General features: G+C 32.9%; 4 protein-coding genes and 1 long non-coding RNA gene across 14 annotated transcripts; 2 read left to right on the top strand and 3 right to left on the bottom strand.

Annotated features, from left to right (window-relative positions):
- Nucleotides 1-7,619: 7,619 nt before the first annotated feature.
- LOC148609227 (uncharacterized) lies at nt 7,620-28,859 on the bottom strand. 4 transcript variants are annotated; one of them, XM_088540494.1, is made up of 6 exons: nt 28,786-28,859; nt 20,683-20,910; nt 18,567-18,697; nt 14,964-15,188; nt 12,424-13,901; nt 7,620-11,595 (listed from the first exon to the last, which is right to left on the bottom strand). In XM_088540494.1, the coding sequence occupies exons 2-6, from the start codon at nt 20,900-20,902 to the stop codon at nt 9,600-9,602; spliced, it is 4,050 nt and encodes a 1,349-aa protein (XP_088396620.1). In that variant the 5' UTR covers nt 20,903-20,910; nt 28,786-28,859; the 3' UTR covers nt 7,620-9,599. The 4 variants fall into 4 exon arrangements, with proteins under 4 accessions (XP_088396620.1, XP_088396617.1, XP_088396618.1 ...); XM_088540491.1 differs by having other exon boundaries at nt 18,471-18,697; XM_088540492.1 differs by having other exon boundaries at nt 18,471-18,697; nt 28,714-28,817.
- A 13,467-nt stretch (nt 28,860-42,326) lies between these two features.
- LOC148609228 (uncharacterized) lies at nt 42,327-69,330 on the top strand. Of its 6 annotated transcripts, none has more exons than XM_088540664.1 (19): nt 42,331-42,419; nt 44,872-45,013; nt 45,594-45,707; nt 47,246-47,323; nt 49,196-49,277; nt 50,270-50,320; nt 51,398-51,433; nt 52,429-52,487; nt 53,018-53,070; nt 53,737-53,864; nt 54,512-54,613; nt 55,584-55,663; nt 56,644-56,802; nt 57,496-57,620; nt 58,985-59,065; nt 62,085-62,155; nt 63,305-63,429; nt 64,857-64,949; nt 65,979-69,330. In XM_088540664.1, the coding sequence occupies exons 3-19, from the start codon at nt 45,625-45,627 to the stop codon at nt 66,046-66,048; spliced, it is 1,476 nt and encodes a 491-aa protein (XP_088396790.1). In that variant the 5' UTR covers nt 42,331-42,419; nt 44,872-45,013; nt 45,594-45,624; the 3' UTR covers nt 66,049-69,330. The 6 variants fall into 6 exon arrangements, with proteins under 6 accessions (XP_088396789.1, XP_088396790.1, XP_088396788.1 ...); XM_088540662.1 differs by having other exon boundaries at nt 44,872-44,998; XM_088540667.1 differs by having other exon boundaries at nt 44,872-44,998; nt 57,496-57,608.
- A 3,089-nt stretch (nt 69,331-72,419) lies between these two features.
- Nucleotides 72,420-92,029, top strand: LOC148609229 (calpain-1 catalytic subunit-like). Of its 2 annotated transcripts, none has more exons than XM_088540661.1 (22): nt 72,420-72,702; nt 73,892-74,281; nt 74,537-74,636; nt 76,707-76,776; nt 77,482-77,661; nt 77,931-78,003; nt 78,382-78,550; nt 79,388-79,471; nt 79,672-79,757; nt 80,770-80,847; nt 82,609-82,778; nt 83,203-83,336; nt 83,949-84,157; nt 85,136-85,172; nt 86,699-86,767; nt 87,155-87,248; nt 87,606-87,670; nt 88,299-88,367; nt 90,382-90,457; nt 90,966-91,079; nt 91,552-91,601; nt 91,867-92,029. In XM_088540661.1, exons 2-22 carry the CDS (start codon nt 73,902-73,904, stop codon nt 91,891-91,893), a joined length of 2,334 nt encoding a protein of 777 aa, XP_088396787.1. In that variant the 5' UTR covers nt 72,420-72,702; nt 73,892-73,901; the 3' UTR covers nt 91,894-92,029. The 2 variants fall into 2 exon arrangements, with proteins under 2 accessions (XP_088396787.1, XP_088396786.1); XM_088540660.1 differs by lacking the exon at nt 72,420-72,702 and adding an exon at nt 72,851-73,358.
- On the bottom strand, nt 77,548-82,721 carry LOC148609230 (uncharacterized). The gene is made up of 3 exons (XR_015914456.1): nt 82,597-82,721; nt 78,288-78,393; nt 77,548-77,674 (listed from the first exon to the last, which is right to left on the bottom strand). It is a non-coding gene; the product is annotated as an uncharacterized LOC148609230 (long non-coding RNA).
- A 2,335-nt stretch (nt 92,030-94,364) lies between the features above and the next one.
- Nucleotides 94,365-112,945, bottom strand: LOC148609231 (CD9 antigen-like). Its single transcript, XM_088540669.1, has 8 exons — nt 112,764-112,945; nt 106,614-106,814; nt 105,814-105,888; nt 104,643-104,741; nt 101,448-101,552; nt 98,823-98,906; nt 98,020-98,081; nt 94,365-96,970 (listed from the first exon to the last, which is right to left on the bottom strand). The coding sequence occupies exons 1-7, from the start codon at nt 112,827-112,829 to the stop codon at nt 98,022-98,024; spliced, it is 690 nt and encodes a 229-aa protein (XP_088396795.1). The 5' UTR covers nt 112,830-112,945; the 3' UTR covers nt 94,365-96,970; nt 98,020-98,021.
- Between the last annotated feature and the right edge of the window lie 17,179 nt (nt 112,946-130,124).

The raw sequence follows: 130,124 nt of genomic DNA on the forward strand, positions 1-130,124 counted from the left end.
GGTAATTAGACGATCACGAAATACGTTGATTTTACAATATTTCACTAGCGAATGTGCAAGCGCGTGTCTACACATTTCAAAGTACTTTGATGCAGACATCATTGCATATGAACAGACAGGGGTGCACGCAAAAGAGGGGGTTGGGTGCTTTCTTTTCCTGTTTTCTTTTCGACATTTCTTTCATTATTTTATCAGATTCGCTAAAATCGTATTTTTTTTTTTATTCATTACGTCCTCAGTCGTAATAATTCAATCTAGTATCGTAAGTTTTCAATACTTTTCATTGTTTTTAAAATGGTCGTTAAATGAGTTTTTACGTCACAAAACAGAACGTTACTTTGGAAACGTCAAAAATGTGACATTTTTGTTAGACACGGTTTTACATATATATATAACCCATTTGTTAAGCCAAAGAAAAATAATGAAATGATAAAACAACAGAGGAGGATGAATACATTTTTAAGTATATGAAGAAATCGACTCAACGCCATTTGCCTTTTTGAACAATTCGTTCGAATTTCGCATGGTGTACGCCTGAATAAATAAAATATACACATTTTAGATGTTGTGACATTTTGGTTAGACACAGACAAAATGCTGCACTTAGATACATCTTCAACCAAGTACCATATTTTTAGAATATACTATCTGCAGCATATATACATGTAAAATTCAAAATTTCATAGTTATTAGTTCACTCAAAGCTAACGAAAAAATCTTTTGATAAAGACTGAGTAGCACGCAACGTGAAGAAAACGTTGGGAAAAAGACAACGTGACGTCACAACATACGTGCGTATTTATCTACTATTAAACAATAAAACTCATTATTTTTTTAGAATAGACATATTCTGAATATTTATACAGTCCTTTAAACGTGCATATACTTTGGTAAAAATACTATTCGTTGTTATATTTTATAACAGTAAGCAAGAATGTAGCCAATGGCCAACGTCGAAAAAATTAAGATTTGTGACATAATTGAAATACGGACAAAAAAGGCTTTTAACAAAAAGAATGTTTAAACATTTTATAAATATTTTCATTGGGGTTATGTAATAAATTGTCAATATAGTTAAAAAGAGTCCCGATTAAAAAAAGCTGTTCGCATAACTTAAAAAAATGTCTAACATTTTGTCTTCAAATAGATTTTTTTCCATTTTTACAATGTCCACATCAAACGGGAGACATTTGTGATATTGTAATACGCTTTGATATTATTACGTCATGAAAAATATGACATCGTCTGCAGCACAGACTGCTCTTTCCAAAAAAAGTTTGTTTTATCAAAATGCGCCAAGAAACAACTTGGATGTATTGGTGAAATGGGAAGCAAGCATTTCTTAATGTTACCCACCACATATGAAAATGGACGTTCTTGTGATCGAATAATGCTTTCCCTCCACAATTAACGGCATCTTGTAAAGATTTATGATTGTAATCCTGAAACAAAAACCATTTTCGAACATTTTAATATCTATATTGCCTTTAATAACTCCACATTCTAATAGCAATATTTGGTTTTCGTAACCAGCCCCGGTTCAATCGAATGTGACACCAACAACGTACGCAACGTCACTATATATTTTTGTGTAGGTATATGTATTTTGATAAATCATAAACCCACAATTTGATCAAAAATAAACTTTACCTATCAATTATAATGATAACACCAATTTCCCCCTTATATTTCATTAATTTCAAAAGGGGTGCGGCAAAAACCTCCAAAAACTATTGGACTCTCCGCCATGTTTCTCGGATTTCAACAACATCAAGTTTTCGTGAATAAACAAAACTTTACGTACGCCAACGACAGGGTGATACGATTACACGACCGAAAAAAAAAATGCGGTCGCATTAAAACTGTTCTTAATTTTTTCGGTAAGGTCATTTTTGTCAGAACCTGAAGAACCTCTTAAAAAAAACACATAAAATTTAACATTTTCAAAGTAAAATGGGATTTTATAAAATAAATACTTACCATCATAAATTCTGAGTAAGTCCATCAACGCAAGTCAAGCAGGCGGAATCCCTTATCTAATAGTAACCATCTACCCTTTATTCATCCATTTAATTTTCAAAAGTAAGCAAGAAGCTATACAAAAAATAACAGGGGATGAAGGGGAGGCTGGGAGGGACCTATAATTTATGATGGTAAGTATTTATTTTATAAAATCCCATATTCCTTTAAAAATGTTAAATTTTATTACAATAAATACGTTATCATCATAAATTCTGAGTAAATTTTAGAATTAATAAAAAACACAGAATCTAACGTAAAGCTGAATTCCCTGAACCAGAAGATGCAGGAGGTAAAACAACTTTCTGTGCCGTTATCAAAGGTCCCAATGAAAATAAGCCCTCGGCTTGGGAAGATAATAATCTTAGGTAATGAGAAATGAATGAATTTTCAGTTCTCCAGAAACCTGCCGATAAAACTTCCTCTAAAGCAGTATTATTAAACAGCGCGCAAAATGTAGAAATAGCTCTAACATCGTGGGCTTTAATGTTCAGACTAGACAGAGATTCTTTACTAGAAGAATTGTAAGCTAACTGAATGGTCTTACAAATCCAGGTAGATAATGTTTTTGCTTGATAAATCTTTAATATCTTTCTTAATAGGAATAAATAGCCTAGTATTAGTCTATATTGTATATAGGCAATGAAGGTATAACTATTGGCTCTGAACCTCTACTAGAAATCTGATTTTTGGCTAAAAAAGCTGGATCAGTTAAAGGAGTGACAGAGGATTTATCTCTATTGAACCGTAGACATGAATCATAAATAGAAAGACCACGTATTTCACTTCTTCTCCTACCTGAAGCTAATGCCAGTAGAAAACAACATTTATATGACAAAAATTTGATATCTACTTCTTCAGCTGGTTCAAAAGGAAAGGTTTTTAAAGACGATAAAACCAAATTTAAATTCCAGGCAGGAATTAAAACCTTCTGTCTAGGACGTTCAAGAGTAAAATTCCTAACTAAAAGTGAAATGTACTCATTACTACCAAAATCCGGACCACCAGACAAGTGGATAGTTCTGGAAATAGCTGAACGATAACCTTTAATTAAGGAAGGAGACAATTTTTTATCTTCAAAAAGGTAGATAAGAAATTCAGCTAACTGCTGAACAGTAATTTTGAGAGGATCAATTTCCTTCTCACTACACGAACTACTGAAGATTATCCACAGCATCGTATACGATGTTGGTAGAGTCTCTGACTGCTCGGGAGAGATGTCTGGCTGCTCGTTCAGACAAGCCTCTCTCCTTGAAACTATTCCTGAGAGAAGCCACGCGAAAAGATGTAGATTCTCTGGATTGGGATGAAGAATCTTGCCCTTGAACTTGGAAAGAAGACTGTGTCATGCCGGTAGTAAGAGTGGATGAGCACAAGACAGTCGAAGAAGATCTGGATACCAAGCTTGCTTGGGCCAAGCTCGAGCAATAAGAATGATCAGACATTGCTCCGAAGCACTCTTCCGAAGAACTGCTGACAGAAATCTGGTGGGAATGCATATCCGAACATTCTTTCCCAAGGAAAACTCATGGCGTCTACTGCATAAGCTTCTGGGTCCGAAACAGGAGATACGAACACCTGAAGTTTGAAGTTGTGACTTGTTGCAAATAGATCTACATGAAGAGACCCCCAATGGAGAGTTATTGCTTGAAATACTGACTGGAGAAGTACCCATTCTGTATTCACTGGGGCTAGAGTTCTCGATAGAGAGTCTGCTAAGACATTGAGTTTCCCTGGAACATGACGAACTACTAGCTGAAGCTGAAGTTGATTGCAAAAAAGAAGAATTTCTTTTTAAAGACGAAATAGCTTGAAACAATGAGTTCCCCCTTGGTTTTTTAAGTAAGCAACAACCGTCGTATTGTCGGATGCAAGAACAAGAGACTTGTTTTGTAGAATATGCTGAAAATGAGAGACTGCCAGAAGAACTGCTTTCATCTCTAGAAAATTGATGTGTTCTATCAGTAAGTCTGGGCTCCAGACCCCTGATACTGAACGACCTTCCAGATACGCCCCCCAACCGAGGTTGGATGCATCTGTGAATCGAGTCTGATTGGGAACTGGAAAGGACAGAAGCTGGTCTTTCAAAACATTCTCCTGAACAGTCCACCATAAAAGGTGGGGAGACAATTCCCGAACGGTAAAGCTCTGAATTGGTAAACCTTATTGTTCCAGACAAAACGAAGACATTTTCGGTACGAAGAAATATTGGAATATGGAAATAAGCGTCTGTCAAATCCAGGGAAGTGGTCCACATACCTGGAAGTATTGAAGCTCTGATAGAACGATTGGTCTCCATCTTAAAATGGGGAACAACCAGATAAAGGTTGAGAATGGACAGGTCGATGACTGGTCTCATTCCTCTTGTTTTCTTTGGAACAAGGAAAATCCGAGAGTAGAAACCTGGATCTATTGATGATACAGGAACTTCCTCTATTGCTTTCTTTGTCAAAAGACAATCTATCTCTGCTGACAGAAGAGATATTTTTTGCAGATGAGTCGTGTTGGACATTGGAATAGGAACTGATAAAAGAGGTGGTAGTTCCTTGAATTTTAGAGTTAACCCCCCTCCCCGAATTACTGACAATACCCAACAATCTGAGGTAATATCTTTCCATTTTGACAGAAAATGAGTTAACCTCCCCCCTACTGGGATTTGAGAAAGGGGAGTTTTGTAAAAAAAAACCTCTGGATGATTGAGTTTTGTCAGTAACGTACGGGAGGGCAACTTCTTAGGTGGAAGGATTGGACCTCTTACCGCCTTTAAAATTACCTGTTTGGCGTTTAGTAACCGTTTTCTTAGAACCACCTTTCACACCGCCCTCAATGAAAACCTTCCTTCTCTTTTCTGTGGAAGGAAAAGAAGAACCACCAGTAGAAGAACCATCTCTCTTAGAATTATTTCCCGAGAGAAACGTTCACCTTTACTGGTGCTGGAGTGTGATTAAGCTGTTTCTGAATCTCGGCAAGAGGAAGACCAAAACGTTTGTCATCCAATGGAGATTTTAACAACGAATCCTTCAGGCTGTCTGAAACTCTAGCTTTATCTAGAATCTCAGATGTTTAGGTTAAAGTAAAATTTGCCAAACTTCCCACAAGTAAAGGCTGAGAAGAGCCTAGAGCTTTATCAACCTGAAGTAAAAATGGTTTTACTTCAGGAGGAAGAGAAATATCTTTCAGTATCTTTTCAAATAATGTTCTGCTGTACCTAGTACATGAGAAGCATTTCTAAGATTCTCAGTTTCAGACCAGACAGACTGAGAAAGACGCAGTCCATCCACAGGCTTTGAATTAATTGAAGAAAACTTACCCAAAGTGGAATTGAAAATATCATAATCCCTAGATCGGAAATGATCATTAAAGGAAGTTATACCAAAACCACTTACCTTGGAAAAATGAGACTCATTGGTTATGATACCTTCATTAATAATTTGAAGAGAAGTGGACAAGTGATTGGATTCTGGGAAACTAATATGAGACTTAGGTAGGTCATTAGACATACCACAAGAAACTTCAAAAGTTGAAGTGAGTCTCTTAGGTTTGGGAGGTGACTGAAATGGCACCTTATTGACATCTCTCATAATAGAGTAAACTGAATCTCTAAGATCCTTCAAAATAGGAGTATCCTCACTTTCAGCAACCTTGTTGGTATTGATAGGAGACCAATCAATAACAGAATGAGCAGTATTACAAACCGAAACACTCTGAGGAACCTGATCCTTAATTTCACCTTGAAAAATTACCTTCCTGACTACCTGGGGCCACTGAAAAGCGTTCTTCATCATCACTATCCTCACGTTCACTTTCAGAATTGTGAACTGTTGGAAGTGGAGTCATAGAGGAGCTAGGTGTGGGTTGGTTGGTATTTTTCTCCAAAGCTGTGAGGCGATTGGAGAAAGCAACAAACTTCAAAGATATGGATTGACGAAGTCATCTGAAACACTCTTAAACCCATTTAATGAGAGGGGAAGAGTTAGTGACCTGATTAGACTGACCCCTAACAGAAGATGTAGGTGCAGTTGCAGGTATAGTAACACCACTAGAAAGCACTGCTACAGAAGGAGCAGGGTTGACAAACTAGGTGTGAAACTTTGAGGACCAATAGATCCAAAGTTGTTACCATAAGGCCAGAAACCTGAAAAAACCTGACCAGGAAAACCTGGATAAGAGTATGTCTGAGGCCATTGATGTCTTGACCAAGACATGGGGTTATTAGCCGAGGAGGGCACAGTAAGACACTGGAGGCCTTGAACCAGGTAAATTTAGACCAATAGAAACACCAGGGGTACAGGAAACTGAACCCATGGTGTCTTCCTGCCTAGATACTGTAAGAGTTACCGTACTTATGGTAGGGATTACTCTATTACTATTCACAGAACCTTCAACTGGGGTCTGTGGAATAGTAGTGTTGGTCACCGAAGGGAGTTAAAACGTCGGTTGATTGACTATACACATTTGGAGTAACCACCTGTCTATCGTAAGGTAACGACCCATCCAAAAAAAACATCATTGCCAGTAATGGCTTGAAATGGGCTAACATTAAACTCCATAATAAAGTATCAATATACCAAAGTAATAAATATATAAAAGAAAATTCCTCAAAAAAAGAGACTTCTAATATTACAAAATTTGAATATTATTCACAATACAATTTACCACATGTGTCTTCCTGCGCAGGCGGAAATTAAATGGATGAATAAAGGGTAGATGGCTACTATAAGGTCATCCCATTGGATGATATTTTTAGATAGGGGATTCCGCCTGCTTGACTTGCGCAGATGGACTTATTTATTGTAATAAAACTTCTGAATTCCATTTAGTCAGTATGAACTCCTACTTAACATTTACAATAATCCAATCAAGTAATTGAACAAACATGTAAAGCCTTAGTGATGTTTTTTTTTTTAAATAAAATAAAATGTGGCGCGGCTTGATGCGACCGTAGACGTCGAAACCTGAACAGTTTGGCGAATATGGACACACCATTCAAACTTGATACCGGTTTTAATTTTAATTATGGTTAGATATTGACACATGATACGAAACTGACCAGAATCATTGTAGTTACTTTATGGCCCCTTATTCCAAAATGGTTGCAGTCCATACCTCCAAAATTAATCCCAACTTTCACTTGGAGGTTTGCACGTTATGATATAATTTCAAAGCAAACCAATGCCTCTATCATTCATAAGTCAGAAAAAAAATACGTATTCCTGGCCTCTTTTACTTACTTGGCTCAATTCACAACGGTCAACCCAAGTAACGAATCTCAGTGTTCCTTTTGTAGTACGAGTCACTGTATGACACCTTGTATTAAAATTTATACGAAATCCATTCACTTTTCAAGTTATTGCCCGGACATCAGAAAAATGTTTGTTTCAGGCGTATCTATTGTTTTGCCTAATCCAAAAAAGGTTACCGACGACAGCGCATACCATTATATTACCGCATTTTTGTGACTTTTAGTAGATAATCGCAATTAACTTAGACATCAAATTAGATTGGATGAAGATAGAACCAACGGAAAAAGTTTGAAATGGTTTAACATTTTGTTTCTTCCTTATTTCTAGACACTGTGGTATAAAATTGTAAGACATCTCTAGAATGCAAGAAAGTTTATTATTAAGAATTATATTCAGTTTTTGTGGATTGTTCATTTCATTTCAGGTTTAAAGAAAGAATTTATTATCTGTTAGCTGTAACAGTAACAATTGAAACATTACGTATTTGACACATTAAATTGTCTCTGCAGAGGGAATTTGTAGATGTCTTCCTCTTTCAACCTTAAGTTGATGAGTTAGTTTGTAAGTCATTTATCTATCAACCAAATATGCATAACACTACATGGACATTTTGTATTAATTTATACATTAGATAAGATAAACAAATGACAGATAATACGTTCTGATTTATGAAGGACAGGAAAGAGTAAACAGCTTAAGATTAGTAGTCATTTACTTAGAATCTAATTACATTTGTTTATCTGGAGAAAAATTTAACAACCCTGTAAAGCTGGTGTTTTTTTTGTGTTTTTTTTTTGTTTTTTTGTGCCAAAAAAAATTGGGCGTGCAACATGATCATGTTGAAAAGGGCATTATGGTAATCTTAACAAAAAGGAAGGTTATTTTCTCAATATACCGCAGCAGAATTATAATCACATTCTTTGTCAAAATGGATAAAATTACAACAACCATGGCAACAAATATCTAAATCGAATTCTTTCGGTTGAATTTCATGAATGCAACACTTCCTAGAATTAGTGTATTGGTTGCACTAGCAGGACAGTGAATAGTGTATTATTGCACTAACGGGACAGTGGATTAGTGTATTAGTTGTACTATCCTGACAGTGGATTAGTGTTTGAACTGTACAATGGCTAGCAAGAGAAGTGTATTAGTATATTAACTGTACTAGCAAAAGAAGTGTATTGGTTGTACTAGCAGGACATCAGAGTATTGTATTTGTTGTACTAGCAGGTCATTGGATTAGTGTATTGGTTGCTATAGTAGGACAGTGGATAAGTGTACTGGTTGTACTAGTGTGTATTAGTTGTACTAGTAGGACAGTGGATAAGTGTACTGGTTGTACTAGTGTGTATTAGTTGTACTAGCAGGACAGTGGATTAGTGTACTGGTTGTACTAGTGTGTATTAGTTGTACTAGTAGGACAGTGGATTAGTGTACTGGTTGTACTAGTGTGTATTAGTTGTACTAGTAGGACAGTGGATTAGTGTACTGGTTGTACTAGTGTGTATTAGTTGTACTAGTAGGACAGTGGATTAGTGTACTGGTTGTACTAGTGTGTATTAGTTGTACTAGCAGGACAGTGGATTAGTGTCTTGGTTGCAATAGTAGGACAGTGGATAAGTGTACTGGTTGTACTAGTGTGTATTAGTTGTACTAGCAGGACAGTGAATTAGTGTCTTGGTTGCTATAGTAGGACAGTGGATAAGTGTACTGGTTGTACTAGTGTGTATTAGTTGTACTAGCAGGACAGTGAATTAGTGTCTTGGTTGCTATAGTAGGACAGTGGATAAGTGTACTGGTTGTACTAGTGTGTATTAGTTGTACTAGTAGGACAGTGGATAAGTGTACTGGTTGTACTAGTGTGTATTAGTTGTACTAGTAGGACAGTGGATAAGTGTACTGGTTGTACTAGTGTGTATTAGTTGTACTAGCAGGACAGTGAATTAGTGTCTTGGTTGCTATAGTAGGACAGTGGATAAGTGTACTGGTTGTACTAGTGTGTATTAGTTGTACTAGTAGGACAGTGGATAAGTGTACTGGTTGTACTAGTGTGTATTAGTTGTACTAGCAGGACAGTGGATTAGTGTCTTGGTTGCAGTTTTTGTTTGAAACACCTGACACTCTTCCATCAACACAATTATAACAAGGGGTTTGACTACTCCAGCAAATTTGTTGCATATAATTTATGGCCCGACTTGATGCCATAAAAGAATGAAATTTCGACCTCTTACATTTGTAGAGTAAGGTTACTAATTGTAGAAGTAAGGTCACTAATTAGAAGTAATTATTAAATGCACAAGAGTAAATGTGTCATTTTACTTTTCCCCATTTTTCTCACTGATGATAATTTTGGTTGTACTGTTGGTATAACTGATACAGGAGTTGGGGATCATTATAATGCTGTGACAATCCAGAGTTATTCTCACTAGAGGAAACAGATGTCTGACTCTGATCAATAGAAGTAGTAACGGAGTCAACCACTGCTGATATATTATTAACATCAACCAGATACATCTTTGTTGCTGATTTGGACGGACTAGATTGAATCAGATCCATTTGGTGTCTAGTGTCATTATTACGTGATGCATTATTAGAAGGGGAGACAATTAGTCCATGCACATTTTGTTCCATTTGTTCATGATCTTGAATAGTGATTTGAATTTTGGGTAGGTGTGGCTGGTTACCATCTGAAGAGAGCATGACAGGTCCCTGGTTTAATGATTGAGATTTTTGGGTTCCTTCATTATTTCGTATAATGGTCTGTTCCTCTGTATACTGATCATTATCATACTGCTGAAGGAGATTAGGTTGTTCCTGGAGGTACACTGTTTGTAAATCCTGAACATGAAACAATGACAGTGGTTTATTAGGCTTATCATTGACTCTTTGATGTTGTAAACTACCCTGTCTATCTTGACTTGTTTCTTGATCAGATAGTAAAAGTCTGGCATCTTGTACTGAAATTCCATTGATTTCTGATAACCTACTGTCTGTTTGGCCTCCATTATGAGCATCTTGTAGTATGACATGATCAGGGGGGACCAGTAACTGGTCATTCTGTACTGTATGCAGATTATGATCACTAGGTAATAGTTCAAGTTGATCAGCTGGTATATTATTGAGAATTAGAGACTGTTGAGCAGAAAATTGTTGAAGGTTGGTAGATTGGTCATTGTCACATAAGACCTGAGATTCCTGTTGGCTCTGCAAGTTCTCATAAGCAGTTTGGGTACCATGACAATCTGTCTGTACAATTGAACATAAAATTTGCTCTGATCCATTACTAGTTGGGAGGTTCTTGTATACTGTCTTCCTCTCACTGGTTTCAGTAACAGTATCATTGAGATACTTGGTAAATTTATCTCCATCATTACCCAAGTCAATAACCATTTCATCACCTGCAGTGGGCTTTAAGTTCAACATAATGTTCTTTACTATACTTGAAGCATGCTTGTGTTTATTGGTTAAATGAAGACGCATATTACCACGTGTCGTACTCTTGTAGTGACAATCTGGACATTGAAAAGGTTTCTCACCAGAGTGTGACCTCATGTGTACTAGCAATTGAGTTCTTGTTTTAAAAGATTTTTCACAACCATAATCTGTACATTTATGGTTCCTTACTTTACTATGTTTATGGAAGACATGACTTGTAAGACAAGTGCGACTGTTGAAACCTTGGCCACATGTCTCACAGATGAATGGAATGCCCTCCTGGTGAATTAGTTTATGGTCCTTCAGTTGGAATCTTGTGAAGCATTCTTTTCCACAGATATCACATTTAAAAGGTTCCATGCCCTTTGGCAGGGGTACCCCATGGCGGAAGTATCGATGGAAATGTATGTAGAAGAAGTTGGATTCTTTCGTTTCATATCCACATATATCACACATCTTTAATACTTTCTCTTTCTTTCTTATTGATAATACATTTGTTATTTCTTCCAAATCTATATCATGAACACTAATTATATGAGTTACAGCTCGTTTAGAAAACACATAATGGTTCCCACAAAGCTCACACACAAAATGTCGATCATTGGGTTGTAGATGGTCTGCTTTTTGCTCTATTTTGACCGCAATAGAAGATAATTGACTTGCCCTGTATGTGTTAACCTTCTTTAAACGACCCCTTTTCTTTAATGCTGTTTTATCCTCCTCTGGAGAAGATTTAGGATCCATGGAATACTTATGTACAATACCCTTCTCTACAGGTTTTGATAAGATGTCCTCAAGCTCTTCAAAGTCTGTGTGGGCATATTCCTTAGCTCTCTTCTTAGGAGGAGGTCGAAGTGTGTGTGTCTCCTTCTGTTCCTCAACAACTGCTGTTTTCCTTTAAAATAAAAAAACACAATGAAACACAATGATAAATGGTAGTTCTAACTGATTTTACTTCATGGACAATTCAAATAGCTTTAACGTTATATGATTTTCATCCATAGTATTTTTCTTTGAAATATCAAACCAATATTAAATGTATGAAAGGATTATTACCATATTTTCCGTACTATAACTCAATATTTTTTTAAGAAATGGCCAGCCTTGACTTATCGTCCAGTTCGATTCATGTAAGGATTTTTTTTACAGGAAATGTTTATTAACAATGCATCCTAATTAGACCTTAGTATATTTTTCAGGTTTTCCAGACAGACAAGATTGTTTATATCAATGATTTTTTGTGTTAAATTTGTACAAATAAAATTATTAGACATGTGTTTAAACTTTTTAATCTTTCATTTTTCTTGCCTTAGTTTGGATGCTTGTCTGGAAGAGTGTTTAGATAACAATTGGTTAAAACTCCACTAATTTACTCAAATAATATTCCTGCAATCACACTTTGTTAGATTTTAAAAGCAGTTAACTTATAGTTCGGAAAATACAATAACTGATATGCTAGGTTGTGAAATTTCACATTTGAATGAAATGTCTTTAAAAAAACATATCGATTATTTTTTTCTTTGGATATCCAATGATTTTACTGAAATGTCTGACTAAATTGAATCAAATTCATTCTTAATTCTTTTCCTTACAGTATACTCAAATGAGCTAAAATATCATTCCAAATGTGCCAAGACATTTTAGTATTATGTGCCTACATTTATATCTATGTTTCAGTGACTGAAAGGGCAAAACCTGTTTTCCAGTTATACAATGTACCTACTTTGGTTTTGACTTAAGGTAAGCTGCATAAGATTTCTTAAATGCCCTTGCAGCTCTCCCTTTCTTGGTGAAAATTCTTGACTTGATTTTAATATTTGGTTTCCATTCAGCATCTTCATCATCTGTAAAGTTTTCCATGGGATCATAATCATCATCCTCATCATCGTCTTCTTCATCACCTTCATCAATATTGTCCTTGAATTTCTGGTGTATGTCCATGTTCTGACTTCTAGTTGCCACAGTTTTACTCTTAATTATATTTTCAGTTTTTTTAAGGTAATTGCTAGGAACTATGGTACTGTCATTGTTATTTTTGACACAATTGCTTTGTTCGTGGTTGACAACAGAAGTCCTGGCCTGCAGGCTGTTGACATTTGTCCTATCTGGTTGATTGTTGACACCAGAAGTCCTGACCTGCAGGCTGTTAACATTTATCCTATCTGGTTGATTGTTGACACCAGAAGTCCTGACCTGCAGGCTGTTAACATTTGTCCTATCTGGTTGATTGTTGACACCAGAAGTCCTGACCTGCAGGCTGTTGACATTTGGCCTCTTTTGTTGCTTGCTGACTCCATTGTTTTGGTTGTGAACCATTCCTACTTCATCCATCAACTTTTCTCCACTGCTTTGTTCTGACATTTTCTGGGTAATCAGTTTCATTGGACTAAAATTTGAACTTATTGTTTTTGAGCTAGCGCCTTTATTACTAACAATACACTCAGAATTTGAGGACATCTTACACTGATTTTGAGAAGAGAAAAGTTTATTTCTTCCTTCATTACCTACTTTATTAGAGTTGATAAAAGCTTCATTTGTATGAATTGGATGCTTTGGTTTCAGAGAATCTGATTTAAGTTTGTATGGAGCAAAATCTGTTGATTTTTTAGATTCCAACATATTTTCTTCTGATAGAAATAATGGTGTCCTAGATTTCTCCTCTAAATCTTTACTGTAAGACTTCATTGATGCTCTGCGGGTACCATATGAATGTGTAGGAGTTGCTGGAATTGAATCTGAATCTTTAATGGAGTCTTTAATATGTTCAGGTGACAATTTGTCATCCTTGCACTTTTTCATCACAGTTTTTGTACGTGACCTCTGCGCTGGACGTTTAACAGGAATTTTAGCAGTTTTATTTTGATCAATTGCTGTTGGTGTAGATGAATCAGTTTTAACTATGGCAACAATGTCCTCTTCTTTATCTTGTAAAATTGTCTGATTGACACCAAACATAATAGTAAAATCCTTACACATGTCTAACAAATGGGTAAGCTTAAACAAATTGGCAACTCGAGCAAAATCTGCAACATTGTCAGAGGTCAAGGTGACTTTCCCATCATACAGATAATGAACAAGTTGTGATGTCACATTAAGGGGAATTCCCATCGGCAATTCTATCTTTAACGATGAATTCTGGGACAGGTCAGACATTTTTGATGATATAAAAGGACAGGCAGCAAGCAGTACAAGTCGATGTATCTGTTAAAACAAAATAAATGTGCAAACTCATTTCCATGGTCAAAATAAATGCTGACTGACATGTTTAAAAATGAAACTCACAAGACTGCAAAAATACTTGTACATGTATGTTTTTTTTTATTGCATATTACTCCATTAACTAAATATTCACTTTTATGTCAAAATCTTCCACATGAAATAGTGTCAATGAGGGAGAATCTCCCACATGAACTATTCAAAAGGTTAACAGATATTTTTTATATTTATAATGTCAAAAGTTTAAATACTTTAATATTTCAATATTTTTTATTTGTTCTACCACATTTACAGTAAATGGTCATAACACAAATAATAGAAACAAAGTATATAAATTCTGACAACAACAACTAAGAAAAAAGAAAGATATAAATGCATATGTTTTAAATATGAAAGAAGATATGTCACTGGTAAGGGGACTTAAAAATTTGTATGTCACTGGGGACTTAATTTGATTCTTGTTGGGCTGGCAGTGTTTTGTAAAATAATACTGGTACTTTGGGAAAAAATGGAACTAAATATTCTGGCTTCAAGATTCTACTGAACAGTAAACTGATAATGAATAATATAGCTGTATAGCATCTGAAAATACATTTTCTGTTTCACAGTTTCTTTAATAGATATTCTGTCCAGACCAAAACTGCCAGTCTCCCCCTTAAAAATCAAATGGTTGTCCCCTTAGTAGTGACCTTCTTTCACTAACTGGAAATAAAAGACTGTTTCCATGACGAAGACCACAGATAATCTGGTTGTGATTATTTTTTCCTATTGAAACTCATAAAAATATGAGACTGGAACAGAGTAAAACCTTATGGTTCTTACATGTAAAAAGGAACTTGATACTACTAAGTTGCAAGAGCTTGTCTGCAATTAAAGTCGTCAGATAACAACTACGAACATTTGAACTTGAACTTTGAACATTTGAACTCAAGATATTCAAATTTTAACAACTTTGCTACAAGAATCTGAATATAATTAGTGAAATGAAAATTAACTTGCACAATTAAAAATATGTTTGATTTTCCAATTATTTGTAAATATACATACCCTTATCTCTGTATTCCCAGATAGAATGATGGCATCGCAGAACATGCCTTCTTTCAGGAGGCCAAACATTTTGGACATTAGTTGTTTTGGAAGTTCACTGTGAGAGTAGTCTTTACTGTCAGATTTTGGAAATGATTCTTCCTCAAAGTTGCCACGCTTTTTAAATGGTGACTGTTTGGCTTTATCTAAAGCTTTCTTCACAGGTGAACAGTTACTTGTTTCAATCTTTGAATGAGAAATATATTGAATGAAGTCAGTTTTAGAAGTTAAATGAGAAATAATCACATGCATAGAGGTGATAAGTTGTGGAGGATAAAATGTCTTTGACTGATCAATCTGTCCTTCATTCCATCCATCTGTCAGCACTACTTTTTGAGCACAACTACTCTTAAACCCCCTTGAATGGATTCCTTCCATATTTAATAGGATTTTAAGTTATAGGGTGAAAATGTGCATCATATTTCCATTTTGATTTGACACATTTTGTATGAGTTATGGGACTTAGACTATTTTTAAAAGTTCATAATGGGAAAGACCTTGTGAGCACAACCCCTCCAAAACCACTTGACAGATTCCCTCCATATTTGGTAGGATGTTCTGTTATAGAGTGATATACGTGGTGTTACCATATTGCAATTTTGATTCGAAAAAACATTTTATAGGAGTAATGGGACTTAGACTATTTTCAGCAGTTCATAATGGCAAAAGACCTAGTGAATGCAACTCCTCTGAAACCACTTGATCGATTCACTCCATATTTGGTAGGATGTATGTAGAGTCAAAATCACTTTGAAATATGGAAATCCTTTCAGAAATCAAATTTTCTCTAACTTTTTAAGTGTAACATTTAATTTGGAATAAAAAAAAACGCTTCAGTGCTCTAGAAAACTTTAATGACGACAATATACGGAATCAGTATGACAATATAAAAGAAGTATATGTGGACACAGCAAAAGATACATTGAAGTTCTAAACTAAAAGAACAAAGAATGATTATCTGAGGATACATGGAAGAAAATTAAAGAGCTCAAAGACATCAAGCAGAAACTCCTTAACTCAAGATCGACAAGGATACAAGAACAACTGAAGTCTTCCTACAAGACCAAGGGCAAAGAAGTCAAGAGGAATGCTAAGAAAGATAGACATGATTTTACAGATGCTATGGCCAGAGAGGCAGAGGAAGCAGCCAACAGGGGTGAAATGAAAATGGTATATAAGATCACAAACCAACAATGTGGTACAACAAGATCACCAAATACTCAAGTCAAGGATAAACAGGGCAACAAACTGACTATTGAGGAAAAACAAGCCTAACGCTGGGTACAGCACTTAAAAGAAGTTCTGAATTGTGCAGATCCAGCTTCCACAGCAAACCCAACACTAATTGAGGAAAATGTTGATATTGATACTAGCCCACCAACAATAGATGAAGTGCAAAAAGCTATAAAATCGCTCAAAAACAACAAAGCTGCTGGTGTAGACTCCATAAATGCTGAATTGCTCAAAACAGACATAAACACCTCTAGTAAAATATTCTATCATTTTTTTATAAACATCTGGGAAAATGAGAGAATACCACCTGACGAGTCGAAAGGGCTTATTGTCAAAATTCCGAAAAAAGGAAGATTTGCAAAATTGTGACTACTGGAGAGGAGTAACTTTACTGTCTGTCCCAAGCAAAGTATTCTGTAAAATAATTCTTGCTGGGATAGATGATGTGATTGACAACAAGCTGAGAGAAAAACAATCTGGCTTCAGAAAAGGACGTGGATGTACTGACCAGATATTTACTTTACAAAATATCATTGTAAACTTCATTGACTTTAGAAAGGCATTTGATAGCGTTCACAGAAACACCTTAAGGAAAATCATGGGAACATATGGAATTCCAAATAAGATCATTAATTTGGTGAAATGCTTCTATAACAACTTTGAATGCAGTGTCATACTCAGGAACTCTGCCGGATCTTTCAGCATTAGTTCTGGTGTGAGACAAGATTGTATATTGTCACCTATACTGTTTCTGATGACCATCGATTGATTACAACGAAAAACAGCATGTCAACATCACGGAATACAATGGACAATGTTCAGTCAGCTCGAAGATATCAATTTTGCTGACAATATTGCTGAAATTTCACCAACAAGGCAATATCTGCAGGATAAAACAACTTCTCTACATAGTTATGCAGAAGAGGCTGGTCTCAAAATAAATACCACTAGACCAAAGTGATGACAATTAACATCACACTATCTGAACCCATCACTATAAACAACAACCCAGTAGAGTCAGTTGATGATTTCACATATCTTGGTAGTGTAATAAGTGTAGACAATGGCACCAAGAAAGATATTTAGACCAGATTGTCCAAAGCCCGCTCAGCCTTTGCAAGATTGAAAGCCATCTGGAAGTCAAAGGTTTATAGCAAGAAAACAAAAATACAGATCTATAACAGTAACATTAAGCCATTATTGTTGTATGGGTCAGAATGTTGATGTATCATCCAGAGTGATATATACAGAAGTTGGAAGTATCCAAAACAATTGCCTGAGGAGAATCCAAGGAATATTTTGGCCAGAGAAAATCAGAATCAATGAATTGCTGAAAAAATGCAATTGCCAATCATCACAACTGAACTAAAAAAAGAGGCGCTTCAGATGACTGGGCTACAAGTTACAGATGCAAAATGAACACCTGCCAAAAGTTGCCTTATGATGGACAACACCTGGGAAGAGAAAACCTGGCAGATCCTGTACCACCTGGAGGAGAACAGTTCTAGCCGAGCGTACAGATCTTGAGAAAATTGAGGGCATCAAAAATTTACTTGCACTGTTGGACCCATGGCGTATATGTTATCCTGGTGCGAAAAAATGTACATGGCATAAGCCAACTCCTCTAAAACAAATCAGAATTAATTATTTCCTTGTCTCTGAGGACATTGTTTCATTGATGAAATCAGTGAATATTATAAGAACTTCTTTTAATTAGATTGCAAAGCATCAATATTGAAATTTGTTATTTACATCTCATATAACCTCCAATTTATAATATGGAACAATTTCATAAGATCAATACGCTTTTACTTAAGTTTTCCTTGATAACAGGAAATAGCTTGTTCAAATCCTGTCATCCTAAAAAGGGAAATTGTCCCCAAAAGTTGATTTTCCATCTGAATCAAGTTATCTATGATACCTTGAAGAACGGTTTTGTAGGGATTCATACATTTTAAACTTTTTTTTGCAAATTTACAAGCCTTTTTTACCTACATGTACATGCCTTTCATTATAAGAATTCTGATTCAAATCCACCAAAGATGTAAAAGGAGTTGTGCTGGTAAGGACAAACAAAAAAAAACATTGCTTTCTGGGATTTAAATCTTCCTTGGAAGGATACTCTCTTTAGGTGCAGGACTATATTTTAAATGTACCATGGAAAGACTACTCAAAGTTCAAATGTTCCTTGGAAGGACTACTCTCTGTAGGTCTAGGATTAAAGTTTAAATGTACCTTGGAAGGACTACTCTCTTTAGGTCCCAGATCATAGTTTAAATGTTCCTTGGAAGGACTACTCTCTTTAGGTCTAGGATTATAGTTTAAATGTACCTTGGAAGGACTACTCTCTCTAGGTCCAGCATCATAGCTGTATTTATTGACTGTTGGTTCCATAAGTAGTTGTCCTGTTGTCATGTTGTTGAAGTGGTCACTGCCAAGGAGGAATCCATTGTCATTAGAACCTACAGTACGACAAAATACAGAGTATGACAGAGATAATATGTACATTTCAATCACTTGTATTTATTAACCTTTGACATTGTGTGTATAGAAACAATACAGCTACATATAGCCATATGACCCCTGTTGTGGCAGATTAAATATAACTAGAGAAGTGGACAGAATAAACTACTCAAATTCAGAAATAATGGATGACTGATATACTGGGTGTGCTTAAATGACTTCGATTTAGAAATCCGTGTTTATAAAAGTCTCCTAACCAACAAAATAAGGGTTACAACAAAATAACTAAACACTAATCTGATTCAAAATCAAGTCCAGAATAAATCTGTCGAAATAGATATTACAGCAACGGAGAAGCTGGTACCGCAATGGTCCTGACTTATGGTACAAAATTCATGGAATCAAAATAGCAATGCACTGAGTATGAACATTTACGTTATATATACATGGTCACATTAACAATACATCAAACCAAATATCGTGAGACAATATGCAAACAATTTTGGCATATTCACAATAAATTGTTATGCCATGAATACAAACAATACATATATGTTTTACATATGCTTCAACAATACATAAGTAACATAAAATGTATATGTTCAACATTTAAGCTTCACGAAAGGGAATAAGAAGACACACATTTACAATGTAAATAAACTGAATGTCAAACTATACTACTGATACAACCTAACACACATTTTGTTCCATTTCAACTTTCTCCTCAATTTTTAAACTTGTCAAAAAGTTAATGTATTTTTACATTCTAAAACTATACTAGCAGAGTATTTATCCTACACTGTAATAATACTCAAATAAAACCAAATTCAGCTTAAGAAAATAATATCCTAAACGAACAGAAGATTTTCAAAAACCAGACAGTTTTATCAATTAAAATTTTTCTGCCAATTTTACTTGGTTAAAATCACTGCTCTTCACTTCTGTTTGTTAATGATAGAATGGAGAATTTCTTAACACATTTTGCACTTCTTGACACATTACTACAAGAACTAAATTCCCTGAATGCAAATTTATTACTAAATATCTTTCAATGAAAAATGGAAGTCCCTCAAATCTTGAGTTGATATGAAGACTAGATCTTAATTTTTTTTGCAGATGTGGCAGCTAAATTTTCTTTTGTTGTGGCCTTTCAAAAGAATATGCTGCTAGGTTTGATTTGTTCTCCAACAATAAAATGTTGTGGTTTCTGTCAATTCCAGCATATAAAAGTGTGAGTAAACATACACCCTGCTGAATAATGGTGTCACCTGACCATGAAATACCTGGTCGAAACAAGCAAAGGAATGAATTAATAGAAGTTTCAATGCAAACGCTTCGAAAATAAATCATGTAATAGAAATAAATTGCATGAGGAGAATACCCTGCCAAATATTAGCAACCAATCAGAAAGTCAAGAAAGTGTGGTCAACTCAAGCATGAAACGGAGATACCTGAAGTACTCAGAAATGGCCGAGATAAAAACTATGGGCATCCATGAACGTCACATGTCATTGTCCTCTATACTGTCCCCTGTCCAAAAGTCTATGTTTAACTACTATGTGCCATTTATAATACCAGCCCCATAAACAAAACAATATAATGAAAATTTTACAATTATTACAAATACAAATATATCAAGATAAAATATTAAATAAAATGATAAATAAAACACAATATCACACAGAAATAATAATAGAGTATTATTGAGCTGAATAAATACAAGAAACATATTCAATGGTTATAAAAGAGGCATTGAATGATATAAAAGGAATTATATCTGGACTATATACATGTGTCGTGTTCAGAAATAGTAGGGAAGTTCCAGTAATAGGGCGACAACATACGGTATTTTGATCCTGACGGATCAAAAACAAACAAAAAAATAGCTTGCCAAGGAACCTCTGGCATTGCTAGAGTAAAGTTTCAGAACTAAATTATTGTAACTTTTGACTATTTAATAGAGAGATTTGACTGACATATCAACCTGGCAGTTCTGGTCCAGAATGAGTTCCTAGGAAACTAGACAATAAGTTATCTCCCCTATCATCTATTAGTGCTGACACTAGGTGCTGTTGTTGATCACCATGGTTGCGCAGACTGGTGCCAGAGGAATGTTGATCTTGCTGTCTAGTTGACATACATGTCGGAACACTATGGTTAACCAGGTCATTGCTGTGTAAGTTCAGATTATAAGGTGGATCCATCTTCCAATCTGTCATTAAGTGATAAATAAAAAGTACATGTTAACAAGATCATCATTTTAATGTATCTTATAGTACAATAACTAATACATATGTATTTCATTAATCTTTTTATTAATTTAACATGAAATGCATGCACATGTGTATCTTGTATCTGCTTTGTGTTTCTCTTTTTCATTTTTGTGTGGGGATTTTTTTATCTTGATCCTGCTAAAAACATGGGTGCCATTACTAATTACTAAAAATAGACCATCTGACCATAGGTTTAAATTGCAGAATTTTGCAAATAACTCAAAAACATTTGAGTTTAGCTCAAATCTTGCCGGAAGTGAAATTGTTCGGCTAGATGATTTGGACCTATGCCAAAATTTTCAGGAAGATCAATTGTCATTTCTCATATTTACAGAATGCAAGCCACTTTAGCAAGTTCTTCAAAGGGACATAACTCACCAACCCCTGACAACCTGGTTGGCTGTCTCGTTGGAGAAAGGGAAAACAGTGAACATTTCTTCTTGGAAACTTAAACTATTTTCACATCGGTCAGTACCTGAATGGTTAGAAATAAGTTATTTAAAGTCATCCAAGTACTTGCCGTGGCTCTAATAAACTGAATATTTAAATTTGAAGTCTACTGCTGGCCATTCATCCAATTTGACAGTAAACCAGTCAGTTAGATGACAAATTTGAAGAAAGTTATCCCCTTTGCTAAAAACCTCAAAAAGGAGCCAAAGTTGGGAATATGAAAAAGGACTAAAGGAGGATTTTTGAGCTATGCATCCTGAAATGGATTTTTTTTCTGGATTTTGCATTTCCAACTTTGAAAATCTTCTTCTCAGAGACTACTGGCATGAAAGATATTCTTTACAATCTGTGAGTGGAGAGTTTTAATCCAACTAAAAACATGGCCACCATGACAAAAATTTACAATGTATGATTTGTGGAAATAACTCAAAAATAACAATGGGTTTTGCCGAATTTTCATGGGGTAAAATTAATCAACACGGTGAAACAGACCTATGTCCAAATTTTTATAAAGGTCTGTTGATCAATGTTGGAGAGTCAAAAAATGACTCTGATTTATCTTATAATATGAAAACAGGTGGGATACAATGTAGCTAAAGAGCTCTCTACTGATTAAATGATTCTTGTGACAATAGTATATTGGCTCAAGAGTCCAACTTTAGAAGGCTACGGTAAAAAGACTATTTTAGACCAGGTGAGCAATTTAGGCTCTCTAAGGCCTCTAGTTTTGGTCACTATTTTAATCATTTTTGTTTCCTTTCTTTTGTGAAAGGAGCAAACCAAATAATGTGACGAAAACTTAAACAAAAAAGATGTGATTTTGGGTGCACCATGATCCTACTGCAGAGGTCTAACCCTGAACAGTTAGGGCAAGATGACACAATATTAGTTTTTGTCATACTTAAGCAACATTTTATTTTTGTAAAAGCAGCCATTTTTTGGGATAAAAATTACTAATGCTCACACCTAAGGAATAAACATATCAATTTTTATTAAATTCTGTCCAGCAGTTTCTGAGGAGAAATTCTTTAGAGAAATATTAGTAAAAATAGCAATAAAAAATGTTGAAAAAGGGTAGTAACTCCAACATGGTTTAACAGATTAACACAAACATTTGACCATAGATAGATCTCACCATGCTGAACATTTTTACTCCAGCAAAATTTTGCCAAATATAACAGTTTTGAGGATACATATACATGTGTATATGTGAAAAACTACTGTCTGACTCCCATGTTCTATTTTTAGTAACAACAGTCATGTTTTAGGATGGAACAAAAAACCCCATAACAGTTCTATGCAAAAACACCCTAAGGAACATTCATACCAAGTTTAGTTCTTTTTGGTCCAGTAGTGTCAGAGGAGAAGATTTTTTAATAGTATTAAAAATAGCAATAAAAAAATGTTGAAAAAGGGCAATAACTCTAACAAGTGCAACAAATTAACACAAAAATTTGACCACAGATCGATCTCATTATGCTGAACATTTAACTAATCATAATTTGGCTAAACCTAACTGTAAAGTTTTTACTTATAATAAATTATGCAAAACACTTCTGCCTGATACCTGTGTCCTTTTTACATGTAGCTCACCTGGCCAAAAGGCTATGTGAGCTATTGCCATCAATCTGGGTCTGTCGTCGTCCATAACTTTTTCAAACATCTTCTCCTCTGAAACTCCTCAATAGATTGTAACCAAACTTTGCATGTATGTACCTTGGGGTATTTTTTAAAATCCTTGTGTGGGTTCAGCTAAAATCTGGTAGGGGTAAAATTGTTCAGCATGAGATAGACCTATATGTATGCCGAATTTTCAGAAATATCCGTTGAATAATGAATGAGTTACATGTATGGGTCCTGAAATGGATTTTTTCCCCGAATTTTATATTTCCAACTTTGAAACAACTGGATGCTTTAAAACAAAACTTGGCATGAATGTTATGTAGAACATGTTTAGCAATCTGTGTGTGGAAATTTCTGATCTTGTGAAAGTACCACCATCGTTACTAAAAATTGATCATAGTGGTAAAATTTCAGAATTATGCAAATAACTAAAAAAAAGTTGGGTTTAGGTAAAATCTGGTGGGGATAAAAATATTGTTGAGCTTGATGGGATGGACCTATGCCAAAATTTTCAGAAAGATCCATTGACTAATGAATGAATGAGTTATGGGTCCTGAAAGAGATTTTTCCCCAGAATTTTATATTTCCAACTTTGAAAATCTTCTCTGAAACTACTCGATGAATTAAAACAACTTTACATTAATGTTATGTAGAACATGTTTAGCAATCTATGCGTGGGGATTTTTGATCTTGTGAAAAACATGGCCAACACTTCTAAAAATAGACCATATGGGGCAAATTTCAGAATTATGCAAATAACTCAAAAACAGTTGGGTTAAGCTAATATCTGGCGGTGATTAAAATTGTTCAGCATGATGGGATTACCTAAATATACATGAATGCTGAAATTTTCAGAAAGATCTGTTGACAAATGAATGAATTATGGGTCCTGAAATGGATTTTTTTTAAAACTTCTCTTAGACAACTTGTAGGATGGATTGTAACCAAACATTGCATGGATATTTGTTAGGATATCCTTAACAATTTTTTATCAGTCAGAAACATGGCCACCACTAATAAAAATTGACGACTTGTTGAAATAACTTGAAAACCAAAGGGTGTAGCCCAATTTTCTAGGGTGTGGGAATTGATTAGTATGGTGAGACTGATCTGTGCTGAAATTTTCATAAAGATCTGTTGCTCAGTGTTGAAGTTATTGCCCTTGATGAGAAAAAAATGACAACTAGAGATTTACATGTATTTCATAATATGAAAACAGGGTGGATAACTAAGATGCTCTGTATTGATTAAATGATTCTTGTGACAATAGTAAAGAGTAATCAAAGGAACCAAGGCTATAGCGGTAATCATAAGAATGTAATCCAGGGACAAAGACCAGACAGTGAAAACAGACATACACAACAAAGAACATAAAGTAACTAAAATCATACATACAAAATAACAAAAACAAATGAGCAACTTGGACTCCAATAAACACTGGGAGCATGGACCAAGTGCACCGGTAGGGTAAGCGTCCTCTGCTTTTCTAGAAACACCTGCCGAGTTGCTCATAAAAAGTCAAGTCAAAGGTAGACAAACGAGGAAAGGAAAGCTATGACCCACTGAATAAATCAGTTTTCATGGTGCAGATGGATACACCATAATGATCCACGAGTTTATGATGACGACCATAAAACTTCTTTATTGATGACTTCAATCTTGTAACAACATAACCCTGTTCCAGAAGCCTATTTGTTCCAGCGTTGGAAAGCTATAAAGACTATTTTTGACCAGGTGAGCAATTCAGGCTCTCTAGAACCTCTAGTTTTAGTATCAGTGGACATAATTTATGACGAATCAAAATTCCCACTTCAGTTCTATGCAGAGTACCCTAAAATAAAATCATACAAAGTTTGGCTCTGATTGGTCTAGTAGTTTCAGAGAAGAAGAGGTTTGCAAAATTATCACAGACAACAACAACAGACACCCCTAAGGACCATGTAAGCTAACAAGAGGCGTCCAGGAGCCTCAATTGCTCACCTAGTTAAATTTTGCTTTCAAGCACAATAAATTTATTAAGATGTTGTCAACAATTATAACTAAAGAACACTTTGGTAGGACTTATCATTAAGATCATTTCAGCAATTGAAAGTTTCTTTCTATCTATCATAGTTTTCAAGATATTGGCTGAAAACTGAAAAAAAAAAGAAAAAAAAAAACCATAATTTTTCATCTTTCGAAGGCAATAGCTCTTACAAGGAAATTATAAGTCTGACAACTTTTAACTCCAGAGACTTTTGTAGGCCTTCTAATAAGGATCATTTCAGTAATTGCAAGAATTTGGCTTAACCTTACGGTTTTGAAGATATATGCGAAAAATTACTGTCTGATCCCTATGTTCTATTTTTAGTAATGGCACCCATGTTTTTCAACAGATCAAAAATCCCCACATCATTTCTATGCAGAACACCTTAAGAAACATTTACACTAAAATTCGTTCCAATTGGTCCAGTAGTTTCAGAGGAAAAGAGTTTTGAAAAATTGATAATGACAACAACAAACCACGATGACAGACGCCAAGTGATGGCTATAGGTGACTTTTGGACCCTTTATAACTCCAAAAAGTAAGAGATAGCTAAACTCTGATTGAAAAATGCAGGCAGGGATAAAAAAAAAGGTTTTTTTTTTACCTGGCCCAATTTCGTACCCTTTTAACTCCAAAACAGTTAAAGATGTCTATCCTATGAAAAATTTCAAAGCAGAATTCAAAAGGAACAAACTAACATCTGAATCATAAAAACCAGTTCAAAAATAGACTTTCCTTATCAAGTACATTGTATAATGATAACATCCATTTTCTCCCTTTTAGCTCCTTATTTTGTGAGGGGGTAGGGCAAAAACCTCCAACAACAGGGCCCTCTGCAATGTCCCGATCAAAATGTGTTAAAATTTCAAAAAGATCAGATAAGTTTTACACAAGTTTTCTTAGAAAAACTAAAGTTAATGGGTGCCAACAATGAAGAAGACAGAGTATCACCATTAAATGACAGAAATAAAATTTTGGTTGTATAAAAAAGGCAATTTACTGAATTATTGGCCACAGCACAAGCACATAAAATTCTCCTATTTGTATTTGTCTAGATCTTAAATGCTTAAAGGCTTAAAGAAATATGTTTTCCCAAGACACCATATTTTTTCACTATAATTTTCATAAATATAATTCTTCAAACAATATTGTTCTTGATGACGTTGCAATTCCCCACTTAATAATGTAGATAAATGGGTAAACATTTATTTACAATGTATATATATGTACCGTAACATGTAAATTGAACACTTAGAAAAGTTTAATTGAGTTTTGCTAAAATTCAGCAGATTGCATAGTGTGTGACACTCAATGAAGTACCTGTTACAAGTGAATCAAAAACACTAAGACATTAAGGATTTGATGATTTACTTAAAACATAATGCATGAGACATAGGACATACACTGTATCTGCATAATATGTGTACATTAATTGTACTATATTTTCATGAAGACAAATTCTACATGTACCTTGATCCATATCATCTCAAAATGAACTCTCATACATGTAATAACTGGATCAGACAAACTACATGTAGGATTCAAGGGGCTTAAATCTTCTCAAAGATTAAAAACTTAACCTCTTAAGTAGCAGTCTTTGTAAGAACCATGCAAATTTTGTAATGTGCAATACAATGTACATCCCAAAATAGGCTCCACATTTTGATTTTTTTGTTATTAAGTTTTATGAGTCTAAATGATTAAATGTAACATCATTCTTTCCAATCTGTTTGCTCTTAAGAGATAATCTGCATTGAAAATTCAATGGTTTCTATTGTAGTTCAGTGCCATTTTCAGAGTTATCTCCCTTCATGTTGAATCTATAGTACATTCTTTATAATTTACATTAGTATATCTCCTCTTAACTGGGGTTATATGAAAAACCACATGTTAATTTCTAAAAATATGTAGGCTTTCCAACCATGAATCACATTTTGCATGATTCTTAGCTGGAGTACTACTTAAAATATCACATATCACTTACACAAAAGATCTTTGTAACTTGGGAAAATATTTATATAAGGCATTCCATATTAAAAATATATTGTAACTCAATAATTTCCGACATATCATGGTTGGTAATTTATATTTCAAATCATATCTTACTGCTGTATAACTGCATTATTGATGGTACCGTTTATACAGCTGAATTGTTTTAGTTTAAGGTAATAAAGAATTGAATTGAAATTTAGAAAGAAAGAAGTTTGACAGAATTTTCATATATATATGTAAATGTAGAACAGAATAGAATACATGTACCTTACTTCCAATCAAAGCCAACACAAGGCCACCATCTTACTACAATTATTAACAATTAATAATCTAATGACAATTACAAGCAAAGATAATACATTTGTATATGAATGATTGATTGATTGCTGTTTAAAGCCCAAGCCTGGTGATGAACATGAAATGGATGATAAAAGGAACATGAAATGATAACGAAACTATAACAAAAGAAAAATGGGATTGGACACCAGGATGACAGGGTCAACAAATTTCAATTGCCACTAGGGAATAGGGAGAGATGGGTAGGTTAGGGCAAAAAAGCCTCCTGCAGGGAAGCTGAAGCTCCTACTCATGTCGAATACAATGGCCTGATGACACCAGCATGTAGCATGTAGCATGCCCGGGGTACCCCATTGCACAACCTGGAGCGAACAACCCAGTTACTCTGTGGACAGAGCATGCTAGACCATGGTCAGGGTTTTGAGTGCTATTTATCCCTCCCTTTATGACAAGCTTAGTGCTGCTACACTTATACTTTTGACACCACAACCTGTACCGGGCAAGATAATATAACTTTGAATTACTAATATGCAAGGGAATAAATGTACATGTATCATTAGCTACTAAATATAGGTAGCCACCTAATGCATGAAGAGCCGCAAAAGATAAAAAATAGCTAAAAAAATGTACTCATTGAAAGAGGGCAGGGTATCAACAGCCTATTTTGATGCATACACCACTAACAGCAGCAATATCATCTTAGTTCTATACATTGTATACGGCTATCAATAAGTAAATATTGGAATATTTGCTGGGATGTGTAAATTCACTTCAATTTATCTCGTTATAGTTCTATAGTTTCTTTCATAAAAGCAAATAAACACAACTTTCTGATATACGCTTTAGTTATAATTATCATTTGTTTCTTAAAACCCAAAGTTCTAATTTCAGTTTCAGTATGTTTAGTAATGATTATGATTATTTTTGCCAACCTACCATCTGTATGTTGTATATGAACAAAACAAACTAAACTTTACATCATACTGTATAATCACCGCTTTATTAATTGAATAACTCAAAATTTATTTTTTTTTAATTTATGATGAAATGGACTGTAAGCAGACACAATGACCTTGTCAACCAGCCTAAGGTCACCAAGAAATTATGTTGTGTATCTTATAAGTTAACGCGAACGGAGTCCTTTCGAACCTATTAATAAGAGAATATTAAAGCGCGAATTTCTGAAAGTTTTTAAGTTATCATATGATATCTATTTCGCAATCAAATACAATATTTATCATGCTAGTGCGGCATGGCGGTGTCAGCTCGTCAGAACAAAACAAAAATGGAATCTCGACGTCAGAACCTGATCAATTGAAACACGATAATACAAAACACGAGCAAAATATCTCACCTATCTTGAGTGATTACACTGCAATAAACGTTAATTGTGTCTGTTATTTCATATTATTTGTTTCAAAATTACCTGAATAGCGTTAGAAGGTTCAACTACAGTGCATTTCAAATAAATCGGTCATCAACAAGATGGTGCCATTGAATTAGCATAATTCGTATTATCTGACCAACCAGTGCTCGAGTATCTGTTTACTTTAAAAAGCGGGAAATTTGAAAATAAAAAAAGTATTTCGAATATAACCTTGTTTTTAGACTAATCATGGTAGAGAAGTGGTTCTATATAGAACACCACTTAATCATTGAATATGATATTCAATATTTTTATTTGTTCTAATACATTTACAGTAAATGGTTATAACACAAATAGAAACAAAGTATGTAATTTCTGACAACAAAGAAAAAAGAAAGGTATAAAGTTTGATTAACGTAGGAACTTGCGCGGTGGTGACCCAATTGTGCCAAAAAAAAAGCCTAGTAAGAATATGCGAGGGGTGACAAAATAAAGTGCAAATAGACATCATAGAAAGAGTGGTTGTTAATAATTACAGTATAATTTGGGGTTTAATATTAATTATTTTGAAAACTGAGTGTCTTAACATCTCATTATCTCAACAATATAAAGTTAGTGGTCTTGGCATTTACTGATATATTCAATGAAAGCCTTGAGGACTATTATTGAGCTGCTATTCAAGACAAATTGTATTTCGTTTTCTGTTAATGAATTGAAGTTTTCATTATTACTTTTAAGCTTAGTAATTAGTTCTTTTCTATATGAATTGCAGGCTGGGAAATGAATAAAGAAGTGCAAGAGTAATCAAGGGAACCAAGGTTATAGCGGTAATCAAAATAATGTAATCCAGGGACAAAGACCAGACATGGAAAACAGACATACACAACAAAGAACATAAAGTAACTAAAATCATACATAAAAAGTAAAAAAAGTAAATGAGCAACTCGGACTCCACTAAAAACTGGGAGCATGGACCAGGTGCACCGGTAGGGTAAGCATCCTCTGCCTTTCTAGAAACACCCGCCGAGTTGCTCATAAAAAGTCAAGTTCGGGGTAGACAAAACAAGGAAAGGAAAACCATGACCCGTTGAATAAATCAGTTTTCATGGTGCTGATGGATACACCATAACGATCCACGAGTTCATGATGACGACCATAAAACTTCTTTATTGATGATTTCAATCTTGTAGCAACATAACCCTGTTCCAGAAGCCTTTTTGTTAGAGTTCTAGCGCGATACAAAAAGTCTGCGTAGTTTCGGCAAGCTCTGGCATAACGTATGAGTTGTGATATGAACACTCCATACGCAGGAGCCGAAGGGATGTTGCCACAGATGAAAGGAAAGTTGACAATTCTGAATGAAAAGTCATCACGTTTGTCGTAAAGTTTTGTCAATAGTTTTCCTTTACCATCGATTTCTAAGTGTAGGTCAAGGCATGAGGCTGACTTCACAGTGTCTGTAGTATCTTTTATCTCAAGTTCTTTTGGGTAGATGCGATGTATCAAATCCCCCAAATTAGGATTGTTTAAAGATAACACGTCATCTATATAGCGGAAACTGAGATTGAAGGATCTAGCCAAATCAATATTCTTTCTTTCTGATCAGATCAGCTATAAAGTCAGCCTCATAAGAGTGAAGGAATAGGTCAGCTAGTAAAGGAGCACAATTTGTTCCCATTGGAATGCCGACCGTTTGTTGAAAAACACGTCCACCACACTGGACAAACATGTTGTCGATTATAAATTCCAGCATTTTGTAAACATCTTCCTCTGTATATTTGGAAGATGATTTGGAATTATTTCTTACAAAGTATGGGGAATCTCTACCAAGAACTATATATTTGTATCTAGGTGTACCATCTTTTTTGGAAAAACAACGATGTATAATGTTTTCAAGTCGGGATTTTAACTGAGTATGGGGAATATAAGTATACAGTGTTGAAAAATCATAGGTTTTAATGCTATTATATTCAGATAATAGTCTTGAACTGATTGTCTCCAAAAGATCTTTCGAATTTTTCAGGATCCACATTGAATTAATACCACTACGGGAGTAACAAGTGTTGTGGTAGGACTGTAGACCCTCTTTGACAGTTGTGAGTATAGAAGTTAAAAGTTTTGAAAGAGGTTTGGTGGTACATTTTGCAGATCCAGCTATGAAACGTTGTTTGTATGGATTCTTGTGAAGTTTAGGAATTCAGTACATAGACGGTAAATCACAATCATCGTCCTTGGTAGAGAGACCAAAAGAGGATAGCACAGATTTATGGTTTTCCACAATCTCTTCTTTGGAAAGAGTGGTAGCAGTGTAGGTCTTATCACTGCTATTATTTTCTACGTCTACCTCTGATAATAAAAATTGGATATAAAACGTTTTGCAGACAAAAACAATGTTGTTTTGGGCTTTGTCTGCTGGTACGACAACATATTTGTCATGTATAGTAGACAATGTTTTTGATACATCGGGGTCTTTGAAAACTGATGTAGCCTTGGCACTCATTGACCTACTTAAAAATTTTATTCGTTTCAAAATTAAAGACCTCACGGCCTTCAACCACTCTGACAGAGAATCAATGTCTTCATGTTCTCGTTTTATCCATTTTCTTGCATAGTCCTCGACGGCATCCATAAGAACTTTAAAGTTATAATTCCAATTTATGGAGCGTGGTTCACGGTACTTGGGACCTTTAGAAAGGATATTACGCAGAGATTCGTTTTCGATAATGGTTAAATCTCCCGTAACGACGTGACCAGAAGGACCATATTTGAATGGAGAGGTTTTGCAAGAACAGTCAGGTGGTTTAGCCTTGAAGTCCTCAATCTGGAGGTTCTGCAATAGCCTTTTATAATTGAAAATTTTGGATGCGATGGGTGAAGTATAGGAATATGAAATAATTGGTATAGATTTGTCTTTGAAATATGGGGGAATTTTGTTGGTAACGTTTTTGTGATGGAGGATGTTAGCCAAATTAATTGCATCTATACCTTTGTTGACAAACGGTAGTGGAAGAAATGATCGTTTTTCTTCATCTTGACTTTTCACACAAACTGGTTTAAAGAGTCTGTGGAAACCAATATCCAAAATGATGGCAACAAGTCTGTATAATGATGAAGTGGAGTCAGAAACAGGAGTGTCATGACTTGTTTTGTAAAGGGAGTGTAGTAGAGAGAGAGGTTTAGAATAAAGTTTGGTTCTAACCAAACAATTCATCTTCTTTGCCCAGTGGTACATTTTGTGCAAATTCTGTTATTTTGAGGGATATTTTTATAGCGACCTTTCTCTATTGCTAGAGAGTGAGCACTTATTCTATATTTACAAACTGTTGACCTATCAGACTTGTATCTACAGACATCAACATAGGATGGCCTTTGGTTTTGTCTATAGATAGTTTTATAGAAAGATAATTCATTGCTTTCACCTATACTACTATTTTGGAGTCTTTGTTTGATATTAGATAAGATGTTTTTGATATTGCTATTATCATCAATTAAGTAGCCAAAACCAAGTTTCTTTATCCATCATTTAATTGTTGTTATCCATTTATTTGAATCCGGGATATTTGTATATATTTTGTTTACCAATGTATTCGCTGGATTGGAGATATGTTCCCAAAATTTTATTGCTAGTACTTTTACTTTCTTTTGCAAAGGGTGTCTATGAAGCTCAGTTAAGCATGCAACATTCCTAAAATTTCTTTAATAAAATTGGTATGTAAGTGTTCAAATGGGTCAGTATCATTAAGATTGCAATATGCACCCCACACTTCACATCCGTATAATATAATTGGACTTACAAGTGAGTCAAATAGTTTTTCCAATAGTGCATCTGTCATAATAAAGTTTGATTTGATTGTAAAGATGTGGTCAGTAGTTCTGCTCTTTTCTTTGCATCCAATTTGATTTTCGCAAATGAGATTGAAATTATTTATGAATTTCATGATTCTAGTTAGTATAATTTTATTAAAAAGTTTTCTTAGGTTGGAAGTTAATGAAATTCGATCCTCTGTAGTTTGATGGGTTGATTTTATCTCCTTTTTGTGTATCTATATCCTTGGTTACGTCATGAAAACAATGCCACATGACAACATTGATTGACAGACATAAACATTTGAATACATTGTAAACTTTATTATGGCAGATGCACTTTCACATTCGAAACAGATTTTCTGGTGCGGCAAAATGATAATTAATTGTCGTTGTAACTTCGTCCACAACATATTGTTGCGTTGGGATGTCCAGCAACTATGAGAACGTAACATTTTCTTTTTCGTCATTCAGATGATTCATAAGTCGTCTACGAGATCAAAATTCGCAGCCATTACGGGCACGGGCCTTTGGTACCAGGATTTTTTTTTAATTACATGTTAGAGAAGAGATATATGAAAAACTGGGCATAATTTTATTATTATAAACAGCATTAAATAGAAAGCGGACATGTCTGATAAGATTCATAATAACTCAAATATGGAAACAAAATGATTTAATGATTTTTTTTTTGTGTGATTAAAAAAAATCCTGGTCCCAATGGCCTGTGATTACGGGCACCTGACTTTCGAGTTGTGAAGTCGTGACGTCACAATTGGCCTTCAATGTGCCAGTCAATTAAAAAATAAGGTTACATTCTAAGTCAGTTACATCCTCCCAAGTCAGGGTTTTGAGTCCACCCTCGCTCCCTCAAACCCCTGACACCACTCATTCATATTTAGCGGGTAACGTCCAGCGCCATCTAGTGAGTTACCTAAATTTAAACCGAATCCAAAATCCAATCAAATCACTCGTACTAGAAACTCTTCGATATAACTTACAAAATGGCTACATACACATAACGTCATTTTCTTTCGCTAAAGACTCTAAACAGAATCTATAGTTATCATTTTTGGTCATATTGAATCATTTGTGACATCTTACAACTATCAGTTACGCGTACCACTGTTTACCTTTTCACAGACATTTTATGTCAAATCAATTTTCATTGGTGCTTGGCTGGACGATACCCGCTAAATATGAATGAGTGATGTCAGGGGTTTGAGGGAGCGAGGGTGGAATCAAAACCCTGACTTGGAAGGATGAGTCAGTTAGAGCATATTAAGTAAATCCCGCTGAGGTCACTCCGCCCCTTCTTAACCATTAAAATTTTACTTAATATACTCATATTAAAGTAATCCTGTGTTAGAATTGTATACTAAAGTATGACAGATTCTTTTTCAAATGTCAAGGCATCAATACTTCTATCAAGAAAAATCTCGTGGGCTACAGGAGGATCCTCCCTGTACCCCTTATCAATCGATGACCTGTGGCGATTTTTGTAGTCCGAATTCATCGCAAATTGCTTAAATTGTGACTTTTAATTTTTTCATAAAAATGCGCATAAACTCGACAGTATACAAGCTTTAATATGCACGTTCAAAAACGTAACAAATTAGGAACCATTCGATAGATAATATCATGAAACAAAGAAAATCATTTTTTTTCTACAAAAGTGTCCAAAAGAAGAAAATATATACATGTATCACTCCCTGGCTGCGTACTCTCACATTGTACACTTGTAAAAATGCATTGCAGACATGTAATCAGACATATCGTACCTCACAATGAATAAAACATATCTCGGCTATACGGAATGTTCAATCACAGCATACGATCACTGTATAATTGACACACATGTATAAGATTTTCTAGGATTTCTAAACGTTTAGCTACTTTTGCGTAAGAAAATGGGAACATTAAAGTGGGATTTTTAAAATATTTCAGTATCTTCTGATATTTACATCACTCAGTGTGTAAATACCTTAAAAAAACAAATTGTACATTAATTGTAAAGTACACGACTTTTCAACTATCGTACATAAGTTTCCGCACAATCCAAAGAGGAATTTTCTATGCTTAGCCTTCAATCACCCGAAATGGAGCTCCGCTTATACCTCGGGACTATTTTATTACACTCCCTAACTTAATTTTAAATTATTTTGTATTGAAAAAAGTCACCTTTAATTTATAGAAAAGACATAAATACATCTGGCACAATGTAGATATACACCAGTATATATAACCTAGTTTGTTTGATAAGTGTATACTTTGTTTTGACAGACGCCACCTGACCGCTGTGATTTAAAATGTTTCAGAAAACCTTTTTTATATCCAGAAATTTCGATATACCTTCTTATCATCAAATCAATTTAATGCAAAAAAGGTTTAATAAAATCTGATTGCCGAATCTGCTTTCTATAACGCCATAAAACATCTTCCCATAATTGTAGAAATAAAAATAGGATGGGTTGTCCAAGAGTAAGCTCCCGCCGTTTTCTTGGAAAGTTTTGTTTATTTTGAACAAAATTTAGACAATAAATAAGCAAGTGGTAGCCTGTTTCCCAGTACCCCCCCCCCCCGGCCACCCAACGTGCGCTTCTGTAAATGTCATGTACGAAGCCACTTTTATGAATTTCTGAATTACCTCTCTGTATCGTGATGTATCCTTTGATCTCATATTCCACGGCAAATAAAAATACCCTTTTGTTCCAGCTATTCATTTCGTTTTGGATGCAATAGAAAAAAGCAGATATGGTACCGTTGAAACGAAACAAGTACACCAAGGTATAACCTAAATACAAATTAATATATACTTTCAACATAGGTCTTTCTTCAACAAACTCGAGTATAAACACACCTTTAAGTAAGCTCCGAATGGCACCGAAAACAAAAGTAATAAAATCAACAGTAACAGAACGATGGCGCTTCTTCAAAATAAACTGTTGAAAAGTAAAATAACATTACAAAGGATTTTTAAACCACCCATCTGATGTAAGCCAAAAAAATGAACCGAATCAACAAACAGACCATGCATAAAATTCGCTCAATAATACATCCAATATCGCGAGTAACCCAACATGTCAGATTGATCGTTGAATTCCCTAGGAATCCATCTAACGAAAATTGTAATATTGATAAATTTACACCATTTAAAAATAAAAAATGCTAACATCTGTAACTCATGATTCGTACTCCCTTTATGAACTACACTAACGGCATTTTTATTGTCAGTGCAAAAACAAACTGTACTACCTTTGAGTAAACTTATAAAACTGTATGAAGACAACTCAATCGCTTTTACTTCCCTCCAAGTGGATCTTTTCTATTTTTTCATCTAGTGACCAGCACTTATGCCTAACACAACCTAAATGCTTAATGTGGCACTGCAGCTGTTACATCACTTGCATCAGTAAAACATTGTACTCGGTAGCTTTTCCTAACAAAGGAATTGGCTCTATACTAACTACGTTGTCTCTCCAAAATAATAAATCTCTAATGCAAATACTGTGATTATTAATATTAACCGCTTGATCCCAGTGATCTCTGCTGATTATAACAGTAAAAAACCTCTTGTCATTATGTGTGTGATGTCACCTATTACAAGAGAGAGAGAAATGACCTGTTACCTTAGCTAACAATCTGACTTCACCTTGGTCGAACTAAATAAAATATGTTCAATTAACTTAATTAAGTCAGCATTTTTTTCTATCTGGTATTTTAATTGCTTGAATAGGCTTCCAAATACATTTATCTCTGTTAGGTACGAAACTCGATCTAACCAAATCAGCCTCGACTACATCTGCAATAGATTTACATTCATTGAAATCTTCTATACCAAATCCGATATACCACCACTTTGATACCCTTTTGACACCAATGATTAACTAAAGGTCTAACTGTTCAGTGGCGGATCCAGGGGTGGGGGCGGCATAGTCTGTTATGAATACTAACCGACTCTCCTCGGTTACCGGTTTGACGGCCGTGAGGTAGCTGTGGTAAGCATTGGAAAGCGTATATAGTAACTCAGTTTGTGCTATTAAGACATTCTTAGTATTATTGTCCTGCTATGTGTTATACTACTCATTTGAGTGGAAAACCATTCTCCGATCACAGCGTCTTGGGAGTTGGGGGGAGGAGAGGGGCTTGATACAAATACAAACCAAGCTACGCCCTGTGGGTATGGTGTTGTGGTTGTCTTGTCTGCCGGTGTGTCGTCTGCTGAGTATAGGGTTGTGTTTGTCTTGTCTACTGGTGTGTCGTCTTCTGAGTAGGAAAGGTAAGGTCTGCTTTATCAGTACTTCCTTTTACGTTTGCATTTAGAAATCAAAATTGTATGAGTTTTGTCTAACCTATGGATGCTATGGTAGTATGTTGTTTGGGGATGTCACATTCGCTCATCAGCATCAAATTAGTTGGTATCTATAAGCATTTAAATAAACAGTTCATTGACGGATCCAAGTAGAGTAGGTGAAGTGGATTGGTACCCCTCCTTTGTATTGGAAAATTGTCATTTTCATGTGTAAAATTGACAAACAATGGCAAATAATGCTCTAGCACTTCCCTTTTTCTGAGGAACCCCGGCTGGCACCCCTCTTTTTAAAAGTGTCTGGATCCGCCCTTCTCCTACAACGTAAGAGGTAGGAATTCCGTTCCTCCATACCAAGTCAGAAAATAGTTTGCCAGACAACCGAACTCTAGCACTGCAATTGACAATTTCATGATAATAAATTTTGGTTTTGTAAAATGTCTTTGTTAGATTAAATAATTATTATTCACTGTGTGAATAATAAATTTATTATTCTGTTACTTAAAAAAATAAAGTTGTAGTGATATTTATCTGTAAACCTTTATTTCTCATATAAAATTGTTGTTAATCAAAATTTTATATTCATATAGTCTAAGTCCTGACTTTTTTTTCTAGACAAATCCCATGGATGGAAGGAATTTTATTTGCAGATAAGGGAACCAACAAATTTTTACACTTATCTTAAAAAATAAAAAAAAAAAGTAATGATGATTCAAAGTTGATGACCTATGCCATCTAAGAGCCTGTCTATGAAAAAAACAAAGTTGTCCAGGTGTCACTTTTGAGAAATGCCAAAAAATGTAGGCCAAGATAATAGGCATTTGTATAGAAACGAATTTGGCACCCCAAAAAAAAAATACCCATTTTTTTCTATTTTTAGACTAATTTAGCACGACATTAATGTGAATATTGCAGGACTTATTGAACGTCGATACCTTGAAAGCACAATGCGGCTTCGGTTCACCTCCGGAGGGTCGGTATGATTTTCCGATTCTGAAGCTAAAAATCAGGTCACAATGACAAAAAATGATCAAGTATTGTTATGGTTTTGTAAAAGAGTAGTCAGTAGACCCTTTTTTGTACAAAAAGTATAGCGAACAGAAAATATTATAAAATTTGACTCTTTGTCAAAGTTTTCAAAACATGAAGCAAAATGTGCATGCACATGCCCAACCTGTGTTTTAGAGTCTACCCTCAGTTTTATTAATTTCATGTTGTACTTGAATGATATAAATGATATTGTAAATGATCAGTAAACGTAGTAGAGCTCTTCAAAGTTTGCATACTTTGATGTACATGTATATTTGAAGGTTTTTTTTCAAGATTATTTGACTGGATGCTGTTAGGTTGCACTGTAGACAGACTCCCATTTACATGTACCTTCATTATCTAGACATCCTTATAGTTTGATACATATAGTCTATACAAGAATCGTTGTCAAGAAAAGAAAATGGCACATTTTCTGCATCTTTATACTCTACTTCCGCATTTTAAGGTTTCAGCTTTATTATTCAATTATTTAATGATGGACTTAAAAATAAGTTAAACCTGCTTTAATTAATTTCATGAAATATTAGCATACATGCTTTCCGAAAAACTTAAAGTTTAGTTTGCCTTGATAATATAATTTAAAGTTAAAAAATATAAAAAAAAAATTTACTACTACCCGTACAAAATCCTTAAAAATTAATTTTTAAAAATCAAACTTCTTCAAAACCTCTAATACGTCATATAAAACTTATTGATGCAGTTGTTTATGTTGAAAGTAGTACAAAGAATTATTCTAGGAACAATAAAGGTGTATCTATATAGTGGAAATCGTGCAAAAAAATGGGCATTTTCAGATTTTTGTTTTTTCTTACATTTGAGTAATAAATACTTATTTTGACAAATACATGTATATAACGTACCCTTTTAACGTATACCCCCCAACTTGAACTTAAATAAAAAAAATCTAGAATAACTCGAACTCTACGCGCATTCTAGAAACATATATTCCTTTGTGGAAACCACATTGTGGTGAAATTATTGTACGCTTTTTCATACGTAACCAGGCTTTCATTGGGCAATGTATGACAAATATTTGCAGGTAAACCTTGCCTGTATTTTTACCTACAAAACTAATCATGACATTTTTGATATCAAAATGAAGTGGGAAACGATCCAGTTCAGCAAGTACAGCAAAATTGATAGCTTTTTTTATTCACACCAATAATAAATTTTCTGCATGAATTTGATATGTAGTTTTTTCACATAGTAAATTAAGATAAATTTGATCAGTGAACACATTACCCTTCTTAAATCTTTTCTTGTTTGGGTTTGAATAGCTCCAAATTTCTGATCCATACGTAAGAATTGGTTTTATAGTGCACGTATGGTCAAAGACATGAATACTACTTTTTTATTTGGTCTATAAGAAAAAAAAATCTTTTCTAAGTTTATAATGTGCTTTTAAAGCTTTATCATAAAGTTCTATTTGAGCCACCGAAAGGGATCATGATGCATTGAATGCCCAAATATTTATAATAAGAAACACATTCAATCTCTCTTCCATCGAAATTGATGTCTGTCAATCATAACCTTTTATTTGTCTTATTAACATTAAATTATGTTAAGACACTAGTCATCAAATATTTTTTGAAGCTTGTGTAGTTTGGACCATAGTTGATAGTTGTATGACATCATCTGAATAGAGCAAACATTGAACTGGATGTTCATTTACAATTATAGGGTCTGGAGAATCTATTAAGTAATATGGTAGATCCTTAGGAAATGTTTAGAATAGATTAGGCTGTCTCCTTGTTTTACCCCCACACTATTGGAGCAGATTTGTTATACCATCCTCAATGATTCACTGTGAGAATACATAATTATTTTTAAAAAGTGTGCTGATGTATATGCCAGTCTGTAAACGTTTGATTTTAATACAAGTATGAATAACAGTATCAAAGCCTTTTAAAAATCCACAAAACAGGCATATACTCTCACCTCTTTATTTTTCCAATGTAATCAGGATAAACACGTGATATTTTCATTAGAATAATTTACCAAGACAACGTGTTACTGTTATTTAGATTTGTTGTATCCATCCTACGGGAGTATTATATTATTATTTTTAGAAATAAGCCTTTTGGGCTTTCATGAGATATTCTCGTTAAATATCAACTTCGGGTAAAAACTAATTTTAGCACAATTAACCTATTTTCAGGAAAGAAAATCGAAAGTTAACGTTTTTATCCATTATTAACAAGTTCTGACGAAAATTTGGCCATTTTTCGCAATTCTGACCCCCACTGAAATACATATATGATAAGATAAGATGGTTTTATTCACCAATCATGTACCTCCTTAGGTAGAAAAAAAAACAAAATACAATGATTACAATGATTTTAGAAAAAAAGTGCAAATATACAATGTAATCACGAATAATCCTCAAAGCAGGTGCGTATGTAGTCTAAAAAAGTAGTTGTTCTCCTTTATATATTCCGAGTGATCGTCGCTATCTAATATTATAAGCTGTTAGTAAATAAGTATGTATATAATTTTTCCATTGGTTTTTGTTTTATCTGAACATGCGTTATTCTTTTTGAGTCATTCAATCCAGGACTTTATCTTTCCTATATTTTATCGTTCTTTGTGTAAAACCTTGAAGAAGAAAGTTTGTCAATTTTTCAATTACAAAAGAATCTTTTTTATACCTTTCTGTTTCCACTCTTAGACTGTATGAGCTGATACGAAATTTACAGATTATTTTTCTCAGCTAAAACATTTCTAAATTTAAGTATTTTTCTCTTTGGAAAGTATTTTTAATGAGAAATAAGTATCTAATATAATTGTCCTTTTTATTACACCATTGAAGAGTTACGTCAGCTTTTGCAGTATCAGTCCTTTTAGTTTATAAATTGAAAAGTCCTTGAAATGAGTTCTGGTAGCTCTAATTTCTTTAATAAAAATTTTACAGAGGAGTACCATGTTTGGATATTACTTTCATGCATATTCTTACAACATGAATGCTTCTTTAAATAATTCTGAACTACAGTGATACATTCTATGTAGATAACATAACATTGATGATACAGTATTAAAATACAAAGGAGGCCTGTCTATCTCAGAAAGAAAGGCAATATTTGAACTCTTACTGTTAACACCCAAGATGTACTTATTACAAAATTCAGATCAATTATCTCAGCTACACTGTTTTCATATAATTTCTCAAAACTACTCTTTACATCTTATTTGACAGGCTGCTGAGTCTGTTTATTAGTACTTTAGCGTTTATATTTATATTACACGTATCACAGTATGATTCAAGATTCTTAATGTGGCTTTGGTACATTATATATCATGGATTTCGTTGGGAGGGTCAAAATTGCGAAAAATGGCAAAATGTTCGTCAGAACTAGTAATAATTGTTAAAATCTATTAATCACTGATTTTTTTAGAGAAAAAAATTATATTAAAAAATAAAATCATGAATCCAAGTGCTTGTGGAATCACCCGCTGTCTAAAGGTTACAGACCACCAATTCAACTAATGAGCATTCGGAAAGTACGCAAAAATACTCCTACGCAGAAATTACCCCTGTTCCTCATAGTGCTGTGAAAAAAGTTCTCATCTTATTTAAAAAAATTTAAACAGTTTATGAAAGGTAAACATTTATGTACATTTTATAGGTGCATTTTGCTTCTTGTGATGTGAAGCCTAATCTCCATAATGATTTTTAAATATACCCCTATCTTGTGAAAACACTGGGATTTCCCATGCTATTTATAGGCTAAAAACCACTAATTCCACTTTCCATAGGCTTCTATGCTAATTTCACAATATTCAATGGCTTCTCTGGACTTTACCTTAACTTTAACCTGCAGAGGACTATATATCAGCATGATTCTACATATGTCAGCTCACAATCCTCAGAATGGCATGTGGGGTTAGCAGACTTGCAGTGCAGTACTGGTCACCGGAAGTGAAGGGTCTATAAATAGCATGGGAAATCCCAGTGTTTTCACAAGATAGGGGTATATTTAAAAATCATTATGGAGATTAGGCTTCACATCACAAGAAGCAAAATGCACCTATAAAATGTACAGAAATGTTTTTCCTTTCAGAAACTGTTTAAATTTTTTAAATAAGATGAGAACTTTTTTCACAGCACTATGAGGAACAGGGGTAATTTCTGCGTAGGACTATTTTTGCGTACTTTCCGAATGCTCATTAGTTGAATTGGTGGTCTGTAACCTTATAGACCCTTCACTTCCGGTGACCAGTACTGCACTGCAAGTCTGCTAACCCCACATGCCATTCTGAGGATTGTGAGCTGACATATGTAGAATCATGCTGATTTATAGTCCTCTGCAGGTTAAAGTTAAGGTAAAGTCCAGAGAAGCCATTGAATATTGTGAAATTAGCATAGAAGCCTATGGAAAGTGGAATTAGTGGTTTTTAGCCTAAATGTCACTTAATTCCGGAAAATATTCAGCGTTCGTTTAAGTTTTTTGATTTTCCCTATCAAAGCTTATTTCCGGTAAAACTAGAAAACGAAAATGGAAAAAGACAGAGAATGTGTACTTTTTAAAATCCAGTATGTAAAAATATTTCTGTATGAATTGAAATAATGAAATAATTTTTACGCTGTCAATCTCTCTCCAAATAGTTTTATCATTCCAATAGTTTTAAAGTTTAGTACGCAGTGCACCTTTAAACATTTCGCATGAACATAGTCCGAATTTCCTCTGACCCTGCAACCCTCCTCTTGTTTATTTGGATATTGATATGTCAGGTTGGGGTCAGAACGATGTGCCATACTAAAAGTTGGAGAGATTTAGTGGTACCGCGGAGTATCGCCCTTCAATCGCTTGTAACGACTTTCAAGTTGACATTGTGCATGTCACTTGTCAGACCTACCTAGTTCGATTCCGGAATCATTTTCCTGTATGCTGATACCAAATTTGCTACAAAAATTACATTTATTATTGAAGTTTTGATAATTTTCCAGGAGACCCTGTTTTGTTGACGTTTTGAACCGTAATAGAGAGTAGGCGGAGCTTGTTACCTCCGGTCAGAGGAAATTCGGACTAGTGAATTGTGATCAGCTATAATGTACATGTATTCCAAATAATTTTCCTCTGACCCTGCAACCCTCTTCTTTTTTTTTTAATTATATTGAGATGTCTGGTTAGGGTCAGAATGATGTGCCGTACAAAAAGTTTGAGATTTTGCAGTACCATGGAGTACAACACAGCAAATGCTCGCAGTAGTATGAGCGAAGTCCAAAGAAAAGTATCAGGTTCCCTTTTCAACAAATTTGGCTTCATGCCATTTATCATTTTACCAAGTTTGTTAAGGAATTTTCATCAGTAATGAGTACTAGACAGTAAAAGGAATTCCAAATATTTGTAAAATTACCGGAAGAACTGTTCCAGGTTTGGCACATATTGCAGGGTTTGATCAAGATCCGGCCAACTCTCTTTTTTTTTTTTGGAAAAAATAAAAGACCTCTTTTAAATGTTTTGTGTAGCCTGCATTGTTAATATTTCTGAAGCTTCAATGTACCCAGATGTTTTGCCTAAACAAAAGTTCATCAAGTGTCAGTATGAAGATTTTTTTAGACGAAATTCTATTTATTTAAGTGGGAGCTTTGCTCTCTTATTAATCTAATGACTTTCAGGTTGAAATCATGCACGTTACACCTACCTAATTCAATTCCAGATTCATTTTCAAGTGATTTTTAAAAATTTCCTTTTTTTATTGAAGCCCCGTGTGGGTCCGGGTGTCAAAAGAATAGTCCCGCAGCAGGGCTAAGCTTGTCATAAGAGGCGACTAAATAGTACTCAGAACCCTAGACGGGGGCTAGGGCACTCTGCCTGCAGAGCAACTGGGTTGTGTGCCCCAGGTGGTAGAATGGATACTCTGGCTTGTAACATGCTGGGGTTGTCAGGCTATAATACGAATACGGAAAACCTGACCGCAAACCATAGTGGTGTACCGTGTTTGGAAAGATGCCACGTTCCTCACACGTTAAAGAACCCTACTGTGGTATTCTCCCGGAATAGGAATGATAGGGCTCTGCCACAGGAGGCTAAATTGCCCGACCCTACCCACTTCTCCCTATTTCCAGTGGCAATCAAAATCTGTCGACCCCTTTATCCTTGTGTCCCATTGCATTTTCATTTCATCATCATTTCATGTTCATTTTACCATCCACTTCATGTTCATCGCCTGAATATAGCTGAAATATTGCTGCTCAGGCATTAAACCCCAACAATCAATCAATCTTTTATTGAAGTTTTTATAATTTACATGAGAGACTCTATTTTGACTTTTTGAACCATTTACGTGTGACAAGATTGGGAAGAGCTTGTTACTTTTGGAAACAAAAGACTGAAGACTGAGAAATATTCCTAAGTAGCAATTTTGTTTTACTGTTTCTAACTAAGGGGGTATTTAGTGTTGTTGACTACCCTGTCGGGTCTCGTACGGATGGAGGATTTACTGTTTCTATTATGCTATTACATTTGTATCATAAATAAATTCATTTAAAAATGTATAACAAGTTATTTTATTCCTCTTGCACATTCATGTGTACCTGAATTGTGGACACAAATTCATCATCTTGAAATGACTCATTGAGTAAACTATGTGGGTATTTATTAATGATGATAATATGATGAAAAAGATACTGTAAACATATTAATTTTCATAGATTCTTTCAAGAGAACATATTCGTGGGTATCAATATTCAAGGTTTCAAAAAATGATAAGCATTCTACAGTGTTAAAACTTGGTACTATTTTTTCTTGCTTTTCTGTCCACTGCGAAAACAGGGAAAATTAGTACACTGGGAAAATGAACACTCTTACAGTAATGTACATTGTATCAGTGGAAACAAGAGCAAATGTACATGTATTGTTTAAATGTACTGGCTAAAGATATCAGATACAATACTTTGTATACATTACTTATTTCTTATGTCTAATTGCAAATTTTAAAGTTCTGTATCAAACATATAAAAAGTCCTTTTTTCATATTTACAGAATGCAGCCATTTTAGCAAGTTTTCAAAGGGACATCATCCACCAACCCTACAGCCTGGTTGGCTGTCTCATTGGGGAAAGGAATAACAGTAAACACTTTTCTTGGAATCTTAGACTATTTACACTCGGTACTTACCTGAATGGTTAGAAATGAGTTATTTATAAGTATCCAAGTACTTACCGCAACATACTTGAATTTAAAGCCTACTGCTGTCCATTGCTCCAATTTGTCAGTAAACCAGTCTGTCAGATGACGAATTTGTAGAAAATTACTCTCCTTTGCTAAAATCTTAAAAAAAAAGGAAGCCAAAATTGGGAATATGAAAAAAGGACTATTAAGAGCTGTGTTGAAAGTTTGAATGCTGTATGTCCATATTTGTTACAACTATTCAGAGTTTGACCTCTGGAGTTGGATCAAGCTGCAGCCTGCAAAGCATATTATCCACATTTTTGAAAGTCTTTCGCCAATGACAAATGTGACAAACACTAGAAAAATTGCTGAATTACATATGTTGATGACTGATATGTCATTAATGTGTAATACACAGAGTCCTAATTTCATTGATAACCCCTATGCTGCATGTGCTGTAAGTAAAGGTACATTCATATCTATAAAATTAAAATTTCAATGACTGATCACTCAGCTTTCTGTAAGTGTGACAAAGACAAGATTGGGTAGAGGTAAATTTTATACATGTGCTTCGATCTTTTTCATCTTTGCAGGTACATGGCCTAAGTAATAGTACAGATTTAAATGGAAAAGTATGAGATAGTAAAGAAATTAGGAGTAGGTGGTTGTGGAGCTGTATATTTAGCAAAAGATGTTAATACTAAAAGGTAAGGCACCAAGGAGATTAAATAAAGTTAAACTTTCTAAAAGTTAAGACACCTAAGAGTTTGAATTAAGTTCAGCTTTCTAAAAGTTAAGACACCTAAAAGGTTAGATTAAGTCAAACTTTCTAAAAGTTACAGTAAGATACCTAATTGGTTAAATTAAGTCAAACTTCCTTAATGGTTCGACACCTAGGATGAGGTAAGGCACATTTAAAAAAGGTTAGATTGCTGTAAAACAAGTAAGAGGTTAATTAAACTTTCTAATGATTAAGACACCTAAGAGTTTAAATTAAGTGCAACTTTCTAACAGTTGAGCCACGTAAAAGGTTATATAAAGTCCAACCTTTTATAAGGTAAGGCAGTTAGGAGGTTAAATAAATATCGCTTACTTGGGTTTCAAAAATGCATGTAAATGACAGAGAAAACTGCTGTCAATCTCACTATGAACTTGTACATTTGTATGCCTGGGATTTTGGATTTACAAAATATGAAATAGCCATCTTCATGATCGAAGAAAACTGTTATGGCATGTACATGTGTTTGACAAGTATAAGGTTTCATGGACTCAAATGTACACATGAAAGTAGAGTATACATTGTATAGGCAGTAAGCACTGTATCTACTTAACCAAATGTTTCTATGTTTTGAACATATATAAAATATGAAAGTAATGTAATGTACTCCAGTACAAATATTGAAGATGGATTTGTAATCAAAATGTTATTTGTTTGGGTTTAATTGAATCATTGAGTGCAGACCAATTGACATTACAGACATATAGGTACCCAACCAGTTATACAAAATAAGACATCAATGAGAGAAAATTGTGGAAGCCAGTTACTAATCAAAGGGAATTGTATGGATATGTTGCTAGTAATCTGTATACATACCTTTAGGTTTTATCAGTTCGGTAATTTTGTTATTAACCTTCAATTATAAAACATACAGTGCAGATCACTTCTCCTTACAACTTGTATCAGATCTAGAATCTAGGTCAGAATGATTTATAACAATTTTAGGACAACTGAATTCCAGTAAGTTGTGCAATGTAGGTCAGAAAATTTACAACATTTCTAGGATGATTTTAGGGTAAAATGATGTCTGTGCCTTGGTAAGTTTGTTTTTGCTGAATATTCAAATTTTTTGTCATAAATACAAAAATGTACAGAGAAATTCTGTTGACTTGAACTGGAAACATTAATGGAAGGTTTATCTCTCAACTGGCTAGTCAGTATTTTCTCTGACACCATTTCTGACAATTCCAGGTAGAACATTTCCTTATGCAGAACAGTTCAAGACCTCAAGAATTTCATCCCTTGACAATTTTGTTCTGGCTAACAAAACAGTAGAGAGGTTGGAACTGATTCCAACAGTACATCATGAACCGTGTTCTAGAGCTTTCCTAGTCTTTATGATGGTCAGTTTTGTTTAATGCTATGTTATCTTAATACTTAATAATTTATGAGTTAATTATGGTATACTGGAAAGACTTTCTTAAAAAATACAGCTTAGTAGGTTGTACATGTAGTATTATATTACAGGTTGTGTGCCTTGAAGAAGATAGAAGTTGATGACAGAAGAAAGTCTAGAACAAAACAAGCTATACAGAAAGAGGCTAAGTAATATAATACATCATAATTAATAGAAATAATACCACAAAAAAATCCTATAGAAAATAAATGGTATGACGCTGTCATCCCCATTGGTGTTGCTGTCCCTTGGTTTTCATGTGAGAACTGGAATGTTAGTTGGTTGATCTTGAGAAAATTGTACAGCAATGTTTCAAACTATAAAAGGAAGGTTTGTGATGATTTTTGGTGTCATGGAGTTTATTATACTCCACTCAACAGAGTGGGAGCTATATTGCAATCACCTTGTCTGTATGCCGTCCGTTTTTTTTGTTACAGGATTTCTTACATTCTACTGGTTGGAATTCTTAGATATTTTGTATATTGCAATCACCTTGTTCGTTTGTCCATCCTTTACCCCTTTTATATAACAGATTTCTTAGCTTCTATTAGACAGATTTAGAGATACCTTAGATATTTTGTATATTGCTTTCTCATCATGACTTGTACCATATCTCCCCTTTTCAGATTCGTCTCTCATCTTGCTCTTGTTTACTGATGGACTTAATAGTTTTTTAAGTGCTACATAATGGAAATTTACGGAACAGATTTATTAGCTTGTATTGGAGGGAATGCTTAGATATTTGGTATATTGCCATTATATGATAACTTTTACTGTGTCTCCCTTTCCCAGCTGTGACTGAAATGATTGAGTGGGGGTATACTTAGCACGATGTACAACATCTTATTGTTTTGGAATTAGGGACACAAAAGGGACCAAAAACAATTAAATTTTACTATTAAACCCAAGTATAAACTAATGGATCACTTATGATATTGTACCATAATGTTCTATACTACAAAGGAGAGACTGAAATTGATTTTAGGGGTTATGACAATAACCATTTAGGAATGAAGGAATAAATAGAGTCAAAACAAGTGTTTTTCTTGTTTCCAAACAGTAACAATGTCAAGAATAAAAGGTTTTTGAATTTGTACCACAAGGTTCTATACCACCAAAGCCAGACCGACATTGAATTTAGAGGTAATTACTATGTCTATAAAGGAATTAGGGGCCAAAACGGCAAATTAAACAATTATCCCAGTTTCCAAGCAGTAAAAGTATAAAAAATGGATCTCAATGAAACTGTATGACTAAGTTCCATATCACAAAAGGGAGGTGTTAGATAGGGGTCAGAAATAAGCATTTTTTCCCAACTTTATATAAATTGTTTGTTTCTTATATCTTACTTCAGCTGTTAAAATTCTTTGACCTCTTCCTGTCAAGTCGGATCTTGTCTAACATTTAATCACAATCCAAATTAAGAGCTGTATCAAGTTTGATTGTTGTATTCAAACTAGTCCCACTTGTTCAGTGTTTGACCTTTGAGGTCGTATCAAACTGTGCCAAAGGAAACATTTTATTTATTGGTAAAACCAAACCTTCTTAACTATCAACAAAATCTGAACAGAATTTTTCAGTGACAATACCTATTTATTATCATCTATCCTCTTCATGAGATTGAGTTTTTTGCTTGAGCTGGCACAATGAAATGGAAACAACCAATTCAATCTGTGAAGATAACCAATTACCAGTATATGACATATTTTTGTATCATCTTTTTAAGACTGCAGTTTTTCATTTTAATTCAGAAAAAAATTGCTTTTGTACAATAGAGCATAATGCTCAGCTGTGAATCAGATATTTACATATACAATACATGATGTTAAAATAAGTATTCTTTTATTTATACATGTACTTCTTTTTTTTACAATGTACATTTTGTGCTTATACTAGTCCTGTTCATTAAATTTGTCATTATATTGTTTTACTAAATGTTGTCTAAATAAGGCGAAAGAAATGCCCACCCACCACATACACTTGCTGCTGATTTTACTGTTACATTATTTTTCCCTTTTCAGCATATTATCATCATTGAAACATCCCCACATAGTATCACTTCATGAGTCATTTTATGATGATGAATTTGTGTACATAATTCAGGTATGTGCATGAGGAAGTATCTGTTTTGATATGCAAGTTGTTTGAATGTAATTATTAAACTTTTGATTTAAAACAATATGCAATATTGAGTATTTTTGATTCACTGAGAATTTAGATATAATATTTTTCAACCTGAGGGAATTTTAAGTGTCAGTCCCTGTTAGAATCAGGCAGTGGGTGAAACATGGTATGAAAAAATCCATCATTTTGATAGTGTAATTTGACTATTTGCACCATCAGAATTAAGGAAAACATACAAGATTTTCCTTTCATGCTGGACCATTGAGTTACAATTTCATTGAAATGCATTGAAAATGAACATTTCAAGGGCAAATAACTCTCTCAAAAGCCTCATTTTTCTAAAATTCTATTGAAAAATTTCTGTACAAAGCCAGTGATGCAGAGATCAAATAATGGTCTTTTCAAATAGAGGAAGTATTCTTGAGTGATATTACATTGTCAGATTGGTGGGGTTTTTGACATGCATGTTTCTGATTTTTCCCATTATAGCTGATTCTTACTAATGCTTACACTTGAATATATAGAAAATAGTGTTACTGTCATTCCTTACAATTTAATTTCATTGTCAAAATTATACGACTTAATCATCAATAAAAGGTTGATGACATCACTGTCATATAGCAAATTTATGACTATGAGACTATCACAGACATTTTGTTTTATCTGATAATAAAATGTTTTAATTCTGAAATTAAATGCTTAATAACTAGTAAAAAAATAATACGTTTATTTTCTGCTACCCTACCTACCACTTTTCTTTGTGCAAACTCTAAACATTTTATTTCTATTTAGGTTCTAATGTTACAGTCTAGATTGTTTCCCATTGACTTAGTGTAAAATGTTTTTGAAAAAGAAAATAATTTCCCTACCTACACTTTACCTACCCTATTTTTTTTCTTACTAATAGCAGGAAACAAAACTTTCATTTCATTGGCTTAATTGTGTTCATGCTTTATTATTTTCTTCTAAAGGATTACTGTGATGGAGGAAGTCTTGACGATAAGATACAAGAGGCAAGGGAGGTAAGCTCAGTTTTTTATCTGTTTATGCTTTTATATATCAAGTAAACACTGAGCATTGTGAGCATTTAATCACCAACCATTTGTGTTGGGAAAGGGATTTTGTAGTTTTGAGGCAAACTTTATATGTTGTTCAACCAACCCCCAATAACTTGGAGAATATGTATCCCTCTTATGTTCTGACGATACAGAAATGGGTGAAACTGTAAATACGTGTATATTTAAATATACAAATTCTGTCAATTGTAATTACTGGTAGATTATTAGTTATACAGTCTGTAAGTGACCTAATTATCAGACTCTGTATAGACCAAAATTAGATATAGGTTACTAACACACTGTGAAACTTATATATCCTACCTACTATCTTGATGTATATGTATCATTTTATTATATATTTGTCCTCTATTTTGTAATGTTGATTATGCTTCATGACATTAACCCACTTTGTTGTATCAGTTTGTTTTTTCTAGTTTGGTCTAGAGTAGTAGATTTGTATCTCTTGTCATTGAGTTTATGGTTGTCCATGTAAAAACAGAGAGTATTTCATTCAATTGGATGTAGTCAAGAGCTCAAATTAAGAGTTCATTTCATTTTCCTTCAGATAATCTTATAAAATTATCCACATGGTTTTTATTGGTCCTAAGTGTGTTGCTTGCATTTAGCTTCAGATTCTTGTTTTCAATCTCTTTATTTGTTGTCTGGACTCAGCATTTTCCAGTTGCCATATTTGTACACAAAAATGACTGAACTCATAAGGTTAAAAAACAAATGAGGCTCCTGGTTACTGTGTACGGATTATACATTTTCACTGTTTGACATTGCTTACTCAATGAATAATTTATGTAGGAGGTATCATATATTAGAGTCCGTGGTTTGGACAGAATGATGATTGTTTTAAACTATAAAGTTATTTTCATCATTGCAATATGTATGTCATGCTTATTGTTCACTGTGAAAAATGTGAAGATTTATAGGCCATATAAAATATTGTATGTTATCAACATTCATTCTTTTAAAGAGTAAAAATATCAAAAATGGAGGAACTGCTAACTACATGTTATTTTTTTCTTATTTCAGAAACAAATTCACTTTGGTGAGAAAGAGATTATGTGTGTGAGTACTTTCCCCAGTCTTAACGAGAGTATATTATGCTCCCCAATACACCTCTATATACCATCTCATACTTTCTGCTTTTAGTATTGGATCAAATGATATTTGAATGCATCAAATTTCTAAAACTTACTTGAAACAGGCAGATTGATTTTGATTGCTTGGTTATTATACTCTTGAAATACAGATAGTAGACATTTCTTATGGCTGAAAAGTACTGAAATTGTCCATGTTTTAAATTAGTTTTAATGCGACAGAGTGGTTTAAAAATTGGTTTAGAGCACTTTCATTACAAAGTATACACTTTATCTCTCAAAACATTTTGGTTGAAGTTAAGTTGCTTGTTAAACTGCAGTATCATGGCTCTGAATAGAGAAAATACTGACTATTTTTATAGCCTCGCTTAAAAAACGAGAGGTATGTACTGATCATGGTGTCCATCTTTTCGTCTGTCCCTTTCTAATCCGCAACTCCTCTGAAGTCGCTGATTGGAATTTGATGAAACTTGTACATATTCTTTGTTATATAATGCCATTGTGCATCTCCTATTTTGTTTTTCCATCTGAATGACTTTTGGGGTTTCCTGTTGTAAAATATGGACTTTCTCATATATAAGAGTCATTTGTCAACCAAAAGGGGGACTTGCTTCTTATCTGCAACTCCTCTGCACTTGATGAATGGGATTTGATAAAACTTTTACCTATTCTTTATTACATGATGCCATTGTGCATCTCCTATTTTCTTTTCCGTCTGAATGTTTAAATCACTTGTGGGGTATCCTACATATATAGTTTCTGGGGATGGGAGCAGGGGTATGACCAATTGAGCTTTGCTCACAGTTTTTCTAGTTTTTCTTTTGTGATACAACTTATTATCCTGTATTGTTAAAATTGTTTTTAATCTGTTGAAGTTGAAGTGGCATTAAAAGGAATGGTTCTCAAGACAATGTTTTCACTAATCCTTGTTAATGAAAACATTTTTGACTGTATTTTTTTCAGTGGTTTGTACAGATAACAATGGCAGTGCAGTACATACATTCCAAGCATGTCTTACACAGGTAAATAGTAAGATCTTTGAAATTATGTAGTTGTATGGGAAGTTTATTTCAAATTGAGTTACTTCCCTTTCTCTTTAGTTTATTTTTTCCTTTTAAATATTTTGCTGATGTAGTAATTGAATAACCAAGTGATGCTATAATTATCTTGACAAATCTATTTTTATTACTTACAACTATTTTTCTTGTTGTTTTCTAAGTAACTTAAAGAAAATTTATCCTTGAAAATGGTGGCAGATCCTGGAAAGTTTCCATAAAACTTGAATTTTAGATTGTGAAATGAGTCTAAACTCTGTGAGAAAAATAATCAACCCCACTTAAATATGAATGGTAAAATAATCCATGATACTGAAAACTAGAATGTATGCAGTGGATTAAACTTGGTATAGTTATAAGGATCTCAGGTTAAAAAGTTCCTTTGAGTTCAATACATTATATAATCATACATAGTGTAATACTTTTGACTACATATATGATACTCAAGGAATGAGGGAATAAATCACAGTCTCAGTGTTTCATTTTGCTTTTTATAGAGACCTGAAGACAGAAAATGTTTTCTTGTCCAAGAGTAATGTAGCTAAGATTGGTAAGATTATGTTAGATAAAGTATTAATGTAACATTTATGTTTGGAACATGTACATTATCAGAAGGTCAAAATCACAGGAAATGTGTTGATATAAACTAATTTCTAATACAAAGTCCTATAAATGTGAAACAATATATTACCACCCCTGGGAGATATAGAAGCAAAAATAATGTGTTTTAGTGATATTAGAATGGAAGTAATTCATTTTTGGTATGGTGTTGAACTTGTTTACACATGGGCTGGCATTTATATTCATACATTTCATTCCTTGCTAATGATTGAATATGAAGACTGGCCCAAGTATAAATGAGTACAACATCAGTTTATACACTATACAATGCTGTATTACATGTTTATTTTCACCACACAAATAATTATACATGTACCCCCTTGCGACAAGTGGATGATATAATGGAGTCAAAAACTTGTCCATCTTTCTGTCTGCTCTGTTCAAATTTCATTCAATCTCTTGACTTTCAATGAATAAATAGATTTTAAATTTCAACTGTTGCTTTATATAGATTTGAACATTTATTGTAAGCAATTTTAAGAAGTTGTCTGATATCAACTTTCTGTTTTATGGGTCATTTTTATGTAAGAGTTGGGGTAGCTTTGTGTTCTAAGTCTGCATACTTAGTTGTAATTATAACTTTCTGATTTTGTAGGTGACTTTGGTATCTCTAAAGTTCTAGATAACACTATAGATTTAGCCAAGACTGTTGTGGGTACACCCAGCTATCTCAGTCCAGAAGTTTGTCAAGAACAGCCATATAGTTCAAAATCAGATATCTGGGTAAGATTTGCCGGTTCTGTAATCAGATATCTGGGTAAGACTTGCCGGTTCTGTAATCAGATATCTGGGTAAGACTTGCAAGGTCTGTAATCAATATCCGGGTAAGAATTGCTGGTTCTGTAATCATACAAATAGTATTTAAGGTTTTTAGGAGAATAGGAATTGACCTGAACATAAACTTGTGTTAGAAATTCACTTTTTAATGGGAGTATAATACCTGAAAATAAATGTTATATGCCTGACCAAAAAATTGGTTGTCTTACTGGACTTAAGTTCGCTTTTGACTTTTGGATGATTCTTCATTTCTTTTAGAAAAAGTTGTGCATCCGTATTTCCTAATTACACAGGCCCTCACTTAGTTCAAACATTATAATATTTTTAGTGCAAATTCTTCTATGAAATCAAAACCATAAATCAATTTTGATAAGTGTCAATTGTAAGCATTATGACATGCTATTGTACCTGAAAATGGATAAAAAGTTTGTACAATGTATACAAGTAGTTTTTATGGAGATGAACAATGCCAGTGCAGTCGAAAATTTTCCTCTTTTAAAAGATTGTTTAGATTGATGCTAAGTCACATACTGTTCTTTTATTTAGTTATTTATTTTCCATACAGCATAAAAAATTCATGTGTTTTGTTTCAGGCCCTTGGTTGTGTGCTGTATGAACTTTGTTCCCTTACTCCTCCATTTGATGCCCAGAATCTTATCAGTTTATTTTTCAAGATCATCAAAGGAGAATTTGTTGTGAGTATAATAATATTTTACTCTTTTTAATAAGAAAATTGTTTGGTATATTTAATGAAGCTTTAAAAATAAATCTTTCTAATATAAACTCAGGTAGGATTAGATGTCTCCTGTAGTTACAAAAACCTTAAACAGAATTTTATAAACAAACATTGGATGATTCACTCTTTATAAGGATGGAACATGAGAATGTAAGACCAGAACTGTGAATGGCTAAAAAATCTTCTGATGGAAGTGACAAAATTTGTCTTTTAATACATCAGTGGATACTATTTTATATGTATTTATTTATTTGACAATAATTTGGAAATTATTTGTTGTGTAGAAATGTATTAAGCTTTCCCAGAAGAAAGTATCACACATTCTCCTCACCGAATGAAACTTTGCCCATAGATACATGGCAGTGCAACCTTTACAAGGAATGAGCTCTGTCCATCATAAACATAGCCTAATATCATATTAGATAAAGGAACAGTTATAGTGGTAATGTCTATGACATAACATTCAAGTAATTTCTTCAATGGACCAGTGCTATAACATTTATCATCTAGAGTATTTGTCTAACTGTTTGTTGCTTCATTTGTTTTGGTCCTTTTTATATTTGTGGTGTATCTTCCATCTACCTTTCAAGACTTATGGCACCTTTCTATTTGTAAATTTAGAATGTAGAAGTAGATTTGTTTTAATTAATATTTTTGCGAAACATTAAATTTTATTTAAAAAATTGTTTTTTTTTTAATTCTTATCTTTAAATTTGTATAGTCAGAACAAATTTGTACATTTATTTTGATTTTGGACCAGATGTGATTTCAATTTTGTATTATTGAGAAAATCCTTTCCATGTTGTTTAATTAATATTGAAAGTTTGAACTGATTTCAGTCCTTATTACATTTTTGCTATAGGAGCATTGTTATAAATTTCGAATCGACAGTAATTTTGTCATTTATTGTGATCAAGTAAATTTTTCAGAGAATTCCATCCAGATATTCTGATTCACTTAATGAATTAGTACAGGCGCTACTGAAGAGAAATCCAGAGGAAAGACCCAGGTAAAAATATCTTTATTTACTTCTTTGGGTCAGAGTTCTTATAACACCATCATATTTCTGGTTAAGGTGTTCACATGTATTGGCTTTCTACAAATTTAATTATACTGCCAAAACAAAATTTGGGGTTATGTATAAGTCAATCTGTCTGTCTGTCTATCTATCTGTGTATCTGTCCGCATTTCTTGTTAGTCCAACTCCTATAAAACCATGCAAGAGATCTTAATTTTGATGAAGTTTAATAGGAATGTTGGATATCATAATTAGATGTGCATGAAATAACATAATTACTGTCAAAGGATTCCAAAAGCAGATTATCCAACTTAAGGGTTTTACATTTAACATTTAGCTCCATTTGGGTGTATTCTGTTCGTGAGAAATTCTAGTACCTATTTCATCAGTACATGAAATAGGGAATGAAAGTGTCCTTTTGCCAGATGTGCTGACAGGCAGGGTTTGTAAAAAATGTTCATGACAATGTAATTCTATCCAACAATGGTTATAACAAAAAACTTCAACACAGAATTAAATTTTGGATAGGACTGACTAACAGATGAAATAAGAATGGATATGGTGAGATAAAGGGAAAGTAAAATTCTGGTCACATAAGACAGGTGGTCTTTATATACAGGTTATTTTTACATAGAATGCACTACACAGGGATATTTTAATAAGTCTTCGAGACATTCTATCTCTAAATACAAGAGGTGACCAAGACAAGTTTGACTGTACTTTCTATGCATATACATCACAATAGAATGTCTTAAAGATGTGCAGCATTTCGTGGCTGTGATAAATAGTGAATAGATGGACAGTAGTGATTTCAAATTTTCTTGTTAAATGACCATAAAAGAAATAGTAATGAAGGATAACCAAGATTATAGTAGAAAGAGTTGTTTAATTTGCCTAAAGAGTTGTTAAAGAATGTTTCAATGATAAATATTATTGTTTTATGTCTAATTCTTGTAATGATGTGTTTTCAGTGCAAGTCAGATCCTTAGTTTTCCATTTGTCAAGAAGCATTTGGCTGATTTTATTGAAGAAAAACAATCATTACTACAGCAAAAAGTCCGAGACACTTCAAATGGATCTCTCGTGAACCAATCAAACCTCAGTATGAAAGGCAAAAGTGCTCCAAGAAGGTATTTTGTTATCTGTTACATTGTAGGTGGAATTTCCATTATTGGCAGAATTTCACATGTAAAGATCGGTTATAGTATGGTGAATGTTGGTTGGGCAGTGAGCGGCAGGCTGGCAGGCAAATTATTTTCAGAACACTTTTCTCAGCAACTATTTATCACAGCCACTTGATGTCTGGTATCCAGAATCAGATATGGGTCCCATATACTGTAATATTTGTAATTATTGTGGTGTACTGATTTTCACTATTTTTGCAGGGACAGAAAATAATGAAAAATAGTACCTACAAAATTGATTTTTAACACTATAGAACACTTATTATTTTTTGAAACCGTGAAGAATTGATACCCACGAGTATGTTCACATGACAGAATCTGTGAGAATTAGCAACCTCAAAAATTAATATGTTTGTAGTAGTGGGATATCTACTTCCTGTTTAAATTCGGCCATTTCAATCTTTGACCCATTATTTTTTATATTGATTTCAAATAAGGCTTTTGTTATGAAATCATATCAATATTTGGGTTAGAAAATTGGGATAGAGAGGAGTTGTCCTGGAAAAAAGGCACATAGCACACTAAATCAAATAAGGGCATACTTTAATACCTTTTATGTGAAATCCATGTTAACATACCTGACTTTATAAGTAGGCAAGCATAGCTGCACATGTAATGTTGTTACTCTTTGTTATTTAGTATGAACCACCAGTTCCTACAAGTTTCTCCTGCAATAAAAAGAAAAGGAGGAAGTCCATCTTGTTCACCCAGACAGAAGGATAGTGGACTTGGTGTTGACAAATCCAATGAAGGTAGATATATTGGTATGTCATAAAATGAAAATTTTTAAGATAAAATAGTTTTCGAGGTTTACATTTCAACTTACCACCTCAAGCGGCATTCATAACACACAATTAGCTTATAATTTTCAGTTTTGTTCAAATTTGCAAGCGTGACACTGAAATTCAGGGTTCTCTTTTTCTCATTATAACTCACAGGAAAACTACTTGGAAAAGAATATGGTGCTGCCATATTAAAGTAATCATTTAAAAAGTTCTGTGATTATTTCCATGAACTGATTAAACTTTCATTGACCTCTATCAAATATCTGATTTCAATATAACGGTGTTTTAAATTTCCTTCCTTTTTCACTGAATATCCCTTCAATAAACAGCACAGGGGATGTCTTGTGAAAAGTAGGAACCGCTCACCTTTCTAGAGATCTTTAGTTCACCCTGTTTTTTGGCAGGGTTTACCTGTTTTGTTTTCTTTGTACTAATTCTTTTGTGTTATATTAATAGGATAATTAATTGGAAAGAGTGAATAACCAAAATTTTATCAGGAGTGCCGAAGATCACCTAGATTCAACAATTATGCAGAACTTGTTCCATGCAAGAATTAAATCCTCAAGCATTCTTGGAACGAGTGATAATATTTTTGTTATTCACGATGACCAATTGATTATCCTATTTATTATATAGATTTTCTTCATGATTTATCGTTATCATCAATATGAATTTTAAATTTTTATAATTGTCAGATTGATATCAAAGTTGTGATGTTTTAGCAGGAGAAAATGTGAGAATGAAATTACCAAATTTATTTCACAGTGTGAATTTTCGAAATTTATTACACTGGGAACATTCAGTAAAACATTGCTATCTACATAATGAGATTAGCTTTTTGTATAATGTCTTGTGTGCACCAGATCCTGGCATTTGTCACTTTTGAGACAAGGTTAGCCATATTAGTTTTCCTTATTTTCTCAAGGGATTAGATAAAATGTGTGATGTTTGTGACGTCGTGATAAAAAGTTGTATGGCTTGAAAATACAAAGGAATATACATAAGCAGGGTGTTCTGCATTGGACAATTAACCACAGAATCAATTTTCAAAATGAGTAAAAGAATCCAACACTGCCAGGCAATGCAAGACTATAAAATCTCAGACGCATTCAAGTGAAATTTCATTGTTCTCTTACTCGGCATAGCCTTGTTAGTGAACTATAAATCTTACCCTGTGATTTCTCTGTCTTACAGTGGTGTTTGATTCTTTATGTCTTATGTTTGTATTTTATTTATTTGCTACTTCTTCTTTGCCATATTTAGAAGTAAGGACTTATTTTATCTAAAATATTTTATTACTGTATCTTGAATCTGTTTTGAATATTCATATTTATACCTTTCAGATCTCCATGACAACAAACAGAAAGAAAATGACAATATGTCTGACTACTCTGATGATTTTGATGAAGCATCTGACGAAGATGGTAATGTATATTAAATATACCAGCAAACCACCTTCTGTCCATTGGTCTTGAGAGATTATTATATTTATTTAGAGACTGCTATATTTTGGGGTATATTATGCACACATTTTACATAGACATCATATCTAGAGCATGGGGTGTGTATTATGCATCAATATATAAGAATTGGCCACAAAATAAAAGATTTTTGTATGAGAAAAGACAATGTGTATGTAAATACACAAACCGGAAGTGAAATGTTACTGAAAGAAAGTTTATCAAATACATCTTTAAGTATTGGAATTTAAAAGATATTCTCTTCAAATCATGTTCAAATGTCTTAATAACATGTTTCATACAAAGGTTGAACAATATTTCTTTCTTATAAAACATGGTTAGAGATTAAAATGGAACAACTGAAAACAGAAAAGTGTCAAACTCTCCTTATCAAATGTTTTTGCAGTTGAAATTGTTATTTTGAAATTTGTCTTGATTGTTTCTTGCAATTTTCTTCCTTTAAAGTATGTTTTAAAATGAAAAATTGCCAAATTTGAGTTACAAGTAAAACCGGAAATGTCTGATTTTCCAGACATTTGATTCTGTTTTATAAACCATTTCATCCATCCTGTGTCAATTGTATCAGGCTTCAAAATTAAAATTATTGAATTTATGTAGCTTCTGATATTAACGTGATGTTTTAGTCTGAATGGAAGTTTTTTTCCTTCACATTTTTGTAGGATATACTGCATCATGGTAAATAGATTGCTTGATCTTGTGCAAAGTATCTATCTTTTGTCTAATTTTTTCTGCAGTCTATGTCGAAAAAACTTTTTTTCACATGTTAAGACCATTGCGTACAATACTTAAATGCAAATTATACACACCAAAATACGATATTTGTTTTGATGAGAATCAGTTTTGTTATGTTTACCTCTGATAATTGTTTTTATACCCCTGCTACAAAGGAGAGTGGGGTATAGTTTTAATCTTGTCCATGCTTCCATGTGTCCCTGTGTCTGTGTTTACCGAGGACATCGTTATTTTCTTTACATCATGACTGAAAGTAGGGGTTTCACTATTGAGCCATCCCTCAAAGATTCCTTGCTCCTGCTGTTTATTATACAGTTTGAAGATGGATACTGGATATTGATGTCTCTCTTGTCAATTATGATAATTGGTTGTATTTACATTTCTATACTACATGAAATTTTTGTGGCAGTTTTATTTCTGATAACTGTGCATGTAAGACCTGAAACACAACATTGAATTGTGATGAATGTTTTATTCAAAGAATATTTAATTACAATTGGGGGATTGTCACAAATTTAAAATTAAGATCTGAGTGAAAATAGTTTGATCTCGGCAACTGGAAATTTTTCATTTTTGCAGGATTTTTTTTTATGTGAATCCATTCATAAGAAAATACATAAATTTTGATCTTCACCCCTTTCATTTTTTAACAAGTGACATGAAATAACCTATTTTGTAGTAGTTTACATTAATAAACTGCTAAAGAAATAAACCGGCTTGTTGAGTATAACATATTCAAAATTTAGAAACATTCCATATAATTTAATTTCTAATGGATGACTGTCCAAATATTAAATATTACAAATATGTTATCAAAACTTTATCGTTTATTTGGAGTTTAAACCAATCAACATTCATGATGTCATAATATTCAGCAAGTTTATACAAAATAAACTGGTTTGCCCAAAGATAATCAATCAACCAGAAAAGTTGCAAATCAGATTAAATTATTGTATGATGGACAGGTGCATGCTCATAAAAAATGTCATACCCTAAAACAATTTAATTTTTAAGATATTTGGAAAGGCCTACTTCAGTTGTAATGTAAACTCAGATTTGAGAGTATATTTATTTTAGTACTTTAATATATAATCACGATCTGTGTAATCTGCACACCAGTTTTAACCATGGAAATCTTCACTATAGAAAGCATTTATCTGAACAGGAGCTGCAGGTGGGAAGCCAGTTCTAATATATAAAGAGTTTATTTACAAAATAGTCCAACAACACATCAAATGTGTTATCCATTTGAATTGAGCAAAAACTCAATGCATGATAATATATGAAAATGCTCATCTCATGTTTTAATGTAAAAAATGGATAAAAGATTGTTTTGGTAGTGGGCAGCAATTGATAACTTTTCATTACAGGAATTCAATCTTTTATTGATTTACTGAATGTTCCCAGTGTAAAAATTTTTGATATTTCACACTGTTAAATAAATTCTGTAATTTCACACTTGGGCCAAAACATCACAACACAAGTATCAATCCGCCTTCACTTGAAATTTATGTTGAAAATAATGGAACAATGAAGAAAATTTTGTGAATAAACAAAATATGATCACTCGTGCCAAGTACACAGTAAGATTTAACTCATGAGTGGAACAAGTCCGCAAACTCGTTAAATCTGGATGTTCTTTGACACTTGTGATCATGTTTTGGTTATTCACTTTCTTTAATTAATTATCTTATTAATATTTATGATGCTTGATTACACAGGCAAATATTCTTCACATGAAATTCATGTTTATCTTCATGTGAATTTTCATGTGTTTACTTAACACAATTTTTATGTGAACAATTCATTGATATTTCATATGAACTCTATCACAAAGTATAATTGCTCAATTCTGGTGAAAAACATTATAAAATAATGCCTAGTGGAGAGAGCATAGAATCAGAAAGTTAACAGTACTTAATTTGATCACAATGTTCATACTGACTTTTCTTTTATGGAAATGATTAAAGTGTCCGTGGTAATTTTTCACCGTTCTTTTGAATTACCGTGGACACGTATATTATTTATGATATGTGCTGATCCTCACAGTAAAACTATTAGTCTGGATTATACTCGCTGAGAAATCTTAGCTCTTGATCTTTTTTTTTTTTTTGATTTTGCAATCTAACGTTAAGAAAATACAAAAAAAATAGTTAGAGCTACGTTTCGCAGCTAGGATTATACACAAGTTCATATTAATTAAACCATTTTGATTTTGTTTTACTTTCAGAAAACAAAAGTAAAGAGTCAGACCAGGAAGTAGAATATGATGATGATTTTGAGGAGTATGATTCTAGCGAGGTATGTGTGATGCTTCTCTTGTCAATACAAATTTACCTATCACAGATCTCATCATACATAAGCATTCTTAACCTTAGTTTTGACAATTTTTAAATATCTCAAATGGGTTCCTAATATTTTACATTTTATGCCCCCACGACAAACTGTGGGGGCATATTAATTTAAGTTAGGGATTTGTTATGGGGGTATAAACATTTTTTTTTAATTGACAATCTGTCCATCAGTCCTCTTTTTCTCATGGCAACTAGTCTGACATTACTAAACAGAATTTCATGACACTATGTGGCCAGGATACAATATGTAGATATGCATGTATTTAGGACATTACCAAGCAGAATTTCATGACACTGTGTGCCCAGGATACAATATGTAGATATGCATATATTGAGGACATTACCAAACAAAATTTCATGACACTATGTGGCCAGGATACAATATGTAAGTATGCATATATTTAGGAATTTCTGATCCCCAAATTGATACCCAAATTTTTCAAGTTACGGTACTTGAACAGTTTGTCATTGCAAGTCTTGGAAGGATTGAGCTGAACCAACAGACCATTAGTATCAAAAGTCTTGGAAGGATTTCTGAATCTGCAAACCATGTCTTCATACAAAAATAAACATGTTTCTTATTTTGCAAATCTAACGAGCAGGTGCATCATTAGTGTTTTACAGACACAAATGATTTTTCTTTAAAAAAAATCACTACTAACAAATGAGGTGGGGGCTCCTGTGATAAACATGGCTTCTAGTTTTCTTATTATACCCCCATTTATTATACCCCCACTTGTTATACCCCCACTTATTATACCCTCACTTGCTAAGTGGTGTATTCTTTTAAGATTCATAGTCCCTCCCAAAAAATGATTTCAGAGAAAAATATTTTACTTTTACTATTAAAAAAGCATTATGGGATTGGTATACAAGTAAATTTCCAGGCACTGCAAGTTTGTACAATATTTATCTGTTTATAATTTTTAAAAAATGTGGCAATTATTTATTAAAATTTGCTTTTTAAATTCCTTACATGGAAATGGAAATTGGAACGTGACTGTAATATTAGAATAAAATCTTAAAGGTATACACGATGATTTTATTCTTTAAATTGAATGCATACATATCATTATATGGTTGATTGTACTGATAGGAGTTAGATGAGTTGGTAAATCAAGCGAAGGAGGTACAAGACTTAGACATTCAGGCAGACAATGATTTCTTTGCTGATAGTCACAATCTGGAATCTATAAAGCAACAGACCATTATATTTAGAAAGTTAGTATGACTTGTCAGTGACTTCTTATAGAAGGTTTGATCTGGAAAAGAGAAAAGTGAACATTTTTTCTGTTTTAGGCTTCTGTCCTGAAAATGGTAATAAATTTAAAAAACACTTCCAGTCGCTGAAATAATTCTTATAATGGGATGTACACAAGTTCCATCAGGTATAAGTTCTATAACTGCTCATTATAAGAGTTATCGCTCTTTAAATGCCTTAAATAAAACATTTTTGCTGTTTTTTGCCTCATTCTCAAAAACTATAAAATAGGAAGTAATGTTTATGCAAACACCTGAATTGGTTGAAGCTGTGTGGCTTATCAATGTTAGAGATCCTAAAAAATGACAGTTTTTGTTGCATTTGGCTTCTCTCTTATAAATAGTATCTTTTAATCAGTGAAATATTTCTTATGAGAAAGATATAATACAAGGCATATCATCAGGTTTGTAAAATCATATATTATACTTCATATTAAATTCTAGAAATTGGATTGGATAAAAGGATAAGTGGTATTCAGTATACCACCCTTCATTCGAGTATACAACCCGCTTCGACCGGAAATGTATCTTGTCCTTACCGTTGCGCAGTCCGGTACTACAGTACATTTTCTAATTTCCGCCCAAACAAAAACACCAGACAACATTTTTTAAGGGTAGTTTTCCAGAGGAAAAAAAAAACACTTCACAATGAGAAATATTAAGTCAATGGATCTTTTGATATTTGTTATCAATAGAAGGGTGGTATACTGGTTAAAAAGATATTCAGTATAATATAAGACATACTGCCTACAGTTGAGGGTGGGATACTGGATCACCACACTCAGGAAAGATATTCTTCCTTTGTGTGGTAATCCAGTATACCAACCTCAATTGCAGGCAGTATGTGTATAATACCACCTTATTTTAGCTGTATTTCCTATACTATGTTTATGCTCAGTTTGGCAACTTCTTGTAGTTATTTTTTTCCCAAAAGCCAGTAAGTTTCTCCTTTTGCTGACAGATATTGAAGTCTGCATTAAAAGGACTTTTTTTTTAAAATAAAAGATAACTGTGTACCACGGTGATTGAAGCTCTCTAGAGTCTTCTGTTATTATCTACTATCTGGAAGATATGTTTGATGTAAAGATATCTTCCTAATGTAGTTATGATGTGAAAAAAGTATTGTGTACGGTTTTGCACGATATGAATGAGCATGTAAGTTAGTATTGAAGCAGGTATCAGAGGAATGGGGTAGTTCTTCTTTGCCTACCAGTAAATGGCAGTTGGATTCATTGTTTTTTTTTAATATTTTAAATGTGTTTACAGTGATAGTTACATTTGAATGAATATACTGATTTATACTGAGACCTAATTAACAGAGGTAAGGGTACTATCTTTAAAGGGTATGCGTAATTGACCTTACATTTTGTTTTTTTTTATATTGACAGGACCTGTATGGATGCTCTGAGTGCTAGATGTAAGAAGGTACAAGACTTCAACAAACTGATCTCAGATGGAACTCTCACTGAAGATGATCTCAAGTTAGTATTATAGTGTAATTTTGTTATTTTTTTCCTTCCATTGGATTATCACAAGTATTTCCATAACCCCCACATTTGGTATTATATATGTATGAAGATTTGCATGAAGTAAACTAATTATCAGAAACCTTTAAAGTGAGATAATCCAACTTAAGTTTTTTTTTATGGGATTTATTTTATCCCACTGAATTTTTTATTCCAATGTAATGTGATGTATATATCATATATACGTCAAATAGTATAGAATTTGTTTTAAATCGACAATGGATGGCTCAGATATCGACTTTGAAATTCCCTAACAATGCTACCAATTTTGCTCAAATTAAAAGTCTTCTCTTTTTCAATGAATTTCAATGCTTTCTGTGTAATTAAATACCAACTTTCGACTTTGAGAAAGGGTGCACTTGTGATGTGCACCCCCCCTCCCCCCATGAAATAAGATTATTATTGTTTGAGCCAGCCAAGATTGTGTAATATTTTGGTTATATATGTTACAAGTGAAGGGTATCACCCAGTAAGCTTACTCAAAGTTTTAGATTGATTCTTACATCAGACTATCCAACCTATAATCATTTTCCCTTTAAACATTAGATAAGAGTTTTTATGCCAAGTCTACACGTTTTATGTTACTGAACTTATCTGTCAACATGTAGCTAATATTTTTAATGAACTTGTGCACAAGCACATAAAGATATGAAATTTATAATATAAGCCATTTGTATGTACTGTTTTTAAATGACTTTAATGAAACACAAACATTCTAAAATTAATTGTAATTCTATGTATATTGTATTGTCTTTATATATTTGATTAGTATTGTATAACATGCTTATGTTGCTCTGTAATGTGCCTGAGTTTCAAAATAAAATCTTGAATCTTGAATCTTGAATCTCTTGAATCTAAAACCTTCTACATTTTGTTCAATTAAATCATTATTGAAGTATTAGTGGTATTTATAAAACTGAAATTTAGACTTTTAGAGAAGAAAACACTGGAATGATGATTATCAGAAAACCCTATTTATTTCAGACAACAAGTACGACATTCTATCAGTGGAGATGCTGCAGAACTGTGTCATCTCAGTCTGGATGATCTGTGATGACTGTCAGAATTCTGATGTTTGGTCATGGAAGGAATTGTCTCCCTTTAATAAAGGAAACATCCAGTTGTTGACTATGTATTGGACCATTCTATAATTCAGGGTAAACCATCAATATGTGCTATAATTTGACATTTTTGTTCGGCAACATTGTCTTTGAAGTTAGTTTGGTTAGTCCTAATGACACTAATCAAGTCAGTTATGTATGAGTCTCTCTTAAAACACTTTAAAGCATGATATTTGATATCTTTGATGAATGTAATAAAACATTTAAATAATCCCTACAATGTTTAATTCCCAGAGATGCTATTTTACTTCTTTCAGTGTAAAATGGTTCAAATTATGGCAGGAATTTATCCATTACTTATTTATTATAGAATTGAATTAAGATTTCATTTTAAATGAAGCCTGTCTCCCCTAAACTGTCATGGTTAAAAACATTGTGTATAAGGGCTTCTGAAGAATTTTAGGTCAAACTATTTTTTTTGTAACACATATTGTTAGCCTTTGCTTCAGTACAGGCATACTTAAGAATGATGCAAGAAAATGGTGGTTAGTTTACAATTTTTGTTAACTCTGTTAACAACATGAAAGAAAGTTATATTTATGATAAAAAATACATCGAGAGTTGTGTGTTGTTAAAACAATGAATAAAAACATTTAAGAAGAATTCCATTCAAAATAATCTTGTCATTTTTTTTTCACTTTCTCAACCTCCATCATTAGTTTTTGTTGGTCCATAAAGTACTATACTCGACGTCACGTACAACACATTTTCGAATTGAAGCTCAACTTTTTAAACTGTCGAGACTTAAAGCTAGAGTTGTCTCTCATTTATTTAATATGAAGATAGTTCGCATATATGCATGATGTGTTAGTACCAACGAGTCGCTTATTAGCTTAAATCATGCGTAACAAATTCTTACGGGAAAATCCCATACTAATATCCGCCATGTTGGTTTCTACGGGACGATTTGTTTACAAATGAAGTTCGTAAGTTCCCGTCGAACTCCGGTGACAATCGTCTGCTTGATCAACTTCTCGGCATTGTATGTTGTTCGCGTAAAATAAATCCGAGATATCCGAAATAACGCTGAATTGCATTCTGGGTTCTTCGGTTTTTAGACAAACTATTTAAACGTAAACAACATCTCCTAGCAACCCGATCACTGTAAACATGGCCAACTTTTTACAATGTAAATATTGGCACCGAGAATTAAAATCTGACCGGAATTTAACGATTCAATGGTTAGGGAGAAGCCGTTTGGCTAAACGAATGAGCAAGTCATTTAAGACAATTTAAACGACGATTGGTGTCGATAAAGTCGTAGAAAATATTTTTATTCAAATTTTAACAGTATGTTATTTGTGTGATGCCGAGTATAATGGATGTTCTGGTTGTAATTACACTATTACAAAACTTATTAAAATATGGAGAATTATAACCAACTGTTTTATTCACAAATTAACATGTACTTCAATGTTAAGAAAATGAAAAAAAAACAACTTTGAATACAGTACTATCATCATCAACAATACAACTGTTGGATCTTACAATAGGGTTTATCTGTATGAAATATGATCTATGATTATGATTTTCTTTCCTATAGAGGGTTCCAGCTTTGTTGGGCGGTTTGTACCAAATAATTTTCAATATTACTATGCCAACATTGTCAGTCCTATATTGTTCCTTATTATAATGTGATGGACAGTTGTTTCTCATGATTTAGCTTCCATAGCTTCACAATTTACATATGATATCTATTAAACATCAGTAGGTTGTGTATTCCTCATGGAAATATGATTTTTTTTTAAATCAGATTGTATATGTTTATTTAAAGAGTTGTTTATCTTATATTTGTTATTTGTTATTCTTACAGAGTGTTTATATAATATGTTTTTGTTATGAAATGAAAAATCATATTTTTAATGTATTTACATATAGTTGTATTAATTTGTCAGTGTGAGAAAAATGGAAAGATTTGGGAAAACATTAATCATACAAAATTTTTTTATCATGGAAATTGTAAGAAAACCAAAGACAAAAAACGATATTGGCTATGAGAAGCCACTGAAGTACCAGTGCATCAGACATTTTTAATGGTAGAGGCGATTCATGATGCAGAAAAACCCATCGAAGAAACAAAATTTGTTGGTCTACATATGATATATTTCATGCGACAATAGTCTTTTTGTATTTTTGATAAAACCTTGCTTTTATCTCCCACTTAAATCAACGAAATCAAGAACAACAACACTTGCAAATTACCAATTTGTATACAATCTATCTGTATATATTTTAATTCTAAAGTGCTAAACTCTAATGACTAACTATGAGAAGTTATGTGGTCTGTAAGTGTTCTTAAATAAGAAGTAAAAGTAATTTTGGTGGTACTTTGACTTGCATGAATCACATCAGTACTTTGACTTGCATGAATCACATCGGTACTTTGACTTGCATGAATTGCATCCAATCTGATTTTTATAGAGACTGCTACTTAAGTATGGAATATCTGTAAAAACTTTTGCTATTTTCATGGTGGACAGACAGCTGCAAAAATGTATTTTAACACAATATTTATTTGAAACCGCAAAAATTGATACTCACGATTTGTTCATTTAACAGAATCCGCGAAAATTAGCAACAGCGAAAATTAATATATTTACAGTAGTGACGTTGAAGGTGTCTTATGTACCTATATACATAAGTCTGACTGAACTCCTAAAATCTGAAATGTAGATAAGCATCTTTTAAAACTAAGTTCATTTTCTTGAAACTTAAAATCTGAAAACATTAAGTCTTTGGCATAATATGTATTCAATATTTGGCAAAGATAGTTACGAGAAGCTGTCTTTACAGTCTTTGACTTTGTTAATGTCAGATTGTGAGGGATAGGTTATTTTTACAACTTTGTTTAAATTTTGAATTTCTTAGTCAATCACATCTTATCATCCCTCACATTAGTAACAACAGCTTAATTAATATATACAGTATGTATCTAGAGTGCTTAAAGCTTCATTTGTTTGCATGTATTAGTTTATTGTCAACTATGAAGAATTAATATAGGATAACTACACATGTCATGAATGGTAATGTTGTCAAGGTACCCATTTTTTAAGAAATATTTGAGAAAATGGATATAAGTTTTATACATAGAGGTTTTTAATGTATCAGCATAATTAACTGTGACCAACTATGGTGAATGTATATGTCATATTATAAATCATGGTTTGCATTAGTTTAAACATTTCCGTCCAACTTAATAAAGATATGTTTATAAATGTTTGGCTCATTGTTTTAAATAATACAGACTTGGTCATCATAACACAAGAAATACAACATATCGCAACATTCAAAGCCCAAGAGATCACATGTTTACTATGAATTCAGGAATATATAGTCCCCATTTCAAATTCAATACAAAATTATAAGTCCCCCATCTGGGTCTTTCAGTAAATAGCACTTAAGGTTTGCACTCTGCCCATACATCCGTCAGTCTGTGTGTCGATCTGGCAAATCAGTTTTCAATACTTTTTATTATCTTGCTTGCAGGTATACAATTGATAATGGTAGATTGCTTACCATGACAAATTACAGATCATGTTCGTATTTTGTTCTGGTCTGTTGATTTTTTGCTGAGTTATCCCCCTTGGACTAAGAAAATTCATGAAATAACTCAGTTTTCCGCACTTTTTTTGTCATGCATGCAGAAACTCAATTGATGTTTAGTTCATTGCCTTACCATGACAAGTTAAAGATGAAATTTCAATTTTGTTCTTGTTCATTAATTTTTTGCTGAGTTATGGCCCTTTGACGTAGAAATTTCATGTACTAACATAGTACTCTGTTTTTTTTTTGTCATGATTGTAGATATACAGTATATATTTTATACAATGCTTAACCATGACAAGTAACAAACCAAGTTTGAAAAGTGCTCAGGTCCGTTGTTTTTTTTTATGAGTTATGGCCCTTGGACTTGAAAATTTATACATTGTACCACACTTTCCGAGCTAACAAATTATGGATGAAGTTAGCATTCTGTTCTCTTCAAAATAAATTCTTCCAGTTTGGTACTGTGTATTGCCATTTAATACTCTCATAATGCTATTTTTTTTAATTTATAGGAATGAAAAAAAAATGTCCTCGCCCTCAGAGTTCAGGACCCATAGACAATATGGTTTTGGAACAGTGACTTGAATATAAGTGAATAGATCTCAATGAAATTGTACCACAACATGCAATTCTACGAAACAAATTCTAGGATTAATCTAGGGGTTATAACTTGATCTGATTAGAAATTAGAAACAAATAAGGGCTAGAAATAAGTATTTTCAGGAATTAGGGGCTTAAAAGAATTGAGAATTTGGCACTTTACTGATGTCCAGCCACCTGTATGGGTCTCTTTTAAATTATACCACAATGTGCCTTACCACAAATAGAAATACTGGACAAAAATGTGACCAGAAACAAGCAATTGTCTGGACAATTACTTGAGTAAAAGTGTATGGCTCTATTTGAAATTTAATATACATCAAAAGGAAGGTTGGGATTGATTTTGTAGGTCGTTGCTTGAAAGTTCAGGATTAACAGGCCAAATGGGGCGAAAACAAATATTTTCTTGTTTTGTTTTGTTTTGTTTAGTTTTTTTTTAGCTCACCTGACCAAAGGCCATGAGAGCTATTACCATCACTTAGCGTTCGTCGTCGTCGTCGTTAACAATTATACAAAACTCTTCTCCTCTGAAACTACTTGACTAATTATAACCAAACTTGATATGAATGTTCCTTGGGGTATCCTGCATAGAACTGATGTGGGGATTTTTGATTCGTCAAAAAAACATGGCCGCCGTTACTAAAAATAGAACATAGGGGTCAGACAGTAGTTTTTCGCATATATCTCCTAAACCGTTAGGTTTAGCTGAATTCTGATATACGGGTGAAAGTGTTCAGCATGATGAGATCTATCTCTGGTTAAATTTTGGTTTTAATCCGTTAAGCCATGTTGGAGTTATTGCCCTTTTTCAACGATTTTTGCTATATTTAATGTTATTTCTTTCCAAAATCTTCTCCTCTGACACTACTTGGTATGAATGTTCCTTGGGGTATACTGCATAGAATTTACGTGGGGATTTTTGATTCGTCGAAAAACATGGCCGCCATTACTAAAAATAGGACATAGGGGTCGGACAGTAGTTTTTCACATATATCTCCTAAACCGTTAGGTTTATCCAAATTCTTTCAATAGCTGAAATGATCAATATTATTAGGACTACAAAAGTCTTCAGACTCCTTGTAAGAGTTATTGCCCTTGAAAGGGGAAAAATGACTTTTTTAAATAGTTTTCAGTCAATATCTTGAAAACTATGATAGATTAAAAGAAACTTTCAACTGTTGAAAAGATCTTGTGATAGTCCTACCAAAGACTTCTTTAGTCAAAATTGTTGGACAGCTTCTTGTTTAATTTATTACCTTTGAAAGGCAAAATTCAAGCAGGTGAGCGAGTCAGGCTGGTTTTATTTTGTTTTGGCAAAAAGTTGAGTGAAATTGTTTGGAATTCTATGAAATCGCTTACAAAATCTCATACCATAAAGGGAAGTTTAATGGATTAAAGGGTTATTGCATTGACCTTTTAAATAATTAGAGGAAAAATGTGGTCTGCAATAAACATTAATTTTTTCTTTAACTTAATATAAGTTGTTTATTTTGGCTAATTGATAATTTCCAACTTCGACCACTTTCATTCTTATCAATAGCTTGTTCTGTGTCGCACATGTTTTCACAATCCGAATTCAGAGCTGTATTAAGTTTTCGTGTTGTGTTCATATTTGTTCCAAATGTTCAGGGCTCGACCTCTGCAGTCATATCAAGCTGCCCAGTGTTTTATTTGTGCTCTTATGACGTTACCGGTCTATGTAATATGAACACAGTAAGGTTTTGTCACTTCTCCGAATTTTCAATAAAATAATAACGGAATTTGAAAATTTAGATGTGAACAATCCTGTTTGACGACATCAAATCTACTATATCTCTTTTTCTATTAACGCTTTGAAAATAAAAGTTGATAACCTTAAGCTTTGCAGATGCACAAGAATTCTGATGTCGACAATCATGGAACTGATACCGAAATTTCGAAGTTAAGTCTTCACAAAGAATGTATTAATTAAGGTATAATTGAATGGTTTATTATTACATATACAAATGTTGATGTCATCTTGGACTTTGTGTCCATACATTAATATTTTGTTGCCAGGGTAACTTGAGTATTACTGGTAGTTAACTGTTCTGTATGACATGTTTGTTGCCAGGGTAACTTGAGTATTACTGGTAGTTAACTGTTCTGTATGACATGCTCCAACAATGTCCCGTCCTAAGAGGGGAATGTTGGCATTGATTGTGGGATTATAGTCCAAGTCAAAACTAGGATTTTGGGATTATAGTCCAAGTCAAAACTGGGACTGTGGGATTATAGTCCAAGTCAAAACTGGGATTACAACAAGCATTTGCATAAACTGAGTGTAAACGGTCTATTTTTGACTGAATTTCAATTGTTTTTTAAGGTTTCAGTGTAGAATAAATTAGAGTTGTTATCTGCGCATAATTTGATCTTGTAATAAATGGGGCCATAAAGGAGTCAAATTAATTCAAATAAAAGAGGTAGGTAGAAGACTGCATGACATAATCTGGCATGTATACATACACATTGAAATAAGTTTCTAGAATTTATTAAGGTGTAATAAATCATAATTTATTATTTTATTCAATTTCTAGGTTAAGAGTATCTTCTGAACAAAAATAGATGAATGACAATAGGACACTAGAATAACATTCACTATTTGTTAGGAACATATTTTGTGTCAAATACTTAATTATATCCTATCCTCTAAATCAATATCAGAATGTTTTTCTTTCTCGTCATTAATGTCAGAATGTGCCCCCTTCACACTGTAACTACTCCAAACACACCCATCAAGTGAAGATACTATATAGATTTATAACAGATAGCAGTTAATACAATGGGAGGTGTCAAAGGTTCCCATGAAATCATCATAACTGAATTACATATAAAGAACGGGGTGTATTTACTATTTGTCAATCACCTTTAAAATCAATGACTACTTTTAAAAATCAAACAAAAGAAATTCAAACCATATTACAATGAATGGAAACAAAGAGCAAGTGTCTCCATATGTCTTTTCAAAGTACACTTTATCCGTGGATTTTAAGGATAAAAGCTCCACTAATCCGGTTCTTAAATGTGTTATGGTGGTTTAAGTAAAAACCTTGCGATCCACTATTCTAATGATTTAGTAGTAAGTCGATTTTCATTATTATTACTGAATTATGTCAAACATATGTACTTTTGAAGCTAACTGGGTCTTCATTTATTAGACAGTAAAAAATTACAAATACAAAAATGTTGTGTTATATTCTTATACGGAACATACAGACATAAACACTTGTCATGACTCCGTTTCCACTTATAATCTGCACATTAAAACATACTTTAGATATATATCTAAACATGAAGTATTTAATCCTACAAAATTATCATCCAACTTTGAATTAATTTGCAATATTATGTTCAACGTCACAGCTTAAACACAGGATAAGCCGCATATTGGTTTAAAGCACGACCCTTATTGATCTAAAACCGTTTTCTAAATGTCCAAAGTATTGTTATATTATGCCATGACTTACAAAGGCATAACGATTATATAGATATGTAACAGGTTATGATATTAAATAAAAATAGCCACCTGTATATGCCATACAACTACTGAATGGAAAGGAATATTACACGTGCGTTATAATTCTATTAAAAAAAAATATTCACTCACAACAGGGACATAGCAATGAATTTAAATGGGTGCGAAATGAGCTGGTTTGAGCCTCTAAAGGACGAAAGTTCGACACAGACTCCAAGATACGTACAGGTTAGCTCACCCAGGATTGTGGATCATACTTCAAATCAACCATCAAAATGTAGTTGGTCGCAGACGTCAAGTTCAGCTACATCATCATCACGTGGAAGCCGTCCAAACTCTGCATCGACGCCACGATACAAAAAATCTGTTTCCATAACAACACCACAAGATAGTTCTACATCAAGGGTATATACGTCATCAAAAACATTGATACGCCATAACTCATCAGTTAGAAGTCAGAAGCTGATTGGATCCAATCATTGTCAGAAATCCAAATTTTACTCACTAAGACAGGAATTAATTAACAGGTATGTCGTATAAATGTTATAAATTCCGATGTATGTAAATTCAAGAACTGTGAGTTTTAAACATGTTTGGATAAGTATTTGATTGCGATTAACCAACAGAAAGTATACTGGTTAAAAGTTAATTGATATTGTCAATCTGATCATCCAACATGTTAACCCCAATAATTTTACTAGGCAGCAATATATGGTAAGTCATTTAAACATTTATTTGTATGACTACACATGCATAAATATCCCTATATATTTTTTATTCAGTGGAAATCTGTATAAGGATACCGTGTTCCCTTCTGAATCCACATCTTTATACAAACATTCCAAGTTGAACATAAAGAATATACAATGGAAAAGACCCCATGTAAGTGTTACTGTTATTTATAGAGAGTGCATGTTGTCTTTTGAATTTGACTACCTCATTTTCACTAACAATTTAAAGTGCCAATTCGGTTTTGTGTAATTTGTTCTCCGAACCATAATGTTGATTCATATTTTCAAGTCATTACAGTCAAAACAATATCAAAATCTCATGACCAAAATATTCCTAGGAAACAAAGACAACATTCAAATAAACAAGACATTTGTAGTCCGTCGTTATTGAAATTTCAAATTTCGAATAGTTTTGAATTGTCTGAGTCAAATTACTCTCTCAGCATTAATCAAATGTTACAAATGAAATGATCTTTCTATACCTCTAGAGTGCACCTTATATATAGGTGGAATTTCCAACAACAACATTGGCGCGGAAGAAAATGCATGCAACCTAAACTTCATAACAATACATCCTGCCAAATATGAACATAATTTACTAGATGGTTTCAGATAAAGGCGGTATCCAGACAAACGAACGGACTAATGGATTTTATTATCATGCCCCTCCGTCGATTTTGAGCCTGGTGTTTACCTCGTTTTTGTTGTAGGAATTCATGTTTCCATGGTGATTTTTGATTTTGTAATGTTTTGTTTTTGTTTAGTGTTTATATGTTAACGTACATATGAATATAAGGTTACAATGCGCAAGTAGATCGTCTCTATTTCCTGTGACCAATCCTTCAGTGAGATTGACTTTATAGCTGATCTGATCCAAAAGAAGGAACATCGGTTATCTCGATCCGTTAATCTCAGTTTCCTCTATATAGATGACGTAATATCTTTAAACAATCCTAGTTTCGGGGATTTGATACATCTCATCCACCCAAAAGAACTTGAGATACTACAGACACTGTGAAGTCAGTCTCGTATCTTGACTTACAATAAGAGATAGGTGGTAAACTATTGACCAAACTATACGACTAACGCGATGACTTTTCATTCTGTATTGTCAAGTTTCCTTTTATCAACACCTGCGTATCATAACTCATATGTTATGCCAGACTTTTTGTATCGCGCTAGACTTCTTACGATTAGGCTTCTTGAACAGGTTTATGTTGCTACAAGATTGAAGTCATTACTACAGAAATTTTTTGATCGTCATTATGAACTCGTGGATCTTTACGGTGTGTCGATCTGCACCATGAAAACTGATTTGTTCAAACTATCATAGTTTTCCATTCCTCATTCGTCTACCCTGGACTTGACTTTTTATGAGCAACTCTGTGGATTTTTCTAGAAAAAGCAGAGGACGCTTAACCTACCGGTGCACCTGGTCCATGCTCCCAGTTTTAAGTGGAGTCCGAGTTACTCATTTACTTTTGTTAGTTTGTGTGTATTATTTTGGTTTTCGCTATAATCTTGTTTCCGTTGATTACTGTTTCACATTCAGGTCATGTTCTTATATTTTGATATATCTGAAGTATCCCATTATTGATGCTTCGGTATTTTTTGCCAATATCAGTAAAGAAATGTAAATAAATTATATAAAGGTCATTTCCTGCAATACACAAACTGCGTCTATTCATAAACACGAAGAAACTAGTTCTATCAGAGTCAAAATAATTCAAGAAGACTATTTTATCATTGTTTACCACGGGCTGGCAAACATGTCGCATTAAATAAAATAAGCTAACGAAAATGGCCAACTCGTGGTAAAATAATGGTAAAATGGAGTTTGAGTGAATTATTTCTTAATTGACGTCATAAGAATTCCTAGGGATATTTCATGTAATGTCTGATAGAGAAGCTATGACGACGGAAATCAATTTACAAAATCGATGAGTACTTAGAAGAGTATTCGCGATTTTTTTGTATAAAATAGGCTTTGTAAAATATAAGACTTAAGGCTTGAAAACGCAGAAACAGGTGGATTTTTATTTTCATATGATTTTTATTTTTTTAATTTATCACTATCGAATAGAACAGTGACGACACCAAACATGACATCAAATCTGGAGCATTTTTTTTCTATTTCTAAATTTCTAAATTCGTCCTATTAAATTCATTACTTTGTGAAATTCTCCATTCCAAATTTCTTCCTTTTTTACATACTGTATAGGAAATTGTAAAACACCCCAAATTTACTGGTACAGATGTGTACAGTCCAGATATCGAACCAGGAAAACTTGGTAAGTAAAATAGAAATTAAATAAAATAAAGAATGCACCCATATAATTAATCTGATCGGTCGTGACTCCTCAGGCGTGACAAATCTGTTAGGATATTCCGCCGAATAAGGCACAACGAACCTAATCTAGGTATTACTGTTCAGTAGAAATTAATAAACTTTCTCTAATTCGCACCCATTCATATCTGTCTTTAATCCGTTACAATATTTCTAAAGCTCTTTTAAATATGGAAGAATTATCAAATTAGGTACATCTTGTGCTCATGGAAATTTACTTTGTAACATATATTGTTATCTAATCACGAATATACGACTATATATCTGCACAATGCTCGATGGTCACATGATCAAAACAAGATATTGTGATTAAAAACATTCATGCCAAAGGTACCTATTGAATAACACATACTGGCACATTAACTTGATGTAGTTTTGCATTTATTTCGAATTTTGTAAGCAAAAACCACGGTTTACTAAAATTACACGATGCGAATACATGCATAAAATGATTTAAAACACACCAAACGTCGTACGCAAACATCGCCGTAACATTTATTCCGATTGCCAACAACAGATGCACTTCATTAAAATTTCATCTAACTGAATAATATAATAAAATATCTGTATTAATTATGTTTTAAGTGGCTAAAGACTCTGATGCATGATCATGTCCGTTTATGAAATGTAAACCACCGTTGTGTTGTAGGCGACACCCATTTGTTATCGGCCCTGACCTGTTTATCTGCTACCCCACATCTTCTCCAGCAGTGTATTCCGACCGACCAAGATTTTGACAACCAATATGCTGGGGTTTTCCACTTTAGATTCTGGAGATTTGGAGAATGGGTTGAAGTTGTTATAGATGATCTCCTACCTACAGTGGATGGTAAATCCCAACCCTAATTTAAAACGTATACGTTAGAAAAAAAGGAATCAATTCTATAACGTTAAATGGTTAATGCAACACATCAATACATTAATAACTATAGAATTTTGTAAAAAAAAAAAACGGTACATGGAAATGCTTACTGTACTCTGTTCATTTAATATATTGATTCATTTCACAATTACTTATGCATTATTAGCAATATTCATCAAAGTCAGCCAAATGCTTTGTGCTACTAATCACATGAAATTCCGTGTTTTTTTTCATAGGCCATCTTTTATACATGAGGAGTACTGACCCAGAGGAATTCTGGCCATCACTATTCGAAAAAGCCTACGCTAAGTAAGTGAAGTCCAGACTTTTCATATAAACAATGTGGGGAATGTGTTTGAACAAAATAGTGTCCTTGATTCCCCCATAATCAAATGCATTGATTTCCATGTATGTTTCTAATGGAAAAGCGTTCCCTTTGACAAATAATCGGCAAGCTTACCATCGCTTAACTATGTGCGGTATTAAAACAATGAAGTTACTTATTGAAAAACTAAAGAAGAAAAACATGTAATGTACAATATTTTGCTTTTGGTGAACTCTCTTTTGTTCGAGACGATAGACTAAATAGTTACCTTGCAAAACCTAAAATCCTTTTGTTTAAACCAGTACGACACCACGAATGTGTCTCATGTGCATTGGTGATTTTTTTAATTCTGTATTTTATAGACTTTATGGTTCCTATGAAAATATCCATGGAGGAAATATTAGTTGGGCATTACAAGACACCACAGGTGGTATAGCTAGCACTCATGATATGACGGAAAGTTCTAGACACATACTGACAGTTATTGATCTGGCAATGACCAGAGCTTCACTACTGGGAGCATACATATCTGTAAGTTATTTCAATAAAATTGCATCATTTAATAAAAAAACTTGAACACTTGAACAGAAAAATGAAAAGAGAAATGGAAAAAAATGACAGTAACGTCAATCTTTGATACAAAAACTAAAATGTTAGTCACTCATCTAACGGTTATCCCAATGGGTAACTTAAATTTAGTAACTTTTGTGATTTACTGAGGTAGCTATGTGTCTATTGATTTTGGCATTCTAGGTATGAAAAATGTTTTCTTTTTAAGAAAACACATTTCAATTTAGTTTCCATAAAATATGAAACTCATATGCTACTTATGCATATTAACAATTGGAAGATTAATCCAGGGAACCAATATTATAGCGGAAATTAAAAAGAATGTAACCCAGGGACGAAGAACATACATGGGAACATAGACACAAACAACAAAAATCATAAAATAACCAAAAAATAGTATGTACAAAGTATCTAAAGTAAACGAGCAACTTGAACTCCACTAAAATCTTGGAGCAGGGACTAGGTGCACCGGTAGGGCAAGCGTCCTCTGCTTTTCTAGAAACAACCGTCGAGTTGCTCATAGAAAGTCCAGAGTAGCCGAAAGAGGAAAGAAAAACTAAGACACGTTGAACAAATCAGTTTCATGGTGCAGATGGATACACCGTAAAGAACCTTGAGTTCATGATAAGGGAAAAATATTTTACAAAATTGTCGTGAGTTTATTCTTCAGTTTTCATATGTTTAACATGTTTGTGTGTAACATATAAAACATACGACTAACTGATGTTTTTTTTCTAGATGTCCCAAACATGAATACAAATATGTTAAAATTATTACGGTGTTTGATTTCACTTACAGCCAACGCTTACAAATAACAAAGCAGGAGTGCTTAGTAATGGGTTGATGTCTGGACATACGTACAGAATGACAGGTTATGCTGAGGTACGTCATAGTATATCTAATGAAAGCAAAACTAAAATATCTTGAGATAAATATAGATGTACAAGTAAAATGCAAGCTAGTTCAAACAGTATTTGTTTTATTTTACTAGACGTCCCGCTTTTTGTACATTTGCCTAAGAAAAGCCTACGTTATGTTTAAGTTATTTCGTTACTGTTAAATCTGTTAATGATATCTTTTAGATTCCAGTAACAGGTGGCAAGCTTGTACTGTTAAGGCTACACAATCGTTGGCATAACATTAACTGGAAAGGGGCGTGGAATCAAAGGTTTGTAATTGCAAGGCACAAGGAACCAAAGGTTTGCAAATTGAAAAGGACATGGAACCAAAAGTTTTCCAAAAGAAGGACGTTGTATCTAAGGTTTTCATTCCTTTTTTGTCAACCTCGGACTTGACTATTTTATGAGCAACTCGGCGGGTGTTTATAGAAAAGCAGAGGACGCTTACCCTATCGGTGCATCTGGTTCATGCTCCCAGTTTTAACTGGAGTCTGAGTTGCTAAGTTACTTGTGTTACTTTGTATGTATTATTTTGGTTATTTTATATTCTTTGTTGTGTGTATCTGTTTTCCATGCCGGTCTTTGTCCCTGGATTACATTTTTTTATTTGCACTAAAATTTTGTTTCCTTTGGTTACTCTTTGCAAAAAGAAAGGGTCGTGGAACCAAAAGTTTGTCAGTGGAAGGGGGCGTGGAACCAAACGTTTTTCAGAGTAAAAGGTCGTTGCACCATATGTTTGCAAAAAGAAAGAGGTGTGGAACCAAAAGTATGTCAAAGGAAAGGGCGTAGAACCAATGGTTTGAAAAAGGGAAAAGGCGTGGAATTAAAGGTTTGTCAGAGGAAAGGGCGTGGAACCAAAAGTTTGCAATAGGAAAGGGTCATGAAATCAAAGGTTTGTTAATTTTTTCCCACAAATATCATACCAATAATGTAATAAAGGCGAAAGAGATTGATAGTTCACAGTTCTCAAATGAAAACCAGTATAATAGTTAGTCTTTCCATTAATGATAAAAATATGTTGTTTTTTTTACCAGTTATGTATGATTTCTTTCATAGAATGCAATGTTTAAAATCTAAAACAAAAAACGAATGTACAAATCACGATATGGTCTCGTGGTATGTGAGTTATTAGTTTAGTATATCCTCTGATAACATCAACACAATATATAACCCACTGAAGGCTGTTCATATTTTATATGTTCCCTTCATTATATTAATTCAAATCTTTAGGGTTTTACATATACAATTGTTTCTGAACTTTTCGTTGTTTTGGGTTTGTAGATCTGCTCATTGGAAGGCATTAAATGAACGAACTCGTGAGAAAATGAAATTTGACCAATTGCTGGATGGTGAATTCTGGTAAGAACTTAAGTTTTGTTTTTAACTGCATTTATTTCTAGTTTATATGAGTATTTATAAGCTTATGGACTGGGGTCAATGAGATAGATCATGCGATTGTCCATACTAGATACATGTATATTGATCTATAAATTGTTTTTATTTGAAACAAATGACACATTGAAAGTTATTACAAAAAGCGACAGCAAAGAAAACCCAATATATGAAGCCAAATATAATCTACGTTTGATAATGTTTACATTATTCGGTATAAATTACTTTGAATACATAACTTGCTCGGTAAAGCACTTTTATTAAAACTTTACTTGATAAATATTTTAATCCCTGTTCAGTCTGTTTTAATGCCTATTTTACAATGTATAAATAATGAACATATGTTGATAAGGTGTGAAGGAATGATAATATGCAATTAAGTGACGGTCGGCACACCATACACATATAGTACTTGTCATTGAATGTTAAGGTTATTTGGAAAGAGTGTAAACTGGCTACAACTAGATTATTTCATATAACATGTTAAAAAATTTGAAATATGCCCCACAGTTCAACTTAAAATGGATTCCAGTCTTTGCTAAAAATACTGTGAGCAAGCTCACATATTAAGAGAACACCCACCGCTTCAAATGTAGTCAACCCGTCTGTTCACATTTCCCCTTTGCAGTCCCCCCACAATAACTATATTCCTTATTGCATATTTACATATGATGCTTAATCTTCCTATAAAGTTTCATTAAAATCCCTTGAACGATTAAGGAGGTGTTGCGCTTCCGATAATTTAGAAAGTAAAACCCATAAGTTTGACCATCTCCCTTTGAAAACTCCGACAATATTTACAACAATACATATCCCTTCATGTTCATCTATATATATATATCACAAAACCTTCCTACAAAGTTTTATCAAAATCTCTTGAGAGGTTAAGGAGAAGTTGCGCTTAGAAGAATTGTGGACATAAGGACAGACGGACATATTGACAGACAGACGGGGTGATTTCTATGTTGAAATGCAGTAAAGCGTCTATACATTGACAAATGTTATTTTATATTTGTAATGGTAAATAAGTGTAATTTAAATTAAGAAAGGTATCCAGAATATTTCATTCTGAATGGCTGATTTTTAAAATGCCTAATTTTAGAAACTAAAATTGCGAGAAAATGAATCGAAAATTGGGTTATTATTTTTACCTATTTCCCAGTAAGTGCCTGATAATTTATAAAACAGTGTTTGGCTGTTAGTTTTTTTTTAATGGCGCTCCTGATTGAATGAAACTCAGTGATACTTTTTTTCAGTTTGTTACCATGGCTTCTGGTGTTTATGACACCATTCACTCATGCATTTATAAATTACTTGGACCTCCACACATCCGTGATTGGAAAAATGTACCTTTTATGAAAAAAAAACAAACAAACACTAAAACTTCCTGTTTTAACTGCCTCAAAACAGCTTTATTTCAACAAATTGATACCAGATTTTCAGAATTGACCTAACTGTATTACCTTATAACATGATTGGTGTTGAATCACAAACTGTGTAAAATCGACGTTAATGACGTCACATTACCAAATCCAGGTTGTACAAAATAACATAGTTTGGGGAAAATTATTTGATATCAGGTTATTATGCCTGTCCATTATTAATTTTGTCTTGATCAAAACAGTTGATGAATTATTATGAGTTGACGCGATAAAATTATCCAGGCCAAACGAAACAAGACAGTCTATATTCACAATGTTAATTTTTATTACTTACATATTTTGAAAGGATATCATTCAACGACTTCAGAACAGTGTTTACTGAAATGGAGGTATGTCATCTTGGTCCTGAAAGTTGGAAGATGGAACCAAATCTACAACATCGTGGTGTATGGGCTGCATCTGTAGCTCATAGAAAATGGATTGATGGCTTTAATGCAGGGGGTTGTGTCAATCCATGTTAGTATAATTCACAGAGCTTTCTCCTAGATACGTGCATGCTACGAGATTTTCCACAAAAATTGTAACGAAGATATGCTGGTTCATGCAGATCAAACTAATATGATGTGCCAAATATCAGCTTAAAACTATTACACCACATAAAAAGTATTTTCTCTTGCATGGTAAACAACAAATTCTTTACTTGAGCAATTATAGATGGTACGGAAAAATTCAAAGAGGACATAAACACACAAACAAAAAATAAATAAACAAATAAAATCAAAAAATCAAAACGACCAAAGTGTCAAGTTCCTCAAACTGTTAGGACAATTAAATAATTATGTGTAGTTTAACTCAATATCTTTTCCAAGACAAGAACCATTTAAGCAAGTCATAAACCGTTGAATTTCAGACAATTATGTTATTTTTGGAATATTTTCAGGTACTATGTACAATAATACACAATTTTATTTCGAGATAAAAAGACCAATAACTGTTATTCTATCACTTATGCAAAAGTACAGACAGACAGACGACCACCGAAAATTTATTTCCTGTTCTTGCCTTATTTATAAGGTACGTCTACTTTTAAGTTAACAGTTTATCAAAACTAGGAGCTAGTCACCCTGCAATAGAAGTGGTTTCAAATGAGACAAAGTAAAATCAAGGGTAAAATTAGAAGAAACGGATGATCAAACCTGTCCAAAAGTATGTTGGTTTAGAAGATTCTCAAACGTTACTCTGTGATTAAAGTGATTAAAATTGTTAATGTTTTGTTTCGGTAGACTCCGAATTACCACATTTTTGATGGATATGTCTATATGTATTTAGAAAAGGAACGGATATAAGTGATAAAATAAATGAATCGACATCCATGCTATCTGAAATATAATCCCTTCCTTTGATTTAATGATTAAAACTAAGTAAAGTACAATCCAATTGAAAGAAACAACCAAGATATAAAGGAGAGAAAACCATAGAGAATCTAAACTACCCTATACAAAATGTAACAGATACAGCCAGAAGATGAATGTCTTCTGCTATAAACGTGAGAAGCACATAATGTAATACACCATCCGAGCTTAAATTCTACAATTGGCGATTGCTCGCAATTTAATTCACATTTTCTTTTAAAACAGATCTTTATATCAGTTTTATTTTGTTAACCATAACTATCATTGGATTTAGATACAGAAGAACATTAATACACGACTTTGCCCAGAATTCTTCATTGAAAATCAAATATATGCTGCTGCAAGATTTAAACGAATTAGAGAGAATGTACACACACTCCTCCTACCCAACGGAGCATATCTTATCATTCCCATGACTGAGATAGAAGGGCAGGAGGCGAGATTTATGCTTCGATTTTACAGTTCTGGCAATTGTGACATCAGGTTTGTAAGATGTAGAATATGATCGCTTTTCTAGAAATGCAAAATACACCTTAATCTTCTATAATGATTTTGTTAGCACATTACCCCCTTAAGAATAGTCTTTGGGCATAAAGCGCAATTCCATTTTTTCTGCTTTATTTATTTTAATGAAAGTCAAAAGATTAATACTCATTAAGGAAGATAATACGTGTCCGATGCTTAAATCTCCTTAACATCTCAATGAGATACGTTACTAGTTAAAGTATGTATGATTTGTTGATATGTATGAATAAGGAAACTAATGTAAAGCCACTGTGTGAGGAACAACGTGTGCAATTGATATGATTTTAGTTCATTTGAAGCAAGGGATACTATCTTTGTGAACTTTCATCTAGTATTTCTAGACATTTTTACTTATATGATGTAAATTTAATTCAAATGTTCACTCTCAAAGACGTTCAGAACCAGGATTTTCTCTATCAATAATCTTTGTGGTCACGCAGTGAATATTAAGTTCGAATTATATCTACAAAACTAGATTTTTTAAAGCGCTCTTTTATCCGTATTTTAGGTGTTATGTTCCATGTTAAAGTCGACCCTTTTGATTCTCTCAATCTAATAATCATCAATCAAAGCCAAGTTTACATATACAGTATGTCTATTAGAACAATAATACAATTTGTGTATGTAAAAGTCATAGTTGTTGCATCAGTCATGTCGCACAGTTTAGTTCACTCACTTATTTGTCTATTTCTCTACTGCGTGTATAGATAGATTCATTTTATACTTACACTTTGTCTATGGGTACGAATCTTGTGTATCTATTAACATTCCTAAATTATTTACTCAGATTAATAACAACAGACATCACGAAGCAAGCTAAAATGGCTACACTTGACCCATGTATCCGTGTGTAAAATATACAGGGTTTGAAGTAACGATAAATAAATAACATGATAATGTGTCAGTTAACCTATACAATCTTCGTTATGTTTTAAGAGAACTTGATGACAAAGACAAAGTTTTATTTACACCGGTAAGTCTATCTAATGGTTTACTCGACATCAACTTCTGGAATAAAGCAAGTATTTAACACTTAAACATTATTTTGAAAATATCTTGATTAGTTCAATGAGAAGTTTTCTGGACTCAATGTTTTTCTTTGATCGCATTCAAGATTTAATGAGAAATGTATTTTATTACCCTATATTTATTAAGAATTAAAAAAAAACCTGCATAATGGTCGTCCTCCAAAAATTTAAATTCGGATATATCGATATATTTTTGTTTATGCATTTGTAAGTTTTCTTTGCAATTATTTCCAATAGCAATCCTTCCGTTAAATGTTATATGTTAATAGTGAAGTACTGACAGTATGTTGGTAGAGTTTCCTTAACCGTGATACTCAGTAATACCGATATTTCTTAGTGCAGTTGTATCTGTCTACTGTGGTATCTGTCTACTGTTGTATCTTATGCAGTTGTATCTGTTTACTGTTGTATCTGTCTACAGTTGTATCTGTCTACTGTTGTATCTTAGTGCAGTTGTATCTGTCTACTGTTGTATCTGTCTACTGTTGCACTTCATCTATTAAGTATAGTAAACTGTCTTACGCAATATCACTAGAGAATGTCCTATCGTAAATGTTCAATATCGGCAAAATAACGCGGAAGTGTCAGCTGTGGGATAATTCAAATACGTCAGAATTCAAAAACCTGATCTGAATGTGACTACAGTTAACAAAGTCGATCTATATACAAAGGAAGCGAACTAAATAATATATATTACGCATAAAAACTGAAGATAGGAAAAACTAGACGTCACTCCAAAAAAAGAAAAAAAAACAAAAACAAAAAAACCAAAAAAAAGAACTAAAGCACTAGCAATACTAAACAAATACTATATGCTTAAGAACACGATTACGATTGATTTACATTTATATACCCCCGATATATAAATTGACCTTGTAGCCTACAGCATAGAAATAATACCATGACGCCCATAATGAAATTCTTATTATGATATTCACAATAACTATCCTGCAAATTTCGAATTTGCGAAAGTTAGAAGAACATTCTAATCACAGAACCACATTGCTTCTTGAGTCATTAAAAAAGTAAATGGATTTGGATCAGTGAACATATTGAGTTTAATATTCACAAGGAAAAATAAGTCTTTTATGTATTTACATTGAAGTCTTCCCTATCATGTTGTTCATATATTATTTTTGTTTTGTTTTATCTATAAGCACAAAATTCAAGATTTACAATCAGTGCTTAAAAGCTAGATCAGAATTATAATACTTTACAAATTAAGTGATGAACACTCAAACTGGCAAATGTTCACGTTCCTTAGTACTGCTTTTTTTCGGTTTTGTTTCGGACACGTTGTTTATTCTGTTTTTTTTTAATGCATCATGTATTTCATAAAGTTTGCTGTTAGGCTAAACAAATAAGACAAAACAAAGTTAAATTGATAACATTTTAAAAAAATATGTTTGATGTAGACTCGATTTAACGCATCAACCTTTATTCTGTCATTTTATACTTCTATTTTTTGCAGCATTCTCAATCAACAGATGATAAAGTTAATTTACTTAGTCGTCAATTCAGAAACATGGCAATGCACAAGGTATTGTATCAACTGTAGATTTAAGTTTTCATAACACTAAAGTGTCAACGATTGAGATATGCAGTTAGTGAACTCAAGTGTAATTTTTAACCGTTCGTATTTCATTAGTTTGAAGTTTTTTTGGCTTACATTTGTGAACGAGAAAGTAAAACATATTATACCACATGACAGAATTTATTTCCCCGATCTAAAGTACCTAGCAGCGAACCATTGTCAATATGTCATTGTTTGAGAGGTTCATGGATGTTGAAAACATATCTTTAAAAGACTCAGTAATTATAAATTCGGGTACATAATTGCCTTCACTGTAGATTATGCTGAACACGTTAAATTATTTATTTTTGCTTCATTGCTACTTATTTATAGGACAAATGTAATTATTTTCAGTATCAAGAAATAGATGCCATAAATTTACAGAGATTATTGTCGACAAATATAAAAGATAAAATTCCACTGCTTTGTTGCTTTGCTGAATCTGAAAGTATGTTTTTATTAATTTTATTCATATCGAGTGAAAACGATCATAATATAAATAGTACATGTAACATCAACCATAAACTATGTACACCACCAAAAAGAAAAAAAAACAGAGAGTCATATTTGGAACAAAGTTTAGTGAATAGTTAACACATATCACCCTTCTTTAAAAAGAATACTACATATATTGCATGTTATTTTTAATTTGCAATTGAGTTCTGCTAAGCCTGCAAAATCAGTGAAAACACTGACCTTACAAAATATGAAATATATGTATACATTTACTGTATGTTAAATGCTTGTATTCTAATGGTGAAATGCTTGTTATATACTTACTGAGGATAATTATCATTTGTTTCAGTTGTAAACTTTAAACCCTTGAATTTGTCATCAGAGACGTGTAAAGCTGCAATCACAATTTTTGATGTATCCTTATCTTACACATTTTTATACTGCATTTTCCGTTACGCATGTGCATACTTTGGGGTATCCTACCGATTTACTATCTACAGACAGGTCTGGTTTGAATTAAGTAAAAGAGGAGTTAATCAAAGTGAAGAGAATTTCTCCCCGTTTTGTTAATGTATTGACGATCAAGGCATAAGTAACCATTTTGTTAAGGATATATTAAAGATGCTAAACCATATTAAGTAGATATAATATTTATTGAACTGTTTGAAGGGTACGTATTGACAAGGGAGATATCCACCAAAACATTCTGATTGTATTGTGTAAACACCCTGCCAATAAAGAAGTATCAGATAATTTACTTTCGAAATGAAGCATTCCTTTGTATTATATGAAAAATAAGGGGAAACATATATTATTTCTACAATTTGGAGTTTAAGTCGGTGACAGTCGTCAAGTTTTGTAAATGTAAAATATTCAATACAAGGTAAACCAAACAAAGCTTAGTAGAACAGAAAAAACTCGTATCATTTGTTATTAAGATTTAAAACGTTTTTTTGTTGTCACGTAAATAAGAAATACGGCCACAAATGAATGAAATATTAGAAAATGCATGTTGTTTTCACCAAAACCTTATCAAGAATAGAGCAATGTAGATGGACGACTTCACTTCAGTGAATTTAACAGTTTACTTAGCAGACTTTTACTTTGGCAGGTAAGCTTAATTGTGATGGATAGTCTCTTAATTTTACTTCTCCAGTAGTTTCTTTCTTTTAAATCTTAATTTCCCATATATCAACATAATTAAAGTACCTTTCAGAATGTTAAGTGTTTTTATAAATTTTCCCAATATGGTGATCAAAGTGCTTCCTCAAACAAACGGAATCTAGCACAAACTAACTGTATATCTGTATCGTAATGATATACTTAGAGGTGGAGTTCTTGAACAAAAACAGAATTTCGTCAAGACCTTTTTAATATCATCCAGAAATTAAATGTTTTCAACCATACACATTTTGGACATTTTGATTATCTACTACAATTTTCTTGAGAAAATATACATTTTACATGAATCCCCTCTTTGGAATGACGATTATATCTAAAGTTAAGTAAAGTCTAACCTTTGAATGTTAATTTTTGTTTTGTTAAATCTATAAAATCAATATGTACTGACTGATAGAAGAGGTATTAATAAGATATAGAAACAATTAAACAGATTTCCAATTTTAATCAAGTTCATTGACAGTGAATAAATATGACACACAATAGTTACAAAAAACCACCTTCAATTCTAAGCCTGTTATAAAAATGCACATTCAATAGCAGGGCTGTTATTTGATTTATGTGAGGTACCCTGTCATGTTACATTTTGCAGAAGATTTTACTGATTATGTGAAAAGCAGATTCTCTTCAGCTTGTATTTCTCCAATCTCTATGATTGATAAAATTTAGTCGTTTATGTAAGCGTGCTAGGTAAGACTCGTATCAAAAATTCAAAAAACATTATACATCGTTGTTTTTCCAAAAAAGACTGTACACCTAGATACAGATATATAGTTCTTTGTAGAGATTCTTCATACTTTGTAAAAATAATTCCAAATCATCTTCCAAATATACAGAAGAAGGTAGTTTCAAGATGCTGGAATTTTTTATCGACAACATATTTGTCCAGTGAGATGGACGCGTTTTTCAACAAACGGTTTGCATTCCAAAGGGAACAAATTGTGCCCCCCTACTTGCCGACCTATTCCTTCACTCTTATAAGGCTGATTTTATAGCTGATCTGATCCGAAAGAAAAAAAACCCAGCTAGATCTTTTGACCTCAGTTTCTGCTATATAGATGACATGTTATCGTTAAACATTCCTGGTTTCGGAAATTTGATACATCGCATATACCCCAAAGAACTTGAGATAATACAGACACTTTGAAGTCAGCCTCATATATTGATCTACACTTAGGGATCGATGGTAAAGGAAAACTATTGACCAAACTTTACGACAAACATGATGACTTTTCATTCAGAATTATCAACTTCCTTTCATCTGTGGCAACATCAGTTCAGCACCTGCGTATGGGGTTTTCATATTACAACTCATACGTTATATCAGAGCTTGCTGTAACTACGCAGACTTTTTGTATTGCGCTAGACTCCTTACATTAGGCTTCTGGATAGGCTTTTGGAACAAGGTCACGTTGCTGCAAGATTGAAGTTAGCACTACAGAAGTTTTATGGTCGTCATCATGAACTCGTGGATCGTTACGGTCTATCGATCTGCACCATGAAAACTGATTTATTCAACGTGGCATAGTTTTCCTTTCCTCTTTCGTCTACCCTGGACTTGACTTTTAATGAGCAACTCGGCGGGTGTTTCTTAAAAAGCAGAGTATGCTTACCCTACCGGTGCACCTGGTCCATGCTCCCAGTTTTTAGTGGAGTCCGAGTTGCTCATTTACTTTTGTTACGTTGTATGTATTATCTTAGTTACTTTATGTTCTTTATTGTGTTTGTCTGTTTTCCATGTCTGGTCTTTGTCCCTGGATTACATTCTTTTGATTTCCGCTAGAATCTTGGTTTATTTAATTACTCTTGAAAATTAAGCCATCTGGAGTTATACAATATTCAAAATATATTGTATTCTTCAAACTGGCACCCTAGACATTAGTCATTGTTATACTGTACAATCTTATATATTCCTATTTTAATACAAGTACTCATTATTTTAACAGAACACGTTTAGGACATTTGCCAAGAGGAATGACAACTTTAGTTCGTATTTGCTTAGGAATGCTTTAAACACAGTCGGTTTGTATTTATATTTTACTTATTTTTTTCTTATGATCTTGTGGTAAAATAACTTGTAAAATAAAGGAATTGGTGTTCATTTTTGGAACTGTCCGTGAAACAAATCCTTTTAAATTATAAACACACTATTATTAGTACCCCCGACATATTCTTGTTAGCTTGCTTTTGGTATTTTGATTTTAATTAAATGTGACTGACCAACTATGTTAATGCCTATACCAAATCATAACATTTCCAGTTGTTTCCAACCTTACAGGTGTAACCTGAATTTGGTATTTTTTAAACAGAGTTTCCATCTTTTGACAATTACCTCGGGGTTTACCTATCATGTTGGTGTTTGTTAGCCTTTTTTTTTTAATCAAATGTTTTTATGTGTAAAACGCACGATCGATCCAATATTGTTTCATTGTATTCATACTCGGGTGTCATTACAAAAAATACTGCCAACCAAATACACATAAATTCAAACACTTATTGAAATGAAAGTTATCAAAAACTCCTTTTCTAGGCTTCTTAGTAAGCAACAAGACATTAGAAACTCTAATAGTACGGTTCTCGACCAACGGAAGAATATCTTTGGACCAGTTCATCTGCATTCTGATAAAACTCTGCAGCGTTCATTGTGAGTTATAGATGGTTTGAATATTACGAGCAATAAACATATATTTGTGTCGGATTTGCTCTTTGTCTCATATATTGTTATTTTACATAACTATATTTATATAGTGGCATACGTAAATAACAAGTTTAAATCGCACAGACAAGTACTTTATTATATATGTGTTTATACCAGTACTGAACCATGCTTAATTTCACGTTCTCATACTTTGTACAAGTAAATACAAAAATTAATAAAAAATACATAGATATGGATATACTTGGAAACCAGCTTAACGGAAGAAAAAGTCGAACTAATGGTGATGATAAAATTGCATTTAAGACAAAAACATATTAAAGGAACGTGACATACAACATTGCCAGCAACAATCTTGAGTTGAGGAAGTATTCACTTTACAATTTAACGTATATAGTTTTGAATAATACAAATAATGAAAATACATGTTTTTTTAAATTATTTTCTCGACAACCTTTAGACACCTACCACCCATCTTTTGGCGGTGAATGGAAGTCGACATTATCAGAGGTGAGTCGAAATAATCTAACTGCACAACATTTTTTGAACTGATCATTCATTTGCATAACATCCCGAATTAACACACAAAAGGATTGAAATAAAAAATCTAACCCATTTTCAATCTTCAGATTTTAAAGTCACCAATGAACACAGCGAAAACAAAACAGAAATGAAAATAACAAAAAACCCACACAGCTATGTAAGACGACCCCCATAGTTAAACAAATGCCTTTTAATGCTTACAAAATCATCATTATCGTTGTTTTTTTTTCAGTTACTTCAAAAAGTGATTTACTCTTGAGGAAAAGTAAATTATCCAGATGTCTGAAAAAATCAGAGAAATTAGAGGCATGTTATAATTCCATGTTGGGGATTAGGAACACAAGAAAGAGACACTATATAATACTTCAGTATGAATAAAGCCTTAAAAAATCTGCTGACTGGCCCTGTTTATTTGATATTGTAGTATTGACAGAAAAAACCTCTATTTAATAAGAAACCATTTGCCTTTAAAATTTGAAATCACATCTTGTAGATTCTAGCACTGTGAGCTATTTACAAAACTTGTCGTCTGTCGTCGTCTGCCGTCGTTATTTTTTAAAAATATTCTGTTGATTATGGGCAAATTTGGTTACCATCATTATTTAAGTATGTTCTTCGAAAATTTTGTGAAATATGGCCGTTATTGCTATTTTAAGACCAAAGGGGTCAAGTTGCCGATTTCTACATAAATATCAAAAACTTTAAGAGATACTGAAAAAAAAATTAATCGTCTACTTCTTCTGCTTGGTGAGTCTGCATATGGTCGACTCCTTGTTATAGGTATTGCCCTGGGAAAGCGAAAATAGCACTTTTGCAGTACTTAGACAATATTGGGTCAAAACTGTACGACGATTTTTTGTTAGTGTTACTGCTTGTGAAAGATGATAAAGTGACGTTTTGTGTTCAATTTTCAGTCAATATCTTGAAAACCATAATAGACAGTAAACATCACTTTCAATACTTGAGATATAAGCCCACCAAAAGTCTTGATTCAAAGCTTTAGATCGACTTCTTGTTATAGTTATTGTCCTTGAAATGTTAACAATTACTTTTTATGCAGATTGTAGCCTATATCTAGAAAATTTTATACATAGTAGATAGAAAAAAAACTTTCAATTTTTGAAATAATTTGTGCGATAGAGGCTACTAAAGTATCCATTGAATTGTTGTCATTGAAAGGCGAAAAATGAACCTGGGGAGCGATTCTGGCCCCTTGGAGCTTCTAGTTTTTCTTTTATATATAGGTATGGTGCATATGAGACAAAATATAAATATATTCCATGTTTTTGCTCATTTGTCCATGCAAGATATTGATCAAAGCTTAAAATACTCTGGTTCAGGGGTATAAGGAATTGCGTTGGAAAAGGTCTCTTATCAAACTATTTTTCGCTTGAAAAATACTAAAAATCATGAGTAATAATTGCGCTTTTGTAAATTACTCTTAATGATGATATGACCACTGGTTTACTGATAATGACTCTATAGTATGCAATTGCTATTTAATCACCACCGGTATATTCACACCCAATGGACATGAGAGATTTGGCGCGCTGTTAAACCTAGATGCAACCCACAATTTCTTTTGAAATGCCTTGATTATGGATCGGATCAGTGTTCGGAAATTTTATTGTTTCCGTTTTTGACTTCTCCATGCCTCCGTCGTCGTCAAAATCTACTCATTAAATGGTAATAATTTTGGTACACGCAGCTTTGATATAAGATGCTGATTATCCTGATAAAACCTTAAATGATATTTTTATTATCACATAGACAATATTGTTGATTTAAATGTTAGTAAAAGTATGGCAGATGCGCTGAATTAACTTTCCCATTAAGGGCTAGCACATTGCCGGAGTTATACAATAACTCCTAAAAGAGTCATAGTTATAAACCAACAAGTCATGGGAGATCTACTGCCTTTGATAGGCAAAATAGATGACTTTTACCGTTTTGGGGGTCTTTTAAGGAACTTAAACAGAAAGTATTTTATCTATTCATGTAAGACTTCAAGTCATATTCAAAGATGTATGCAATAATTACTTTTCAAATAGTGTTCTGTGTTTTGCATTCATACAACTTACAGCACGATAAACTCGGTAGTTACATGGAACTGCTACATGTACATAGTTATGTTTCTTGGCGATAGTGTTATGTGATAATGTATGTTCTTTTTATGGATTAATTGCATCAATTTAAATGTTCGGAAACTAAGATTGTATTTAACTTATTTACTGTACTGTAATAGACGCATCTTCACTCGCCATTTGGTGCAATTTTATCAATTGATAAGGAGCGGCTTTCATTTAGACTTGACGCGGTGTTCATTTTAATTTCCATAATATTACTGCAATGCGACTCAATCACAGCTGAAACATCTGAACGTTAAGACAATTCTTGGTCAGAACGATTCCTGATAATTACAGATCAGAGCAACTTCAGACAATTCTGGGTTAGAAAATTCCTGACCAGGGTAATTTTAACCTCTGTAATTTTAGTATTTATGGCTTACAGAAGAGTAAATAGGGTATAATCTATTTTTCTTTCATTTAATGTATTTCCTGTTATTTCTCACTTTGTAGTTTGAGATAATGTGGTTTCTTTATCCAATTGGTCAATAGGTATGCGATTTTTTACGGTTTACCTGTCCTGACTGCTTTTCCCCAGAATTTAGTCTTTCCTTCACAGCGATTTATTTTATAGTTTTTATTGGATAAAAAAAACAAGGACTCCTCCATTTTACAACATTTTTATTGCAATATATAAAAGCTTCCCAGGCTGGGATATAGATTATAAAACAATAAAAAATCTAGTATGTATTTTGAATAATCTATTTGTGAGGGTGGACGTAAGTCGGAGGTAGATTTTAGCGGATTTATCATTGTTTTGTGTAGACTGTCTTTCTTATTAAAGACAACGGCAACCAGAATAATTACCGAAACTTGTTAAAACGGCGTTATTTGTGAAAAGTAAGGTTAATAGTTACTTAAAATAGGAATTTAATTACTAAACTTGCATTACAACGGGGTTTTTCGACATTATAAATAGGACGGCTACGATAAAATAGTAATTTGATCATACCTTTTAAACAACCAGAAACAAAACCATATCTTTGCGACATTTTCGTGGAATTGCCTTCATAAAAATCCGTCATTTTGCTGCCTAGAAAAGGGCATCATCGGGATTCAATCAGCAGATATACTGGCGCAATGTAATGTTCGATTAAAAAGTTCTTGTTTCGCTTTCACAAAATGAGCTCCTGAATTTATTTGTTGTGAAAAATATTATTTTCAAACATCAAATTAAATAATGCCTCATTCTATCAGAGAAGAAAATGGTATAATATCTGGAACAATAACAATATCGCTGTATCATATTCAGTGAACTTAATTTGTTAAGTCAGTGTGGCAAATTATTCTGGCCTATCCTAACAAAAACCAACCTGGGATATTATGCACTGAACAATCACAACATACACAGTTACCAAATTTGACATTGTCATCATTAGTTACCTATATTCTTGCCAAGAAAAAAATGATTGAAATTCAATCTGATAATTATCTATTTCAGTTACGACATTAGTGGAAACGAAATTTATTTAAGAATTGGCAATTATAAAAATTTAGTCTATTGAAAAATAACATAAATTTTCTATGGCCATATTGTTTATTGCGCGAAGAGCAATTAACAAAATATGGATATAGAAAATTTGTCATTTTTGAATAGACAAAGTTTTTATCAATGCCTATTCTTATAAATTAATTTTAAAACATATTGTTATCTGTAAACATGGGATAACTAGCTCTGATTGTTATATAGTCAATAAATCATGTATATGAAAAAAAGGAAGAAAGAGTTGTGAAATATCCATTATATTACGTTTATATTAAGAAATGTGTCAGCTTTTTGAATACCCTTGCTTCGCTATACATGTAAATAATTAGAGTTAATATATAATTAATTAATACATATCATTTAAAGTAATATTTGCTGCCTTGTAATAGTTACTAACAAAAATTAATTACACCGATACAGAACAAAAAAAAACAAATCTGCATTTTAGATTGCAACGATTCAAGGTAAAAAAGCAATTTATAATTACAGAAAAAAGTATACAAAAATGTTAATTAGTTAAATAGGCTTTTTAGGTTTGATTCAACACTCCCCATAAAATAAAACCGTAAATGTTTCAAGGCACTAATGAGGTAGCGTTTTAAAACTTACCTCAGAGGTTTCATACGATGACCAAGAGGAAGAAACTCGTCCATTTCTGATTAGTAATTTTTTTAGGAAGATGTTTTAATAAATTGGTTAAATCTACGCACAATACACATAAGCTAACTGTTACATTAATATATAAGTCAGGAAAGAAATGATTTATCTACAATGATAGATTAATGAATGGTCGAACTCCATCATTTAAAACTAATACACATCAGTCTATTCATTTTTTCAAAAGACCATTATTCCGAAACTGACCGAAATTTACTTTCGATTTTAGATCTGATGTCAAGAGACTCTCGGTAACACGGGAGGGTGGTAAAGTCGTTTAAAAATGTATGGATCAAAGTGGTGTTCTCATTTTAATTAGATTGGTACACATATACAATATACAAAAATAAAAATCAAAGCACTTCAAAAATATTTTACATACATTGGGTCTAACAAAAATCAAAAGTAATAAATCTTCATCACGTCTACATAAACAATTACACAGTGACCTGAAGATGGCAAGGTGACATGATTTACGTAACAGAGAAATGTTTAGTGTGGCATGAAGTCAGGATAAAAGCCATTTCCTCTAGGAGTAATAAAGTCAAAATAAACCTGATTAGATACAATCTACTTTTATCAAAATCTTTGTATTGCTTCAACTCTTTCACTGTATTAGTAGGATTAAAATGTATAAAGTTTATAAACTATCAATAATAGAGCCTCTTGAAACAAATCATTTTTTTATAGACAAAAGTATAATTCAAAGAATTTATGCAATAATATTAAAAGCTGACCAAATGACAAGCAGTATAAAACACTCATACAATAGATCCCTCACAAGATTAAAAAAATAACACTTTACAGACATATGTTCTTGCCATTTATAGTGTTTACACAGGATAAAACGCCTACATAAATACAGTATTGTGTATATGATACACACAAGGTTTCAAAACTACACGTCAGACTGTTAGTTGCATTGTATAAGGTTTTATAATGCACATGTTCCAATGATTACAAGAACTTTACAATATAATACAAGTAAAAAGCTGACAGAAAACATGACCAGATCCTGTGGCTTCAAAATGTCTTTATTCTAAACATTGTATCTTGTTAAGTGTAATCTGAAACATAAAAAAGAGAGGACATTGATACGTTCAGATATATTTACGAATGCCATACGAAAAAAAAAACGAAACAAAAACACAATATTTTTACATTCATATCGAACAAAATAACAGCGACGGCACATTATATACCGCATGAAAGGGCAAATGAATTATTTTCCATGAATATGTAAAGCATAAGATAAGCATAAGCAAAAGATGTTGAGCAGAAAAAAAATTAAAAATTGGTAAGTCTGATTAAAAGTCTCTTAAATATTATTTACTTGGGGACAAATTATTGTTGAACAATAGACTTTATGTGTACTGGGGTTTAATAGTGGGATGTAGAAATGTAATGTTCGACCATTGTTTACAACATTTTGCGGGTTACAGCAACATTTAACCACTTTCTATTTTGATTTGTTTTCTAAAGGAACATGCTATTCTTTTGTAATATTTCAGGGAACTGATGTGGCAAATGTTGCTACCTACCTTTGTAACATTTCAGGGAACTGATGTGACAAATGTTACTACCTACCTTTGCAACATTTCAGGGCACTGATGTGACAAATGTTGCTACCTACTTTTGTACTTCACGGAACCGATGTGACAAATGTTGCTATCTACCTTCGTAATATTTCAGGAGCTAATGTGGCAAATGTTGCTACCTTACTTCGTCATATATCAGGGAACTGGCAAATGTTGCTACCCACCTTTGTATTTCAGGGAACTGATGCGACAAATTGTGCTACCTACTTTTGCAACATTTCAGGGCACTGATGTGATAAATGTTGCTACCTACCTTCGTAATATTTCAGGATCTAATGTTGCTACCTACCTTAGTAATATTTCGGGAGCTGATGAGGCAAATGTTGCTACCTACCTTTGCAACATTTCAGGGAACTGATGTGGCAAATGTTGCTACCTACCTTCGTAATATTTCAGGGAACTGATGTGACAAATGTTGCTACCTACCTTTGTAACATTTCAGGGAACTGGTGTGACAAATGTCGCTACCTACCTTTGTAACATTTCAGGGAACTGATGTGACAAATGTTGCTACCTACCTTTAACCCTGCATATCTCTAAGTGCACAACATAAAATCATTGAAAACAGCATTCCAATAATCTGTAAGTAGAGTTCATAATCAGTAAGTTTCATAAATAAGGAAAAAAGTCAACCATCTTTATATGCAAAACATGTTCGAAAGAAGGCAGTTTAATTTGTTGTGAAAATTCAAATAAAAATTATATGAAATTTAATTTTGGTTTATTAACCACCACTTATATGTTCTTAAAGTACCGGCACCGGTCTCCAATCATAGATTATTTACTACACAACTTTGGAAAGCTTGTCACGATAAAATAATATTTTAATTTCAGCAAAACAATCAATATATTCCAATGTATTTTACAAGCAATTAACCTTACTCACTTATTTATAAGCACTGTTAATATATAATTTCTGATACTAACAGTATTCAGTGGTGGTAAAAAGTCTCCCTTGGCAAACAGATATGGTAATTCAATTATGGTGTTTACTGCGGCAAGACACATTTTATGGAATTTTTAAGTTCTAATTGAAATAGCTACAATCAATACCTCAATGTACTTATACCAATGCTTTTTTTTTCATGTGCTTTTACATTGTAAAGGTTCTTTCAATTATCACATTCTATCTGGTGAAGCAGGAATCCATTGGCTTGGTTATATATACAATATGCAAGTTATCTCCTTCTGCCTCAAGATTTTGAACGTATGAATTACAGTATACTAGTACTATCATCACACACAAAAGTTACAAACCTTGATACATGAACAGAATTAGTTTATTTATTTGTTTATTGGTCACAATTAATTCGATACTCACGAGAATAAGAGCTATTCCAAATAGTACACCAGCAACTAACACCATTTTACTCTCAATCCATGAAGTAAATGCTTCAGTGCAACCCTAAAATATAAATTAATTTACAAGTAATCATATCTTATATTAATAATTTATAGTAACAGTTAAGTGTGATATATATATATATATATATATATGGATCTGAAAAATTCCCAACGATGTTAGAACTGTCAAATTTGCGATGCAAATTTTTGGTCGTTCCCTCCGCGGGACTCGAACTCGTACCGCTGTGACATCTATTGCAACACCGCCTGTACAAAGTTCATCGCCCTAGACCACTCGACCAGCAAGGCAACATAAAAATACAGCTTTCGCTGGCCGGGTCATTCCTCCTCGTAGGATTAATCTAAGGCTGTAACTTAGTACACGATGTATGGTAGTACGGGACAGTTCATCTAGGTGTTATCATGTAGGATAGAGGATAAAATTAATTAATTGCAAGTCACAACAAATCAATATTATACAAATGTCTCAAAATGTGACGACTATAGTCGCTACACTGCTCCATCAGATCAAATTGATACAGGGAAGATAATGTAAACGTATAGAAAGGTCTGAAAAATTCCCAACGATGTTAGAAAGAACATCATTCATTCACATTGTTGAAATCAAAGTTTATTTTCAGATCTTCGCACCTACATGTGGACAAATTTGAAAATGGGATACAATATCAAAAAATAAAATACATGCGCAGCTCATTAATTAAAGGATATCCCACTCCCCATCCCAGAAATCATTTTGTTAGAATATAAACAAAATTGTCAAACCAAAAGTTTGGTGACGCTCGATCTTAAAATTGAAAACAGTGTTGTACGCCTCTATCAAAATATCAAGTGGCTGTGAAAAGTAAGGTCGACGAATATTCTGCATCAGGGAAAAAACGAAGTCAAAAGGTCCACATTTGCATCATGTGATAAACAAGAAAGTTTCATGGAAATTCATTCAGCGGTTTCGGAGAAGTCGTGGATGGGAATATAGTCGAAGGACATGACCAAGTCCATGTCTTGCATCATAAAACCCCAAAGTCGTTAAGATAGAAATACAAAACAAGAGACGCTCAAAGGCATTGTGAGATGAAGAAGTTTCACTGAATTTCATTTAGTGGTTTCGGGGATGATGGTCCTGTCTTGGTCGACTAATGACACAGAACATTGTACATGTTTTGCGAAAGGGAACCCCTTAGTCTAAATTATGAATTCCTTAAATATGAGTTTACAGTGTCGGTATGCTGTGAATGAGATTTTTGTTTGATACTGAGACCTAGGGATAGCGGTAATATGTTTAACTTTTTTGAAAAACAGATTTTCGTGGTTTTATCATGTAGACAATTGAATAATCTACTGCATGATACCATATCTGAGACATTTTGGTTGAGGAATAATTTATTTAGGAATTTATTCGGCTGTTTAGAGGAAAATTGAAAATCCCATTTTTTTGCAATGATTTTTTATTATTTCTGACTGAAATGGCCACATGACATTAAAAAACCCAGAAGTGTCAATTGTAATAATACTAAACAGAAAATACCAGATAAGTCATTAAAAGACATAGACGCTCGAACAATTGAGTCACAAAAATCTTGGCCTTTTGCGTCATAGGAGTACAAATATAGGCTTATACTGAAAAAGGATTCCGAGAATATTCTTTGGCGACAAACTGATTCGGAAATGGGAGGCATAAAGGTATCTGAAAATTATAATGATCTTGATGAGTAACAGGGTGGACTAAAAAGTTGCCACGTTAAATATGTCTGCGAGCGACGACAATGCCGTGTTATGTATGAACGAATCATTTTTAATTATTAGTTAATCATTACGTTCAACGACAGTTACTTCATGCCTGTCGGTAGGAGAACATTTAAGAAATTAGGCATATCATGTTTTGTACGTTTCCTAGTTATAAGAAGTAGTCTATATATATAAATCAGACAGGAGGTGATTCATACATGTCAAAGACCCACCAAATTTACATTTATTTCTTATTCAGTACCGGTCACACAAAACCGGTCTAAGTTTGTTATATAGTTCCTTCACTTTTTTGAGTGCCATTTTGAATTCAATTTGATTTGGTTGATTTTAGTGGGAGATCAATGTGTGGTTTTCTCAAAAGAACATATCTAAGTACAGAAAGGACTATTGTTATTCATAAATATAATTTATGTATACCAACAAAACATCATTTACTCTGTGTTTTTGTACACTATGAATCACCTCGACCTACATTAGGCAGTGTCTGAATTTGTATATGGACTGGTACTTAATACAAGTAAGCTTACTTCATCGTCCTTACCGTTACTGAGAGTTCGACATAGAACAAGCGATTATCTGTCTGCCAACAGGCCAATGGACAGAGAACAAGGGTTTATCTGTCTGCCAACAGGCCAATGGACAGAGAACAAGGGTTTATCTGTCTGCCAACAGGCCAATGGACAGAGAACAAGGGTTTATCTGTCTGCCAACAGGCCAATGGACAGAGAACAAGCGATTATCTGTCTGCCAACAGGCCAATGGACAGAACAAGCGTTTATCGAAGTCTGTCAACAGACCAATGAGGCGGTAAACCAATATAACTTATAATATTACTCACTTTAGTGTCGGAGATCACGCTTGCTATTTTGCAATTCATTTGCTGAAAACATAATTTGCTAAGGGATTCGTAGTCCATCGCTCCATCAGCTCCACAGCAATGAAACTAGAAGGTGAAAAACAAATACATAAATGTCTATGTACCGATCTGCATTGTAAATTGCCCATAAACCTTCTAAAAGGACAGTTTTTTTTAAGTTGATCCGCCGTTTACAAAAAAAAATGTCTTATGAAATAACTCATGAATGGTGATAGCAGATTAAGGCACCATAAGGATGGACAGGCTGGGCATTTAAAAAAATAATAAAATTATTCTGAAGTTTGTAAAAAAACATACTCAACTACAGATAAAAAATAATTCAATATTCCCTCATTACTTAACACGTAGACTTTCAAATACACATTTTAACTCTGACTGCATGCGACTAAGAAACTATAACTTGAGGCTCTAATGAGTCTGAATAGCTCACCTGACTTTAAAAGCAAAATTTGACTTTTTATAATAGTAGCCATTTTTTTTCTTGGATAAAATTTCCTAACGCTCATACAAGGAGTAATCATATCATTTTTCACTAAATTATGTGCAGTAGTTTCCGAGGAGAATTTTGTTTAAAGTAATAACATTAAATGTAGGTAAAAACACTGAAAAAGGGCAATATTTCCAACATGGCTTAACAGATTCACACACAAAAAAGGCAGCACAGAAAGTCTCATTATGCTGAACACATTTATCCCCACGTCAGAATTTGTCTAAACCTAACGTTACGATTTGGAGATGTATATGCAAAAAACTTTTGTCTGACCCCTATTTTCTATTTTTTAGTAACGACGGTCATGTTTTTCGACGGCTAAAAAATCCCCTCATCAGTTCTATGCAGCACCACTCTATGAAACATTCATACCAAGTATTCCAAATTGACCCAGTTGTTTAAGAGAAGAGTTTTGAGAGTTAAGAAAAATTCATAAGTTTGGTTCTAATTGGTCTGGTAGTGTCACAAGATTTTTGAATGAAATAACAAGAAAAATAGCGGAAAAAACGCTGAAAACGGGCAATAACGCCAGCAAGGATTCACAGACTTGTTGACCACTGATAGATCTCATCATGCAGTACACTTTTATCCTTGTGTCAGACGACCGACAACGCCAAGTGATAGCAGTAGCTCACATATATTGCACGCCGTATTTATATCTATTCCACTTAAAAGATATCTTATACAATTTTCTATTTTTGAAATATTATAAGATATATCATATATTGTACAGTTAACAAGATATCATATTACATATATGAGATATATGATAAAGTGTATATCAAGATATCTTATAAAGTTCATGATATATCTTCCATCTTGTAAAGTAAAAAATAACTTGTAAGATATCCCATATCTTTTATAACATCTCATAATCTTTATAAACTATCTCAAAAGACTTTATAAGCTATCTTATAACTTTTATTAGATATCTTATAAAGTACAAGAGACATCTTGAACATGGAATACTAGTAAATAGGTAGTGCACAATGCAAGTATGTAATAAAGATTCTGTGAAAGTTAAATTTCATGTACGTGTGTAGTATGAGTAATGGAAAGGAGACGAACTGATATAAGGGTTTAAGTCTTGTTAGTGAATCCTGTCATTAATTTGCAATGATAGTTCATTTTATTCTATTGTTTTGGCTTGATGTGAAATTATGAAAATTACTTCATAAACATGTTTAAACAAAATCAATACTTTTAATTCATAGAAACTTGGAATAATCCTTCATGACCATTCCTCAGCCTTTAAAGGGATTTTGGCAGAAATACATAGGTTGATAGATATTTACATAAAAAATCTTAATCAGCCTGTTTGCTAAAACCCATTGGGCAGGTTTCTTTTCAGGATGTCTAATCTGATTCAATGTTGAGAGAGAGAGAGAGAGAGAGAGAGAGAGAGAGAGAGAGAGAGGGTGTTGTTATCAAACCTCATCCAAAAGTTTACACTGCAGTTATGTCGTTGCAGATGAACAAATTAAGTAGCACTCCAGATAAGAATCATGCAAAAATGGGATTCAATGTTGGGAAGCCTACATATTTTCATTTCTGGTATTGTGTTTAAAATGCTATAGTAAGTGGCTTTTCATATAACCCTTGTTCTTATTTTTAGAAGATAAACATTACAAAGAATGTAATGTAGAATTAAAAACTAAGGGTGATAACTCTTTAAATTACACTGAAATACAAGAGAAACTATTGGATTCCCAAGTGAAATTATCTCCTAAGAACAGACAGATTGGAATGAATGAATATAATTTCATTATACAGACCCATAAAACAACTTGATATCAATAAAACCTGTTAACAATAAAAAAATAAGTAGCCTTTTTCAAGGTGTATCACATTTTAGAGAATTTGCATGATTCTTACAAAGACAGCTACTTTTAAAAGTTTCAAAAACTATGTTCACATGCAAGAAGTTCGACAAGATTGGTGGTCTATACAGATCCATAGTCATCTCCCGAAATTATGCAAGATTATCAACGGAAATTTTGAGGATCCGAGTGAACGTATATTAACATTTGACCATAGTAAAAAAAAGTATAAACCATATACATGTACCTGAAACAGAATTTATAATTTGATATCATTTATTTATTTATTTTTTAATCTGTTTTTTTTTATAATTGAAATCCAAGTTTTAAATTACGGAATTTCTATATTTCAAATTTTAAATACAAGTACATCAAAAACTAATCCTACAAAATGTAATAGGTCTACAAATATAAACCCCATATCTGGGATATACATGTATGATGCCCATGATTCAATATACACATAAATCTTTCCCACCCAACTGAAAATAACCAGTAGGTGGTATCAACTCTTTTATTTAGATAATCTATTTTCAAGTTACTATAATTGGTAATTAAATAATCTTAGTATGCGCATACTTTCAGAGGAGACGTCTTTAAAATGGAAAATCGGAAATCTGCATCATACTGGACCGTTCAATGTCATTCTTATTTCTCTTGAGTTTTAGCCAAAAATAATATGTCTGTTTCCTGCTACCCTACCTACCCTAAACATTTTGGCTCAAGCACTAATAAAGTCTAGATGTTTTTTAATCAAATTATCTCCATACCTAACTACCCTTTCTTTACTTGCTAGTAACAATAGACACGACAATTGTTTTTGCCTCATCATTGCACCATACTTACTTTTTCTTGTATTATTTTCATCAGATTAGTGGCACTTTCGTCATAGTCACAGGATTTTTTCACTTTCTCCTTGAAGACTTTGTGCACAACATCTCTAAACTGTAATACATACAAGGTAATTTGTTTTCGTTATGCAAATTTAATTAAGAATCTATAGGGCATAATTAATGTTGAGTACTCAACAGCCAAGATTTTTATCCAAGTCGACCATATTCATAGACAGATCCAACGGGAGATCCGGGCCCCATTATAAAATAGATTTTTTTTTTAAAAGTTAAATATTTATGTAACATCATTTAAAAATAACTAGAAAGTGATATATAATTCAATAATAATCAATGGTCATTAAGCATTACGTTATCAACACAAGTGAAATCTATATTTTTGCATGGATTTTCGCATTTTCTTGAGAAAAATATCTAAAGCCTGGATAAAGCCCTCTGTTTTGTAAACTACATTATTACCTAATTATAAGGTTTTATCTTGTTTATTAAATATACACACATTTTTCTCTATTTTCAAAATTTATTCAGGACATGGCGATCTATTCCTATTCCTGGTCTCTTTGACATATTCCCCATTATTTTCCATTCTTTATTATATCTCATAGACAAATTAGGTAATAAAACAGTTATCAAATGGGTTGGCCTCGTGCAATAGAACACTTGATCATTCTCAGAACCTCAGGACAAATATTCTGGTCTATTGCATCCAACCCATTTAATAATTGTATAGTATTGCACGTTTTAGTGCAATAAAATGATGTATAACTTGTTTTTTTAATGAGGAACATGAGGATTATTTCAGGATTATTTTTCATGGTTGTATGCAAAAACAGGTCCTTAGGGTACAAACACATGAATCTGCGAACTGCTGTGATATAAAAAAAAAATACTTTTAATTTTAGGGACTATGCATAATTATTTTCATGCTCATTTGTAATTCCTTTTGCTTATAGCATTCAATATCTACTGAAGAACTTCTTTTAACAAGTACTCCGATGAACCAAGTTACCAACTGCAGTTTTACAACCTATTATAAGGTTCTTCCAACTTTCAATGCATGAATTCCAACAACTTGTCCCGATCGTGTAAGTATGTCGAACAATTACATGAGCTATATTCCTCGCCCAATGAATTATTTAGGTAGTGTATGAAGAAAAAACACTTACCCCATCTTTTGCCACAATCATATAGATAGCAACACCTAGCAGGGCTACAAATATCACAAAAAGGCAGGCAAAAAACTGAAAAAAATCAAGGTATATGAGTAAGATATATATTTACTATACTGATTTGTTTCAGGGTTGTAGTACATGTATGTACAGTAACTGTAGAATTAGGGTATATATAATGGTCTACCTGTTAGTGGTTAGAAAACTCACATAATTCTAAAACTATTATAACAGTTCATGTCTCTTAGTAGCGAAAAAAATTATGAGTACCTATTTTTCTTCATTCCTGCACTAGGTCCATATTCTATAAGTTGCACTATCTTCAGGTTTCATTTGTGTAATAAAACGTAACTCAAACCAATCCAGTAATTCTTGTTTTCCTCAGTGTTATTCATGTTGCCTTGTGCGATTTTTTGTTATTTTTGTTTGCCTCTTGTGAGTTCTAACCGTGGATTTCAGTCACAGTTACGGAAAATTGACAAGATATATAAAATATACTAAATGAAAACTGTATTTTTATAAAGCGTAGTTAGTCTAGAGTGTTTGACTCGGTGCAGGCGGATTTGCCATAGATATTGGAGCAGAGAATGCAATTGGGTTCGAATCCCGCTGAAGGAGCGTCGCAAAATTGCAGTCTTGAATCGATTTAATAGTAGTTATGATGTACCTTAGACTTGTATATATATACGTCTTAGAATGTGACGACTCCATTCACTACACTGATACATTATATATATATATATATATATATATATATATATATAATTCAAAGTAGGGACTTTCTTTTATAAACTCACCAATGCTAGCATAACCTGATTATCCCGTATGGCACCGCAGCATCCTAAGAAGCCTATCACCATAATTATAACGCCAACAATAATGACAACGTAGGCAGCTGTGAAAAGGAGGGAGAAATCATCTACACCCTCAGTGTACCTATCAAATTCATCATCAACCAGGATCCAAATACCTACTCCTAGCATGGCACATCCTAACAGCTAAAAATAGAATGTAACAACGGTACTAATAACATAGTAAAGGATTGTAAACGAAAGAGAAGTTTTGTCTGTTGTGTTTACCAGAACCTACTATACTCTAGTCCTTGTAGTAAAGAGCGATATGATAAGATAATATAGTTTTATTTTGATTTGGTGTAAGTTAACAAAAAGCAGAAGTTCTAAGCAGCTTTTAACCGAATATAATATACGTCAGATTACTCAGAGGTCATTTTAAATTGGTACTCATGATCTTAAAAGTAAGAGGTACATCTAGAATTGAAAATTCAGTCTAATTAAAAGATCAATTATATAGTTTTATTTGACTGATGAGAAAGTCATACTGTTACATCTAAAGACCCCATAGCTACACCGGAAGTGCATGGTACATGTGTATAACAAAGAGACAATCGTTTTATCAATAAACACTGGCATTTTTAAAATTTTATTTCAAGCGTTAAAGTTTCTATTGCCTTCGACCTGTTAATTAAGTATTGCCAATGTATAAGTACGTTACAAGTAGAAACGGAAAATCGTGTACATCTTGTGAATGTAAGTTGTTGTTTTAGAATCATTAATAGTATCTAGAGGCTCTAAAGAGTCTGAATCGCTCACCTGGAGAATTTGAAATCATATGGTCGTACCATTTACTTTTAGATCATTTAAACAACAACTTTTGATAGCTCCATATACTTACATCAATCCTGTCATCCACTGAACCATCTGAGCCACATTAAGGCAATTTCGTTAAAATTGGTTAAGAGTTTTCTTGGAAGTTGTGTAAGATGTGAAAAAATTACAAATGACGGACGTAAAGTGATGACGTGAGCTGACAGAGATTTTCGGTGCAGACAAACTAATAAAACAGTAGGTGTACACGAGGGCGAATCGCTAGACAGGACAACGCCTGGAACACCAAAAATTAACACACAATGCACGAAAAAAGCAGCAAAACAATACAGTAAAAAACAAACAAATCGAACTCCGCTTTTGGTAAAAATAAGGGTTGGGCTAAATGAAGCTACCAATATATATAAACGTTTTTCTCATATCATAATGCCACAGAACTGGTTACTATACGTTCCCTCTGACTGCCTCTGAAAATGTAACATTTGTTCACTGACTCGTAACATGCTTATTAACATTCATAATTGTTGCTATAGTTACCATATCAATCAGTCGTTAATCTAGCAGAAAATTGTCAGAAATGTCAACTTCACGAAGAGTTGGGTTATGAAGGAAGAAAGTGACACGTTATGTAATATCTAACAAATCCTTTTTCTTCTGAAGTCCTGTGTATTTGTAACTATATGGAATGTATTGTATTTTTTCTATATACATCATTGCAGCTACTTAGGAGCAATGAAACTAATACTTGTACGCTAATGAACCGGCAACCAGTATAGACAAATGTAATAAAGTTCTGAATATATTTCTGAGGACAAATACGATTAAGATAGGGCTCGCGCCGATATTGAAAAAAAATGTCTTTTACACAACTATAAATTTGTTTAGATAGTGTACTAAAATGTCGATATATGTAGTAAACTTAAAACTACAATATAATGATTGTCAATTTGCCCTAGCAACTGTAAATTAAATTACATTTTAAGCAATATGATTTATGATTGAAATATGGGCGACTATCATGAGTATGGTCCAATCAGACTAAAGCATCATACAATGAGGAGCTGTACCACCAGCTCATGATATGTCCGTCTACTAATAATAATAGTGGTTGAAATTGAAAAGGAGTGTACGTCAATAGCAAATCATTCGCCAAAGCTTCATGGAATTTGAACGACGGACGTGTGGACGCCGACCAACGGTGTACAATGATTCGTCCAGTCTTCGCGTTAAAAAAACATATCTGATAATAACGTTACCATGGTTAGGATCGCTCAAGTATTAACGACATGGCACGAGTATCATCAGGTTTAACAATCCACGTTATTATGAATATTATAATGTACCACTACAATTCCTTCGTGAGCCTCAGTATACTGAATACACATATTTTTCACAGCATGTTTAATGACTGTAAATAAGTAATGCAAGTTTAAATGAGATTCCATAGAGTAAATAAAGTTTAAGCTTTAAGTCCCTACTGTAATACAAGCTTTTGTCATATGTCCCATTTATAACCCTTTATTTAACAATTTTTATGGGCGGTTTAATACATTTGTAGTATCATATGGGGCCACAATCAAGTTAAGTGTGAACATAAAAGAGGGGTCATCCTCATACTTTCTACTTACAAACTTAAAATAGTACGAGACAAAGCAGTAGGATAAGGATCACAGCCCCTGTTAAGCAATTTCAATGAAAGGTGGGTTGTTGTAGTATTGAATCCGAAAGACAGTATACTTTCTACTTCGTTCAATTCTGTCAATACTTGATAAAATGAGGTTAAATCATTAATCTATCATCTTCACCTGCACTCAAACCACTTTAAAATGTACACTGCAACAGGTGTAATCAATATTTAAACTACACACAACTACTGAACCAAATAACTTCGGTTTAAATAGGATTTGAAGTAATATATTTAAAAGAACACGCAACACCGCGTATACGTCGATATATTGACGGACACGAGAGAATTAAAATAGAAGAATAGCTGCATTCAATTACACACGGAATCGTATTGAGCTGAATCTCTGAAAAACATGAAGGTGACTCAGACTCAATGACAATACCGGAAATCAATACTCTAGGCAGAAAATGAATAATGCATAGATCATTTGCGCAGAATAAATGCTTAACTTGAAAACTAGACTCATTTGGTTTGATTTACATACTACAGGTGCTTTTTGATCATGAACGTAACATAACGATGTATGACGATATGAAATTTGAATGTCAATGAATATCGGAAGAAATACTATGTATAACAGAATTTAACTTAAACTGCAACAGTTTAGCACTGGGAACAACTTACAACACACTGCAGACTGCAGGAGTTTTTGGCATCATTACTAATAGCTCATAAAACCATGCGCAGTTTACAGAAATCAGCTGATTGCATTCCTTCTAGTAATTAATAGGTTTCCAAGTATCGATCTATACTATTTTCAGCATCGTTGAGTCATTTTCGGCATAAAAACAAACAAGAACACGTGTTCTTTTAAGGTCCTAACTTCTTTGTGTACATATTAAAGCTTTTCATTTGAAATTGTAGTTCAGCTCATCTGGACCAAAGGTTCGACTCGATATGGGTATTTTAAAAGATCTATGAAATTCTTCGAAATTATTCTAAACACACACATTTCCTATATAGCAAAAAGGGTTAACATATTTTATTTTGTGGTATATTGTAGCTAATTCTGCATGAACCAAAATAGGCCGAAATGGTGGATAACTGACTGTTAAAAAAAATCAATCTTTGTGTGTATGAAGTTCAAGTGGCACAGCGAGCGAATGTGGCACTCCGTCAAACTTTCAATAAGCTACCGATATTCATATTTGAGTAAATGATCCTCCATCAAGGACATAATAACGTCGAAAGACTCACTAAAAACTGCATCGTTTGCGGAAGAGTCATTTCTCGCTTCTGAGAACACATTGACTCAATTGTCTTCAATTAGAATGGTCTATATTTTGATAGGCACATTTGTATTTGACAAATGCTCCGCTCCAAAAGGCTCCCTGGTATTGAGCCTGTGGTAAGTAGGGTAACCAAACCTGAAAACAGTAACAAATGAGAAGAACAATTGATGCGATTTACTGGGACTTGCTTCCACTATCTGATATTCAGCTCGGCTAGTATAGAACATAAGTCTGGTAAGTATATTGGTATTTACATACTAGTAGGGCTGCATATTTGATAGTGTAGGCCCTGTAATTTACTTCTGGTTCTAGTTGTGATCTGGTAAAGAGTCATCCCACTTTCAAACTCCAACCTAAAAATTCTTGAAATTTAGGGATTTTTATCTTGGTTAATAACTATAAGCGGCTCATGACAGAACCGTGGGTGTATGAACGTTCGATCATGTACAGACGATTAAAGGCGCGGGGAAACTTGACAAGTAATAGGGTATAGGAATGCGGCCCAAAAAACTTTTACCCATTCCATTCATATATCCTGACAATGAAAAATTGACACCTATCTAAATATGTATTTATAACTGTAATAAAATAATACTGCATCATAGGCTGGTTGGTTAAAAAAAAAACATTTAGTGTAATGACAAGAGTATGAATGTGATGTGATGTTCATTCATCTGTATCTACAAATCACATCAGGATACTGGTCAGAAAATATATTATTGTATATAAAGAAATCATTATCATGTCAGGGTTAATTAGGATTATTGGATCCCTTCCTGCTATCAATCTTGTTAATCTTTATTTACAAATGTACCTTGATATTTTTAAGGATGATTTAATTGATGTCAAATCGGTAGCCATGTTTGAATATACAGCCTATTGATTATTTCATATGTAAATGTTACTACCCCTATTACATATACTACAACAAAAATGCCTACCCTTTTCATATATCAATTACCATAAAAAGTACACCGATAACGGCCACTCATCTGTACCTACCTTTTAAATTTAACTGCCCCTTTCCCCGCGATTACAGAGGCGTTATTTTGAAAATGATTTTTAAAAAAATGTGATTTTTTTTTTGCTTAGAACATCTAGAGAATGAAGAATACAGGAGATAGCTAATCTCAGCATATAATGTTAAAAAAGTTAGAGAAAGCCGCGTGGAAGACAGCACTTAGATAACAAGAGATATTAATTGTTAATTCGAATAAGAAACCCTACAATTTCATATACGATAGTCAGTTTAACTAATGAATTGTTGACAGATTATCACATATTACAAATTACAAACTCTTTAATAACTTTTGTAACAGTTACTTTCACCACATATATACTCACTGTGGGCGTTAAATAGTCAAATGAACATAGCTGTGTACATTATTTGCATTTCACAAGCGATATGTCATTGCGGTGAAAACGAACTATTTACATTGATTGAAAAAAAAATAAATAAAGGTGTTAAATACATAAAGGTGCATCTATGCATATATGAAGGGTTTTCGTAGCTTTGGATTCGAATATTACAAGCTGAAGCAGTTTCCTCCTGATAGTTTATCAATAATTTTAGTTTTTTTCAATTGACCTTAATGATTTTATGACGATGTCCGACTTTTCATTCATCAGCAAAGCATACATGTAATATTGAATTTGGCCAATGTAGCCTGTCTTGTATCGCGGTATACGTCCAATTATGACAGTAACTAAGCCTCATGTACGCAATTATGTACATGTATATCTTTCGAAGGAGCAGTTTCGACACACTGACAAACAGTTTGTACATCAAAGAGATGTTGAGGATGCCCAAGGGAGAAAACGTTACACATATCTGTAGGGATAACTGGATTATTCAATGTGATAAACGTACTTATGAACGCCCTTCCATATACATGTATATGATTCTGTAAAAGAAACCCTTCATTTTAATATTACAAGCCATTTGAGTTTGTGTAATACATGCAAAATAACAAAGTATCGGAATATATGCTCAAATGAGTATATAAAGTAGTCAATATTCGTCCTTAAATAACACTTTAATCTTTCTATATCTTAGCCAAGCACTCACGTGTCGAACGTATTAATGCATTCTTCTATTCAATAGATGGATACATTGTTTTGGTACTACACTTCAGACTAAACCCCTTAATTGTACCCCGAAGCTCACTGCGCCAGAACGTTCTTCCAGATCTATTTATACTGACTATATCGGATACGATCAATAACAATCGAATCTCTTCATCAACTGTTTCCCGCCATGGGTTATCAAAAGCAAAATGACTAAATAGGTCAAAATTGTTTAGATCTTAACAGTGTTTAACACAAATACGCTCGAAACATTGATTTTAACACTCGATAGTCTGCGCTGAAAAAAGAAAATGAAACAACTGAAAAAATACATACCCAGAAAAGAAAGTTAAATCCGAACATAAGATATTTAATGCATGTGTGACAGCTTCCTAGCGCCATAATTGCTTTTGTTCTTTATTTATTAAATCCTCAAGAAAGTGGAAATATACGATATTTGTATGTATCCAATGTATCAATACCACACTGACTACCTGGTAAAACGCCTATCGAAGCTTGACAGTAACGCGTCACAGACTACGGGATATCAATAAGCCAGAGCTAGGCTGTTTATTGTGCAGGGCACCAGTGTATTATTTTTGTATCGGATAGAACACCAACGCGAATTCTTTTAAACTATATCATAAATTAATGCATCTATTTCTTGTTATATCAAAAACCGATAGCAAACGTTAATAAAGCTATGAATAATGCATACAATATCTCGGCTACACAGGTATTGAAGAGTCAATTGTATATGTACACACTTATAATTTATGTATTTTTTCCTGAGGCTCTTTACCAGTCTATTTAAACCGAGTCGTAAATTGCCTTGAAACCAAATGAATAGATTACGGTTTATCTGGTTTTCACCATGACCCAATCATTAATCTCTGCAAAGCAGGCAGCCAATCTCATAGAGTTTACAGGCTACTTATTTTTTTTTACAAAATGGGTATAAAATGTATATATACCAACATAATGTTAAGGCAGGGTCAGATCTAAGAAATTTAGCAAAACTTCTTAAACAAGCCAGTGCCGTAGCCAAGGGGTGCACTTGAATACAGTTTCATGTTTCAAAAGGGGTGCACATCCCATTTTAGCTGATTTTCTCTAGGAATTTTAAATATTTTAAGCAAAAAAAGGGTACGTTTAAACCCATAGTACCCCCTCTGACTACGGTCATGCAGCCATATTTTAAATACCGTCTAGTTTTAGATGCTTGGCTAACTTGGCCACTACCAAATTAATTGTGGTATTAAAATCACTAGATGCGGATTGTTTTCCCCGTTTTCTACTTTTTTTGTGAATATGACATTCGTCCACCTGGCCAAAAACAAAACACAAACGTTAAAATAAATTGTAATATAATGTAATTGACAATGTCTAACAAAACGTACCTCTACGAGAAACTGGAAATTGACATTACGTCGGTTTAAAAAAAATTGTTGAGAAAAATTTTTCTAAAATCTTCGACAGTGATAAATATATAATTGTTAATAATAACAATTAAAAAGATAATGATGATGATAATACATGTACTACGTGCACGTGACTACATGTAAATTACATTTTGTTTGAACAAAAACATACGATATAAAAAAGCTTATGGCGATTCATTGTTTCCTATATGGCACGAATATTCTTAGAACATTCCAAGATTTCCTGAAACCGTCCTCCAAAATGCAAAAAAGAATAAAATATCTAACTTATTACCAATTAATAGCATACAATTTGTTGTTAATGATTTAATATTGACAGAGGAATTTCCATTGTTTTCCCATTCGTATATAAAATGATTATGTGGATTAAGAAAAAAAAATGATGGCAAGCCACAAAAAGGACAATGCTGGCCAGTTTTCCATTTTTAGACTTTAGAATTCTTGATATTTCTGTAGTAACGTATTATTTTAAAAAAACAATCGGAGATGAATCGATATAGAAGCACATTTCTTGATTTTTATTTCACAAGTTGCAAGTAAAATTAATTTGAATAAATGAACAAGTAACACCAGGAGTTACATGTATCTTTAAGAACAAAATAATAATAATGATAATAATAATAATAATAATAATAATAATAATAATAATAAAATAAAATTGCAGGGTCTTATTGAACATATGAATTACATTCAGTAAAATATTCTATTAGGAGTAGATAAGTTTTAAAGGAATGGTACCAAAGATTAATTGACACTTAACGATTCGAAATAAAATTCTTTGGTATATATGGAATGCATGATCGGCAGCTGATTCCTCCAGAAATATTATGGATGGTAGTGTTTCGGCGAGTGTTTCTAGAAAAAAAAACAGAGGATGCTTACTCTATACCGGTGCCGGTGCATCTGGTTCATGCTCCCATTGTTTAGCGGAGTCCAAGTTGCTTATTTACTTTTGTTGCTTTGGTACGTATTATTTTGGTTATTTTATGTTCTTTGTTTTTCCCTGACTGGTTTTTGTCCTTGGATTACATTTTAATGATTTCGACTATAATTTTGGTTTCCTTCATTACTCCTAAAAACCTTCATTGTGACTTAAATCGCTTAAAAGAAAAACTTTGTCATAGTTTATAAGATGCGCGATGCGATGGGAAATCATGCCGGGAAAAATAATATACATTGCCGTTAAAAGCTCACTGCAACTTATGTTGCGCCAAAACTAGAAATAGGTTTCGGTTTTCGTATACATTAACAGACGAAAACAAGTAGCAATCTAAAAAGACATAAAACATTAACATAGAAAAAAACAAGTAGCACGAGGCCTAGGCTATTGCCTTGACCCAGTAGCTTTTGTATAAAATGCTGAGCCTTATCGGTAACACAATAATAATATCTAGAGCGTGCATGGATTGCTACACAAATCACTATACTGCATTTCTTACTACATAGAAAAGGGAAGTTGACAATGGAAACTGAAAGCATTTGACGCTGAGTTTAGTTAAAGATTTCCTCTCTGGTCAGTCAAGAAAAGAGACGCACTTTATTATTTCTGTACTGTCCCTAATTTCACCTTTCTTCAGATGTCTGTGATCACCTAGTTCATCATTTGAATAAATGAAACCGACATTAAATGACTCTGCTGATTGCATTACTTTCGTTGTATAGAATTTACCTGTGTCCGTCATTCCGTAATACATTTTTCCGGAATAAAAATCTCAGCTTCTGTAAATCACAGGTTGTTGATATTTTATACAAAGGTAAACATGGTAACACTGTATCGTGGGATGAGTTGACATCTACTTGTACTTCCTGATTGCCGAAAATATTTCTTTCTTATACAGTGGTAATAAAAAAAAATCGTCGCATTTTTTTCTCGGCAATTATAGGTTACTGATAAAGTGTACTATTCCTATAGGGATGTTGTATCATTTGTGTCATATAAGTTTGACTGAAGGCTAGAAACCACTTATTCCTCTTCCCATAGGCTTCAATACTAATTTCACAATATTCAATGGCTTCTCTGGACTTTGCCTTTAACTTGCAGAGGACTATATATCAGCTTGATTATACTATGTCAGCTCACAATCCTCAGAATGACACTGGGGTTAGCAGTGCAGTACTGGTCACCGGAAGTAAAAGGTCTATAAATAGAATGGGGAATCCCAGTGTTTTCACAAGATAGAAATCATTATGGAGATAAGGCTTCACATCACAAGAAGCAAAATGCACCTATAAAATGTACAGACATGTTTTTCCTTTCAGAAACAGTTTAAATTTATAAAAATAAAATGAGGACTTTTTTCACGGCACTATGAGGAACAGGGGGTAATTTCTGCGTAGGACTATTTTTCTGTACGTTCCCAATGCCCATTTGTTGAATTGGTGGTCTGTAACCTTAAAATTTAGAATTTCCGGATTTAACTATCCCTATTTGAATATTATACAATTATTATTTAAGGCTTTCCATATTGGCTTAGTTATTGGTCTGAGGCTAGCTTTATTGAACTGAGGCGTATCCAAATATTGCTAGCCGAGGACCAATAACTCACCAAATATGGAAAAAACTTACGCAATTATGCCTTTATTGACTGACTAGTCCAATATGTCATATTGACTATTGGATTTTGACCAGACCAATATGACATATTGGAATGGTAAAAGCCGTATTGGACGTCTAAATCTAGTATTTTCGCACTTTTGTATTTTGTATTGTATTAACAGTTTTTATCATATTTAGGCTAATATTCGAACGTTAGTCAACAATATAGCCGTATTGTTGTCACGGTAAATTATAAGGACAAACACTCTGAGTAACCAATTTGTCCAAGCGATAAGTTCATCTAAACATAACAAATGAAATATAAATCCTTACTTTATTTTATTTATTTTTTTGTTGAAAATGTCTAGATAGAAATATTTAGTGTAATATTGTTATGAAATATAGGAACATGGAAATCTCATGACCACACTACGTATGCGTTATGCCAGAGCTTGCCGAAACTACGTGCTAGACTTCTTACAATTCGGCTTCTGGAACAGGATTATGTTGCTAAAAGATTGAAGTCATCACTACAGAAAAGGATCACCATCATCTTGAACTCGTGGATTGTGACGATGTATCCATCTGCACCATGAGAACTGATTTGTACACCGTGTTAACCTACTGTGGATATATTTTGTATGTTACGTTTTTTATAGATACAGTATTTTATGCATTTTGAAAAAAAAATATTTATATTCATATATTCTGTTTAAAAATATGACTTGTTACAATCTAATCCAGGCATGGTTTTGTTATTCTTTTTAAATGTTTACTTTTTCAAAGCAATTAAGTTTTAAACGGGTTTGTAATTATTAAACTTAAATATATATTGGGAACTAAGGGGATGTAGATGATGGTGTACTTGTAGACCAAAATGTTTGAAAGGAGTGAAAAAGTTGCCAAACACTGCATTCTTTTCCCTCTTTTTCCCTTAATGGTCGGACACCTACTGCATGTAAATAGTTTCCATGGTGGGTAACTAACGTTTACGGTGGATATAGAGGCGTCGGATACGGCCTGGGATATAGAGGCGTCGGATACGGCATATAGAGGCGTCGGATACGGCCTGGGATATAGAGGCGTCGGATACGGCCTGGGATATGAAACTCTTGGACGAGCTAGAGATGCTCTCTATGACGGTGGTGCATTTTATGGTGGAGGAGGTGCATTAGTAAAAGGAGGTTGTTAGAAAGAATCAAAAGTTATTACGCTTCCATTTGTCTTGATAACAAAAATAAATTTCTTAACTCGATCATTTAACAATTTACTGCCCTTTTGTTGTATTATTTTTTTTTTATATTTTATGACACAAACTGACTATTTAAAAAAAAAAACACTTAATGATGATATAATGATATTCAATAAAAATGTTTGTTGTCACATATACAAATAAAAGGTCTTCCATTTATCAACAAAGACTTTCCTATTAAAGGTATATGATCCTTTGACAAAAGGTACACCGTGCTTCATATTTTATGAAAGAGTATTTTATATTTGAAAAGCACTTTTTTTGGACTTAAATCAGTAAATATCTTTTTCCAGTATATTACCATTTCATCTGATTTGTTAAGGCACTAATAGATATTTTATATTTATAAAAGTATGCTTTATTTACTTTGGATATGTTTGGAACATATTTGCAAAATTTATTGGCCCAAGAAGATCTCTAACATTGACTTGCTGAAGAAGACCAACAATCGAAGTATTTGTATTAACTTGATTAACTTGACCAGCCGAGAACAACATGGCGCACAACTGAAAGATGGAGGGTTCACACGGGGAGAGGAAAAGAACTTGGCGAAAGACAGACATAAGTGGAGAATAACTATTACAGCCTTATGATTCATCTGAGACGAAGAGAAATAAGTGAATAATAATAAAAATACTTGATTTTTTTTTAATACCCGGAAAGCAAGGACATTTAAATGAATTTAGGTAAAATTGTCAGATTTTGCCTGATATGTTACCGCCGAAAGCGCTAAGAAGAATCAAATTTAACAAGTCGCATACTGCTATATAAAATTTGAATTTAAATATTCAAATGTTATTTATTTGAATTTAAATATTCAAATGTTGTTGATTTGAATTTAAATATTCAAATGTTATTGATTTGAATTTCGACATTAAAATCTTTTATATACATGTAACATATATAACATAGACTTAAAACATTAGGTGGTGATAAATTCTGAATCCGAAGTAAATACTGGAACGTAAAGTTCTTGGATTATCACATTGTATGTTTGTCTGTTTGTCTATTTATCTGTATGTCTGTATGTATGTATGTTCGTCCATTCGTCTGTCCATATTTCATGTAAGCGCAACTGAAGGTGTTTTAATGAAATTTAATAAAATGTTGGGCATAAAATTTAAATGTACATATTTGTAGGACTACATGTAATTTTGATCAACCCCTTCTTTATAAATTTCTTGCTCCAGGCTACGCCCGAAACTACCCGTAAATGTAGGGTACCCAGTTCTCAAAAATGGATATAATTTCGAAATAATGAACATACACTGTAGACCTCAGAAAAGTTTACCTACCTTGGCCTTTCGTCTACATATACATGTATGACTATCTAAGTACTTTCGATTAAGCAATCGTTTATTAACTGTTTGCTCCCGGTTGCGCCTTAAACTGCTCGTGAATGCCAGTTCCCCTTCCTAGAAAATGGACAGTAAAAGATGAAGATGGGTTTTGATTCATGCATATTCATATATGTTGTTGATATTCAGTAGGAATATTGTATTGCTCATAAACAATGACCTAGCCTGCACCAGGACATTGTTTAACAAATGACGATTAAAATTAGAAAAAAAATCATTTTTATAAACACTTTGTAGCTGTGTAGGAATGCATATAACTGTGTTTGAATACATAATTTGGTGTCAAATTCGTAGAGCTTTATAATTATACCTTTTATTTGTTTTTGTTAATTCACTTTTTGTTTTTCTAAGAAGTCACCATCGCTCCTTGCCAAAAACGAGTTTCAGAGAATCGCTAAAATGATACTGGTTTACTTCTACATTAGCATTTGGCTGTTTTAATACGTGAATCAAAAGGTGGGTAGCACATAAATATGGAAGGCCATTAACTCTGTGAAATTCGAACAGACTATGTCTTTAGTCAACAGCGATTTGCATCCAATGGTCTTTGGATGTGAATTCATCACCCATGAACCGTGGTCAGATATAATTAAGACTATAGTAAAAACAGATTTTCATAAAATCAAAACTATACGGCGTCAAGTTCGAATCAAAACAAGGAAGAACAAAAACAAAAATGGCATCATTTCTCTCTTTGTATCGAATCGATATTATATATATATAATATGAATGATGTGAATGACTCGGCCAGCGAAAGCTATATTTTTATATAGCCTAGCTGACCGAGTGGTCTAGGGCGCTGGACTTAGTGCAGGCGGTGTTGCCATAGATGTCACAGCAGTAAGAGTTCGAGTCTCCGGGAACGACAAAAATTTGCTTCGCAAAAGTGACAGTTCTAACATCGTTGGGAATTTTTCAGACTCTTCTATAAGTTTACGTTATCTTCCCTGTATCAATTTGATCCGGTGGAGCAGTGTAGCGAATAGAGTCGTCACATTCTGAGACGTTGTATATATATATATATATATACTCTGCAAGTTATAATAACGACATTAATTACATGTCAATTAACCTTATTCGTGATAACGCAAGCTTATTGGTCAGTAGTGTAACTAAAAAAAAAAACACCCATAATCTTCGAATAGAGTTAATTTTAACAAAAAAGTTATCATGCGATTTTTTACCACAGACCAAACATTGACAGTCAATTAGCATAGATTCCATATAAATAATAAGAACTCAGCGTCTTTTTAAAATAAGCCACTCACCTAGTTTGAATGGTTGACGATAGGAACAAAATAGATCTGGCGAAACGCAACAAATGGACCTTAGTGCACTAACCTAAACCCTGAGTAGACAAGTCTTTCCTACGACAAATGTAGACACATATTGTCTCGAAAATATAAGTACTAAAATCAACGCCATAAACAGAACGATGACAAATCTTCAAATCAAACCTATTGTAATATACAACATATCATGACTGTCGACAGATGCCTATAAACTTGTTTAATAAGGCCTTTACCATTCCCTTTTGTATGAACTGAAACAACAAACAAATACACTATACAAATTATACAATTTACTAAATTACAGATAAAATATTAAACAACAATAATAATAAAATCATATAAATCACGATTTATGCCCGCCTTCTTGGACAGATTGTAACTCTAGCTCTAGGGCTTAAACCACAAAAATACACAAAATGTTACCGAAATATTTTCTTTGTTATCATGTAAATGCATTTTTAATAATGTGAACTTTAAGTTGGGTTTACTAATATAGCAGTTTATTCATTGCTTGTTTGACTGTACCACGATAGGATTTCCTCTTTTTTTTTATTTTACTGGTATTCTAGGTTTTCGAGTATCCAAAGCGTTTGTTTGTACTACATATACATGTAACCTTTTGTATTATCAAAATTATGTAAACCTACAAGTCCATTAGCAAGAAGACTAATATTGAGCAAGGGAAACCTGAATATTTGATTTGTACTAGGTATCAGAGACAAAACGATGCTCCATCTGGTAGCAAAATGCTTAAGAAATAAGGGATTGTATTGACGATTGATATAAATTGAGTATGTATCTAATTAGAAATTGATCAGTGGTAAGATGTGGATAGGTCTTAAATTTATTTATATAAACAACCATTTTCATCTGAATTCGCCCCATATATTCAGGAGTTAGCTGCAGGTGTATAATCATTGTTCTAAAAATCTACAAATTTTACATTTTTTATAATGTTGGTCATTTGCATTTTAATATGACAGAACTTGATGACGTATTGCTATCGGAGGTGAACGTAGAAAATCCTAGTAGTAATAAAACCACATTCTCTGAAGAATAGCTAGTGGACAACCATAGATCTGTTTTATCCTCATTTAGTCTCCACTAAAATCAATGATTGTAATCTACCATCCATATACTGGATTTTATAATCTCAACAAGAATCCATACAAACAATGTTTCATAGCAAAATATACTGACAAGCTTGTTTCGAAACTTCTAACCTAACAGCTGTCAAAGAAGGTCTTCATACCACAAAACCTTTTACCGCCGTAGTGATATCAATTCAATGTGTATCCTGAAAATTTCCAAAGATCCTCTGGAAACCCCTAATGCTTGATTGTCATCATAATATAATAGCACCAATATCTTTGATTTTTCAAACATTTATACTCATTTAAATTCCGATTAAAAACATTATGCATCGTTGTTACTCAAAAAAGAACGATAAACTTAAGTACATATATGCAGTACTTGGAAAGGATTCCACAAATCATCTTCCAAGTAAACCGAAGGTGTTGCCAAAATTCTGGATTTTTTTTTATCGACACAAAACTTGTATAGTGGACGCGATTTTCAACAGACGGTCGGCATTCCGGATGGGAACAAATTGTTCTCCGCCTTTTGCTGACCTTACCTTCAATCTGATCTTATACAAAAGGAGGAACATAGGTAAGCTAAGTTGTTGTATCTCAATTTCTGCAATATAAATGGCGTATTGTCTTTACTTAATGCTAGTTTTGGGGATACAATACAATTCTTCAAAGAGCTTGATATTAAGGACAGACACTATGTAGTCACCATAATGTCAGCCTCATGACCTACACTTAGGGATCAATGAAATAGGAAAACCAACGACTAAACAATGCGTCAAAAACAGTGACTTCTCATTCCGTATGGTCAATTTTCCTTCAATCTGTGCCAAAAACCATCCAGCAATTGCGTGTAGAGTTTCGTATCACAACTCATACATTATGCTAAAGTTTGCCAAAACTACGGGAAAGTTTTGAACCGTGCTAGGCTTCTACAAATAGTTTTCTTTACAAGATTGTTGCTACAATGTTAAAGTCATCAAACAGAAGTCGTGGATAAATATATTTATTTGCACCATAAGAACTGATTTGTTAACCATGTAATAGTTTTTATCTAACGTCTAATCTTAAAACTCAGCTCGTGTTTCTAGAAAAGCAGAGGACGCATACTTACCGTTGCACCTTATCCTTGCTTCTATTTGTTAAGGATTACGGGTTGCTCTTTCAATTTTTTTTCTTTTTACGTGTTATTTTTGTTGTTTCATGTTCAAAGTGTGTGTCGGTTTTCCTTGTCATGTATTCATCCTTGGAATAGATTCTTTTGATTGCTGCTCGAGTCTTTGTTCTCTTGATTACTCTAACAGAAACTTTGTTTAAAATTACATATGAGTTATGCTGATCACTCGTGATAGAATTAAACATTTGTCTAAATAACCAGCAATTGAGATTCATTTATAGACAAAATCCATCAGCCATTGAAGAAAATATCTATAGTATCAAACGAACAATATACATATGAAGATAATAAAGGGAAAACCCATCCCCAGTCATAACAATAGTTGTGGAATCAGTCTGTTATTCAATAATTTGACCTTGACAATGAGATTGATACATTCAATATCAATGAACAACATTATAACGACTCATGCTAAATGTACATTTTTAAAGCAAACTCTGAAGAAGTATAGTTACGAAAATACACATCTTGTGTATTTCGCTATAGTATAGATAAACAAAATCATAAACCCCCAACAGATCTACTGGCTGTCAAATAATCATAGACGGTCACGTGGGAGGTTATACTTATCAAATAGCATATTGCATTGAAACCACGAGTAGTTTTCAAGGACAACCATTTTTTTACAATAACAGTATTCCTATTTTTGTCGTAATACAGTACTTCAAATATTCCTAAGCACTTTTAACACAAGGCATATTACCAGTACATCTAATGGACATATTTTGACATTCTTATATTTAAAATATATAGGTCATCGAACTCTCTTTTTTTTTGGTAATATTTAAGAAAAAATTGAAATTCCTATTACTTTCTGTAGAATATTTTCCCACCTTTAAAGAAGCTTATTAAAAAAACTTTGTAATCTAACCATAAAGATATTTTGTTACAAAATGTCAAGCGAAATTTGCTCATTAAAAATACTTACTTTAGTATGTTATTTTTTAAATGTCAAATAAGAATTTTTTGTATAATAAGTATGATCGATCGCAAATCATACTTCCACTTATTTTAGTCGGAATCGATAACACCTCACTGGACTCTGCATACTACATTTGAATATTCATTTTCCTCTGTTTAACGATTTGCCTTTGACAAATGCAAAAATACCACTAAAAACAAAAAAAAAATCGGTATGCTGTACACCGTGTTACAAAGAGTATATTCTCATCAGCAGGATTTGAAAAAAATACATACACTTGTGTAGGAAGATTTCAAATCTAAAATTAATTGTACAAATATTACAGTAATCTTGCTTTTTATTACGATTTTTAAGCTTTGGATAACAAACATACAGTACAAAAGCAGATGATTGAGTGCATTAATCAAGGATATTTACCAAAACAAACTTAATATGTACAAGACTGAATTGTGATTGATACAATTTTTAAAAAAATAAACCGATAACTTACCATTTTTTACTTAGATTATATATTTGAAATGCATTATTATCAAAACAAACTAAATTGTTTTTCCATGTGTGTTGATCTTACCTTGTTGTTTTAAAATTTGTATGACTATATCCTTTTCAACTAATTCAGATGTTTAATCAATGAAATAAATATAATAAATGAAATTAAAACAAAATAAATAAATAAATAAAATGTAACAAAAATAAACAACCTTCAGAAAGTAATCAACAAATTTAAAGCCAAGTCAAAGAAATAAATCATCAAATCAGAAAAAGAATTATCTTCCATTAGGACAATAAAATCAAGTTAAAATACAAAATGAATCACATTTACACAAATGTCAAATATCAATACATACACCAATCTACCGGCATATTGTTAATGTTTATGCTATACTAAACTAAGTAATAAACCATTAATAACCACAGACAATAGCATAATTAAAAAAAGCATAATTTCAAAAAGCAATATAGATAAATTCCTCTTCAAAGTTTGTATAAAGAAAACATATGCACATTATAAGCATCACTGGTAAAAAAGTCGAACATTATTCCACTATGTAGATCCATCTTTTAACTCTGTAGTCGGCACCAGTGTAACGGGCCTGGATTTTAGAGTTGATAATAAAACCAACTTTATTCACACTGATATAAATGTCGACTATACAGCCATGAAATAACTAATTAATATAATATTTGTATATATATATATAAGAACTCATGAATATGTTTCAAAGAGGAACATTCCGCAAGGTGTTCTTTGAAACAAATTTACTTACTTTGTCTTACAATTAACCTACATCGGCTTAACATTAAATTAACGATTCAGATACCGAAAACGTATCTAATTATACTAACAGTAATGACAAAAGAGTATAACTCAAAATCATCTTGCATAAGTAACAATATGCATGCCACTATACTTACATATGATCTTTGAATAAAGGAAGATAATCACAAATAAAAACTAGCTCTCACTTACCACTTCCGGGTCAAATGGAAATCCCCTATATAGTACTAATATCACACTGAACTTAGATCTATGCATTGTTATGGTATTATTTGTGTGTGTTCAAATCAAAAGGTTCTAAAAAGCTGAGAATGTGTGCTTCAAAATCATATTTGTGATTTACTACAAAGGTGTATGAATATTGTTTGCATGTGTGAGTAAATTGCATGCATGCTGTCAGTTAGCAGTAAAGGTAAAAATCTGGATTATCGATATTACTTTATTCAAGTAAATTTTGTGAATAATTTCTACGATCATCGCACCATTAGCATATTGCTTTTGAAAGCCTGACTACCAAGCTTCGCAATGGTACGCAACATTAAGATGTCTTTTGTCCTGGGAATTTACGGTGAAACATTGAATATTACTTTTTTAGCATGTAAAGTAATGGGAACGTTAGAAGTGGTAAGTGAGACCCTATGAACAATAACTATTAAATGTTAATCACAGTTACTCAATTTAATTTTAAAAAAAATCAATACAATGAACTCACCAATTTGTGGATTTAAACCCATTTAAATACGCTATAAACATTACAACAGATACATTGTTCTCAATAACTAGCAGTACCATCCAGACGTTATGGAAAAATTCCAGCCCTTCAACTGCCTTGAACAATATGCTATACGTCCTTGCAAATATTGCTTGCGGAACAAAAGTATCAACTAAACAAAAGGACTTTCAAACATAGAATATTCAAAAACAATGATCAGCCATCATTACTAAATTTACATCTACATTTATTACCTGACTAGAATAAAAAAGTAGAACACCTATACCATGTTACTCTTGATACTCATGTAAATATGTCGTCTGCAAATAGATTAGAGTAGAACGTGTAGGTTTAAATTTAATGAAAAAAACGTAAAATATAATAGAACAAGCCCATAACCAGAGCATTTAGTCAAATGGGAAAAAATCAACTCTAACATATCTAATCTTTCTTTTGATTTTTGCTTATATCTTAATTCTCTTGATTACTCATTTAAATGCATACGAGAACCCATAATATTATACACCCACTGAGAACATAATTAATTGTGTGCATTTATGTTACTCAATAAATTATGCATTTTAAGAGAAAAAAATATTCAAATACCCATGGCAAATATTTTGTTAGATGACATTGTGATTATATATAACATTTGTTTATTTTATTTATAATGGATTTTCATTTTTACTAAATCAATAATCATTTTGATAAATAGTATGTTTTGTTACAATCTGTTCTTGTTAATCTTTTTTTTTTTTATAGTAATTTTAGCACAGATAAAAAAAAACAAAAAAAAAACCGGATTTGCATTTACTAAACTTAAATACCTATTTTTGGAACTAAGTGGATTGCGGAGATGGTATACGTGCAGACCAAAATGCTCGAAGGAGAGAAGAAAAGGTTTCCAACACTGCCTTCTTTACCCTTTTTCCAACGCAGTCGGCATAGTTTCGCTTTTTACTCTTTGACCTTTAAGACGCTCGTACATGGAAACGCAAGTCATCTAATTACAATTCTGTTTCCCGATAGTTCAAATACTGATGACTTAGTGGCATTCGAAAAACAAAACTGTATCGAAAATTGAAATTCCTTGCCATGTATTATTTCCTGAATGAAATGTAGAAAATTATAAGTAAAAAGAAAAAAAATTACTGCATCGACTTATTTTTAAGAAAATACTTTCTACTGGCTACCTGCTGTAAATGGTTGAGAAGGACGTAATTAGAAATAATTAAAATCATATAACGCTTCCATTGATTTAAGAAAAAAACCGTGTGTGAAAAATTAAAGTTTTTTAACATTGTATTATGTGGTTTCAAGCAAAAAGTCGTTAACTTGGTATTGCTCTTAAATGAGAATGATATTAATGCCTTGTATCAAGATTAAAATATGTAAAAATAATGCACTTTTTAACTCGATCAGTTAACTATTTACTGCCCTAAGTACATTGCATGATACAAACTTACAATTTGACATCATCAATAAGAGTAAAAAAAAAACTTAAATATGACCAAATGATATTCAGTTAAATAGTGAGTTGTCATATACAAATGTAAGGTTTACACTTACGATAAAGGCTTTTCTTTAGATTAAAAGCACTCAAGTGGTAACTTAAAACACGCGACAGAGAACCATAGGATCACTTAGAGTTTATAAGACCCATAATACAGCATTACAAAAATGTAATATGAGCATGCAGGGACATACGACATTCGCTATAAGACGCTTATAACTAAATGGAAATTCTAATAGTTGCAGTGATCTACAGAGAGTGAAGCGGGATGGGTTTTGGATAAAATAACGTGCTTTACATCAACGGGGATAAAATAAAAAAAAAACATTAAGTTCTTCCTTAAGTGTTTGTAAACATTTTTAGCCTTATAGATCAGCACAAAAATGTTTGTCACTATAACACAATTTTCAAAATCTTTGTTTAATGTCAATACAATTTTAGTAGGTCACAGGCATTCATCTGATTAGGTAGTGAGTCGTGTTCACAGACCATTTCCTTTCCTACACATTCAATTTCTTTAAGGTACTCAAGAATTTCATTAGTTCATCGAAAATTTTGCTCATCATACGTTTTATTATAGTGTATTAACATCTTTATCGACATTGAGTGCAATCCTTCAGACTTAAATGTTTTTTAGGGGGGGTTAAATATAGAATTTAATTTGATAAGATACGAAATATGCAAAAGAGGTTCTGTGGGGTAAGGATTGTTCAATGCGGATTGTTTTTTTTTTATTATTATTATTATGGGGAATGGGAGTAGTATATGGTGTAAATGAGAAGTTTATACCATTCTAGAGCTGTACGCATGTAAATGAATTAATGCATGATAATGGAAGCTTATTCTACAGTAGTGTAATGTTCAATCTCCTTACTGTGGACAGATGTATAACATCATTAGTTTATTACGGCCATAACCATAGCTTTAGTTGCAAGGTGAAAAATAAATCGTTACGAATAAATCTTATAATCTTAAATTTTTCTATTTGTATTTTGAAGTAGGACAATGTTAGTCATTGGCATTTAGAATAAAGTATGAGATAAACAAAATATGGTAAAACTTATTCAATTACATCGTCATTTTTATACTGGAGCCGTTCGACAATATACAATACAATATTCAGGTCGACTCTTAGTTAACAGGACATTTGACGCACAAGATGACACTCTGTCCGAAGTTTATCTATAGTCGCACCTAAAATTATATGAAAAACAAGAACAAAAACAAGGAAAATAAAACAAAAGGAAAAACAATTAAGAACTAAACAAAAACATACAGCATACAACAAAAAACAAACAGAAAAACAATTAAAACATGAAATATTATAGCATATCATTTGTATTACTTTTAGTCCGGACGTCAGAATTAAAGTACAGTGTAGTAAAATTGTATACCAGATAAAACTGATATCATGTAAATCATACTTAATTATTTGTGTATATAGCTTTTATTCCAAAGTGTTCTCCAAAATTACTGCAGACGAACATACTTTTAATATTAAAGTTTTTGAATTTGATTTCGAGTATTTTAACTGCAATATGAGCAACTATTACAACATGTTCGATAAATGCACGTAATTTTCACTATTTCGAAAAAAAGTGAAACGAACTGGTGTATAAAATGTATTACTGTTTTAACATTGGTTTATATTCTAAAAAAAATAAGGGGTCATCAAACTTTATTACTTGAAAGAATAAAAGAGTAAATTCCTTTTACTTTCTACTCTTTCCACCTTAAAAAAACTTTATGGCTGTTTATGTTTGAAATTTTATCGTACAAAGTTTTATGTAAAAAAAAATAAAATTGCATTTAAAATTTTATTGCCATAATTTCAAAGACAATTTACTCATTGAAAATACTTACTTCTGTATGTTTTTTTTTAATTTCAGATGAGAAGGTTCCGTATTATAAGTGTGATCTACCTTAAAGCAACCTCCCACTTATTTTAGTGGCCATTGTTTACTGAACAATGCAGTCTGTATACGCTAGACTCATACTTCAGTGAACTATTCTACATTAAATATTTATCTTTTGACAAATCAAAAAAAAAACAAATAAATAAATAAAATACCAAAAAGGTCGGTATGCTGTACTCGTGTTACAAGGAGTTATTTCTCATCAGCAGAATTAAAACCAAATATAAAGGAAGATTTTTAGTGGAGTCAGTATTGCTCCTTTGCTTTTGTTACTTTGTATGTATGATTTTAGTTACTTTATGTTCTTTGTTGTATATGTCTGTTTTCAATGTCTGGTTTTTGTCCCTGGATTACATTCTTTTGATTCCCGCCATAACCTTGGTTCCCTTGATTACTCTTTAAAAAATGAATACATATTGTATGCAAGAAGTGCTAAAAATTTTGGAATGGGACGCCATATCAAAGACCGAGATATTCGATCAATTCAATACAAGAATTGAAACATCAATGTTTCATAGCATTTGAATTTTGCTATACTGTAAATTTCGGCAAAAAATTATGATACTATTCTGACTACATAGAATAAATAGAAGTTCGGTATTTGGTTATTGCCTCGTGTCAGTCTCCTTATATATCAATATTAAGTGAGATTTGAGCAAAAAGTTCTTATCAATCCATGAATAATAACCAGCATAACCCGGTCTCAACTAAAAGGTGTAGAGTTTGGACTAGGTGTACCGTTAATGTTAGCGTTTTCCGTTTTATTTTTAGAAATACAAGCCGATAAAATGCTCAAAATGTCACGTCAAGGGTAAACAAAAGAGAAAAGGAAAACTATGACATGGTGTTTTAAATCGGTTCTCATGGTTTACATGGATATACCATAACGATTCGCAAGTTTATGATGAAGACCAGAAGACTTTTGTAAGACTTTTTCCTTGGTCTATCATACAATGACAGTTTAAACAGTCCTTGTTTCGGGAATTTATTACATCGCATGTACCCCAAAGAACTGGAGTTAGATGACACTACAGACATATGCTCATTTACACAGTTTTATCATTTTATTTTCATTCAATATCACAATTCAAATAAGTATGCTTACTAAAAATGTCGAAACAAAATGTAAAAAAGGGGTAGGGGTTGTTACATGTACTGCCACACACATGGATAAATTTCAATTTGTACTAAATTACTAAATGCATAA

Source organism: Perna viridis, chromosome 8, assembly GCF_037379345.1.
Source record: "Perna viridis isolate PV_CMFRI_1.1 ecotype Kerala chromosome 8, ASM3737934v1, whole genome shotgun sequence".
Taxonomy (NCBI): domain Eukaryota; kingdom Metazoa; phylum Mollusca; class Bivalvia; order Mytilida; family Mytilidae; genus Perna; species Perna viridis.

Bases quoted from the DNA above. Each gene is read 5' to 3' on its own strand.
- LOC148609228 (XM_088540663.1), top strand. From the start codon at position 45,625: ATGGAAAAGTATGAGATAGTAAAGAAATTAGGAGTAGGTGGTTGTGGA. The intron at 49,278-50,269 runs GTATGTGCATGA...TTTCTTCTAAAG, and splicing joins AATTTGTGTACATAATTCAG to GATTACTGTGATGGAGGAAG. The intron at 50,321-51,397 runs GTAAGCTCAGTT...TTCTTATTTCAG, and splicing joins AGATACAAGAGGCAAGGGAG to AAACAAATTCACTTTGGTGA.
- LOC148609229 (XM_088540661.1), top strand. From the start codon at position 73,902: ATGAATTTAAATGGGTGCGAAATGAGCTGGTTTGAGCCTCTAAAGGAC. The intron at 85,173-86,698 runs GTAAGTCTATCT...TATTTTTTGCAG, and splicing joins ACAAAGTTTTATTTACACCG to CATTCTCAATCAACAGATGA. The intron at 91,080-91,551 runs GTGAGTTATAGA...GACAACCTTTAG, and splicing joins AAAACTCTGCAGCGTTCATT to ACACCTACCACCCATCTTTT.
- LOC148609227 (XM_088540491.1), bottom strand. From the start codon at position 20,902: ATGGATCCACCTTATAATCTGAACTTACACAGCAATGACCTGGTTAAC. The intron at 13,902-14,963 runs GTATGTATATTT...TTGTTTTAACAG, and splicing joins CTGGGAATACAGAGATAAGG to ATACATCGACTTGTACTGCT. The intron at 11,596-12,423 runs GTAGGTACATTG...TTTATTTTAAAG, and splicing joins TACCTTAAGTCAAAACCAAA to GAAAACAGCAGTTGTTGAGG.
- LOC148609231 (XM_088540669.1), bottom strand. From the start codon at position 112,829: ATGGCGCTAGGAAGCTGTCACACATGCATTAAATATCTTATGTTCGGA. The intron at 104,742-105,813 runs GTAAGTGTTTTT...TATGTATTACAG, and splicing joins TGATTGTGGCAAAAGATGGG to TTTAGAGATGTTGTGCACAA. The intron at 98,907-101,447 runs GTGAGTAATATT...TTTATATTTTAG, and splicing joins GCGTGATCTCCGACACTAAA to GGTTGCACTGAAGCATTTAC.